This window comes from Corylus avellana, chromosome 3 (assembly GCF_965113065.1).
Source record: "Corylus avellana chromosome 3, dhCorAvel1.hap1.2, whole genome shotgun sequence".
Taxonomy (NCBI): domain Eukaryota; kingdom Viridiplantae; phylum Streptophyta; class Magnoliopsida; order Fagales; family Betulaceae; genus Corylus; species Corylus avellana.
This window is the reverse complement of record NC_142492.1, coordinates 5321228-5465406: the sequence shown is the minus strand read 5'-3', so window position 1 is coordinate 5465406 and position 144179 is coordinate 5321228. Positions and strand designations below refer to the sequence as shown.

The 144179-nt window shown below is 35.5% G+C and overlaps 10 protein-coding genes, 1 long non-coding RNA gene and 3 pseudogenes across 13 annotated transcripts in view; 5 read left to right on the top strand and 9 right to left on the bottom strand.

Moving 5' to 3' along the window:
• HCF243 (Serine/Threonine-kinase pakA-like protein) overlaps nucleotides 1–1029 on the top strand; it is a 2507-nt gene extending 1478 nt beyond the window's left edge. The window contains exon 1 of the mRNA XM_059588130.2: nucleotides 1–1029. This exon is cut by the window's left edge and continues 1478 nt beyond it. Within this exon, the coding sequence (XP_059444113.2) occupies nucleotides 1–825 (825 nt within the window). The 3' untranslated portion in view covers nucleotides 826–1029.
• A 2818-nt stretch (nucleotides 1030–3847) lies between these two features.
• LOC132173284 (uncharacterized) lies at nucleotides 3848–4868 on the top strand. The gene is made up of 2 exons (XM_059584736.2): nucleotides 3848–4015; nucleotides 4308–4868. The coding sequence occupies exons 1-2, from the start codon at nucleotides 3848–3850 to the stop codon at nucleotides 4866–4868; spliced, it is 729 nt and encodes a 242-aa protein (XP_059440719.2).
• Nucleotides 4869–5070: 202 nt separating this feature from the next.
• Nucleotides 5071–8950, bottom strand: LOC132174882 (uncharacterized). The gene is made up of 4 exons (XM_059586617.2): nucleotides 8453–8950; nucleotides 7652–7870; nucleotides 5718–5743; nucleotides 5071–5631 (listed from the first exon to the last, which is right to left on the bottom strand). Exons 1-4 carry the CDS (start codon nucleotides 8816–8818, stop codon nucleotides 5382–5384), a joined length of 861 nt encoding a protein of 286 aa, XP_059442600.1. The 5' UTR covers nucleotides 8819–8950; the 3' UTR covers nucleotides 5071–5381.
• A 1173-nt stretch (nucleotides 8951–10123) lies between these two features.
• LOC132174468 (serine/arginine repetitive matrix protein) lies at nucleotides 10124–11759 on the bottom strand. The gene is made up of 2 exons (XM_059586119.2): nucleotides 11250–11759; nucleotides 10124–10549 (listed from the first exon to the last, which is right to left on the bottom strand). The coding sequence occupies exons 1-2, from the start codon at nucleotides 11757–11759 to the stop codon at nucleotides 10124–10126; spliced, it is 936 nt and encodes a 311-aa protein (XP_059442102.2).
• Nucleotides 11760–14697: 2938 nt separating this feature from the next.
• LOC132174466 (G2/mitotic-specific cyclin S13-7 pseudogene) lies at nucleotides 14698–15471 on the bottom strand (annotated as a pseudogene).
• A 2384-nt stretch (nucleotides 15472–17855) lies between these two features.
• On the bottom strand, nucleotides 17856–18695 carry LOC132174471 (G2/mitotic-specific cyclin S13-7 pseudogene; annotated as a pseudogene).
• A 5743-nt stretch (nucleotides 18696–24438) lies between these two features.
• On the bottom strand, nucleotides 24439–29708 carry LOC132175845 (transcription initiation factor IIE subunit beta). Of its 2 annotated transcripts, none has more exons than XM_059587912.1 (5): nucleotides 29657–29708; nucleotides 27978–28235; nucleotides 26290–26421; nucleotides 26026–26142; nucleotides 24439–25081 (listed from the first exon to the last, which is right to left on the bottom strand). In XM_059587912.1, exons 2-5 carry the CDS (start codon nucleotides 28233–28235, stop codon nucleotides 24749–24751), a joined length of 840 nt encoding a protein of 279 aa, XP_059443895.1. In that variant the 5' UTR covers nucleotides 29657–29708; the 3' UTR covers nucleotides 24439–24748. The 2 variants fall into 2 exon arrangements, with proteins under 2 accessions (XP_059443895.1, XP_059443896.1); XM_059587913.1 differs by lacking the exon at nucleotides 29657–29708 and adding an exon at nucleotides 29426–29650.
• A 1820-nt stretch (nucleotides 29709–31528) lies between these two features.
• On the bottom strand, nucleotides 31529–47686 carry LOC132173928 (P-loop containing nucleoside triphosphate hydrolases superfamily protein). Its single transcript, XM_059585609.2, has 6 exons — nucleotides 45783–47686; nucleotides 38913–39053; nucleotides 37004–38765; nucleotides 36392–36672; nucleotides 33144–34003; nucleotides 31529–33057 (listed from the first exon to the last, which is right to left on the bottom strand). Exons 1-6 carry the CDS (start codon nucleotides 47289–47291, stop codon nucleotides 31872–31874), a joined length of 5739 nt encoding a protein of 1912 aa, XP_059441592.2. The 5' UTR covers nucleotides 47292–47686; the 3' UTR covers nucleotides 31529–31871.
• A 1029-nt stretch (nucleotides 47687–48715) lies between these two features.
• On the bottom strand, nucleotides 48716–54481 carry LOC132175403 (Polynucleotidyl transferase, ribonuclease H-like superfamily protein). Its single transcript, XM_059587351.2, has 6 exons — nucleotides 54166–54481; nucleotides 52176–52378; nucleotides 51032–51112; nucleotides 50744–50869; nucleotides 50242–50365; nucleotides 48716–49230 (listed from the first exon to the last, which is right to left on the bottom strand). The coding sequence occupies exons 1-6, from the start codon at nucleotides 54406–54408 to the stop codon at nucleotides 49030–49032; spliced, it is 978 nt and encodes a 325-aa protein (XP_059443334.1). The 5' UTR covers nucleotides 54409–54481; the 3' UTR covers nucleotides 48716–49029.
• Nucleotides 54482–59298: 4817 nt separating this feature from the next.
• Nucleotides 59299–69221, bottom strand: LOC132175407 (E3 SUMO-protein ligase MMS21). The gene is made up of 7 exons (XM_059587356.2): nucleotides 69054–69221; nucleotides 68582–68653; nucleotides 67093–67203; nucleotides 66869–66979; nucleotides 61080–61219; nucleotides 59770–59855; nucleotides 59299–59694 (listed from the first exon to the last, which is right to left on the bottom strand). The coding sequence occupies exons 1-7, from the start codon at nucleotides 69147–69149 to the stop codon at nucleotides 59546–59548; spliced, it is 765 nt and encodes a 254-aa protein (XP_059443339.1). The 5' UTR covers nucleotides 69150–69221; the 3' UTR covers nucleotides 59299–59545.
• Nucleotides 69222–96108: 26887 nt separating this feature from the next.
• LOC132173418 (uncharacterized) lies at nucleotides 96109–101599 on the top strand. 2 transcript variants are annotated; one of them, XM_059584921.2, is made up of 5 exons: nucleotides 96109–96883; nucleotides 96961–97104; nucleotides 98735–100738; nucleotides 100903–101033; nucleotides 101154–101599. In XM_059584921.2, the coding sequence occupies exons 1-5, from the start codon at nucleotides 96109–96111 to the stop codon at nucleotides 101253–101255; spliced, it is 3156 nt and encodes a 1051-aa protein (XP_059440904.2). In that variant the 3' UTR covers nucleotides 101256–101599. The 2 variants fall into 2 exon arrangements, with proteins under 2 accessions (XP_059440904.2, XP_088370378.1); XM_088514252.1 differs by having other exon boundaries at nucleotides 100903–101599.
• A 681-nt stretch (nucleotides 101600–102280) lies between these two features.
• LOC132173342 (E3 SUMO-protein ligase MMS21-like) lies at nucleotides 102281–104789 on the bottom strand. The gene is made up of 4 exons (XM_059584815.2): nucleotides 104641–104789; nucleotides 104093–104164; nucleotides 102959–103069; nucleotides 102281–102751 (listed from the first exon to the last, which is right to left on the bottom strand). Exons 1-4 carry the CDS (start codon nucleotides 104734–104736, stop codon nucleotides 102710–102712), a joined length of 321 nt encoding a protein of 106 aa, XP_059440798.1. The 5' UTR covers nucleotides 104737–104789; the 3' UTR covers nucleotides 102281–102709.
• Nucleotides 104790–126480: 21691 nt separating this feature from the next.
• Nucleotides 126481–129060, top strand: LOC148586718 (uncharacterized; annotated as a pseudogene).
• A 9004-nt stretch (nucleotides 129061–138064) lies between these two features.
• LOC132176375 (uncharacterized) lies at nucleotides 138065–139390 on the top strand. Its single transcript, XR_009439513.1, has 2 exons — nucleotides 138065–138190; nucleotides 139095–139390. It is a non-coding gene; the product is annotated as an uncharacterized LOC132176375 (long non-coding RNA).
• Nucleotides 139391–144179: the final 4789 nt, after the last annotated feature.

Here is a 144179-nt window from a genome sequence, read left to right as displayed (position 1 = left end):
CAAAGCATACCCAAACTGGTTCAAGAGAATGAGCATATCCTAGAAGATAAACCTGAAGCCCAATATAATGAAGAACAAGAAGCAGAAGATTTCAAAGAAGCAAGGTTTTCCTCTTCTTCCTTAGTATCCGTACAGTCAGAGCAAGAAACAGAAGGAGAAGAAGAAGAAGACGAAGAAGAAGAAGCAAATAGTGGAGCTTTAGGTGAAGAAGCGGAGGAGAAAGAGACACCAGAGAGGCCTCGGGAAGACGAAGAGACAGCGACCCATCAAATATCCGAACCCGAATACCCAAAATACAACGAATGGGATCCGGGCTTAGAGCCAAAGATCCGAAAAAGTGAAGTAAAGCCAGAGAGAGACAGCTCGGTCTTGCCGGATTGCTTGCTTCTGATGATGTGTGAGCCGAAGCTATCCATGGAGGTCTCCCGGGAGACCTGGGTCTGCAGTACGGACTTCATCCGATGCCTCCCAGAGAGACCGGTCAGCAAAACCAACGGAGGAGATGAGGTCAAGAAAAGAGTGAGCACAGAGGACTCAAATCCTACGCAACCGGCGCACCAGTTGCTGCAGCCGCCGAGGTCTTCGTGTTCGTTCCCGCTGGCGGCGGCGGCGAATGCGGGAGCCGGCGCGTCGATGGCGAGCATGATAGAGCAGAAGCTGGTCGGGGCCAAGGGGTGCGAGCCGTTCGTACTGACGCGGTGCAAGTCGGAGCCGATGAGGTCGGCGTCTAAGCTCGCGCCGGAGAATTGTTTCTGGAAGAATCGGAAGCTGGAGCCGCACCGCCCGGGTACCCTCGGAATGGGCGCGGCTGGGGTTGGGTTCTGAGCCGCCGAGGTAATAATGGGAATCTAGTAAAAAAGCAAAAAAGTGGGGGGCAAATCTTTGTTTTTACTGTAGGTTGATAGGCTGCTTTTACTGCTCACTTCCATGTTTGTAAATCTTTGGTTAATGATTTCGGAGCAATTATTTTTTTCTTCTTTAATCATTTCCTCATTTGGTTAATAATTACACAATGCAAGTGTAAATCTATATGTGTGAGAATTTTGGTGGGTAGAATGATGATTGAATAGAGTGGAGGTTGGCGGGTAATGATAAATACTCAATTTTCATCACGCTTGTGGTTTTTCTGGCTGATGTGACGGTACCTATTAATTTTAAAAAAAAATTAAATCAGTAAACATTAGTACATTAATTGAGTAAAATGTTAACGAAAATGAGAATTAAGTATTTAGAATTAGTCGGGAGTTAGAAGGGTGTTGCACTAGTAAGACAGTTGAGATAGAGTGGGTGGGATTTGATTAAAGAGTGGGTTTTTTGTGTTGTTAATGTGGTATATGGTCTTTGGATATTTATGGTGTTTGAAATAATGTAGGCAATTAATGTGTCTCTGAAATAATTTAAGGTAGGTATATGGTCTATTTCAGCGACCTTCTTTAGAAGAGGGGCTAGTCTTTGCTGGTCTTTATCTTTTCCTTATGAATTGAAGTTTTGCATGGTCATCCATGTGAATTCAATCAACATTTTAAATAACATTCATATATTCCTTTGTTGACCCGGATGAAATGGAATTGGATCCATTTATTATTATTATTATTATTATTTTAGAGTAATGCCACATACTATACTCTCCACCCTTAACTTCAGTTTGTAATTTTGACAGAAACTATCAATATGTCACATCAGCATCAATAATAATAAGAGGACAAAGTTTTCCTCTAAACTGGATTAGAGGAATTTCTTTCAACCTATTCTATAAAAATGACATGTGTTTTTTTTTTTTTTAATAACATGTGAGATGCATATAAGTTTTTAATAAAATTTATTCCAACTTTGTCTCTATTATTAAAAAAGTTATATGTTCAAAAAACACGTGTCATTTTTATATACTAGGTTAAAAGAAATTTTTGTAACCCGGTTTGTAGGAAAACTTTGTCCATTATAAGGTATGTGTTCCGTTTTTATAAAAGAATGAAAAAAGTAAATTGTAGATGAGTTAACCAAAGGGCAAGAAACCAAGTAAAAGGTTAACAGCCGAAAAAGAAAAAATATGCCAAAAGAGGTGCCGAGGTGGGAGCAGAAAGATGAGTTGCTGAGTTTCAAAGCCCCTTCTCCATAATACCCTGCACTAGTCAATTTCCAAGGCATGCAGCAGAACTTAGTGGAGTTTCCAGTGCTTTTCCTTTACCAGTACTCACTTTGTATGTTTTCTTTTGGAAGTGTGAACAAAAGGACAAAGTTAAATGGTGAAAACCAAAAAGGGGGAAAAAGCAAGTGTAGATCATGCTAGATACTACATTTGCCTCCACACCATTCGTATTTTGTTTGTACAGGGGTTTCTTTGGCAGCTTCTTTACATGGTTGCAGTTTCAGCATCAGAAACTACCCCTCCTAATTCACTTGGACTTTGCAGGTTGATCATCACATTTAAAAAAAAAAAAAAAAAAAAAAAGAACCGTATATCAACGTGTGAAATAAGTATGAAAAATAGCATTATTACACGTCAATAAATTTTTAGCTTCTAACACACCCCCTTGCTTGATTTAAAGTGATGTAATCCTACCCGAGAGTTAGTTAGAGTCAATAAGGAGTATTAATCTAAAGGTTTAGGTTATCTTTACGAACGTACTCAATTTATCGTTTTATATGTTTTGTTACTAGTGGGTTCAAGTCTGGAACTGGACCCTCTCCCATTTATTTGAACTAAGAAAGATCCATTTAGTTATATTTGAAGGGCATTTTCGTCTTTTTACTTTTTGAGGAACAAAAATACATCTCCAATATAACTAACTAGATATTCTCCAATTTAAATGAACTGGAGATTTTAAATTTTTTTTTTTATGCGAGACTCTTTTCTTCTAGAGCTCTTTAAAAACCTTCCATTTCAAAATACTCCCATACTATATATATATATATACACACACACTGGAGATCACAAATTTTTTTTTTTGGGAAAGGGATTCTTTCTTTAAATACAAAGCCTAGTCATGAGTTGGAGATGGCATGAACTTACCCTTGAAGGCTTGAAGCATTAGATTCTTATTCAAAAGAAATAGACTTCGAGTCAATCAAATAGCCTATCAACCACCAAAACTAACATGGAAGTTCAAAAGTGATTCCTATTCCCAAACTTTATGCCATACAATGACTCTTGTTCCAAGGTAAGAACTAAGAAGGCAATATTGTTCAACTATAAATTTATGTCTTATTATCATCACATAAAGAATCATTGACAAAGTTGTTTTCTGGGGATTTTGTATCAACATGATCTGAATATTATAATCTTTTGGCTCAACATCTTAGCAATTTTATCTCATGGAATAATCCTTAAAGAAACACTTAGATGCTAAAACGACACTGTTTGATGTACACCTTTTGTTTGCATTATGTTGGCAACTATTTTGTTAGGGCTTAGACAAGACAGTGGCTTTAATTAATTAATTTTTCACTCTTATGACCCTACATAATGCGAATTTTGTCACATGTTAATACTCTAATCTAATAAAAACTCTTATAAAGTACTCTTAAGGAATACACACCTTAAGGTTTCTCACTGTACTACACATGGGGAGTCTAATTTACACAAAATAGAGACATGGTTACCAGCTAGTTGCATGTGAAGAGGGAGAGTTGGTGGGCTTTGCAAGTTGTCTTCTCTTGGACATATTTATCTGCACCATTCTATTTCAAGACAAAATGCTAACCAAATCCACTATGGAACATTCTAGCTCACATTCTTGTCCAGAATATTAATGTCTTGTGAATCTTGATTAAATACTCAAGGCAATTTATCATCTATTTTACCCAAGAGAGAAAGAGAGAGAGAGAGAGAGAGAGAGAGAGAGAGAGAATGGCTTGGAAGGAGGAATACTTAGATGTAATCTTGGTGCCATGTGGGTTATTGATCATGTTTGGCTACCATCTCTTCCTTCTCTACAGATGCCTAGAACTTCCTGAGACCACAGTCATTGGCTATGAGAACCACTACAGAAAAGCTTGGATTGAGAGAATTTTGCAGGTCAGAAAAACTCCTCTCTTCACTAGATATGGTATACCTCAACATGATTTAGCTTTCTCTTGCTTTGGAGCGTCTTTTCGCGTGTCGCAATTGTTGTTGTGTAGATAGTTTCGTTTATAAAACATTGCCGCTGCAAACTGTCCTTTATGGTGACCCCAGTTCTCTCAATAGGCTAAATTATTTATTTGACAGTTTTCCAATAGTTTTAGGTCTTATTTCACTGATTTTTGATTGTTTTTGGGCTTTTTGGTTGGGTTGCCCACCCTTTAACATCTTCAATGGGTATTTGCAGGTTGAAGTAAAGGAAAGAAGTCCTTATCTAACAATGATCTCCAGCACCATATCAGCGGCAACTTTCTTTGCTTCAACTTCTCTGGCTTTAAGCACTGTAATTGGAGCCTGGGTTGGAAGCACTTCAAACAACGTCTTGGAGGGTAGTCTCATATATGGGAACAAAAGTCCATCCATCATTTCAGTCAAATATATTAGCATTCTGTTCTTCTTCTTAGTTGCTTATGCTTCTTTTCTCCAATGTATAAGGAGCTTAGTCCATGCCAATTTCCTAATCAGTATGCCAAACAGCGATATCCCTGCAAAGTATGTGCAGAAGGCAGTGATACAGGGAAGTGCTTTCTGGTCGGCCGGCTTACGGGCAATCTACTTCGCCGCCACTTTGCTGCTATGGATATTTGGTCCAATACCCATGTTTGTTTCTTCAGTGACTATGGTGGTGATCTTGCACATGCTTGATACAAATTCGACTCCGCTGCATCACTTCCGACCAACCAAGAGCCCTAACCTGTTGAGTAAGATTGGTGTCGACCCAATTAACTGCAATCAACAGGGTCATTGAGCACCATTGAACATCAAATGGGGATGAAAGCACAACTTCAGGTAGTCAACCACGACAACAATTTATAAAAGAGGAAAACAACTACCACCCGAAAGGATTTTATGGATTGAAACAACTTGGAATGATATAGTCAATGAGTTCAGGAGCAGCAAGCATGTAGAACTCGTTTGACAACTTTAAAGCAGCATGACTTTTCAAAATGTTTTGGAATTCTTTTGTAATGAATCTCCACATTGTTTGCAAGCCAACACCTACCAGTTTGACAATCTGTTGACAACATCTAATTTACCAAACTTGCCCTTTTGTACAACTCTTTTAGTACAAAAGCATCTCAGATCAGAGAGGGGGGAGAGAGGGAGAGAGAGAATCCAGAAACTAAACTTACACAACAAATTGCAAGGAGGATTGATTACACTGCTATCAAGAGTAAAGACCATGATTATGACAATGCCTGTGTAATTTTGATGAGATCTTTTATACAAATTCCTCAACGTCGATTTTAGTTCTCTTCCATTATTGTGCATCATTTGGACTCTGATCCGCCTTGCTGCTGCTGCTGCTTACTTCAGGGCTATCTGTAGCACTCTCAGCCATTGAATTTGGTGAGCCTAACTGCTGATCATCACCTTTGCTTTTATTTTCTTCATTTGTAGAATCTTCCATCAAGGAGTTGATGGCAAGCTGACCAGAATAAAGGAATAGACCGAAAGAGTTGATTCCAAAAATAAATGTTGCAAGGTAGCACAAACCATTAACAATAGTCCTGCCAACAACAGAAATGAGATTATTACGAGCTTTTTTCGCGAAAGTTAACATCAAAGTATGCAGGAAAAAGGTAATAGGAGCTACCTTATGGTTAGAGTTATCTGGCGGACCTGGAAAGTAGGAAAACAATTAGAGTGTCAGAATTACAAGATGACCATTTCAAGACATGGCAACCATCTTCAAGATTTTCTTTTCGTCAACAGGCAAGGATATTATGTATTATATAACTATAACTTAAAAGGTGCTTTATCGTGGATTTTTCTTCGATTTTCCTCCAGTAGTTAGCTTAAAAAGTATTTATTTGTCAAATACATCTATATAAAATATTATTTCTAACCATATATCATCTTCTTGTTTACAATAAATTGAATTCAGACAAATTTGTATCTTGGGTGTATCACATGGTTTTCTAGATAAAAGGTGATGCTTCCTGCATCTATAAAATGCTGCATAGAAAGATTTCTATGGTCTATCTCTAATAGCTTGTGGTATAAAATACACTTCCATTCTCCATCCAAATGTTGCCTAGAAAGTTCATAGTGAAGCTAAAATCAATTATTTATTCTACACACTTTGACACAGAGCAATGAATTCATGAGACATACTTTTCTCAGAACCATAAATATGAGAGACCATATTATGTAGTGAATAAGTACAGCTGAATTGCCAAATAAGAATCATATGATCTGAGACCATTTAGGAATGCCCTACTAATTGTGAAGCTAGGAAGGACATAACTAGACATAACGATAAAGCATACATGTATTTCGTTGTATTTACAACTAGGGTTTATGTTTAATCCTCATCTAAGCTTTCATTGAGGTAATTACTTCAATTCTCTTCTTGCACATATCATCATCATATATATGTGCGGCTTTTTTCTGGAAATGAAACTTCAGCTTACTCTTCAATTTTAAAAAGTGCATATTTCATCCTCTTCCAATTATTTCAGGCAAACAGGTGGCATAAGGCAGTAGAGTTTCAAACTATACTCAGAAACTAGTCCTTGTTTTGAAATCTGGAGTTAGAAATGAGAAACCCAAAGAAACTTGAGTTTTCTAAGAAAAATAGAAAATGATCCCAACATAATTAGCAAAATTTTGAAACTTTAAAGCTACAGTGATAAGTTTGTAACAATTACCAAATACAATCCTAAAAGCAGGTTAACTAAGCTCCTCTCACCTCCAAGACAATCACATTGGACATCTGACCATTGTGATAAATGATTAATATATTACAACTGTCGGTGACCATCCAATCTTCACGATGAGTCGACAGAATATAAATCATGGTTGCATGAGAATTAACCATGGATATGGCCACACTAATGCAAATGCACAGCACAGCATGTGGCAAATTTCAGACGAGTTCCAAGCTTAGAAATTTCTTGTTTGATGAGTACCCCTAGGAAGGGAGCAGTCGGCTACTAGCAAATCATGGTCTAATGTGTATACTGAAGCTGAGGTATAATACTGGTAAAAAGAAAAAAAGACAGGAGGTACTGCAGGATTGAGAATCAGAAAACTAATTATTTAGATAAAGAAAGATAATTCCATCTGTGGTTGCACTTATTATGCAGTTAGGAACAAGATGAGAAGCTGCACCAGGCGTATCAATCATAAAACCATAAAATCCAGCATAGACTTCTATTTTCAAAACAAGGAGGGTTCAAATATATTTAAAAAAATCTGCACATTGAAGTGAAAAAAGGCAACACACTGCCCCAAGTTAATTCTTCCTTCAATGAGTGTAAAGTGAGCATTTTTTTATCGTCTTGCAAGTTATAATAATAAGAATCACCAAGGCATTTTATTTCAGTCACCACAATATTTTAAAAAAAAAAAGAAAAAAAAAGAAGAAGAAGAAAAGATACAAGAATTTTATGTTGTTCAAGTAGTCTGAGCAAGAACCTCACAGACATAGTTCCATTTTCATTATTTCAAAAACATAGAGTCAAAATTCAAAGTGCAAAAAACCTTTGAACGCCAATAAAGAAAAGTGGGAATCAAAGAACAAACCGATAAATTATCTGAAATTGTCTGACGATTGAGAGCTGCCTCAATAGTAGTAGTGAACTTGTAAAGAATAAGCGCAATAACACCTGCTGCTACTCCACCCAAGAATGCCTGAACGGGCGAAGGCGGAGAGTTAGCTTCAACAGGAGCTGACGCCATTGCTCTCAAGCTATCCATTGCCTCGTCCTTCAATGACTTCTTCACTCCATCAGACCTAAATTTCTAGACCCGCCAACCCCACTTCATCAAAACAAATATACTCATACTAACACACGCGCACACACACAGACAAAGAAACAGAAATGAAGCAAAAGGCAGATTAACAGGAACCCAGTTCCTCAAAATTTAAACCAAGTCACAGTAGCACATAGCAATGCAGAGCTATTGAACTGAACCAAAAACTAATTGGACCCAGCTCCTGACAAAATGCATTGAATCATAACACCACATGTTAATATGGAATTGAACTCCTTAAGGCTGTGTTTGGACAAGCGATTTCGAAGTGGGATTTTACTTAAAGTTGTAATTAAGGAATTTTCAATACGATTTTCCTCAAGCATCTAAAATTCCAAGTTCAAATTTTATGGTAAGGTGTTATTATGCCGATAATACCCACATTACCATTCGCTCCATTCCCATACTACCACCCCACTAATCTTCACATTGCTACCACCTAAATTCCCATAACACATGCAAATGTAGAATAGAAGTAAAGCAACCCATTTACTAAAAACCAAAACTGGAGCACAATAACACACAAAATTACAAAATTCAAAACAAAAGAAAGAGGAAGAGAAAGAGTACCATTTCTTTGGCACGCCTGGCGCGGCGGCGCACAGCGCGGAAGAGGAAGACAGAGATGGCACCAGTGAGGAGAACGCTGGTGGCGACTTGAATAGGAGCAGGGTCGTCTGTGGTGGCGAAAATGGAAGGAGTAGATGGCGGGAGCTCGATGGGACCCTCCTGCGGTGCAGGAGCGGAGGGGGGTTCGGGGACCTCCGCGAGCCATGTCTCGGGCCTGGCTCGAGGGAGGGCTAAGACATGGCGGAGAGTTGCGGGTCTGTAAGGGAAGTAGATAACAGGGGATGAGAAAACAGAGGAATTGTGGAGGTGAGAGGGAGCCACGGGGATGTTGGGACTGAGAAAGTGGTGGGAGAGAGACTGCAACATCTGAGGCTTTTGTTTATCAATGTATTGGTTCTTGATGATTTATGTCTCATGAATCTCTGTAATATGTTGTTCCTGTTTGAAAATATGATATTTTGTGTTTTTTGCAGGCAGCCAAGATTTTCTGATAATATCTGGTATTCATTTTAGATTTGAGTTTTTTTTCTTTCTTTGTTTTACTTCCATTGTTTTGGAAGAAAAGGTTTTTTGATTTTTGGATATTGGCATTTATATGGTAGGGACTAGGGAATGGGATATTTGTTTGAACTTTGAACCATTGGATATGTGGAAAATGAGTTTCTTCTCAACCTCTTTATTCATCAAGATTTTTTCAGATGTTATCCCGGATGGGAAATGCTAGGTGCTCTCCGGTCTCTTGGTGTTCTTTTAGTGTCCTCCTAATTCTACGTGATATTATTTTATAAATATCAATTGAGAGAAATAAGGGTAACTTTCTTTTTTGTTTTTTATAAAATAATATTCACATAGGATTAAGAAAACACTAGGAGAACACCCGGAGAGCACCTAGCATTGTCCCATCCAGATTGATATTAGCAATTTCGATAACAAATGTGACAAATTTTTTATAAAACTTATTTATATAGAATTTTTATTTAACTTATTTTGACAATAATAACTTACTTATAAAACTTATTTTTATACAATTTAATGATGTGACAATAAAAATTAACTATTTAATAAGTAATTGTAAAAAGAAAAGAAAAGAAAGAAAGTGACTGATTTTCACTTTTAACGTTGTAATATATGACATTCATATACTAATTTACTAAATAACGTTACTCGAAAGAAAATAACAATTATTTGATGCTAAGTAATTTTACAAAAGGTACTCAGGAGAAAGGAGTGATTTGTGCTTATTGGCTATTGAATGAGAAAGAATTATGAAATTGAAATTAATTAGACCATCATAACAGAGACAACATCAAACCTAGTCATTATTAACCTGGTCAGATACTAGATAATACATTTCATACAAAAATGCAAAAAGAACAAACGACACCACTGTTTACATCAACTTCAGTTGCTTTATTCCTTTGGCAAGTCCTGCAATTTTTTGCCTTTTGTGGGTGAAACCTTGGGACAAAGCCTCAGTTTTGCTTTGGATGAGCTGCTCCAAAATACACCCACATAAAAATTCAGGAACTGCAAAAATACCATAAAAGTAATTAGCAGAGTATAAAATCCTTAGGGGGTTAGATATTTGAGCATGATATCCAAGCTCATTCTAATGTCAAATTTCATATGTTGATTGCTGTACTAGGAGGATATTCTTCTTGGTTCTTATCATCAACACTCTTGGCGCACATTAGATGCCACAGCTCTAGCCCAAAACTTGATTTGTGCTTTCATGTCTTCTGCAGACCCCTTGTGAGCCCAGTTTGGAATTGGCGGGGCAGAGCTCTGCCGTACAAGCCATGCCTCAGAAAGATAAGGCCTCCTCACCTTATCTTGCTCCAAATCCTCAGGCTGCTTCTTCCCTTGCAAACCAGGAAGTATTTTAACCACATTTGGGCTCAACTCTTTCTCAAATGTGAAACCCAAGTCCTTGAATCCTTGCACTTCTTCTAATTCAAGATCGCTTAGGCTCTTCCTCAACTTTGTCTGGTTAGCCAGTCTCCTCCTCATTTCCTTCCTGCAGTTTGTTTTGATGGCTTCCACCTCCAGGTTCCTTGGTGGTCTGTATCTTGGAAGACTATAGCTTTGTCTCATACCCTGCAGTCCACAATGTAATCTACATTACAATGTAATCTACATTATAAAGGGAAATAACGGAGAAATGCCATTGTTAAATTTATAATTCACTCCTATTCATTCAGCACAAATGCACACAGTTAGGTTATTCAACTCGAACTTGCTATAAACTAGATTGGTTGGTCTGTATATATAAAGTGTTATGGTTATTGTTGGGCCTAGTAGCAGCCTAAATATCAGTCACACCAGATCCCGTCTCTTAGGGCGTTAGCATCGGTCCCACAATCCCAGTAGGAAATGATGGTTTGCAGGAGTCACGGTACCTAGAGAACACTACAACAAGAAGGCCTCTAATTGGACCGTGCCATGTGGCCGGCGACTATGGCAAACCGACTATAAAAGGCAGTGAAAAGCATGTTAAAAAGAGATTTTTGTCTCCTCTCTCGGACTCTCTCTTTCTTGCTTACTCTCTACTCTCTAGTACCATTCTCCACAATTATACTAATCTAAGCATTGGAGCTATTTTTTGCCGGCTCGTTCCGGCAAGCTCTTGTACTTACCTTTCCTCTTCTTTACTGATACTTCGGACCGCTACTTCGATCTACGGTCAACTGTTCTAACAGATGTTTTATTACAATGTGTATAGCAAGACTGGGAAACACAAAGTTGTTTATAGACGATTTTTCGTCAATGATCATCTAGAAGTTGATGATTAGAGTACCTCATGCCGCAGAAGGTTCGGTGATGGTTGCCTAGTAGATTTGCTCATTGGAGGATCACTTTCTCTGTCTTCAACTATGTCTTCCCTCCCTAAACGTGGTGGCAGCGATGGTGTTCTAAGCAAACTGCGCTGCGTTGACTGCCCACTCAATTTGTTCCTTCTGCTATCGCTCTGTTTTTCTTGAATTCCTTCTTCCCTCCCCACACAAGTTGGCAACTGCGTTGGCGTTTGAAACTCATCCATGCTGTGATTGCTTTTGCTTTCTTCAGTTTCTTCTCCCCTCCTCACACAAGGTGGCAGAGATGGTGTGCGAACAAAATCTTTCTTCACCGCCGCCATCTCTTGGCCAAAATTTGAGGAAGGAGAAACATCAGAAAGGCACCTTGACATCATTGTTGTTGTATTGAGCGAGTTGTTAAAGAACCAACACTCCTCCAAAAGATCCAAAGCTTCCACCTTTTCATCTCTCCTAGAAGAGGGCTCAAAAGGAGGGTCGTCAAAATCCCCCATGCTTGCACAAATTCATACACCTCAACAAACTAAAAGCACCCACCGTTCTATGTCTTTTCACATATTAATACGTTAATATATATATATATATGGAAAATAAAAATAAGCTGACTGACTAGGGAAAGCCACCGTAGGATACGACAGCATGTGCAATTAGCTTGGAACAAAGCACATTGCATGTGGAAATAAGACTTTTTTGTGAAGGTGTTTGATGAGGTGGTCGAAGAGGGGGGATGAGAGTTCAATTCAAGTGGTATTTAAGCCTAATAATAATGGAATATGGGGGAGGATTGGATTGCTTATGGGCAGGACAGGGTCATGCCAGCACACTCCCCATGTGATGGCCTATTGTTTAGGCAAGATACAAAAGGTCTTTTGAATTGTTTTTTGTCCCCATTTTGTGACAGCTAAGTTGTAGGGGTTAATATATTGGAAAACTAGCCAGAAGAAAGTTATTTTCTTGCTTTCTTTATTAAACTGGTGGGCAGTTAGGTTATAGATAATTGGGATGGACCAATTTATCAGGCAGAGATTGAGGCATCCACCTTGAGCTTTGCCTTGCTCACGACTAAGGATAGTAATTTAATTAAACGGGTCAGATCTTTCAATTTTAATCCCTTAATTTCGTGTTGGAGTTTGTGGATTATTTTAAAAATTGTCAACAATCAATGTCACGTAGTGGGAGACCAGTAGTGGCCTTGGTCCCCCCCCCCCCCCCCCCCTTGCAAATTACAAGGAAAAAAAATTTTAAGGTTAAAAAAATAATTTAAGGTATGTTTTGCCAATTGGTTCCTCCCCAAAAAACTTTTGGCCCTTGGTCCCCACCCAAACTCAAACCTGACTCCGTCCCAGACCCTAACTTGATCTATTTAATTAAGCGGTTAGACCACTCAAACATAATTCTATTAATTTCATGCTGGTTCGTGTATTCTGTCAAAAATTGATGGCCTTGGTGGTAACATTGAATTTAGCCTGTAAACTTCTTCTTCAAAAAAAAATAAAAAATTAGCCTGTAAACAATGCCTGGCACAAGCAGCCAAATTGTTCCTCCATTGGAATGTGATACCGTGTGCTGGAAACTCAAAACCAGGCTCTCCAACCATGCCCTGCTTCTTGCAATTATATCACAATGACAAGTTTGCAATTATATCAGCAGCCAATGCCACGGATGGTTGCTTCTTTAGTAGTTGGCAGCCTCGCTGGAGATAAACACCCAAGGGAATTGAAGATTGCAGCATTTTTTTTAATTTTTTTTTTTTTAAATTATTGTCAAGATTTTTAAACTTTGTAATTATAATCCTGCAGAATACAAAACTTTATTGCAACGTGTTAACAAGTTTTGTGGTGGATGGTGTGCACATCACATGAATATTAGAGACACTTGGTGTTCATTTTGTTGAGAAACTTCAGGTCATACAAGTTAGACCAATGCCACGCATCTAACAAGAAGCTAAAACCATACATGCTTAACAAATAGAAAGAAAGCAATTAACATGTTGCAATTCTCTACATTAGGGGTGAGAATGCGACCGGATAATAACTGCTCGCATCCGCTATTTGTACTTATCCGCAATCGGCCGCTATCTGCTGTTTGCATCCGATGTAGATAGTAGAAACTAAAATCACAAATGCAAATGCGAATAGCAGTTTTAGAGTATACAGATGCAGATAATATCCGCATTCCTTTATATATTTAATATATAATTTATATATATACATATATATTATATTTAATATTTTTTAATTTATGTTTGTGGGATTTGTTATTTATGTTTCTTCTATTTGCTGAATTTGTAATGTTGTTGGATTTCACTTTTAAGAAACTCTTCAGATTTGTTTTGATTTAATTTCTTTATATGTTCTTCTTTTTTTATTATTATTATTATTATTATTTAAAATGTTTTTTTCTCGTGAAGCTAAATATTAAATAATATATGAGATAAAAATTTATTGGCCAAATGATTAGCAAGTGTGATCTGAATAATAGTGTTCAAGTATAAATAATGTATTTTTTTTTTGTTTTGTATTTATTAAAAGTAATAATTAGTGAATAATAACTTTAAGGTCTAAAATGCTCAATACCTTAAATGCGGATAATGGATAATATTCGTATTTATTATCAACATTAACCATACGAATGCGGATGCAAATATCAAAAACCATTATTTACATTTTGTGGATGTGAATATTGCTATTATTTATATTGGCATTTTCACCCTACAGTATGCATACCGCTGATAACAAAAGTCAACCACTACTGCCTTTTAGGAAGGAGATTTACTTGCAAGAAAAAGGAAAAAGACATCAAATGCCTGCCGGTCTGAAGACCAGAGGCCCTTTGACACTCAAGTCAATAGAGCCCCTCAGCCCATTGCCCAAGTCGAGAGAGAGATGAAAGCTAGTAAAAGATAGTGAAAATGGTGCTTGAAACCCTAGGCCAGAAAGGAGATATCCTGTGGTACATTCCATGAAGATGGGGGTGCATCAAGCTATTGGTCTTGGGGCTGGTGTAGTTTAGCCATTAGGCCTAGTCCTAATATGATCTTCTGCTTTCTCAGTAGCCAGGCCTCAGAGACCTGTTGGTTTATAATATGGTTCTCCAGTAATTCTCAAATTCCTTTAGTTGATTAATATGCTAATCAAACGATAAGAATATTAATTTATCAAAACGAGTGAAAGTTATAGGATGTTTATGAAGTTTATCCTAAAAAGAAAGAAAAAAATAAAATGCTAGAATCTCAAATATTTTATAACTCTTTATAATGGATATTTGACAAAACAACCAATAATATCCCCAATTTTTGGCAAAACATGGTTTAATTGGTAACAGATATTGCATTATATAAACATGGTTACAGAGTTTGTACATCCTAAAACAAAAAAGGAACCAAAAAAAAATTAACGAGAAACAAAGACAAAATCAGAAAAAGCTCTTCTTTTAAGGTATCAGAGCAACTGCATCCCATGTAGAATCAGAGTATTTCTCAAAAACCTTTCTGTTGGGCATCCCATGCGCAGTCATCTTAGCTAATCGCAGAAGCATTTTGGCACAAGAAGCGATTTCTCGCTTGGAATAACCAGTCTTTTGAAGAGTTTTAGCCCACTCCCTGCCATGGCTTCTTTCAAGCATGCAGGATCGCGCTGCGTGGATGGCAGAGGCAGCAATCATGGACGGCGAATGCATTGTAGTTGTAGCATAATCGTTCATCGCAAGTTCCCCAAAATAGAAAGCCATGTTGTTCAAGAGTCGGTTAGTAATCCCAAAAGATCCAAGAAGTTCGACCAAGAAAGAATGGATGGTTGGAACCATAATCTTCCATCCCAACTTGTTTAGGATTTTCTTTTCCATGGAATTGATTTGTTGTTGAGTGAAAGGAGCATCAAATAAGCATGTGAAGTAAGTTTCTGGGATCATGTCTTGGAAATCTATAGCAGAAGGGAACCGTTTCTCTTCATATTTGCAGGCTATGACTAACGCCGCCATAGCCACCAGCTTCAACTCGGACCACGAAACAACCACCGACGGCAGAGAGCGGTCAACAACGTTGATAGCAAGAAACAGAGTCTCCTGCTCAAAACCGAAATCCATATGCACTTGTATCAACCAATCCACTAGAATTACTCTTACGTTGTAAGTCAAGTAATTCTTCTTCACTCTGCTCTGCTTCTCAATACGCTTATAAAAGCCGTACATATCTTCTTCTTCTTCCATTGCTGCTACGTTTTTTGTACGGTGCTTCTTCTTTTTTATTAATGGACGGATGAAATTAGCAATACCCATTATCTAAAACACTAAAATTCACTCTTTAATTGCTGAGAAAAAAGAGATGAAAAGTATTTATATAGGCCAAGAGGCAGAGGTTTCCTATTCCTGGGAGTACTTGGAGAGGTTGTTTCTCACCGCCTTTGCTATCAACGGTCATAAGCCTAATTTCAAATCAAGACTATATATATATGCTTGTGACTCATAAGGCCCAGCAAGCGGCTAGGGACGGGGGCGGGCAAAGATTTTGACAAAAAAATAAATGGAAAAAATATAAAAAACTCCATTAACTAACAATCATTTTTAAAAAAATTCTATAAAATTTAAAGTGTGTTAAAGTGGTATATCAAATTATAAAAGTATGTCAAAAATTCCAATTTTTTTTAATTATATTTTTATAATGCCATTATGCTCTTAAAAACTGAAATAAAAAATTAATAAAATTAAAAATTAAACTAAACTATTTTTTAAACCCAGAAAAAAGAAAAAACCCAAGGGGTGGATAAATACCAAAACAAAAGGGTTTTTTTTTTTTTTTTTTTTTTTTTTGGAAATAAACCCAGAATAAGTGCAAGTAATTTATAATGTAAGGTTAGGGTTTTTATCGCTTAATTAGGATTTTACATGTAAGGATTAAAACCTTAATGTACTTGTGTCTAACGTTAGATTGAGATTGTATTGGCTTGAAGTTAAGATGTCTGAGATGGTGGATGAACGACTGAGGTAAGAAATTGATTGTGAAACTGTTTATATTTAACGTGCGATATGATTTTCTTACATATTATTTGAGATTGTTTCCTTACTTATGAATTTTGGAGACCGCATCAAATGAACAATACTTGCATTTTATGACATGATCGTGGGTCATGGTCTATTATTATATGGGTTTGACCCTATGGTCAAAAAGATTTATATTTATGTTATGTTTGGCCTTGGACCCAATGATTATTTGTGGCAGGCGCACCAAGTACAAATTGGGTCACTAGTACGACTTTGTTAATAGTGTAGGCCACCCAAAATTAAACTCGGTCAAACTGTTAGTATATAACGGTATGTAGTAATATTCAAATCTTGTGAAGAGAATGATATAGACATGATGAGAAATATTAAATGCCCAAGAAAGAGAGAGAGGCTGAACCAATATTAAATGAGAATTCCTTGCATATTATTTGGTACTTTATTTATTTATTTTTTTATAAAATTTCACGAACATAAAGCTTTACATCGCTGAGCATATAACTTTAAAAAATCATAGCCAAAAGCTATGAAAGTTACAAAGTCATAAAAATGACTTCAAGCTTTCGCTAACCCATGTACAATTATATTTAAAGAATAGATTTGCTTCGTGCAGACCAGATTTAGGACATGGGTAGCCCAAATACAAAAACAAAAATAAAAAACAACTAAAAACTAAAAATCCGGCCGTAATCCTCAAATTCTTTTAATTGATTTGTATGCTAATCAAACCATAAGAATATTAATAATATCTTAGCCCTCCACATACTATTGTGAGTTATGAAACTTGGAATTAAAGGACTAAAATACAATCAACATGAGACGCAACAGTGAAAGATATTAGTGAATTAGGTACTTTTTTTTTTGGGGCGGGGGGGGGGGGGGGGGGGGGGGGGGGTGGTTGGGGGGCGCATTTCAACCAACACATTCTTCTGCAAGAACAAGAAGTTCAATTATCTTGCATGTTTCATGGCCAAAATTATAATCTGTTTCCACATTCTTCCATGTTTCAGCACATTCCATTGCGCACGGAATCTCAGTTCTTGGGAGGCACTAAAATTAGAATTCCTAAATCATGAGTTTGAGGGCTATAAAAAAAATTCCTTTCTGCCCAACTTTTTGCCTTAACTTTTTACGCCACTTTCAATTTCATGATAAAAAATCCTTTTCTACCCATCTTTGCAATTGAATTTTAATTTTTTTATAAAACAAAAAGAGGGTATTTTTACAAAAATTAACGGAGAATCCTAACGGAATTGAGTAATTGAAAAAAAAATTAAAAGTTCAATACCCTTAATAAGGGTTTTTTTAACTTTTAAAATAATGTCAAAACGAGTAAAAGTTCTGGGATGCTTACAAAGTTTTTCTTAAAAAATAAATAAATAAATAAAATGCTAGAATCTAAAATATTTTATAACTCTTTATAACGGATATTTGACAAAACAACCAATAATATCCCAATTTTTTGAAAAACATGGTTTAATTGGTAACAGATATTGCATTTATAAACTTGGTTACAGAGTTTGTACATCCTAAAACAAAAAAGGAACCAAAAAAAATAACGAGAAACAAAAACAAAATCAGAAAAAGCTCTTCTTTTAAGGTATCAGAGCAACTGCATCCCATGTACTATTAGAGTATTTCTCAAAAACCTTTTTGTTGGGCATCCCATGCGCAGTCATCTTAGCTAATCGCAGAAGCATTTTAGCACAAGAAGCGATGTCTCGCTTGGAATAGCCAGTCTTTTGAAGAGTTTTGGCCCACTCCCTGCCATGGCTTCTTTCAAGCATGCAGGATCGCGCTGCGTGGATGGCAGAGGCAGCAATCATGGACGGCGAATGCATGGTAGTTGTAGCATAATCGTTCATCGCAAGTTCCCCAAAATAGAAAGCCATGTTCTTCAAGAGTCGGTCAGTAATCCCAAAAGATCCAAGAAGTTCGACCAAGAAAGAATGGATGGTTGGAACCATAATCTTCCATCCCAACTTGTTTAGGATTTTCTCTTCCATGGAATTGATTTCTTCTTGAGTGAAAGAAGCCTCAAATAAGCATGTGAAGTAAGTTTCTGGGATCATGTCTTGGAATTCTACAGCAGAAGGGTACCGTTTCTCTCCATATTTGCAGGCTATGACTAACGCCGCCATAGCCACCAGCTTCAACTCAGACACCGAAACAACCACCGACGACAGAAAGCGGTCAACAACGTTGACAGCAAGAAACAGAGTCTCCTGCTCAAAACCGAAATCCATATGAACTTGTATCAACCAATCCACTACAATTACTCTTAATTTTTCATTCAAGTAATTCTTCTTCACTCTGCTCTGCCTTTCAATACGCTTATAAAAGCCGTACATATCTTCTTCTACTGCTACTACGTTTTTTGTATGGTGCACCTTCTTCTTTTTTATTAATGGACAGAGGAAATTAGCAATACCCATTATCTCAAAAACTAAAATTCACTATTTAATTGTTGAAAAAAAGAAAAGAAAGAGAGATGAACTGATGCTTGAGAGTCTCTTCTGATGTACCAGTATTTATATAGGCAGAGGCAGAGGTTTCCTAATCCTGGGAGTAATTGGAGAGGTTGTTTCTCACCGCCTTTGCCATCAACGGTCATAAAGCCTAATTTCAAATAATACTATGACTAATAAGACCCAGCAAGCGGCAAGCCCATGGGCTAGGGACGGGGGCGGCCCGGACGGGCAGAGATTTTTGACAAAAAAAATAAATGGAAAAATATAAAAAAGCCCTATATATATATATATATATATATATATATAAATTATCATTGTAGTTGGCATAAATTAGAAATCGCTCATGCGGTATAAATATAGGGATAAAAGCAAAATCAAACCTTATAATTGGCATAAATTACAAATCACTTAATGCCATATGAAAGTTAACTCAGAGAAATTGAGATCCATGGGATATGTCAAAAAAGAACAATTTAGTTCCTGTAGTTAAATCTCGTTAAAACATTTGACGAATTTTATTAGATGTCATGCCAATGCCAATAAAATGGAGACACATGTCACTCTTAATAAAAAAATATAAAAATATTAAAATTTAAAAAAAATTAATTTTATGATTTTTTTAAATTATTTTTTTAGTTTTTTATTTTATTAATTTTTTATTTCCGTTTTGAGAAAATCTTTAATCAGGATGTGGTGTAAAACTTTTCTTTTATAGCATCTAATAAAAATGAAACATGTAAGCAAAATACACCAAATATAATGGACTTAAAAACATCCAATCTTTAAACCAGATCAAACCCATCGACAAAAACCCTCTCTCTTCCCATTCATTCTAACCCACCGGTGGTTCACCTAGACATCCACCACCTTCTCTGCGAAACACCGCCGCCAGTATTTGCTTAAGGTCACTGTCTTGAGTCTCTTGACTCTTGAACCACCAATCGATTTGTCTGTTTCGTCTGATTGATTATTTCATATGTTTCATCTGAATGTGATGACATGGGCAATTTATTTCCATTTTTTCTTTTGCAGTCATCTATTTCATCATTTTGTGAAAATACACGTGAGAATGAAAGGTTATTGACGTGGTTTGGATTGGAGTAGAAGCTAATGTCTTTGACATCTTGTGTGTTTGGAAGGCCATGAAGGTGGTTATAGAGGTCTTAGAGATGTGGGTTCAGAGCAACGTTGTTGATGATGGAGTTGAAGAGGAGGGTGAGTGATAGAAAAAGATGAGTGGCTTTGACGGCAGTGTTAGGTGGAGGAGGTGAAAGTTAGTAGATCTAGTTTTCGAAGGAGAAAAAGAAAAAGAAAAAGAGCAAATAGGTGTTGATCCAATGTTTTTTGTGTATTTTATTTTGTGTTATAAGCTTATGTATCAAACTAATATGGGATGTTATAAAATGAGGGGTTTACGGCCCATCCTGATAGTATGAGTTCTCGTCAGTTTTTAAGAGAATAATGGTATTATAGAAATCTAATAAAAAAATGGCATTTTTGACACACTTTATCACACTTTAAACTTTATTGGGCTATTTTAAAAAGCAGTTGTTAGTTCATGGGGTTTTTTTTTTTTTTTATACTTTTCTCAAAAATAAATAAATAAATATGACCAAAGAATAATTATCTACCTTTCTCCCTCTAAATAAAATAATAATAAGAATAAACTATCTATTTTTCTCTCACTTTCCTAATTCCCATATTTGCCTAAAACCAAAAAGTAGAAAATAAATAAGTTTGGAGGACTTTTGCCTAAATGTAATCTAACATTAAATTCATTAATCCTTTGTTTTTGCTTATACACTTTTACTGCTTAGATGTTAGATCCATATTCCAACATGTTTAGTTAATTGTTTAATAAAATTTATGGTTTTCTTAAAAGTAGTTCTAAATGGAATGGTCAAATGTTACTTTTATCTAAAATGGCTAATCACATTTGTAAAATACATTTACATTGGATTAGCCAAAAAAAATGCAAAATGGATATTTAATTGGAGAGCAAAAAATAAAATAAATAAATGTAGCAGCACCTTTCAAGTAAGCCATTTTATTTTTTATTGTTTCTCTCACCCGTTCTCTTTTTTCCAAAAACTTTTCCCATTTTTTCCCAATAACTTTTCCCAAAACTTTGTCCCAATAAAGAATAAAAAAAATAATAATATTTTAATAAAATAGATATAAATATAGCTAATCGAATGTAGATGCATTTAAAAATTTAGGGTTAAATACTAAATATCCCATGGGGTTTCATAACTTTATTTTTTTCTTCCTAGGATTTCATTTTTATCACAGGAGGTTTCTGTGGTTTTGATAATAGACCAAATTAGTCATTCTGTCAGTTGACCGTTAGTTGATTTAACAAAATTCCACATGGATCAATCAAATGTTGACACGTGACACCCATTTAACTTTTTTTTAAAATAAAAAAAAAGTATTTTTTTAAAAAAAAAAAAATTGGGGGGGGGGGGGGGGGGGGGGGTTGATGGCTCCAAGGGGGTGGCTAAGCCACCAGCCACCCCCTTGGAGCCAAGGGGGTGGCCGAAACCACCCCCAGTGGGTACTGGGGGTGGCTCGGCCACCCCTTAGGCTCCATGGGGGTGGCCGAAACTACCCCCAATTGTTAGTTTTGAAATAAAAATTTGAGGAGCCATTTTGTATAAAAAATTGGATCCTCCATTGTGAATGCTTTAAAGGGGTTTTACATGAGAATGTTGATATTTAGTAAATACGGTACAAATCATAGTAATCTCTTCACTAAATACGTACATAAACTATTTCTAATGATGTTTTAACAAATTGGTTAGTTTTGAAATAAAAATGATTAAATTTATCACATTTTTGTGTATTTGAAAAAAAATGTAAGAATCAAGTCATCAACCCACATGACGTATGAATACTTAGTTTACTTTATGTTCAAACCTTGATAAAATTGGATTAGTGTATGAATATAGGTAGTTGAGTTAAATTGGTAGTTTCTGGGAGGGGGAGAAACGATGGACCCAGATAGACGAACTTTTGCCAGTCAGTGAATGAACGTTCGTTGTTGCCATAATAGGTTTATATAATTTATAATGTAAGTTTAGAGTTTTTATCGCTTAATTATGATTTTATGTGTAAGGATTAAAACCTTAGCATACTTGTGTCTAACGTTAGAATGAGATTGTATTGACATGAAGTTAAGATGTCCGAGATGGTGGATAAATGATTGAGGTAAGTAACTAACTATGAAATTGTTTATATTTAACGTGCGATATGATTTTCTTGCATATTATTTGAGACTATTTCCTTACATATTATTTGAGATTATTTCCTTGCTTATGGATTTTTGAGACCGCATCAAATGGACAAATAATTATATATGATTTTCTTAAACAAATGAACAATACTTGCATTTTATGACATGATCATGGGCTAATATTATACGAGCTCGATCCTATGGTCACAAAGATTTATGTTCATGTTCTGTTTGACCTTGGATTCAATGATTGTTTTGTAACCGGTGTACCATGTACGAATGGGGTCACTAGTACGACTTTGTTAATAGCGTGAGCTACCAGAAATCAGACTCGGCTAGACTGTTATTATATAACGGTATGAAGCAATATTCAAATTTTGTGAAGAGAATGATATAGACGTGATGAGAAATATTAAAATGCCCAAGAAAGTGGGAGTCTTAACCAATATTAAATAAGAATTTCCTTGCATATTATTTGATACTATATTGAATATTATTTGATATATAGGTTTCAGAGCAAGGAAAGGAAAAATACATAGTTATACAACAAAACCAGAAGTTTATTTTTCATGGGCAATTACGGCGGTTATAAATAGTACATTTCTCAGATTTTGGATGCGTTGCTATTCGAGGCAGGCAACTCTTGCTTGCTCGAGCAGGGTCGCAGTACACAAATCCAGGTTTAGTCCCATTTCCTGGGAAAAAATTCAGTCTCACCACCACCAAGCTTGCCAACACTTTTTTCTTCTGTTTCAATCAGGAGAAATATGTTAATAATGCCGATTGGGATTTAAAGCAATTATCTGCTCAAATTGCTATTAATTCAGACAAATAATGTGATAGATTTCGTATGAGACCCAAGTACTTGAGTCAGTAGCTAAAAAGCCCATGATTTATTTAGGCATGCAAATGAGTCTCATACAGAGCATTTCACATTACTTATCGAAATTATTAGCAATTCAGACAGATAATTGATGTAGATTCTTAATACTTGCGCATATAATATCTAATCAACAAATATTAGTAAGTATGCAGTAAACAAATTAATCATAAAACTAGTGTATGTCACATATCAAACAATAAGAAGACATTGGAATTGGTAGTCTCACCTGTATGAGATAATTTTCTAGCTTTTATGTGGGAAGGAAGAAAGATTATGGAAGCCATGAGAAAGCATACTATAAAAAAGGTCTTCATATTGGAGAGAGGAGAGTAGAATGTGTTCGATTTTATTCCCCACTAAGCTACATCTACTATTATTTATAGTGCATTAAGCTAAGGTGGTGGAAAAGTAACGGCCACTCCCACCAAGTCAATTGATAATTCTTCCACTTATATTGACCCAAGTAAATGCTGAAGGGATAGATGACATTGACAATGACCATAGACTCTTTCAACTCAATGTCTTAAACCCTAAGATGGGTTATCTGATATCTCTATGGACAAGGGTTGTCCTACAATTTCTTTCTTTTTTATCCTTTTTTTTTTTTTTTTTGAAATTGTAGATTTTAAAATTATGTGAATTGATATTGTTTCTTCTATCGAACACCTTAAAAAATACTGTCTTTTAAAAAGGTGGTATGTTACCAATGAGAATTGAATATATTTTCATTGGGTTTTTATGCTTTATTTTCTATAAAAGCTTTAAGTTAAAAGTTGTCTTTTAATTTTATAAAAAAGAAGCGTATCTTCAAAATTTTAAATAGCATTTTTCAAACTATCTTTTTATTAAGTAGTATTTTCCAAGCCATTCGATGTAAGAATCGGCTTGAATTCACGTAATTTTAAAATGTATTGCCTTCACTATCTTGGAAATCTTTTATTTTATAGTATTCAAATTAGGTTTGCTCGACTAATGAAGCACACTAACTAAAGAAGTTAAAATCACTTTCTCAACAAATTTATAAACTAAAATGTGACTTTAAAAGCCAAATTACAATTTTACCAAGTGTTTAACTGCGTTTTTAAAAATCATATTTTCATATCGCATGTTTTAAAATTGTTAATGTTAAATCGCACGTTTTGAAACCCAATGAACCCTAAATTTGAATTTTTTTTTTTTAAACAACTATGCATCACCTATACTAGTTTAAATATTTATCTATAATTTGCAGTAAAGAAGAAAAAAAAAATCATAGTTTTTTATGTCGATGGAAATTATTATCTGAATATGAAATACTTTTAAAATAGCAAATTAGTGACTGTCGAGTGTAGTTGCTTGTCCAAATCTCGGTGATCAAATCCAGAACACTAGGTTAATGGCTGAGGAGAAGAAGGTTGCTGTGGAAGAGGAGAGGAAAGACAAAGGGTTGTTTTCAAATGAGAGCTTTAGCAAAGTCGTCAAGTATGTGATGGATAAAGAATCTGAAGGTTGACACTTTTTGACGAACCGTGAATTTAACACGAAATTAATTCGCTTTAATGAGCTTCAATGGGGCCGGAAACTCAGGAAATCAAGTTTTACATTAGAAATAAACATCTCAACTTCTTTTTATGCCATTTTTGGCACAAGTAATTGCACTCAATATATAAATTTCATTGTGATTGGCACATAAAAGGAGCCCTTTTGCAACACAATTAATACTAATTTGTTCGACACAATGACACTGAATCACACAAAAAACTCTCACTGGATAATCTTGGAGAAGCGTTTTGAGTGACCAAATGAGCATTGGTGACTCCTTTGGGTGTAAGTAAAAAAACACCAACAACGTTTGCACTGCTAAGTTCTCAGAGTGATGGTTCACCAATCACTCATCCGAACTTCAACAATTATTGTGGTTTATAGCTTCTGGAAAAGCTCTGGAAGATGGGCATTGGTCAGCTTTGTCCTCTTGGTGATCTCGTGCTTCTTCTTCTTTCCCTTGGGCTTGGAGGAAATGACTTGAACCTCTGACAAGGCCCTCCTCTGAGCAGTGTTGGTAGCAGGCTTCATCCCATTCTTCTGGAGATCCTTCTCAATGTCAAGCATATCACTTGGCAATTCAATACCCCGAAACAGCTGTTTAAGTTCATCATCCACCTTAATGGGCACTCTGGGGTCATTTGGGTAGGCAACGTCTTCCTGTGAGTCGAAGTTTGATAAAAGCAAAATATCACCCGAAGCTTTCAAAGCCTAAACAAGAAAGAATCAGGCAATTAGTACCAATGAGTACCAATGAGTAAATAACATTCCAAATTACAGACAACTGATACATTACTACCAGTATCATATTTTTTTCTGTGGAAAAATGAAGATTCTTTCACTGCACGGTAAATAAAAAATCATTAACATTACTAGCAATGAGCAAGTGAGAGAAACACATTAAAGAATAGGGGTGAAACAGAATAAAAGGAACAAACAAAAACCAAAATGCTACCAATGGGGAATCACACCACTTCTCAAATACACCTCAAAAGTCACCCCTCCTGTTCTTGCAAGGAAAACCAACTGCTGAGAAAGCTAATCAAAGCGTCCACAGCCAGAAAACATATAGATACTTCAATGGCTTCTTTCAAAGACAATAAGACTGACTGGATCTTCAAGTCCCTAGAGCTTTTTGCTTCATCATACTGAGCAAAAGAGTTCCCACTTCCAACTTAAAAGTCCCCGCAAGACCAAAAGGTCAAGGGAAGGTGGGAAATCACTACTTCCGGACTTTTTCAAATTCCACCAATGCAAACAGTTAGCAGTAACCTTTGAACTACATCGTACGAGTTGTAACAGAGAGAGAATTAAATCAATGGAATTCAGAGGCTTGTTTGATGGCCCTCAATGCAAGATGAAACTTTTCCTCTCTTTATTTTTGCTCAATAAGTTATTTTAAGGCTACCCAATAAGAGATTACCTTTCCCCACTGAAATCACTCCCCTCCATGGGTTCAACCCAAGACTTCCTATAGAGAGGGGGAGGCACCACTAGGCTAAAAGGCCTAACAATTTTTTTTTTTGACAAGTTAACAGGCCTAGCAATTCTTTCCAACGAGTTCTATGAACAAACACTAGGGCTATTACCAAAACATGAATATCATGATGTAAAAATTCATCAAACAAAACGAGACATTCGCATATTGCATATACCTGCAAGTCTTCCATCACAGATGGATATGCATCCTTAAGATCAATGACAGCAATCCCCTCTGGTTTTTTCCTTATCAAGTAAAGAAGCTGATTTGTGTCCTTCAGATCATGCTTAGACTGCAGACCAAATGATAAGTCATAATGCCATCTATCGTGAAAGAGGTATAAAGGACACAAATGAGACCAAGCACAATTTAAATGCTAAAGCCAAAAAGTTATCAGTGCTGTCCATTAAGGTTTCCAGAGAAAAAAGTTTAAAGCTACCTTATAACAGAAATGCTTCCCATCATAGTGCACTTTCGGGTTATTCCTCAAACTGTCAAAGACAGCTTTGTTGGCATTCGCATCAACATAACATGCTTCATTTATTTGCTCCGGTGTGAAGGCCTGCCTTGTCTGCAAACAAGAACAGCATTCAACTGGCTGTTAACTGCTTTCACCTGGTCCTACCAGGGCTACTGTAACTCATGTTGAGCTCTAACAATGTAACAAATCAGAAGGGGGAGGGGTCACATATCCCATTATTACAGTAAACTAAACCACAATACAAATAGCCCACAAACATCTGTAAGTTATAATTACCTACAATTGGAACTTGGAAGTACGACTGTCAATTATAATTACCTACAATTGGAACTTGGAAGTACGACTGTCAATTATAATTACCTACAATTGGAACTTGGAAGTACGACTGTCAATTAGTATATCACTTTCTAATCAAATCAATGCCATACAAATAAGTTTTTAAGTTTCCCCCAACTGAGAAAAAAATAAGCCCAGTTTGATGGAGGTGGGTAAATATAATATAATATAATTCTTAAAAATGATCAGTAGTATCACAGAGAATAACACAATTCTAGACAAACCATCTTGCTATTTTCAAAACTTGACTTTAACCCAATAACTTCTTCAAAATAAGAACCCATTAAAATCTGAATTTTCCCCAACATGAGTCTCTGGCAGGAAACATAGTAGTGCTATTGGCAAAAAGTGAAATAACACACAGCCCATCCTATCCTCCAACTCCAAAAGATTCCCAGTTGCTGCTTTATTATAAAGTCCTCTAATCAAACTCATCACCATAATAAAGAGATTGGCTAACAAAGGTGATCCAATTCTTCAGCTTTTGGGGAAAAAAACAAATGAATTCCTGCAAGAAGCAGCTGGTTATGAATATATCCAAAAGAATTGGTCGAATAGCACGCCATGACCAAATTTCCGCATTGCCATTCTTAGACAAGACAATAAGCTTTCAGATTTATGAATAACCCCCGGAACACTATCAGTTGATCTTGTGACCAAGTACTAATTTCTCACCAGATCTGCATCTATGATTTTTCTTTCTTTATCTAGCACCAAGAAAACTCTTTGTGACCTCATTTGCCACCACTTTTAGCCACAACCCACAAAACTGTAATGATCTTATAGATACTCAACTACGCAAGCCTTTTTCTTGAAATGCGACAAAATAGTAGTGTTTACAAATATCAAACTTAGCATTGACCATCAAATATATCATTGAATTCACAGAAACTCTTTTATCAACTTGGAAATTCCTAATTTTTCTTCTGTGCACGATTTTCTATTCATAAAAAGCCTAGCAAAAATTGCATCTTTATGCTAGTCCCAATTTCCACAGCAGGTCAAAATGTTATGAGTAAAAGAAACCAGGGTTAATCCAGTGCCTACCACAAGTTAATTAAGGACAACATTTTTCCTCCTATCTTGCATTTTTTATTAAAGAATGGTACAGGATCTCAGTTTGTTTGAAAGATCAGCTACACTTGCAGAATAATCAACCATGAACAGCTTATAAAGCATTATCTTTTAAATTAAAAACACAGCCTTTCAATTATTGTAGCAGCCAAGAGAATTGTACATATAACAATAGAATGAATATTTACAGCAGAGAATAGTTGGATATATTGAGTATGGGACATTTATGTTTATACCTGCAACAGCAGATCTACAACACGCTTGATCTGAGCTCCTACGGGGGCTTTCCGAATGCTGTTGATGTGTTGAAGCCTCTCTGTATCATTCGAAAATTTGACAGCAGGAGCAGGGGCTCTTGCATTGGCTGACGGTGGTCTCACTGTGGGTTTGGATTTTTGAGTTGTGGCATTGTTAGACGCTGCAATGCTTGTGAGGGTTGTCTGGCACTTCTCCTGCTGCTTCTTGAATCTATCTAATTTTTCTTGCAAGGCCATCTAGACATAAACATGTTCACCTTCAGTAGCCGCTACTCAAACCCACCATTAAATGTACTCATGTCGTTCAGAATTAAACTAAACTGACTAAATGGAAGCAATGACTCCAAAACTTAAATACTCATGTCGCTCATGTAAAGTTCAGGAAGAATTAACAGTTGGTAATCAAGAGAAAACTATAAGCTACTAAGAAAACTTCATACTGCATGCTCACACAAGCACATATCTGCTAGCAACATAACCAATTCCAAAAATTCCCTTGTCGTATAACAAAACTTTCTTGGAAAGAAAAAGAAAGTATAAGGCCATTCACGTACTCTACATTTAAAACTTCGATCATGGACCCATGGTTGAATCAACATGTCTCACTGGAAACTAACTATGGTCCAATAAACATTCCAACAGTTTTCTCTACATTAAATCTCTAATCTGTAAACGGCTTAATCCAGAATATGTGCAACAATTTCACTACCATGTGCAGCACATGAAGAACAAAATGCAACCAAGAAAATGGATCTCAATGACTGTTCCGCACAGCAATTAGTGATCAAACAACAAGTTTCATCCATCGATCAACCCCCAAATCAGTGATTAAGAATTGATGTTTTCCAAATTCGTCTATAATATAAAAAATTAATTTAATTATATTTGTCATAGTTGGGACTAACTGGGTTGTCTTTGATAACTTTTTTACATAATTACAAGGCTGGTAACACCAACTTGAATATTATTCAACGGATGACTGAAATATAACGATGCATTCAGCAACAGACATATTTGAAGAGAGCTATAAGAATTTCTAAGACTTCACTCTTATAATAGATTAACACAAGGGTAACGTTATAGATGATAGTTCCCAATTAAAGGGCAAAAAAAGTTCACATCTGAACTCTTTTCACACGAAATTAACATCCCAACTGAAAAAAAAAAAAAATTGTCATTTTCATCACAGTACACCAAATAAAGAACCATCAAGCCAAAACATTCTATCAGAAGAAGCCCCATATCACGTATCGTCCTCTCAATAAGTAATTGAAACCTCTATAATATGAGAACATGTAAATGGATGAATTTGGTACGGAACAGGAAAAAAATGGATCATTTTGCTAGCCTTTAAATGGCAAGCTCCAAACCAACACGCGAATCAACAAGAGATTCATATATATCAATTTGAGTCAGAAAAACCCAACCTTTCTCAACGATGAGGCACAAAAATCTTACATAAACATTACCAAGAAGATTATTTTTCCACTGATTGCATATGTTTCTGTCTGATCCCTAAACTAAATCCTAATATAAGCGGACAAAACCTGAGCTTCATTATTAATCCAAATTATCTAAGAATTTAGCATAATTTGCGCGTAGAATCATAAAAAAGTTGATGATTTGAAATGGAAGTTTGAGATCAGAAGCTATTGTACCGTCGAAGAGAGAGAGAGAGAGAGAGAGAGATTAGAATGTGATTGGGCGAATACAAAAATTATGTGAAATATATATATATATATATATAAAAAGAATGTTGTTGAGTTTTTAGGGTTAGTAAGTCGGTGAGACGTTCTTTCTACAAGCTGGCGCAGTTGGTTGGCCCGACAAGAGAAAAGGGCTGTGTTGGGCTTTTGAATTGTGTTTGGGTTGTACATAATTAACTTATTTATTCTTTATATAATGCAAATATTATTATTATTGTTTTTGTTTGTTTTTTTTTTTTCATAATTCCATATTAATCATTAGTTACATAATAATAATTATTATTATTATTAAGATTTTATCATTTGAGTTAATTAGATAAATTAATTTTTGATACCAATGAACCCTAGGAAAAAATCTTGAGAGAAAGTGGAATTTTTATTAATAATAACTCTTATTCGTGTGAGAGTTAAAAACTATATTACATTAATTGAAATTCTTACCACCCTATTTATTATTTAATAGGTTTAAAAGTTGTCAAATTACTCCCTAAGATGTCAATTGTTATCAAATAAATTTTTCCATTCTCCTTCCATTAAATCAGACCATGTCATATCCAATTAAAAGACGATACCTATCTAAGCTATCCAGTCAACATTAAATCAGACCATTTTTGGGATTTTATTATAAGGGTAATGAGAAGCAGGGGTAGAGGTGGCAAGAACATGCCATGGGTAAAGAGAGATGTCCACCATGGTCAAATATATATATATATATGAGGAATACTTCAAAACAGTGCTGGACAAGTTAGGCATATAGAGTAGTGATTTTTAGCACATCAGCGTGCTTGAACAGTAAGCACGCCAGTGTTAAAAAAAATTTAACTGTTCAAATATTATTTTAATAAAATTTTATAATATTTTTAATACCGGCATGCTTACTGTTCAAGCATGCCGGTGTGCTAAAAATCACAACTCAGGCATATAAAGTTTCAAAACCATGTAAAAGTCTTAGAAAAAAAGGCGAAAGTAAACAGTGCTTGATAAGTTACCATATGATTCATATGAAGTTTTAGATCTATGTAAAATTTCAGGTTTACAAGTATAAATACTCTGACAAGAAAGTACTCATGAATAGTGCAAACCATGCAATCGCTTAAAGATAAGTTTTATTTTCTATTTAAGGAAGCTCTCACAAGAGTTTCAATAATCACCAAAAATACTCAATTATAAAGTTTCTTAGATATTTTTTTGATGTATCTTATGTTTTCCAGACTCATGTTATTCTCCAGCATTTCAAATTCAACTTTCAAGTCAATTACTTTGTAATTAGTAAAAACTTTATTGAATTTAAATTTAAAGTTCATTATCATGTCTTCAATTTCAATATCTAATTTATATTTTCATGAAAACATATTTACTTTACATGTTTTCATGTTTAACTTGCTTACATGTACATGTCAATGATGTAACAATCCAACGTGGTATGTGTTTGACGTAAGCGTGCAGACTACATAATTTGGACACACGTCGCTTGATTTATCGAAAGTAAACTATTGGAACCCGAAGGAGTTTTTTTTTTTTTTTTTTTGTTCTGGGTCGGTTCAATGAGTTGAATAGAAGAAGTAACTTTTGCTACGTACAAGTATAAAATCCTAATAAATATGTATAGTAGCTTTCCAGGGTTATACTTTGGAACTACATTTTCCCTTCATTTTTCAAACTCCTGCCTTTTCTTTCTTTTCTTTTTTCCCTCCTGGTTATACATAACTCACAATTCAAGCCAATAAAATCTTTGGTTTATGCCTGCAAGAGCAGATCTACCAAAACTACCTACAGGTTGACATCACTTAAACCTGGGGTTATTAATTTCACTCAGACAACAAATGAACAATCAGTATCAACATATATACAGGAAAAAATATATAATAAGAGCTGTATACATATAAGTATGCACTTGCAGTTTGGGAAAATAAATGGAAGGATAACCCAAAAATGATATTTACATTGTGTAGATTAGAGAATGAAAAACTTGTATCGGTAGTTTCAGGAAAAAGGAAGAAAAGGCCCTTTCACTATTGCCCAACAATGAACAAAAGGAGCTGCACTGAAACATTCGACAAAATTTGGATTCGTTTTATCTATTGAAAATTGTTTCATACCTAAATCCTGGAGCAGCAGCAGTCACTGCCATCAAAGAGCAATATCCCACGCTGTCAAAAAAATCAAATCAATCAAAAGGCTGCTTGGTCATTACCATCAACTCTATAAGAGAACAGAGGCACAAAGCCTCAAATTTGCAGTGAAAAGAAACATCTTTGTCAGGATCTACATTAACCAGTACACCATCTCTGAAAAGAAATTTTGAATCAAGCCCTAGTTCATTATCCGGGTAGGTATTTGCTTTTGCAGTTACACTTTCGCTTCCGGAGTGACAACTACATTCCGCCGGCACGAGAACACCATCTCCTGAACTTTTGCAATGGCATTTTCTCATTTCTGGACATTCAACACACTTTCTGTCTTTCAGTTTCCCATCAAATGAATTGCTGAAATCTTCAGTGACACAATTTTTTTTAACTACCGAAAGAAGATCCACAGATAATGATGCAACAACATCATGGACATCCTCTACTGTCCAATGGCTCCTGTTCAATCCCCATTCATGAACAAGGATTTTCTGGGTCAAACTGTGGATGTTATATAGGCATCCAGGACAACATTGATAGAAACAAACCGCACTCTCCGTAGAAATACTGGTGTTGCTTGAAGAGAAATTGTTCTCTACAGGGTAATCATCAGCATCAGGCTTGCCAGCATTGGTTGTAACACCGGTATTTGTTGGCAGGCTATTAACCTGGTTGCAGACTTCCCTGGAGCCAGATAATTTAACACTGCCCAATTCACTAGAACTACCAAGACCGTTCGCAGAACTGATAACAGATTCTGTGGATGTAAATCCATTAGAACGTTTTGAGGACCTAGAGTTGCCACCCACAGCATGATTTTCACTACCTTCCACCAACCCACAAGGTCCAGATTTCATCCCATTCTGCTCATTCAAAATTTTACCCACCAATTGGCTAGCATCAGCAGAATTATGAGGTTTACCCGTGGTAGAATCGCCCAAGTGGACAATTTTCTGTTGAGAACCTTCCTCAGAAATAGCAACTCTATTCTCAGAGTAGCTTAAATCACTATTTCCTTTGTTCAAGTCAACACATTCAATGTTTTCAGCAGCAATTTCTTGAGGGCTTCCCTCCAGCACTTCAGGCACATGGCAGCTATTGCCACAAACATTTGGCCTCCATTCCTCACTTTGAACTTGATTATCCACAACAGTGTTCTGATTATCTGGAGATTCCTTACTAGTTGGCTTTGGGTTTGCCGTTATTGTTGGAGTATCCAGCTCTAAACTGAAAATGGAAAGAATTTGTATTAGATAACAATTCAAAAAGTGAATATAATTATACAAGCATGTTAATGGCAATACCAATAGTACCTCTGCAGTGAGTATGCCCAGCTGTTAACCATATCTTCCAGATGAGCTACTTGTGACAAAAGACGGACATATTGATATTGATCTTTTCCAGCTTGAACTTTTTCGTTGATCTGTCCAACTAGGACCTCAAGAACCTTGCGTACCTCAAGGGAGACTTCCCTAACAGATGTGTAGGCACCTCTGTATGCCAATAAACCAACAGCAATGAGGCCAGTAACTAATCCAGATTTTTCTTTGCTTCTAATGTTGTTGGAGCTACAAGCAACAGCTACCTTTTCTAATGAGTTATTAGGACGAATGATGCAAGAATTGAATGGCCAGCCCTTCCAAGGTCCACTTATGTCAGCAGAAGGACCTTCTTTCAGTTTTGATGTGACCCAACAAAGTTCAGCAAAATGAGGATATAGTAGAATTTGATAGCCAAATGAAGATATTGCTAACAGCAAGCTTGATTTCCCCTTCACAGTTCTATTGCTGGGTGGTTGTGGAAATTTTATAGAAGGTCCATCAGGACATTGTGTTTCACCCTTGTGTATACTGGCTAATCCAGGATCTGATCTCTTATTTATCGTATCTGTATAACCTTCATTGGAATCACAAGTAATGTATTCCTTGCATGAACTGGCATGGATGTGAGACTTTTTATGAATCAACTGAACAAGCTGTCGAACAATATCCTTTGATAACTCTGCTGCTGACAGATTGATCACCATATCATGATTGAAATTGCCATCAATCTGCACAGAGAACCTAGGGACTGTGTGCTCTGAACGAGTTGACTGACTGCAATTTGATAGGTCACTCTTAAAGAACTGTCTTATTTTATGTGGAAGTTCTGTATATGGAACTTCAGAAGTAGCCTGTGGGCAAATTAAAACATTATGAGAATATATCTACTCTGTGAGAAGAAAAATGGACTGCATCATGCAGCATAAGTAATTGCACCAGCATGAATGACCTTATGATGTAATAGAACTGAGCAAAATGCAATGCCAGACACTTTGATTCTTGTAAGTCAACATTTATAGCAGAAAGAACCAACCACACCCAACAGGAAGAAAAAAAAAGTTCTTCAGTTTCAAATGTTGCATTGGCTCCTCTAGTTGACCACAATGTCGTCAAAGGAGAAAGGTGACCTCAAGGCACCGAGTTCTTATATCGCCTAAGGTGTGATGGGCTAAAAAGGTGTTTGTGGGAGTGAAGTATGGCGTCAATTTTTAAACATAGTTAGTATACAAATTATTAAATAAAATGATAGCCTACAGTAATAAAGTCCAACCAATTTAATTGTTTTCTCAAAACTGATATTTACTATGACTTAATAAATGCTTTACAGAATGAAATAAGATAAGATTGGGTATTTGTTACATTTTCCTTCCTTTTTTTTTTTTTTCAAAAACAATTAGGGTGTTAGGAGATTTTGATTAGGGGTGGGCAAATTAACCGTTACCGTTTAACCGGCCGTCTACCGGCTTCGACCGAACCGATATAAACCGTAGCCGATATGCCGATATCCTTATCGGTTAAAAAAAGTATACCGGAATTCGGTCCGGTCCGGTTAAGCGGTTCTTATCGGTTAACCGGTTAACCGATAAGAAACAGGATTTTTTTTTTTTTTTTTTTTTTTTTTTTTTTTTTTTTTTTAAGTCCTAGTCCCAAAACGGCGCCGTTTAGTCTTTTAGAGAGGTTTCCAAATTCCCACAAGTGACATAGGTTTCCGAATTTGTGTAATGGTGTTGCCCATGACTTATTTTCCTTTTGCTAAGTGACTTTAATTAGTTAATACTTTGTTTATTATTCATTAATGAATTTTATTTTAATTTGGGTTTGGGTAGGTTTGATGTTTTTTTTTTAAGTAATGGCATTTGATGAGATTTCTTTGCCTTTGGTAAAAGCATTTTTCATTAACTAGTTTTGCTAGTCTAATTAGCATTCATTATGTTAATTAGTCCATTTGCTTTGAAAAAATGTATTTTATAATATTAAAAAAAAAAAAAAAAAGTTGAAGTGGATCAATATAAAAAAATTTCAATTTTTAGCCCAAAAAACAAATATTTGGGTCCCAACAAAAAGTATTTGGTCCATAAAACAACTCATTTTTAATAAATTATTTTAGCCCAACAAAAAGTATTTGGGCTCTCAAAAGTCAAAAAAACTCATTTTTGGTTTTTGGCCCAACAAAATAAATCAATATAAAGCTCTCGGTTAAATCGGTTAACCGGTTTAACCGGACCGTTTAACCGTGTACCGTTTTAACCGAAATTATCGGTTAAAATTCTTATTGGTTCGGTATCGGTTAATAAACCGTTTAACCGAAAATTATCGGTTAATAACCGATAAGGTCCTTAACCGGACCGTTTTGACCGATACCCAGGCCTAATTTTGATTGAAATAGAGGAGTTTTTAAACAAACAGAAAACAAAATAACTTTCTAAGCTAAAAACTCAATTTCAATTTGATCAAAGTTAAAACAAAATCTGAGACAATTAATAAGTTATATATGTTATACAGAGTAAAATGAAGAAAAATTGGACAATGAAATACTTGTTGAGAAAAATACCATTTAAAAGTAAAAAAGAAGAAGAAAACAGAAATAAAAAATCCCTATAGAGAGAGAGAGAGAGAGAGAAAGAGAAAGCGGGGGACATACTGTCATAACAAAAAGAGCAGAACAAGAGAAGAAGGGTTTCAGTCCTTGATTTTGTCTTTCAGCAGACTTAACTTAAAGGAACCCATCTAACTCTTCATTGGTGTTGGTATCCAACTGCCTTTTTATTATTATTTAAACAAAGAAATTAGCCATGTGGACAAATTTGTCTTTCTATTGAACTGTAAACACATCCTTTCTTTCAGGGACTATTTTGTCCATCTATAAGCTATGGTGAACTTAGAGCCGTGCTTGGACTTTATACAAGACGCTCGCACAAGTGCGAAAGGCAAGCACCTTGTTATAGGCACCTCGCCATGAGGCTCTTTCATGGCACCTCACCTCGCCCAAATGCCTATGTGAGCTCAGTTCGCCTTGACAACACTAGCTGAACGTTAAGGTGCCAAACTTTAATCACCAAAACATGTGGTTTTAAGGCTTTAAAGTGGTTATCCAAAAATAATGGGACATAATTTTGAAAAATTCAAACAACATAACACTAAAATCAGACAATGGAAAGAATAAAAGCCCTGTAAATTGAACACAAGCATACCAGCTCTGGAAATATTTGGGGGAAGAGAGGGGAAGGAAGCATTCATACCAGAATCATCAAAGATGTAGACAAGCGTATAGATTCCACCTGCTCAATAAATGAGCTCCATGCATGTGAAGCACTTTGGCCAGCACAATGGAGCTCAGTCATCTCTGCTGATTTGAATTGCTGTTTAGGAGACTTATCAACAACCTGATGTGTGAAATCAGGAAATTGATGATGCTTTGAAAAGGAATCACTCTCCTCAGTATCTTGACATATTTTCTCCACAGCCCACAAATCAATTCTTGGCATGAATACTACGCATGACACCACACTAGCACATTTCACTGCAAAGGACAGAGATAATTATGGGGACATTTTCAATGAATCAAATATATTCATGCAGGTACTTATATCCATCAAGTTATGGATAGAAATCATGTTTGATCTCAAAAAGTAATTAAGAAAAAAATGAATACAAAAAGAGTATCCTATATCCATTTATATATAAAAATTAAAAAAATAATACATGCCCACTAAGAGGGCATGGAAAAAGAATATGCTGAGGCGCACAGAAGAGGAGCTGGAAAGCACATGGAACTCATCTTTGCTCAGTAGTATGCACCGTCTATCACCACAACACACGCTAAAACACAAGATAAAGAGAGGGAAACATACTTAATAATCGTGTTATCCCTTGCAACACATCTCCATGTCCTTCTTGTGAAACTGTAGCCAAATCGATCTTTTGAATTTCAACATTCCCAACAAAGCAGTGAAGAAGGCAAGAAGCAAGGTGCCTCTGGCCGGATCTGGGACTTCCAGCAATCAATATCCGGAATCCTGCTTTGTTTGTTGATGAAATTGATATGTTTCGGAACAAACTTGTCCCAGTTCCACCATGATGTTTTGTGGAAGGTTCAAACCTTACAATGTTAGCATCAGTACTATCATTAAAAGCATCAGAACCAGCAATGTCAGCATCTCCAACTAAAATCCGTGAATATGAAAGCTTTCTCTCTATCTCCTTTGCAATATCAGCTTCTTTAAGAAAATCATCAAGATGAGACCACCAACGATCAGTAGGCATATTCTTCTTCTCTAAAGCAGAAACCATTACACTTTTAATCATTGCTGCAGCCATAGAAATAGGAGGTGGTAATCCTAGGCGTTCATCAAGGTAAAGGGAAACAAGCAAAGTGCAAAATGATTGCAGCAGACAAGGAATAAGATGTCTGGGGAGAGGAGCCGATACTATATCACTAGCGGCAATTCCTGCTTCTCTACGAGAGCATGGAGGTGGAGCAGATAATAGGGCCTCTAGCCAATCCCTCTCCTCCACTGCAAAGGCAGGAAGAGGAGGGCGCTTATGACCAGAAGCTTTCTCCCCAGCAGCAGATAAAATTTGTTGCAAAGGGAAATTCCTCTTCAAAGCAGTGATGGCTGCTTGAGTACAGAGAGCCTGCAGATCAGCACCAGCAAAGCCTACAGTTCTTTTTGCAATCCACTTGAGCAAAGACCCAGTAATTGGTTTCGGCCACCTTTGCGTGTGTAGCGACAAAATGGCAGCTCTGTCCTCAACTGATGGCAGCGGAAAATAAATCTCCCTATCGAATCTCCCAGGTCGCCTTAATGCTGGATCAACAGCATCTGGACGATTTGTCGCACCTATAACTATGACTGAACCTCGAGACTTCAAACCATCCAATAAAGCAAGCAATGTTGACACAACTGAACTATGTGTCTGATCTTGCTGCCTTGTACGGCAAGGTGCCAACCCATCTATCTCATCAAAGAATATTATAGAAGGTTGACATCTTTCAGCAACCTGAAACAAGAGTCTAAGCTGGCGCTCAGCATCACCTACATATTTTCCTAAGCAATCTGCACCTTTGCGAGCAAAATATGCTATCCGTTTATCACCACGAGCACATGCACCTATCAATGCCCGAACAACTAGAGTTTTACCTGTTCCAGGATACCCATGCAAAAGAACGCCTCTAGGAGGCGTAAGCCCCAGATTATTAAAGAACTCAGGATATAGCAAAGGTAATATGACAACTTCTTTCATGCATCGTATGACATCTTGAAGCCCAGCAACAGAATCCCAACCCTGAAATAATTTTCCACTCTCTGAGTCTGAGCCTCCAATGTACACAGGTGCGATTCTTAACAAGTCTCGGTGAAGCCTCTTGCTCTCACGTTTCAAAAACTCTTCATCCTCACCACAGTTCTCCAACCATTTCTCTTCTGCTTCAATGTCCTTTCGCCAAACATCATTTGAAAGCTTCCTTATTTCCAACTTCATTTTCCTAGCTTTCAATTTCTTTATCTGTGTTAAATATTGATTACCTTGAGGTTGGAAAAAATGCCGATGATCTGTGCAGGCAATAAGAAATTTTCGATGATCAAAGATGCAACCATTCGCTCGTGCACAAGGCTGCAAAAATTAGATAAGAAAAAAAAAAAAATCTTATAAAGGTTGGTAGAACATTAGATGGATACCTTGTCCACAAATACAGAAGGAAAAAAAGTGCAAAAAAAAAAATGATAAACTTCATTCCAAGACAGAAAGCAAATAACAAACCAAGTGGTATGTTTTTGGACACCGATCAACACGACATCCAATAGTGGCTCCTGGCCTCCCACAGCGGGTGCACTTTAAAGCCCTTCCTCTGCAAAGTGCAGCTCTTACATTTTTCAAACATCCCAAACCAGCAAAATAAACCTGCAAACACAAATCACAAGGCATGAGCATTTATTGTAACATGATAGTAGACCAATCTGCAAAATAAATTATGTTAACTTCATGTAGCAAATCTATTAAGCCGATAAAAATTTATGGGAGAGAGAGTGAGAGAGAAGTCATGTAAAAGAAGCTCCCTCCGTCCCTAACTAATGGTCCAAGTTTCCATTTTGGGATCTCCCTAAACTACTGTCCATGTCAAAAATTCAAAAGATAACTTATGCTCTTAATCCCACCACCCTTCACAAAAAGTAAATATTTACATGTTAGAAATAAATCATTTTTTTCAAATTAGAAACAAACTGTTGGACAAAATTGAAAAGGAGAAAAAAAAAAAGGTGAAGTACTTTTAATAATCTCATTAAATATTTTCCCTCTCAAGAGGGATAATAAATTTGCGATGAAGTGAGTAGAAGTTGTTGACAATTAAGTGAAGACAGAGTGTTGCTTATGTCATACAAGTCTATTTCATCATGGGCCAAGACAAGAGATGGTATAATCTTAACCCATGATAATCCGGTAAGCATACAGCAAGCCAAATTATTGAGATCACCAAGAACAGAGAACTAAATAACTCAAGACTGGAGTTGTTGCTGAATAGCAATTACCTTCATCAGCATCAGTAAGATCATACCTTCGTATAAAGAATAAAAGCCAAAGAAACTAATAATGGAATGAAATTACAGGCTAGGACCCATACAAATCCAGTTTCAGAAGAAAATAGGAAAAACAAACCTATTTAGATGGAGAAGTATGCTTGGCCTAGAAGTAATGAACTAGATCCACATAACTGTGTAAATCAACGGTCAGAATCACATGTATCTTGATGGTCCCTCCCATCGCTTCCTAGAATATAACACTGCGGTACATCCCTTATCTAACTGTACATGTACTAGGGAATATACTATATAAAACTAAAAATTAAAAGCTTAACACTCCGGACTTCAAACCAACTAGTTTGGCTGGGCTTGATGTGTTGTGCAGAAGGGAATGGTCTGTCAGGTTCGGAATTGGTGCTATGCACTAGGGAGGAACCCTAAGTTTGTGAGCCTTTGAGTTGTCGACCCCCTAGTGTGCTTGCCAAACTTGAGTGTTCAGGGACAACAGCTTCAAGTTGGGTCCTGCAGAAGGTGAAGGACATACACCATTTTGTTGGTCTACCATTTGTGGGGTTCGAAAGGGAACTAATGGTGTTGTTTACAGCCATTGAAGCGAGTCATAACCAGGAAGGATGGGCTTCCAACTCCAAATCAGCCATCAGAAGTAAAAGAGAATCAAACAGATTGTCCTGCTCCATCAATTATGATTCTACGGGTGGCAGTTCAGGCCGAAGCAAAGTGAAGGGGAGGGGTATCTCAATATGTCCATGAAGCCTAAATTGTTATCATAGAATGTCAGAGGGTTAAACGAGGGGGAAAAGCGCCTTAGAGAGTTAAAAATTTGCTCAGAGATTGGAAGGCAGATGTTGGAGACTGAACTGGAGCTTATGTCTTGTACTATTATGCGTAGTATTTGGGGCTGCAATCGTGTAGATTAGTGCTGTTTAGATTCAAGGGGGATTTCCGGTGGTATATTGCTCATGTGGGATAGAAGGGTGATGGAGAAAATCGAAGAGTGTGTGGGTGAGTTTTCGGTTGCTATTTCTTTCAGAAATGTCAAAGATCAATTTTATTGGGCTTCGCAGGTGTTTACAACCCTAATACCAATTGTGATAGAAGTTTTTAATGGGATGAATTGAATGGTTTGTTAAGTTGGTGGGACCCTAGTGCATTTTGGGGGCAGCCGCCGCCCCGGGGGGGGGGTTTGTGGGCTGGGGGGAATTTCAATGTCCCTCATTTCCTAGCGAGAGATCGAGTGAAGCCTGTTTTTGTCCAGCTATGCTGGAGTTTTCAGATTTCATTTTGGAGAAGGGGATCATGGACATTCCTCTTGTGGGTGGCTCTTTTATATGGTCTAGCAACAGGAACCCTCCCTCTCTAGAATTGATAGATTCCTTGCTTTCCCATGTTGGGAAGCCCAGTTCCCTGTTTTGTCCCAAAATAGGCTGCTTAGACTGTGCTTGGATCATTTCCCTATTCTTCTTGATTTCTAAGGCCTTCTTGGAGTCAAAAGGTATTTTAAGTTCAAAAACATACGGTTAAAATCATAGACTTTTGTAGATAGGGTAAACAGTGGTGGACCTATTACCACTTTCAGGTTTCTCCGAGCTACATTATGGCTGGCGAACTTAAGGTTTTGAAAATTTAAGAGTTAGGAATGAAGAGCTGTTCGGCAACGTAGGGAGAGAAAAGCTTCTTTTGGATGATTTAGGCTTTGGAAGAAGAAGAGGAGAAAACGAGGAAGGCTACAATGATTAATGATTTGGAAAGGACAACTCTTTTGGAGGAGGTGAGTTGGAGGCAAAAATCGAAGACATTGTGGTTAAGAGAGCATGACAAGTGCACAAAGTTCTTTTTTCAAGCGACCAATTCAAATAGAAAGAACTATTTCATTGAGCCATTGGTAGTTAATGGTAAAAAAAATTTTAAATCAGAGAACACACTAAGTAGTTCTACGATAGCTTGTTTACAGAGTGGTTCAGTTAACGGCCTAGGTTAGCTGGCCTTACTTGATACTTCGGATCCCATTGAGGGAGAGGGGGTCATTTGGTTGGAGAGGCATTTCGAGGAAGATGAGGTCTTTGAGGTAATGAAAGCCCTTAACTGTGACAAGGCTCAGGCGGGCCTTAACAGTTTTACTATGGGTTTTTTCCAAGCTTTTTGTGGGGTTCTCAAAGTAGAAATAATGAATATTTTCCATGATTTTCACGCTAGAGATATGTTTCAAAAAAACCTCAATGCCACCCTCATTTCTCTTATACTGAAGAAATCAGAGGCCCTTGACATTATGGATTTTTGACCTATTAGTTTAGTTGATCGAGTCTACAAAATTCTAGCTAAAGTTGAAAATGATAGCGGATAAGATTGTTTACAAGCCTCATAACCCTTTCATCAAGGAAAGGCAGATTCTATACTCTCTTCTCATTGCTAACGAGTGTCTGGACACTAAGATTACATCTAAGGAACCAGGTGTGCTGTGCAAGTGAGTTTTTTTTCTTTTTATAAGTAATCGAGATATCATTAAAAGTGTAGAGCGCACCCAGGTACACAAGTATACAAGAAAAACACCTAGCTAAAAGGAGAAAAAATAGCAAGAAATTAATTAAAACTACAATTGCAGTAGTTCAAAGATAAAGAGTATTGAAGAAAAAAGCCTTAAACTTCTCCAACATCTTCTCACGGTCCTCAAACTCCTATAATTTCTTTCCCTCCAAAGATACCACAAAAGACGAGAGCACCAACTTCCACATAGTAGCAATCCAAGTGCTACCAACAAGCAAACAATTTGACAACTCATCTAGGCATAACCCAAGACAGCTCAAAATGACTGAGAAAAACATTTCATATTGTACAAGCAACCACACAATGGAAAAGAAGATTGTCCACAGACTCCTCATTCCTCTTATAAATTCAACACTTATCGACCACAATGACATGTTGCTTCCTAAAATTATCCATGGAAAGGATATTTACTAAAGCCACCAACCAAGCAAAAAAAGCCACCCTCAAAAGAGCCTTAGTCCGCCAAATACTCTTCCAAGGGAAAAAAATGCCATCATCACAATAAGGACACTACATAAAGATCTAACATCGAACAACCCTCTTTTAGAGGAGCCCACCAAAGCTTTTCTTCAACTTCCTATCTCACTATGACTGAATGCAACAAATTGAAGAGCAAGGCAAAGACATCCCCCTCCCAATCATGGGCTGCTCTAGTAAAGCTTGTGTTCCACTGATTGGAGCCACCAGCAAGCTCCTAGTGAGCCACTATGGAAGCATCCTCCGAACAAGCAATACCATATAAATCTGGAAAGGATCTTTTACTAAAGCCACCAACCAAGCAAAAAAAGCCACCCTCAAAAGAGCCTTAGTCCGCCAAATACTCTTTCAAGGGAAGAGAATGCCATCATCACAATAAGGACACTACATAAAGATCTAACATCGAACAACCCTCTTTTAGAAGGGCCCACCAAAGCTTTTCTTCAACTTCCTGTCTCACTATGACTGAATACAACAAATTGAAGAGCGAGGCAAAGACATCCCCCTCCCAATCATGGGCTGCTCTAGTAAAGCTTGTGTTCCACTGATTGGAGCCACCAGAAAGCTCCTAGTGAACCACCATGTAAGCATCCTCCGAACAAGCAATACCATATAAATCTGAAAAGGCTTCCTCAGGGGCCTTGTCCCCACACTACAAATCATGTCAAAATCTAACCTTGGAGACATCTCCCACCTCAATTCTGGTATGGCTTGAAAACTTCCCCCAACCCCTCCTGATATTATTCCAAAACCGCACCCTACAATAGGCTCATTTGAACTCCGCTCACACCACAAACGGCCAAATTTAGAGTCCACTAAAACTCTCCACCAAGCATCTCTCATGCACATAGCACCAAAACCATTTTCCTAAGAAAGCACAATAGAACATTAGTAATTTCGACTTAGCCAGATTAATCTTCAAACAGAAGACAACTTTGTAACATAAAAGTAAAGTGCGCAGAGCGAAGGTGGTCAAGCTTGGCCCTATAACAAGTCAAAGTGTCATTTGCAAATAGCAGGTGTGAAATACTAACCACACCAGAGTGCCTAGACCCCACAAAAAAGCCTGAGAGAAAAATCCATTAACAATTACAAAAGGCATTATACTTAAAGTCTCCACAACAATGATGAAGAGTAAAGGCAACAAAGGATCTCTCTATCTGAGTCCACGGGAGCTACTAAAGAAACCAGACGGATTACCATTCACCAAAAACACAATGTGCTATCCAAGAGCATCATTTCTCCCAAAAACCACAACTCCTCATCAAGTAAAGTAAGAAATCCCAATTGACATGATTGTAGGCCTTCTCAATATCCAGCTTGCAAAGCATTCTTGGGTCACTAGATCTGATCTCACTATCCAGACATAAATTAGCAATGAGCACATAATCAAGGATTGCCTACCTCAGGAAAAAGCGTTCTAGGGCTTCAAGATAATCTTCTCTTGGATATTGAAGAGGTTTATGAACATGTCAATTGGGACTTGCTATTGTATATGCTGAGGAGATGCGGTTTTGGGGAAAATTGTGTAATTGGATAGCATATTGTATTTCTCTGGTGCCTTTTTTTGTATTGATGAATGGTACTCCAATAGGTTTTTTAAGTAGCTCTCGTAGCTTGAGACAGGGAAACCCATTGTCTCCTTTCGATTCGTTATTGTTATGGAGGCATTAAGTAAAATGATTTATGCTACAATGAAAGGGAGTCTTTTATCAAGCTTCTCAATAGGGTCTAAGAGTGGTGGTGCCATCAATATCTCTCACCTTCTATTTGTGAACGACTCCTTGATATTTTGCGGGACAAATCCAAATCATCTTAGCAACTTGCGTTCTTTTTAAGTTTGAGGATTAACCTAGCTAAATCAGAGTTGGTCCTCGTTGGCAATGTCATTAAAGTCAAAGGTCTGGCTAATATTTTGGGTTGTAGGGTATCTAATCTATTTGGGACAACATTATTGAGAAGATAGAACATCGGTGGTTGGATGGAAGAGGATGTATTGGTCAAAGGGTGGTAGAGTTACACTGATTGAAAGCACTTTATTGGGTACCTTTTTTTTTTTTTTTTTTTTGATAAGCACTTTATTGGGTACCTTAGGGAGGCTAGCTGTGGATTCTTCTCATGAAAGAGACACCTTATGGCTTTGGTGCTATGCTCATATGAAAGAGGCCTTATGGCTTTGGTGCTACGCTCATGAGAGAGAGGCTTTAGGGAGTATAGTTGCGAATTCTAAATATGGCAATGCGTGGGGTGGGTGGTGTTCAAACAGGTCCATGGGTCTCGTTCTAGCTAGATATTTTTCTTGTATACTTCTTGTGTACCCGGGTTACACTTTTATTTTTTTAATGATATTTCGATTACTTATCAAAAAAATATATATATATTTGCAGGCCTTGATTGTGCACAATGGCTTATATACATACATATATGTATGTATGTATGTATGTATGTATGTAGGTAGGTAGGTAGGTAGGCAGATAGGTATGTACCTATATTACTTTCAGCTTATCTTGAACAATTTGGCTTTTTTCCCCAATCAAGATGTACAGATTCATTTGCTCAGCTTTTTTATCAAAAAGTTTTTTAATGATATTCATCTTGCAGTAAGTTCATACAACTGTATACATGTTTGCCAAATATAACATATGGCAGCAATAACAATTGAAAAAAATTCATAAAACATGTTCTAGTAAAAAGGTCCTACACCATGTTGTTGATATGATTGAATTTCAAGGGGATCAATATGTGTGTATGCGTAAAGATGGCTTAAAAGGACTTCGGTGGAGGCCGCTACATGAATTTGTAATTGATATGTAGGGGTTAGAACTTTGAACTAGTCTACAATGACAGCAAGGCACACCTCCTATAATCTTTAGACAAACTATATCGATTAATAGAGAAGATATTTCTTCAGACTGGAATAAACAGAATAACATCAAAATTAGCATGTGAACAGCATAGAATGGCACCGATAAAAATCCGCTAAACATATTCTAAATGTATGAGAAACTTGCATATAGATAAAAAAGCATCATGCAAACCAGGAAATAATTAAAAAGCAAGTCAAGAACCACACCTCTGGACTCCATACAGCACAGTGTTGATGAACCCATATTCCGGCAATACCATAACGATCATTTATAGGACCCAAGAGACGTCCAAGCCAGCCAGGCTCATCACCAAAACCATCCCATATGTCATAGTTAGGTTCATCAGAACCCGAAGAGCCACTATATCCCTCATTTTCACTCTCGCCTGTATCTTGAATTAACCTTTTGGGAGGTTTACCATCAGTTCGTCCCCCACACAATCCACACCGTCTACCCTCTTTAACGCGCGGCTTGCCGTGCGTATCACTTAAAGAATATTTAGACTTATCCACCTTTGGAGCATTCTCATCTTCCAGAGGTTTATCATCAACCTTAGCCAAATCAGCATCCTTCCCATCATGACACCCTCCATCTTCTTCCACTTGGTTTGTCGAAATTCCAACAACTTCTACAACATCATTTGAATTTTCTCCTTCCTTCCCACACTCTAATTGTTCCACTTGCTTATCACTAAGTTCCATGGTTTCCACATCGTCATTGCCAACACATCCCTCCTCTAACCTTAAACCATGTGATCTCCCTCTCTCCTCTTCCTCAAATAACTCTACAGCATTACCATCCACCATATCCCTTTCATTTCCACCACCCATTCCACTTTCCAAAACCAACCCACCATCCTCACCCTTGTCCCCAATGACCTCCACTTCTTCCCTCTCATTCTCCTCCTTTACCTCACTCACCTCATTCTCTTTCTCTCCTTCACTCAAGTCATTCTCTTTCTCTCCTTCGCTCAACTCATTCTGTTTCTCTGCTTCACTCAACTCATTATCTTTTTCTCCTTCACTCAACTCATTCTCATTCTCTGCTTCACTCAACTCATTATCTTTCTCTCCTTCACTCAACTCATTTTCATTCTCTCCTTCACTCAACTCATTCTCATTCTCTGCTTCACTCAACTCATTCTCTTTCTCTCCTTCACTCAAATTGCTTACTGCTTTAATTCTCCTCAGTCTCTTCAACTTCCCACCTCCCAATTCCCCTTTCTTCTCATCCAATTCACCCCGCACCACCTCCTCCTCCCCAATCTCACTCATTTCCTTGAAAAGCTTCCTTTTCCCACTCGGTGAACCCCTCTCTTGCTTAACCCCAGTAGCTACTTTCTTCCCCCTTGATCTCAACCTCGATTTCCAACTCCCTGGCGTCTCCACACACCCTAAATCCCCACTCCCAGACGGCGAAGAATATTTTGCCCTCTTCTCATCACCCAATACTACATTCTCCCTAATCTTCTGCCTCTTCTTTGCGGGTTGGGGTGAAACATCGAGCAAAACTGGGGCCCGGCGCACCCGTGAGCTCCGCCGGAGCTCTGCCATCCCTGCCCCATCGTCCCCCTCATTCGTTTCCCCGTGGTTTCGATTATACTCCTCCTCGCAAATGGCATCCAGCCTCTTGTGCTTCTTTCGAAGCCGAGGGCCCGACCGATTCGCTTCCCTCCCCTTCAACGACGAAACCCGCAACGCCGACGACAATCGCATGACATAAACGACAAAGATATGGATATAAAAACCTTTTATATTTATATCTACAATTATATATGTGTATATTTGTATAGAAATTTGTGGGCTGGGCAAATGGGTGTTGATTGATCGACTTCTTTGTCCAATTGGGTGTCCTGTAAAGCTCAGATTGAGAGGGAAAACATTGTGCGAAGGATAAGTGTATGACTCACCGGGTGATTGCCGACCAGTGTCGGCCCGAGATGAAAACGAAAGAGAGAAACGCAAACCCTAGCATAACAGCTTTTGGTGAAAGATTTTCGTTTTTCGGTTCTGAATCTGCAATAATCTTGGGGTTTCAGTGAAGATTGGTGGGGTTTTTTGGTTCGGGTCTCCCTGAAAGAAACTCATCTCTCTTTCTGAAATTTTTTCTCTTTTTGCTGTTGCTCAGTAGGAAGACTAGGGCGTGAGCGTAAAGAAGAGGAGGGGGTTCACATTTTGACATTTTCCAAATTTTCACATAACGCGCGTGAATATCACGTGCCAATGTTATTTCCACGATTTTATTTGTGTATACCAGGATTTTTCGAGAGTGAAGTGCACGCGCTTGGAGGGGAGCGGGGATGGGGTGAATAATTAGTGGAATTTTGCTTATTTTGTTTCTTTTTTTTTTTTTTTTTTTGCTACCAAATGTTGCCGCCAAATATGCAAGGGGGTTTTCCATTACGAGAAAAAGGGATGTGAGAGATTGGGGTTGGCAACTTGGCATGTGGTTTGAAGTGCAACGGCTCTCTTCTACTCCTTAGTGACCCAAAAAAACATCCATTTGATAAGATGCTTTTTGTGGGGCAACTTGCTGGAAGAGTAAACCTTTTCATAAACCCATGTACAAGATATTATTAATTTATATATATTTATTACTCTTGGTCACAATTGAAACACCCATTCAAATCATTTTCAGGATTGAACTAGTTGAGGTGACCAAATTGACACTTTCATTATTGACAAAATTGAAGAATACATTGATTCTGACTATTGGGGATTGATCTTAGGAAAATATCAATTGGTCATTTCTTGAAACTTGAAGAATCTACTACAATATTAGTAAAAGTCTAAATGTGCTTTAAACTGTTGTGTTTTTATTTTTTTTGCTTTTTTTCCAGGTATAGTTGCTTAATAATAAGAAGTAAATCAGTTTGTCCCTGGTAAGTGCTTGATAATAACATGTCAATAAAATTGTTTTTTTTTGGCGTGGCAAGCATTATTGCCCCCACAATAGGTGGAGAACAACCAGATACTTAGCTAGTAAGCTAACAAAGTAAAAATCATTAAGCACGTGTAAAGTGCAAAATAGTGAGTTTGTATGTATATCACCCTCAAGATCACAATAAATGGAAGATTTTGCATATAAGAGTTAACACATAACCCATCAGAACCAACCTAACCTCAGACATTATAAGTACTGAAGAAGAAAGCAGAAATGCAATTAATCCCTTTTTACATCCACAATCCCCACGACTGTGTAGATCTCCAATAGTTTTTTCAACAGTTCAGATTTAATTTCAAAATTTTCATTAGAAAGAGAGGAAAATTAAATAAGGACCGTTTAAAAAACTACAAGAGGTTACAGCACCTAAGCCAAATCTGTATGTACGCACGGGCGTAAGAGAGAGAAAGAGACAACTAATGAATAGAATAAATTCTTTCGTCTATTTTGTTTTCCTAAATATATACAGTTTAAGTGACGGTTTTAAATGAAGGATCTGGCTAGAGGAAGCTATCTTATCCGATTCTTGAATAGAAATTCAACGTTTTCAGGAGAATCAGAATTCCTCGTAGCAGTAATCTGCAAAACTGCACCATCAGCAAGCATGTGTCGCAACACTCTTGCTATGTTCTTTGTGTCATCAATCCCAAGATGGTGACTTCCCACCAATGGTATTTGAAGTTCCTTCATCATGGTTATCATTCCTGTGGCCTGTCATCCGCAATCAAATAAACATATCATTAGGAAACATAGAGAAACCTTACAAAGAAATGGTGAAAATAAGGTGCATTTCCTGCCAGTCGAATCAGAAACTTAGACAACAACCATGGATCAGTTAACTTGGTTTTTTGACATCAGGTTTAGCTCTGGGTGGACAAAGAACCAATTTGATATATCATTCTCTACTTTTGCCACCACGCATCACGATGCTGGTCAGTTCTTTATATCACCACTAATAAACTCTGAATTGAAGTAATAATACTATTGAATCATCAGAACTACTTCGAATTTTTTTTTTTTTTTCTTAGTTTATATTCTCATAATTTTTGTGAATCCATATGACTTTTGTTCTTCCATTTCTTTCTTTTTTCTAAACCATTCTCTTTGAATTTTTCGCTTTTTTTCTTTTTTTTTCTTGAGTTAATCTCTTTATCCATTCAATATTCACTTTACTCATTTAATTAATATACAATTCACAATTACAAACTAAAGGGAAGGGCTTCTATTGGAATCAGATAAAAATGGACCTTACTCATAATGAGACGGGTAGAAACCCCGACCCAAGTTGGAATCTAGGACTAGGGTTAAGACATTTAGCATTGACTCAAGTTTATTGGTTCAAAGCATCAGGTCTGGCCAGTAAACAGTTATTCAGTTAATTGATGCTCTGAACCCTTGCCTCGATATCTATCCGATGTCAACAGTGCAAAACCTAAAGTGAGCACCAAACCCCAAACCAAGTCACACTCTATAGAACGTAGACACCCAACCAAGAACTACTGTTTTATAAATTCCATGATGCCACATCAAAAGATAATTAAAAAAAAAAAAACTAGAAAATGTTTCATTAAACCTAAAAGTTTTAATTTGTTTTTATAAGTAATTGAGACACCATTAAAAGCATAAGGCGTCCCCATGTATACAAGAAGTATACAAGAGAAGCCACCTAGCTAGTAGGGCTCATTGGCTCAACCTAAAAGTTGTAAAATTGTGTGAACTTACCCTCCTTTTATAGAAATTTAGATAGACATCTTTCAGATTAATCCACTCCATGAAATATTGGGGAAGCTTCATCTTCGAGACTTTGCATTGCTGAGGGACCTTTGTTTTCAAATCCCAATTTCCACTAATACAAGTAAAACAAAGATATGTCAGCAAAATGAATTGTAGAAGTTGCTGCTACTTTCCACTTTCAGTGAATCTTAGTCAATGACAATACTAAGTAGAAATCATATGGACATAGAACAAAAATTAGGACTTGCATTTGACTATATATTTAGTTTTACCCCTCTAGATACTCGGGTGCACTTGAGCAGTCTTAGACTACAGGAATTAGATATGAGGTCTGATAGCAAAATAGTGCTCAATATCATACGTATTGGATATGAAATGAATAATAAGCAATTTTCACAATCTATGTGTCAGCAGAAAGGAGCCAAGACAAAAGATTTATCAAGTGCATTAGCAAATTATGAAAAATCATAACAAGAGTAGTCAGACTCACCAAGTCACAAATGCTGCTCGATTAAGACGCCCTCCCAATTGTTTTTTCCACAAGTGATGCTGAGCCAACCAAACCTCAAATTGATGAAGGACTTCCTTAAATGGTATAGCAGTATCATGCCAGACCCTGAAAATTTATGTGTCATATTATTCTGCAAGCTACAGCTATGTACATAATACTAGTATGGTGCTTGGAAGAAGCTATTATATTTGATGATGGAATATTACAAAATAACATTGTGAGTAAACATTAAACGTGAGTTTGTATACAAGTAGTCAAGTAGCATACCGGTCAACTCCAAACTTGCCATACTTTCCTTCAATATATTCATTTATTCTTTGCTCACTCATTTCTGATGGCCTCACAAACCTGCAAAAGAATAATGGAAAAGTTAGATTAAAAGATAAGCCAATGTAAAAATCTTCCTCTCAGATGTTTGAGGTCAAATCACTCTATCATGCCCTTATTCCCCACAATCGTGCCCCCTTCTTTGGTGGAGTATTTGGCCGAGTAAAGTTCCTTTAAGAATGGCTTACTTTGCCTAGTCAGCCACTCTAGGAAAGATCCTCACTTTGGATAATTTAAGAAAGTGAAATCTCATAGTAGTAGATTGGCATTGCATGTGTAAAAAGAGTGGAAAAACTATAGATTACCTTTTACTTCACTGTAAGGTTGTTAGAGCTTTATGGAATATTGTATTTGGTCTTTGTGGGTGAGAGTAGGTTATGCCTTGTTGGGTGGTGGATCCTTATGCAAGTTGGAGAGTGCTTTCAGAGAGCAACAATGTAGATGCTTAATGCGGTGTATCTAGAGATAAAGAAACGACTAGAATTTTAAAGATTGCAAGAGGACGATGGTGGAACTAAAGGCCTTCTTCAAAACTCTTTACCAAGGGATAGTTGCATATGATTGTTTACATATTTCTTTTGGTCAAGTACTTGTCTTATATACTTCTTGTATACTTAGGTAGCACCCATTTGCTCGATTACTTTATCAAAAAAAAAAAATTATCCTAAGATATAAATTATTGCTCCAAAAATACTATGAAGAGGTACAACTAAAAAGGAAAAAGAAATATTTAATGATCGAAAATAATCTTTAATCTTCTTTGATATAGTGCCAAAGACATCACAAGCAGAGATGCCCAATAAATTGTTTGAAGAAGGTAAGATCTTTGGAGGGACATTAAACAAGGACTGTTCCCATAATAACATGTCCAATATACCATAGATAAACAAAACAAAGAAAGTGACTTTCTATGTTTTAGGTCTGGTACCTAGACATATTGCAATATGGTAAAGAGCAGTATCTGTTTTGCCCTAAATATGGAAATTATTTAATCTGATTAAGAAAAGGTATATTACTATGTTCTGAAATTTAGATACTCCAATTTAAGCTCATGCTCTCACAGAGTGAACTACGTGTAGCAAACCTGTGGAAAAAGCCCACGACATCCATGGTTCTTGCATTTATCATCAGAACTGGAAACTCAAGAATCTCAACTCGGCCCTCCAAATCAAGCACCAGGAAAAAATCTAAGTTCTGGGAGCGTAGACACTTTAACTTAGCAATATTCACTTCAAGGTCCCTGGAGCAATCATGATTGAACTTCTCTAGGTGGACAGCATCATCCATCTGTACAACACAGTAACTACAGTTACAAATGAAAACTCTTCAGGTATTCAAAATCAACATATTGTTACACAGGCATGACATACAGTTCTTCAGATACAGATTCTTAAGTTCTGTTAACATGGTCAACAAATTCAGTTGATTTTTTATATATACACATAATCTATATTAAAGGAATGACATACATGATATATATTCAAAATCAACATTTTGTTACACAGGCATGACATACAGTTCCTCAGATACAGATTCTTAAGTTCTGTTAACATGGCCAACAAATTCAGTTGATTTTTTACTTATCAAAAAAATATATATTAAAGAAAAAAAAGGCAGGTCTTGCTCCTTAGGCACACAATCACTTAATGAGGAAGGTGGGTCCATTGTTTGTCTCAATGGATTGTTGACTGGGTGCCGAAAGCAATTTTGTGTCTATGATGTATGGGTTTGGTTTGAGATATGGATGTTCCTTCAGAAAAAGATCCAAAACAAGATGGACATGGAATATGGACAGGAAACAGATTTGAGTAAATTGATGAAGAAAATTTTAATTCTAAACCATCGACTACTAAGCAGGAAAATTGTAGAATATGGATCACAAAGTCAGCAGGCCTGGGTTTTGAACAGATCAATGTTTTGCAACATTTGCAAAACTGACCTGTCCATATATATCTCTTATTTTTGATATCCTATAAAGCACCATTGCTTTCAGTCAGCATCGTCCTCTAACAAGAAAGTAAAGATGAACTTCAATTTTGAAGCTAAAAAATGCACGTTCCCACAATATATTTAGCATTCAAGGGGCCATAGTTTGAATTAATGCCCAAAGTTATCATAAACTTACTACATTTTGTGGCACACAAAGTAATAGGCCCAACATATAGTTTCTTCTTTTATTGATGGGTAGTACTTGAATTTATGGTAAATAGCTTCTTGGCTTACTAATCCCTTAAAGTTGTGCCTTGAACTTTCCCAGGTGATTAATGCAACTTATTTTCCCTCTATTAGGCGGCAACATTGTATTATCATGGCACCATCCCTGATAAGAGAAACACAGGAATCTCAAGGGATAGCAGTAGCAACTTCGCAAGGAGCAGAGAAGCCACAACTCCATCAAAGATAGTAAAACAACATTTCAGGTGCTTGATGGGACTCAACCGTCAAAATAATCTACTTTATTTCAGAACAGGAATGTGTACCAGGAATATATGTGAAATTTAATGAAGGGTGTCAAGGAATTAGTATTAGAATCCATTAGTGCTGATACTTGATGAGCCTAGGAGTACAAGACAAGGTAGCTTGTGTTACCAGTCTTTTGTTTAAGATTAGGCAATTGGATTGGACAACAAGTAAATGAAGGTCTAGACGGTTTTCATTTAAAAATTTATGACCTGACCTAATCCATCTTTTTCTGTTTTCCTTTCTAGTTTCCATCCTATTATTATCTCTGTGTTTGATAAAATAATCACTCTTCTATCAACTTGTTTTTATCAAACATGCCACCAAAAGTTCCCTTCTTTTTTATTTTCCCCCTTTTTTTTGGTTGATGTGTATATAACGCATGTCACTTGGTCAATCATAGTTCATTTGGTCACCCCAAAAAAAATAAAGAATAAAGAAAAGCAAGCGAAAATCATTTATTCACACAAAAGGGGTTCATAATCTTAGAAAGATTCATGAAAAAAAAAAAAAACAAACAAACAAACAAACTAAAACTAAAACCTACAAATATATACATGAATTGCAGCAAACATTGAGATTCAAGAGTGATGGGGTTGGTGGGTTAAGCGTACCTTAGTGCACTTGCCTTGCGTGTAGTACAAACACATGGGCTTCCAGCGAATATTGCTTCCTTGCTGAGACAGGACCGTAGGAGGGAGCGATTGGTCTTGGGCAGTGGTGGAGAGAGAGGCAGAGACATGGAGAGCACGCATTGGAAAGAGCGAGTGAATACGGGGAGAGGGAGCCATGGGAAGGAGAGGGAAGAGAGAGCTTGCGCGAAAGGAAGAGAGAGCTCTGGGAAAAGGAAACGCCATTGGAGACTGATTTTGACGTTTCTTTTGGGAAATGTTTAGTTGGATTAGGATATGCAAAAGAAAGACAAGAGGGAAGGTGTTTCAAATATACTTGAGCTATGTTTGGCAAATGATTGGGCTTGAGGAAGTGGACGAAAATCGTAGTAGATTTGAATGATACGAAGAAAAAAAAAAAAAAAAAAAAAAAAAAAAAAAAAAGTTTTATATAAAAATGTGAACATTTTTGTTTTGTAGTGATTTTTTTATTTGAATAGTAATAAAAAGTTATTGATGCGATATAAAAAGTAAGAATGTTGGGTTGATTTTGAGATAAATTTTTTTAAATTTTGAGGCCGATCAGGTCCACTTTCAGTCCCATCCTTTGGCAAACAGTGCCTTGGAGTTCCAGTGTTCAGAGCCTACAATACAAAAATTACCTACAAACCCTATAATTGCAAGTATTTTTTACATATTTTTTTTAATAATATTAATAAAAAAAAATGTGTTTCTCACATATTTTATGAATTTTAAAACAATTTATTAGACTAGTTTATAACTAATTTATGTCCACTAATGGACAGCATAATTTCGAACAGAAAATCAACGAAATTTGATAAACTTAGGTTGTTGAAAGTAAAAATAAAAATAAAAACATTTGAAGTGTATTCTATTTTAGCGCATGGAATTTATCTCAAGAATATCTTTAAAATTCTTCATTTATTAGCATTGGACCTAAATTTATCTTGTACCTTCGTATGTCCGTAAAGCTTCATTTGTTACCTTCAATTTAGTTAGATGGTCAATTGTTTTTACGCTATATATACTCAAAAAAATTTCTTTCACTATGCCTTAATTTCGAAATTAAGTGATAATTACTGTCCTAGCAATCCTAGAATCGTCAATTTACTTAAGTGCTCCCTCCTCCTCTTCTCCTCCCCCTCTACTCCCCTTCCCCTTCTGGTTTTTTTTTTTTCTTGTTTTTTGTTTCTTGCTGTTTTTAGGTGTTCTTCGACCATACCAGCAACTTCAGCATCTTCCAACGTGCTATGCCGTTCATCTTCTCCTTGAGATCGATGAGATTTTAGATCTAGGTCTTCAAACTTAGATCTATTCTCCTCAACCGGTTTTCGCTCCGCCACGCGCCAACATCAGCCGCCGCTGCTTATCGTGTCCTTATCTTGAGATCGGTGGGGTTTTAGTGTGTATCGTCTCCTTCACCCCGGCCGCTGCTTCTGCTGCTTAGTGGTTGTTTGTTTGTATTTTTATTTTTGAATAAGGGTTTTCTTCCTTCTAGATCTGTCATCATGAGCGATATATGGGGTGAGGAGGATTAGATTGGTGTGAGGGACTTTCTCTCACGACCAGAAAATAAAGGTTAAGAAATATAGCTACCTATGTCTTAGATCTAGTCTATCCAAGAGCAGATCTGTGCATTAACCACAGTTGTACGTGAAAAAGTTGAGGTCATAAATAATATGTAATTGTATGATCTGTATTATATCTTTGACGTTGTAACCTTATAGCTTTGGGGCTATGATTTTTCAGAGCTTTTATACTTATAATGTAAGAGCTTTATGATATGGATCTTATTATCGATGAAATTACAATTTCCGTTTAAAAAAAAAAAAAATCGAAATTATTTTCAAAAACACAAGACAAAAAATATAAGCCTCTTTGGTTTGAGTGACAAAATGCCATTTGGGAAAATAATTATTTCTTTCTTTCGTTTGTTGGGTTGGTGAGTTAGTTCTCCATGTTTTATTCTTAAGAGCAATGGTTCAAGGACGGGTGGTTACAAAAAAGTGCAGTAGCAAAATGCAACGTTAGTTTTTTAGATTTCTAAGAAGCATCACCACGTATTATATTATTGAGTAACTCTCGCAAGCTATTATTACAAACAAATTTAAATTATACAACTTATTTATTTTATTTTTTCAATCATGAAATATATATTAGAAATCACTACACAACCATGTGCACAATTTATTTTAGTAAGACAATAATCATTCTGCATTATATTTCTCTCTCCTTTATTTTGTTTGTCTCTTTTAATATCATTGTATCTCTCTCTGCCAGCATGATCCCCTAGCCTCTAGTATTTGCGCACCAAAAAGCAAAAGTACTTAAAGTTAGGGGTGAAAATGAGATTACGGTTAGTGGTTATTAACTAAAACTATTAACCATAACCGCCTAGACGGTTAGTAAAATCCGCTAACCGCCTATGCGGTAGGCGGTTAGCTTTTAAAAAAAAATTTAAAAGAACAAAACAAAACAAAACGATGTAGTTTTATGGCAATAAAATAATATCTTATTACATACGACATCATTTATAGATTTTCATACATTTTTATATATATTTAAACACAAAAACAACTTACTTTCATGTATTTTTGATATATTTTGATATATATAAATATAATATATATATAGGCTGTTAGCAGTTGGCGGTTAGCAATTTTTTTCAAAACCTAAAGTCACAAGGCAGCTAGAGATTTTTCCTAACCGCTTTTAAAAGCGGTTAGCAATTAGTGTGGTTTTACGGCCGGTGATCTCCACCCCCTACAATATCCCTTGAATCTTTTGCTTTCTTTAGTATATTCATGTTCGCCTTCTACAATATAAGAATTTTTTTTTTTTGAAGCCGATTCATGTCCACTTTCTACAATAGGAGAAAGTTTTGAAGCTAATTAGATAGAGAGAAAAAAAAGATAGAACATTATTTGCTCAATATTCTCGTGGCAATTAAAGTGACATTGAAAGTTATAAATCATGTTAATTTTAATTTTTTAAATGAATTTCTAAAATATCGATACATATAGCATTATCTTTTCGTATAACAATTTTTAGAGAAACTTTTCTTGATCTTACTACGTTTTGAGCAAAATTCGATGTTGTAGGTAAAATATCAAGAGAAATTATTGGTGTCAATAATTTGTTCATTTTTTCTCTATATTCTCTTATAAATTCAATAGATCAACCATTAAATTTGTGGGATCCATCATTAACTTATGTGAGGTCCGCAGAAGTCCACAAATCTAGTAGTTAATTTGTAAGATTAGATAAATGAAATATGAGCAAATTATTGACACCAATCATTTCTCAAATATCAATGAGTGAAAATTTAGGTGTGAGAGAAACATGAATCATCAAGATTTTTAAATCACAAGTAAGACCCAATACGTGTAATATTTAATTAAAATATGAGGTTAATTGTGGAGACTGCTCTGATACCATGTTAAATCACCAAATTTCAAAGTTAAAGGCTATATCATACGCCAAATAAAGGTATAACAAAGAAAATTAGAATTAATTACCTCCGTTTTACGGGAAAGGCAGAGATGAAGAAGATTATAAAGATAAAAATGGATATTCTAATTTTAGCCATACTTCTTCTCCCTTGTGCCAGATACAATAGGAAAAAAGATGTATTTATAGCAAAAGTCACTTCGTTCTAAGCTTAGATTATGCTAACATTGCATCAAGCTATAAATAGACCCTCAACCTTTCAATATTTCAAAGGGCGGTTAGATTTGGGCCAAGAAATATAAAGTAAAAACAAATGCTTATTAACCTTTTGTGCTACACCGACAAATAGAGATTCTACAATGTTTCTTCCTTTTTTGCTTCTGAAATTAAAAATTAAGTATGTGTCAACCTATATAATAAAGTCTATTTTACCCTAAGATGAATGTAACTCAAACACAAAACATTCCATGAAGAGAAGTGTTATACATCCCAAATTTTCTCTCTAAAAGTTGATTTCCAAATAATGTGTCACCATCTGATGAGATTTGTTATTTTGGAAAATGACAGTTTTCCTCCAAACTGGGTTGGAGAAATTTTCTTCGACCTACTCTATAAAAGTGACGTGTGTCATTTTTTTTAATAACATGTGAGATGCATATGAGTTTTTAATAAAAGTTATTCCAACTTTATCCTTCCTATTTAAAAAACATGTACATCTCACATGTTCAAGAGACACATGTCACTTTTATAGATTAGGTTACAGGAAATTCTTCTAACCCAGTTTGGAGAAAAACTTTGTCCGGTGGGCTTTGGGAAATGTGTCACCAACTTATGGGGTGGTGACAAATCATTTGAGAACCAACTTTTGGAACAAAAATTCCTTGAAATACACAAATAATTCTTACCATTATTTCACATCATAATAGTTTTTTTTTTTTTTTTTTTTAAAAAAAAAAGCCCCAAAATACAGTAACAAACACAGCCGTATATTTGAAAGATTAGCGGATGTAGATATATTATATTGTCTACTTATCCTCATACAAATTCTTGAAAAATGCAAACACCTACAATTAGACAACATTAAAATGAACAATTCATGATGGATACTCATTAATAGTCACTCAAGCAAGTTTGTTCATGACATGTACCAATTTCATACTGGTGATTGGTGAGAGCATAAGATGGCGAGAGTGAATCTACACACGCAAACGTATCAGAATTACCAACATTATGAGTTGTGTGAAGGTGTGTGATTCAATTGACATGTGAAATTATGACCTTAATTTGATAAGAAGGTAAGCTGTCAAAGACACGTCACAAGAAAAGTTGACAAACACATCAAGTCAAAAGTCAAATCTTAAGATCTTATCCATACTAGAGCCTAGATACCCTCATCCAAACAATCCTCCTAAAACTTACCACTAGTTGCATCATTTTCCGTTAGTGATCGTCTATTTCTGCAATGATACAAGTACCGACTATTTCAATAGAGACATGATAAGCAACATTAGACAGAATTTTGTTTACTATTTTTCCTTTTTTAAGAAATGTCTATAAACAATGGTGCTTAAGTCAAAAGGGTTGGAATGCATGAGATTTTAGGTCTTAGGTTCAACTAGCGAGTCGGTCAATTTGACCGAAAAGCTAGTCCAACTCCCTCACATGGTTAAACTAGAAACACATTGTGGGAGATATATTCAAGAACTACACATTAAGACACGATGTATTGCAACATGTTTTCTCATCACAATGAACTTCAACAGGGAGGAGCACAAAACAACAATACAAATGCAAGATGAAAGTATATGTGGAAACATGCATCGGACTATACGTATATTCAGTTAGGTCAAAGTCGTAGTTATCCTCAAAACCCTGAAACTAGAATTAGACATTTTCAGCAAAGCTACTTTCATTAGTCACACCCTTCTTCATCAAGCTCTGTACAATCTTCTATCACGTCAGTCCTAGCAGTTTGCTTACTCATTGTGCGCATCTCGTCAATTTCAATAAGCAACAATGGGTCACACAGCACTTTTTGCGCCTGCAACATCTTAGGGCAACCTGACAAGAGAAAAATGGTCAAGGGCAAGGCAAAAGCAGGAAAGTAAAAGTTTAAAGTACAGAAAATCTATGTACCTGCTACAGGGCATTTAGCTCGTGCATTCTTGGACCGTATGTAGAGCATGATTGCATTCTTTTCATAGACATGCTTGCATTCCACACTGCATCAGGGGAAGAAATACATAGGACATTGTAAAAACATAAAACAAGTTGGACGTGTGAATGTTTGTTTTAGTTTGTCTGTGAGAGGCAGATATGATTAAAATCAGTAGTAACAAGCTGGAGAGTATGACTTTTAGCAGATCTTTTGCTCTCTATAACTTTTCAATGTATGGGCCAAGCTACTGAATTCTACACCTCAGCCGTGGCCAAATACGGTTTACATGCTCTGTCCCCTCACGGTATGAACTATCACTTCTCTTCAAGCAAGAAAATCATTAAAAACGCTTACCAGCAAGAAAATCCGTTAGGACCAAAAATTATAGGTTAGAAATAATTGTGTAGAATAACCACTAGCTGGTCTTTGGAATGACACCTACCCTACAACCAACGGTCCAGTTCCCGTGTGACTTCCTATGGTCCATTATAATGCCCACCATCATGATTTCGATTTTTTCACCTTCAACCACATGGGATATGGTAGACAAAAGAAGCAACGAAGGGACTCACGCACGCTAGCAGCTCAAGGGGATTGAATACAGCAAGAGAGTACATTTGTTGACAGAGAAGGTCTCAAAAGGTCAATGTTATCTCATTTTCCGGGACCTATAGTAGTGAGAGCCTACAGAGGCCTCTTAATACAGCTTAAACAAAAAATCAGCGCAATTGAGAAGCTTTTCCACGGTTGACCGAGAAGGACATGCACAAATCAAATAGATGAATGGAAGCAAGCAAGGGGAAGGGAATGTGTCAACACGATTTGGTGACAATAACTCTATGATATTTTAAATATCAAAATGTTAGTGTCCAATAAAGATAATGAAATAACAGCTGTTAAGAACTCTAATGGATTGCATGGGTTGAAAGAAATCTGACATGACCAGAAAAAGTCTCCATGTCAGAAAATATGTGTTAAGAGAGCCATAATTGACAAGATGCCGAGACGACCTAGATAATAGCCTTTTGTCCTCACTGGTTTGCTTGGTGGTCACTTGATGCACTTGTCAGTTATCAATCCCCAGTCAAATTGTGAAGCATTATTGCTAATAAATCTATCATCAATTATGGTAGCCAACGGAGGTGGAAGATAACTCCAATGCCTCAATTTGTTTTTCTTATTCATATTCATCGATCTCCTACTTGCTAGTCACAAAGATAATGAGAGGGAGAGGAAAACTGTTTCTGGAATAAGAAAACAGGAAAACTTTTAACTGATCACAGAGTACCTGCGAACTGGTTCTGCCAGATCAACAACAGGCTTTCCACTTAATGGGCAGGTGATATTCAAAAGGGTGCACTGGGTACTAGTCATTACTATGTCATCCTGGTCTTCACCTGGCATTGGTTCTCCTGCGTGATGAACATTCTGCAGGAAAATAGTGAGAGAAGCACCTAATTAACACTGAAAAGCGCAACTAATTGCCCAAAATAACAAATAACAAATCACCAACAAATATGGAAAGTGATACAGTAAAAAATGACAGCACCAGATAGGATATGACAGAAGGCATAGTCGAGAGGCAAACAACGCATCTGTTATGTGTGTACGAGAGAGAGAGAGAGAGAGAGAGAGAGAGAATACTTCGTTGCAAAGACAGATTACAGTAACATATTTCTCAATAAATTATGAGAATGTTGGCTAATTGGCTTCTTGTCCTCTGCTCAACTGCCTTTAAGATTGCCAGCAATTCCATCACAAAATTAACCTTCGCTCATTTGCAAAGATTTACTTTCACAGGTCAAGACCAAACTCAGACACTTCAATTGCTGACTTGAACTTTGCATGAAAACCACAAATAAAACTATTCTATTCTCCGGATAGACATAGCATGAAGTGCAGGCTCGCAGCTGATGTGCAAACAGAAAAAGATCATGTGCTAGGTCGCAATTATAATGCCAGGTTTTAAAATCTTTCTTCTAATATTTTTCATTGAGGACACCCATGTTTTTATTGCAGCTAATCCATCTTAATTATTTTTCATCCTCACTTTCTTTGCCCATGTGAAATTATCTAGCTTCCCAATTGTCCTCTAGGATAAGATCAGTGGAAGCATAGAGATTCCAAAAACAGATGTCTCCTCTTCTTCACCAACTCCTACTCAAGAGCCTTAGAGTAGGTTCCAGTATCTAAGACAATCTGCATGACAATTTCCTTATGAAGCTCAATTATGCATCTATTAAAGCCACAAAATGAACCGTATGTCTTATGTCTGATTACATAATTAAGCTTCAGGAGAAAAACAGGGAATTTGATGCCCCAGATATCACTTTCTTGTGCGAAATGATTAACCATCCAACATTTTTTATTCACCCATCATATACATAGTCCCTTCCTCACCAAGACACTATTCCAAGTCAGCCACTTCCTCACCAACACATTCTGCCATTGTTTCCACCAAAGTACCATAGTATGAAATCCTAATTATGTCTTAGTCAAACCCATCTAATACGAACATAAGCAGTTTCATACAAGTCCTGAGAAAATTAAATTGTGACATATTGTTTGATCATTTAATGAGTTAATGAAAGCCTTTACAAAAATTAAGAGTCCAGGCCTAAAGGATTTGTCATCTCGAAAGCCCATGGTGCACACATATCAAATCCTATCATTCTTCTTGACAGTCTATGCAGCAAGGAAACCCTTGCTACATCAACTTCCATTCACAATCAGCACTACGGAAAAGTAAGCAACATCCTCTTCATGCAACCTTCATTAGCCTGTCTATATTGCACAATGATTTTTGACAACAGTCCACCTTCCCAAAAATTCAAAAACTAATCCCTACAAAATCTACCACTTCTGAATTTCTGTCAAAATTTACTTCTTTATATGGTTGAAATATTCTTTTATAGCCCTTAAAAACTCTTTAAAGTATTTTATACAATGCAGAAACTTTCCTTATTTTGCATGCCAATTATCTTTTCACCCTAAAGAGGCCTCATTTATGGTCCTAAGTAAAGTAACTTACCAGATAAAACTAGATGGGTAGGAAAAAGATGACAATAAAGGAATAAACAATCCAAACCTTCCAGTCAATCAAGGACAGCAAGAAACCTCCAATAAATTTAATTAATTACAATTTCTGTGCATCGGTTGGCATTTGACGTCTTGATATGACATATCAAGATGTTAGGGATAGTACCCTAAGACCCAATTTTTGTATGATATTTAATAATTAATAAAGTTGTTTATTTTCCAAGATTAATAAAAACATCGGGCATTGCATATTCATTTGATGAATACAGTTCTTAAGTTACATTCTTGTGATTTAGGTGTGTTAATGAGATTAATCACAGAAAATCTAAATCACAATTCCTTGTGATTTTTTTTTTTTTTTGTAAGCAAAGGAAATTCATTAAAAACACTAGGAGCACAACCCAAATACTCAGGAACCATATAAAAGAAAACACCCAGCAAATCAAGAAAAATAAAAAAGAGAACAAAAACATGTATAGCTAGAGACACGGAATAAGGAGGTAGCAAAGATCCACTCAAAAAAGGCTCTAAGAAAACAAGTCCGTTGATAGCTCGTTCACTCTTGATCGTTGAAGATTTGAGCATTCCTTTCTCCAAATGCACCACAATAAAAAGGAAGGAATTGCATTCAAAACAATAATGATGTCATTTTGGCTGACCCTCCAATTCCAACACATCAAAAGATCCACCATCGTCTAGGCATAACCCACTCTACCCCAAACATCTGACCAAAAAAAAAAAAAAACCATATTCGACAGCTCTCTTGCGACATCACAATGAAGAACATAATCTGAAGTTTTCCCACTCTTTTTACACATACAACACCAATCTATCACTATGATGTGATGCTTGCGGAGATTATCCAAAGTGAGAATTTTCTCAAGGGAAGCTGTCCAAGTAAAGAAAGCCAACCTCAAAGGAGCCTTAGTCCCCCAAATGCTCTTCCAACGAAAAGGGGAGTCAATGTTAGGAAGAAGAACCTTATAAAAATATTTTACCTCAAAAGATCTTTTTTAGGGCATCCAACATAGTCTATCATCACCCTCCCAACAGAATCTAGTGGAATACAAAACATTGAAGAAAGAGGAGATGAAGTCCACCTCCCAATCATGCACAAGTCTGGTGAAATTAATGTCCCAATGAGTCGTATCATTGCTAACACTCCTAAGGTCAGCCACCACTGCATCCCTATTCCTTGCAAGACTAAAATAACTCTGAACAGAATCCTTCAAAGGACGATCTCCACACCATAATTCATGTCAGAACCTAATACAAGAGCCATCACCTACTTCCACACACTAAAATTATAGAAAACAACCCAACCCCTCCTAATGTATTTCGAAATACTTACCCCCATAAGTTCTAGTGAGACCCTCAGTACACCATCTCCCTACCAAACTCCCATACTTTTTATCCACAATCTGGTACCAAAAAACCTCTTTCTCCACAGCAAACCACCATAACCACTTACCCAAATTGAATGTAGTCAAGCTCTTGATCCCTAACCCTCTAAAATGGATAGGAGTGCAAAACTTCTTCCAATTAACAAGATGGAATTTAGTCTCACCATCCAAACCACTCCACAAAAGATCCCTCTGTTATTTTTCTAACAGCTTAGCAACACTAACTGGGATAGGGAAAAGGGAGAGGAAATAGGTAGGAAGGTTGGACAGAGTGCTCTTAATAAAAGTTACTCGGCCAACCTTAGAACACTAGCAACAACTTTCCTTGCATTTTCCTTAAATTTAGGGAACCAAATTACTTTTTGCTTCCTTATTCAAATAAACTCCACAATAGCTTCCCTTATCCTTTTCCTATACCATTTAAATATTCTATCAAATAAATGCAAGGGGAAGGGGAGAGGAAATATAAAGTCATTTGTATATTCTTACAAATAAATGTGAGGAAAGAGAAAGTCTTTTTATGTTAAAATAATGTTAAGGAAAGCACTTTTGTTTCCTTGATGTTCCCTAGGTTTAGGAAACACTGAGGGAGTCTGTTTCAAGGGGATTTTTTTTTAGGAATTTTCACTATATTTAGATAATGGAATGGGATTTAAGAAGCTGCTGCAAGTACTCGTAGACAAGTATTTTTCATCCAGCTAATTTTCTCTCCATTTGCTCAATGATATAGTCCCAGATAGACTTAGCCTTAAACAGAGCACTCAAAAGGAGGTCCAAATATTTCATAGGCAAGGAAGAAACCCTACAACTTAGAATATGAGCCAACCCAATCATATTTGGCATGTTACCCACAAGAACCAACTCCAATTTAGCCAAGTTAATCTTCAACCCAAAGGCAGATTCAAAACAAACGATAACACATCTCAAGTATCAAAACTGGTCTAGAGTAGTCCCACAGAAAATAAGAGTATCACCAGCAAAAAAAGAGATGGGGTACAAAGACAAGATCATCACTCCTAGCCCCCATTGAAAAACCAGAAATAAAAGGCCCCATTCATAGCAGCCGACATCATATAACTCAAAGCTATAACAATCACAAAAAGAAAGGGAGAGAGAGGGTCCCCTTGTCTTAGATCTCGAGAGCTATTGAAAAAACCACTTCGTGTACCATTAATTAGGATAGAGAACTGAATTATAGATATGCAATGTGCAATCCACTTCCGCCACCTCTACCTATAACCACATCTCCTTAGCAAGTAAAGCAGAAAATCCCAACCAACATGATCATAAGCATTATTTAGGTCCAATTTAAACAAAACCCTTGCTCGCCTAATTTGAGACGGCTATCTACGCATTCATTAGCGATGAAAACAGAGTCTAATAAGATCTGACGCCCTCTAATAAAAGCATTCTGAGTATTTGAAATGATATTCTCCAAAATATTTTTCATTCTATTCGCTAAGACCTTCGCAGTAATTTAGTGGTGAAGTGACATTCAGACTTTTCTCAAATTTACTTCGCTGATGAAACACAAGAAAGACTTCTATGACCTCTTTTCTAAAAAGATCCCAACAGGATTAGATGAAAGCCATAGGAAAACCATATGGACCCAGAGCCTTATCCTCATTTATGCCTTCCATTACCTCAAAAACCCCCCTTTCCTTGAAAGCTTGCTCCAACCAAATTGCCTCCTCACAAATAGATTGAAATGGGAGACCATTCACATATGTGCGCCAATGCTCATTCTCGGAGTAGAGCTGAGAGTAAAAATGAATTATATGAGCTTTAATATCAGGCGGATTGGAGGAGGTAACACCATTGATAATCAAATTCTCTATAGAGTTGCAACTTCTACTAGAATTAGCAATCCGATGGAAGAACTTGGCATTTTTGTCCCCCTCTTTTAGCCATAACGCCCTCAACTTTTACCTCCAACACATCTCCTCCAAAAGAGTAGTATTTTCCAACTCTATTGTAACCACATCCTTCCTCAATTGCTCTTCCCCCATACAGAGGCATATGCTCCTCAGCAACATCAAGGCCTTGTAGCTCATCAAGAAAAGCCCTTTTCTCTGTTCAACATTACCAAACTCCAAATCATTCCACTTCTTTAAGTTGGCTTTCGGAGCTTTTAACTTCTGAGCTAAGACAAAACTAGGACATCCTTGAGAATAGTAAGAGTTCCACCAGTGTCTCACCTTCTCAACAAATCCATCAATTTTCAACCATATGTTTTCAAATTTAAAGTAACTTTTACATTATGAAAATCACCACAATTAAGAAGCATAGGGAAATGATCTGAAAGAAGTCTAGGTAACCTGCTCTGAACAACGATTGAAAAGTGAATCTCCCAATCAGAAGAAATGAGAAGCATGACAATTCTAGACCAAGAGGGGTAGTCTCGATGTTGTAATGTGTTTGTCCCACATGATGAGCATTAGTAATACAGTAAAAATGTATTAGATTAAAAAAAAAGAAGTAGAAAACACTTCAACACATAATTTTAAAATAGAAAAACTAAGAAAAAATGTAAAAAATCTAGTTGTAAAAATTTTAAATTCTTGCCTATCCTTTTAATAGTCCAACATGGCAACACCCAAGAAACTCCAAAGAAAATAATAGAGAGAAAACATACCCAAATAGCTTCTCTAAATTGGCGTATTATAGGATGGTTTTGTGGAACTGAAGATGAACTAGCCTTGAGCTTCGCAATCTCATCCTCAAACAACTTCTTAAAATTGGTTAACTGCATTTCAAGCATCAAATTAACAAATCAGAGAAAAGGAGGATAATAAAATATTTATATAAAGATAAAATCATCCGAAGAGAAAAACTTTGCATTATATCAAGTTCAAGCACCTCTCCTACAGGCTGGCACCTATCTCCAACAGAATGAATTGCTGATGAAAAATGTGTACAGTCTTCATATGTAGCCAGCAACTCAACAGCTGCATTTTCAAGCTCTTTCACCTGCAGCAACATCCAGTTACTAATGGATCTATATTGCCAAGTATCTAGAGTTTCCCATCATCTTCAAACTGTAATTTAGAAAAAGTGGGGCTTTCAATCATTTTTAAGTAAAATACCTTCCGTCAAGAAGATAAACCGTAAAGTAATAGTGCAATAACTCCTATAATCCAACCAAAAGGCAGTGAACAAATAAACATAGGCATCAAGGAAAGGTCGCTACTATACAAGAAAACAGGAGATAATGCTTCAGTTTCAGTGGGGTTAATATAGGTTTTTGAGGCTGAGGTCATTTACATATCCATAACATTTAAATTAATCCTTTTTCTTTCAAACACAAATTTTTTTAGCCTCATCAACTCGAACATAGAAAGTTCCAGGATATAGGATTCTCAGCATTGTCAAAAGGAAAGGTTATAAGATTTCTGAACCACGTATCAAGAAAGGAAATGGATTTCTGACGGGTCAGGTTGGCTGTCAGGTGATGAGTGCCAATAAAAATCAACTCCCCCCAATCTGACCGACTGTACTGCCTAGTCTCTCCATGTCTCCCTCCTGACCTGCTCTCCCTCTCTCTGCCCAGGGCCATGTATGGTGTAATTAATGGTTATGAGATGCGAGATTTCACACCTTACCACCAAATCTTAGGGAAAGGTGTGAGCTCGTGCGCCCCAACTGCCAAATCTAGTGGTTCGGTACAAGATTTTGCATCCCCACCACCAATTTGCCGTCAAATCCAATGGCAAGGTGGGTGACACCGCTCATGTCAATAAACTGATTGACTACTGACAACTGTCAGCGTTGATGTGGTTTAGGAGCCCCGATGCGGTTGGTCGGTTTGGGGCGCCCGAAACCTATTGTTTCAAAGGGACCCGAGGGAAACAGTGCCCACTTCTGCCAAAAATATTTGAACTTCTTTACCTTTCCCAACATTTTCTTAGCCACTAATAATTTTTTTGATGATGAGGAACCCCCAAAGGCAGTGTCACTTCGTGTACTCACCCCTATCGAGTAAACCTCAAACTCATGTAAAGCGCCCCCTCCACACGAATCGGGTAATACTCTGGCTCTACCGGCGGGCTTGCCCTAAGGAATTGTTCGCATCCAAGGAGATTCGAACTTAGACTTGATGGAAATGCCACCAAGAGTAAGGCCCTTCCCACTTGAGCCAACCCTAAAGGGACTGAATTAATCCTAAAAAAATTTCTATTCATTAGTTGGGGGAAGTATTATATCCTTTTGAATTGCCAAATGCTGAAAAGAAATTCATATCCAAAAATTTAAATTCCTTTCAATTTTCTATATGCTCTCGCATCAAACAAAGTATAAACAACAATACCATTGAGGAAAAAAAAGATCATTGTCCAGAATAGTAGAATACCATCTGAGACTGATTATCTCTCTCCAAATCAACCCCAATTTCCTTCATCATATTCAACGCCTTTCGAAATTCCTGAAACAAACAACCCAAAATTGAGTTGTGGTAATTCATCGAAAAAAATTTTGAGTTGTGGTAACACCATGAATAGGACATGCAATGTGATTAGGCATCATTTGGGTAGGAATTCGAAGCACTTATTAGCGAAAAATCATATTGTATTCAGCAACAAAAAAAAAAAAAAAGCACTTATCTTGCTTTAAAAGCAAAAGCATCCCATTGTGTACTTTCAGAAAACAATGCGAACTTCTTTCAAAATCAAAGTATAGACTTTGGGGTACCAGGCACTGCTTGGCCAGCATTTTCAAAGAACTTGAATTTCTTTCCAAAACAAAAAAAAAAATGGAAACAAATTCGATTCCCAAAATCACCAAAAAGTACTTCCAAAATGGTAAAACACAGGAAGGAAATTTACAGCGATAAGGGATTGATTGTCGGAGTACAGTGTCGAAGCTGCAGTTTGGATTCTTCCGGTGACGCCTGTGGACCGCGAAGCAGAAGTGGAGGCCATGGTTGGTCACTAGGGTTTTGGATTCTGAGAAACCGTGTTTGATTTGTGATCATTTTGGAGGGAGAGTGAGACAAGAGGGAAAAGTTTTCCCACCAACAACGCACCGTTTTAGCATTTACTTTTATTATTATTAGGGTTAAATACTGAAGGGTTAAATACTGAATACCCCATGGGGTTTGACAACTTTATTTTTTTTCCCCTGTGGTTTCATTTTTATCACAGGACCCCCTGGGGTTTTGATAAAGGACCAAGTTAGTACATCCGTTAGTTGACCGTTATGACTGACACGTGGACCAATCAGATGTTGACACGTGGCACCTTTTAAATTTTTTTTAATTAAAAAAAATGCATATATATATATATATATATATATATATATATATATATATATATTGGGGTGGCCTGGCCACCCCCATCTGATCGGATGGGGGGACCAGGGGGTGGGTCGGCCACCCCCTTGTGCTCCAAGGGGGTGGCCGAAACCACCCCCAGTACCCACTAGGGGTAGCTCGGCCACCCCCAACCACCATTGGGGGTGGTTTCGGCCACCCCCAATGGGTGGTGGTTTTGGCCACCCCCTTGGAGCCCAAGGGGGTGGCTCGGTGCCTAGAGCCACCCCTATGGCCAAAGGCCACCCCCAATTTTTTTCATTTTTTTTTAAAAAAATATACATTTTTTTTTAATTTAAAATTTAAATAGGTGCCACGTGTCAAAATTTGATTGGTCCACGTGTCAGTCCTAACGGTCAACTAACGGATGGACTAACTTAGTCCTTTATCAAAACTCCAAGGGGGTCCTATGATAAAAATGAAACCCCAGGAGAAAAAAAATAAAGTTGGCAAACCCTAAGGGGGTATGAGGTATTTAACCCCATACTTAATACCCCCTGGGGTTTGAAAACTTTATTTTTACCCCATGGGTTTCATTTTTATAACAGGACCTTCCTGAGGTTTTGATAAAGGATCAAGTTAGTTCATCCGTTAGTTGACCTAACGGACTGACACGTGGACCAATCAGATGTTGACCCGTGGCACCTATTTAATTTTTTTTGAAATTAAAAATAAATAAATGTATTTGAAAAATAAATAAATAAAAATAAAAAATAAAAAATGAAAAAAATTGGGGGTGGCTCTTGGCCATTTGGGGGTGGCCACATCCGGCCAGATGGGGGTGGCCTAGCCACCCCCATGGCCAGGCCACCCCCAAATGGCCAAGAGCCTCCCCCAATTTTTTTCCTTTTCTTTTTTCTTTTTTTCTTTTTTTAAAAAATACATTTTTTAAATTTTTTTAAAAAAAATTAAATAGGCGCCACGTGTCAACATCTGATTGGTCCATGCGTCAGTCCTAACGGTCAACTAACGGATAGACTAACTTGATCCTTTATCAAAACCCTAGGGAGTTCTGTGATAAAAATGAAACCTCATGGGAGTAAAAATAAAGTTTCCAAACCCCATGGGGTATTAAGTATTTAACCCTTTTTATTATTATGGGTAAATATAAGTCCCTAAACTAAACGAGTCCTGCTATCTGACTACCAAGAGTCAGATAAGTGTCTGCCAAAGTCTAATGTGGCTTTATTAAAAAAAAAAAAAAAAAATTGTAGAAATCTCTCTCTCTCTTCCCCCATTTCGTATTTTTTTTGTTAGTTAAATTTCTATGAGTTAATATTTAGTTTATAATACCTCAAAACTTGTTTTTGAATTCAAAACTAAAACCTAGTGATGAAAAGTTAACCCTTTAGGGATGGTATTACCCAAAAAGGATTCAATCATCCTAAATTCGGTTATAATGTCTCAAATTTGGTGCTAATATCTAGGCTTGGGTATCGGTCAAAACGGTCCGGTCTTGGCTCTTATCAGTTATTAACCGATAATTTTTTGTTAAACGGTTTATTAGCCGATACCAAACCAATAAAAATTTTAACCGAAATTATCGATTATAACGGTACACGGTTAAACGGTTCGGTTAAACCAGTTAATCGATTTAACCGTGGGTTTTATGTTGATTTATTTTGTTGGGTCAAAAATGAGTTTTTTTTTTTACTTTTGAGAGCCCAAATACTTTTTGTTTAGCTAAAATAACTTATTAAAAATGAGTTGTTTTAGGGCCCAAATACTTTTTGTTGGGACCCAAATATTTGTTTTTGGGGCTAAAAATTGAAGTTTTTTTATATTGATCCACCACAACTTTTTTTTATATTATAAAATACATTTTTCCAAAGCAAAAGGAATAATTAACATAATGAATGCTAATTAGACTAACAAAACTAGTTAATGAAAAATGCTTTCACCAAAGCAGTGGCAGAGCCACTTTGGTGGTTGGGGGTGCCACGGCACCCCCAACAATTTTTTTTCCCCAACAATTTTTTTTTTAAAAAAAAATATTTTGTTTTCTTTTTCCCTACTCTATGGCTACTTCAGGAACTTATTGGGGCTTGAATTTTTACCACTTACCAGCTGAGATATCCCAAGATTTCTGGTCCCCTTCTTTATTGGCATATTCTTTTTCTTTTCTAATTTTTAGTGTTAGACAATTCGGCTAACCTAGTTTCCCAAATCAAACAAACAAAAAAGAAAAGAAAAAACACAATCTAGACTAAAGGTTTTTTAAAATAAAAATGGGTTTTCAATGACTGAATAATTTAGGTCACTCACTTGCATATATATATATATATACAAATTGCTGCTAGGAGACTGATGGAGAACACAACTGGGACTCCCAGTGGTAGAGTTTGGCATTTTTTTTTTTTTTTTCCATGGGTGGTCATGAACTACAAAGTATGGATTTTTGTGTTTTAAAGTGTAAGAATCTGCTTACTTTTTTTATTCTGGAAGTGTTATATTGTTGTTGTCGTGTTATATTAAGATATTGTTTAGCCTCTTTAGGCTTTGATCAAATTAAGAGAATAATACATGTTAGTAATTACCGAACGAGCATTTACAGCCATGAAAATTGTTAAAACATGACTTCACAACAAAATTGAGAATGATTTTCTTGCAAATAGTTTAGTTCTCTATATTGAAAGGAAAATTGCTGAGAGCTTTGATTTAGATTCGATACTTGATGATTTTGTACTTCTAAGAGACCGTAAAGTTCAGTTCTAAATACTTTTTTTTTTTTTTTTTTGTATTTCTGTCTTTTTAATATAGTGTCGACATGTTACATTTCTAATATATCAATTTGAGCACATATTTATGAACTTTTATAATTTTTTTTTTTTTGTGATGCATATATTGTGTGAATTACCAAATTTTTAGGACGCAAAAAAAATTTTAACAGCACCCCCAACGTGAATTGTGTGGATCCACCACTGCACCAAAGGCAAAGAAATCTCATTCAATGCCATCACTTAAAAAAAAAAAATCAAACCTACCCAAACTCAAATTAAGATAAGATTACATAGGTATATATATAATCTCAAAACTATGTCGTTTTGGCATCCATACTTAACGGTTTATCTCGGTTAAACGGTTAACCGATATGAAATTTCTAACCGGACTGAACCGAACCGATAAGCATACCGGTATAAAAAAATTTAACCAATAAGGATATCGGTATATCGGTTACGGTTAATATCGGTTCGGTCGAAACCGGTATACGGCCGGTAATCGGTAACCGGTTAATCTGTCCACCCCTACTAATATCTCAAATTTGGATTCCCCTTTAATGTTTATCTTCTTTAATTTTTTTTTTTTTTTTTAAAAAAAATGTAAATGTCTGATGCTTGGCTGCCTCATTGCAGCCGTAAATCTCTACTCAAACTAAACACTTCTTAAGTTTTTTTTTTTATTTTATTTTTTCAAATTTTTACTCCCGAGTCAATCAAAATGCCAATTAAATCCCTACCGTTAGATTTTTAAAAAAATGGTTAACAACTGTTAGTCTCATTGAAACGGTGTGTTTCACCTCACTTTAAAATATTAACTTTTTAGTAATTTAATTTTAAAATTTAAATCTAAAAATTAAAATTGAAAAAAAAAAAAAAAAAAAAAAAACATGTTCTACGAGTTGCTTCCCATCGTAGATTTTGGAGGTACGTGAGGAAGCATCTTTTTCGTCTGCAAGCAGGTTGAAGAATTGAAGCTGGTTTGTCGCAGGAAAGAGTATGGAAGTTTCTACGAATTTACCGATTTTACGTTTGAGTCATATCTGAACCGACACATTACAAGAGATCTATTTTGAAATTTTCGGAAGTTTGTTAAGTTCGTGTTTTAGGCCCTATATTAGCCGGTATATCAAAATATATGAGACCCATCACAATCATAGCCGTGACGGCTAAATTTTAGGGTTGACAATTTTGACACGACTCGCGAACCTGACATAAACACGACACGAAAAAAAAGTATTGGGTTTGGCCTTATCGAGTTCAAGTCTACCTAGTAAAAAAAAAAAAAGGGGTTAAATACTCCAAAACCCCCTGGGTTTCCCAACTTTATTTTTTCCCCCCTGCGGTTTCATTTTTATCACAGGAGGTCCCTGTGGTTTTGATAAGTGACCAAATTAGTCCATCCGTTAGTTGACCGTTAGACTGACACGTGGACCAATCAGACGTCGACACGTGGCACATATATTAATTTTTTTTTTATTTTTTTTTAATTAAAAAAAATGTTTTTTTTAAAAAAAAAAAAAAAAAAAAAAATCGGACGAAACTGGGGGTGGCCGAGCCACCCCCTTGGCAATTTGGGGGTGGCTCGGCCACCCCCTTTGGCCATGGGGGTGGCCAGGCCACCCCCATCTGGCCGGATGGGGGTGGCCGAGCCACCCTTGTGCACCAGGGGGTGGCCATCCGGCCAGATGGGGGTGGCCTGGCCACCCCCATGGGGGCCACCCCCAAATTGCCAAGAGCCACCCCCAGTTTCGTCTGATTTTTCTTTTTTTTTTTTTAAATATATATTTTTTTAATTTAAAAAAAAAACATTTTTTTTAATTAAATTAAAAAAAAAATTAATATATGTGCCACGTGTCGACGTATGATTGGTCCACGTGTCAGTCTAAGGGTCAACTAACGGATTGACTAATTTGGTCACTTATCAAAACCACAGGGACCTCCTGTGATAAAAATGAAACTCCAAGGGGGAAAAAATAAAGTTGGGAAACCCCAGGGGGGTATAGAGTATTTAACCCAAAAAAAAAAAACCTAAAAACTAACCCAGTAATGAGTAACTTAGTATATAATATATAGGCTCTTAATTATTTATGTTTATAATGTTTATATTCTCTCTTTTTCATGTAGGATTATTTAGCATTTGCGGGAGATAATGTTAATTTACAAAAGAATCAATTGGAAATTTATTTGGAGGAACCTAGGTCTGTGGATTTGGATGATACATTTGACATCCTTTCATTTTGGAAAGGAAATTAATTTTGTTATCATGAAGTAGCTGCTATGGCTCGTGATGTTTTGAGTATTTATATTTCTACTGCTGCTTCGGAATCCACTTTTAGTATTGGTGGACGTGTAATTGATCAATATAGGAGCTCACTCAAGCCTAATATTGTTGAGGCATTAGTTTGCACTAAAGATTGGTTATATGGAGATCAATGTAATATTAGTTATTTGCATATTCAATTTATTCATTTACTTGTATTATTTTTTTACTACACTATAATAAAATAACACTAATTATTCTTATTTTTTTGATATAGAAATCACACAAATGAAGTTGGATAGCAAAGAAGATAATGTTTTGACAATTGATGTTAATTCCTGTGATATTCCAAATTCATTTGGAGGCTGGAGCACAATTTGTTAGTATTTCTTAAAATGAGCATATTTGTAGTGTTTCATAATTCATATCTTTGATTACATGGGATAGATCATGAATCCTTCAAGACTTCAAGTGGACAACATCGGGCATAATGGCCCATGGGAACCTAATTTGTAATGAATCTAATGATGATATAGTTTTGAGTTTTGTTTCTTTTTTCTTTATTATATTGTTTTTGTTAGTTTTTTTTTTTTATTATTATTATTATTATCTTTTTCTTTATTGCTGTGATGAAAATGTCGTGGGAAATCTAATTTGATCCATATTCATTTCTCATTTCATATATACACCATTATATATATATGTGTGTGTGTGTGTGTGAAATTTAACATGAACAGTAAAACAGAGAACATCTAGACTGGTCATAGCAAAGGAGGTTCCTTAAAGAGAAACTAAAATCATTATTGCATTACATAGAATTATGGAAATGGACTATCTAATATGTATAGAGTTGAAAATTGCTAATTTTGTGAATGTTTTTATTAACAATTGCATTGGTATTCATGTATTATTATTACTTTTTTTTTAAAAAATAAAATAAAATTAGGGTTTAGGGTTTTTAACGGGTCAAACGGGTTGGGTAGGATCGTGTCTACCTGATATGACCCGGTTATTTTAAACGGGTTAAACAAGTCGTGTCGAGTTACCTGACTATTTTCCGTGTTATAATCGTATCAGACCAGCTAATCCGTTTAGTTAAACGAGTCGTGTTCGTATATATGTTAATCGCTTAGCGCGTATCCGCATCTTGGGAGCTCTAGTTTGTTATTCCAGATGGAGTTTGTTAAGCAATTGTTGGGCGTCCTTGACAATTGGGCTAGCGGTGCATAATTGCACGATTTGGAGCGGACTAGGCGAGGACTATCTGTCCGTGCCCAGATTGCAGGGACTTGGGGCTTAGTTCCTTAGTGAGCCTCTTATTTGGAGTGGGCCATCTGATTGAGCTTTGGGATATATTTTGTATCAACGCTATTCAATCTTCTTCTTCAATGGGGGTACTGTTGGCAATAAAATAACAGAAAGTTGTTAATATTGTGTCTAAGTTGTGTCTGATCAGATGGATCACGACAGATCTGTGCTGGAAATTTTAGAAATTTGTTAATTTTTCTTTTTATCTCAATCTGATCAGATAGATCACGACATATCTGTACATGTACACAAATTTGCGTTTTGAGCCATAGACTTGAGATTTGCTAATATTTTCCAATTTTCAATTAGATCCATATCTGATCCAACACTTTCACGAATTTGCTAGTCTTTTATGTTTGATCCCCTACTTGTCTTTGGTTCTTGAAAGTCGAATTCTTCATCATGCTTGCAGAAGGAAAAAATGCTTCTTCTCATACCTCCAAAATCTACGATGGGAAGCAACTCTGCAGATCAGCCTTTTTTTTTATTTTTATTTTAATTTTAATTTTAAAATTAAATTAATAAAAAATGATATTTTAAAGCGACGTGAAACACACATTTTCAATGAAACTAATGGCAGTTAACCATTTTGAAAAAAATCTAACGATAAAAATTTTATTGGCATTTTGATTGACCCAAAGAGTAAAAATTCAAAAAAAAAAAAAAAAAAAAAAAAAAACTTATGAATATTTTAGTTTTAGTGGATTGACTTAGGGACTTATAATATATTTACCATATTATTATTATTATTATTTACTTTTTAGGCCGATAATTTTTATTTTTATTTTTTATTTTTAATAAAGAGAATTAGAGCACCTTTGATAACATTACTATGTTTCTTACCAAATGAATTAGGATTATCTCCAATTTAAATGAACTAGATAATATTGAGTTAGTAATATTGGAGATATATTTTTGTCCTATCAAATGTTATCCAGTTCATTTGAACTGGAAAAGATCCTGTTCCAACTCGGGTTGGGAAAAGTTCAAATTTTAATGGGTTCTTATTTGGAAGAAGTTATCAGTCAAGTTTTGGAAATAGCATGATGGGGTTTGTCTAGAATTGTGTTATTCTATGTGGTATTTCTGATCTTTTTTAAGAGTTATATTACTAGTTGGGAAGGTATTGTGTTAATATTAAGGCTTTGTTTGCTTCAGTATAAAATAATTTAAAAAATATATTTTTTGGTGTTTGGTGCGACGAAAAATAATAGTCAACGAAAAATATTTCCGGTTTGATCAAACAAGCATCTTTAATTTTCATAAAATTATTTTCAAAAAAGGGAAACTGTAAACCATTTTATGAGTTTGAATATCTCATTCTCAAATTGATGGATCAAGTCAGGAGACTCAGGACGTTTGCGAGGACTTCACGGGACCATTGTCAAGACCCCATCGTGACTCGATTGGGACCCGACAGGACTTGGTCAGGATATCGCCGAGACTCGGTCTTGACCCCGCATGAACTCATCGGGACCCCATCGGGCCACTGCTCGGACTTCGTCAGGATCCGGTTGGGACACCATTGAGACCTGATCGGGACCCCCTCAGGACTTCTGGTTAGGACATCATTGGGACTCATCGGAAGCTGGTTGAGAAACCATTTAGACTTCATCGAGACTGATCGGAACCTGATCGATACAGTATCTTAATTTAAAATTTAATACGATTGAATGAATATATATATATATATATATATATATATATATATATATATATATATATATTAAGTAATGCTATTTAATAGATTCTCATACAACTGCTATACAACTATGATAATATGATAGTGAAAATTAACATTTGAATCAACAAGGGTTTGTATAAATAAAAATTAATGGCTGATTTTTACTACCACATCATTATAGTTGTATGACAGTTAAATAAGAGTCTACTAAATATCTTTACATGAGAGTCTAGAGTAAAAAGATGGTTCCTAGTATTACTCATCTACTAAATATTATTTCTCATATATATGATTGTGATTTTTCGTACGCGCTAAACGCCGAAAAATATTTTTAAATAATTTATTTATTAAGAAAATATTTTTTCTTTAAACTTTTTGTGACAAAAAAACATTTGATGTTGAAACAAATGGACCCTTAGGCTGTGTTTGGCAAAAGGGCTGGACCGGACCGGACCGGACCCAAAAATTAAAAAAAAAAATCATCTCAAAATCAATCTCAACATTTTTACTTTTTACATCACATCAATTACTTTTTATTACTATTTAAATAAAAAATCATTATAAAATATATCAATCAAATCTGATACAGCATCGTTCCACTCTTTTTTTTTTTTTTTTTTTCCATTGTCAAACACAGCCTTAATTTTCACCGACCATAAGGTCATCCGCTGAAGTAGCGGATTAGCTCTTTGATTTGATTTTATGGATGGCCCACGATTATCAGGTCCCACGAGATGTATTGACTTTGTGGTACTTTGAGAGAGGGAAGCAGAAGAGTGTGGGAAAAGAAAATAGAAAGAAAGCAAATGGTCTGGACTTTGTGGTACTTTGGTTTTGCAATTTCTCAAAATTTTGGTTTGAAATTGAAATTTAGATGGTTTCCAGCCAGTTCCACAGACTTTTGTTGTCATTATCACACCACCATTTAATGGTGTGATTCGCTTGCATTTCCGTGCTTTGCTTTTCTTTCTTGTCTTTTTTTTCTTTTTTAAATATCTTTAAGCTGTAATTCACTTTTTTATTTTATTCTTTATTTTTTATTTTTATAATATCAATCCCTTAAATATCTTCTAATAAAAAGACCAAAATGCTCTCTTTTTCTTTTGCTAAACTTTCAAACAATCATTTCGAACTTCTTCACGGTCCCTCTTCAAAATAATATCATTTAAATAACAAGATAAATCGATTTACTTCAGCACTTAGGTTATAATATATCCACCAACTTTATAAATTCTGTTAAATTCAAAATCTACTGTCTGTTTAATATTTTGTCCATGAAACTTACAAAAATCATAACTTAAGTTAGCAAGGGTTAGAGCGACATATTGGGGGCCGGGGGGAGTGATGACAGAATTACTTTTGATGTTTAAATTAGCAAAGATGAAATCAAGAGGGTATATGGACAGAATATAAGTGAAAAGGGTAAGAAAACTTGCATAGCTATAATGTGGGCCACTTTAGTCTTTAGTCTTTAGTCTTTACCTTTATAGTCTATAGAGGTTCTCCATCTTTAGTTGGCAAGCATTCTCAACAAGACAAGTATTGAAAGTTAAGGAGGTTAGTATGAAAAGTGGTTTTTTCTCATAATTTAATTTCCTTCTGGTGACACCTCCAACGGCTCCTTTAGAGGTGCATACATATAAGCTCTTAACCCAATTTTTATATTAAATCGTGCATGAATGTGGAGTTGCAACTTGTTTGGTAATGGAAATGTATAGTGAGATTTTGGTTTGGGCTCTGAGTTAATTGATGTGATATAAAGCAGATAAAATTTTAAATTTTTTTTATAAAAAAATGAAAAAGTTTTGCTTTGTAGTAGATTTTTTTTGTTTAAATAATAACAAAAAGTGATTAATATGATATAAAAAAAATAAGAAAGTTAGAAAGTTAATTTTTTTAAAAGACTTTAGGACTTGGTAAAATCGTTTGCCAAACAAGGATTATTCAGGACCCTACATTTGTGGACTATTCCAAAGTCAATAAGTCTTCTTAGACTGATTCCTTTTCCATTTTTTCTTTAATTTAGGTGGAACTTTCTTCCAATTCAGCGTATACACACACAGAAGCTTGCGTATGCATGCTCCAGAATGCACTATAAATAATAGTAGGCCAGGTGGGGATCGACAAAGCAAACAGATTTTAGTACTCTCCTCCTCTCTCCAATATGAAGACCTTTTTTATAGTATGCTTTCTCATGGCTTCCATAATCTTTCTTCCTTCCCACATCAAAGCTCGAGAATTATCTGAGACTGGTGAGACTACCAATTCCAATGCATGTCTTCGTATTTTTAACATTAAAAAGATGAATTCCAACATATACATTAATGTATATGTATATTCCTTTGTTTTACACGTGCATGCATGTGTCTTTTTTTGCGATGTGGCATACACTAATATCAATTTTGTCATTCATTTCAGCAATATTTTATCTTATCACAATCTTAATTTGTTGATTAGATATTGTCTGCCGGAAGTTTTAGCCTTTTAATCTATCACATTATAGGGAAAACACATGGTGCCTTTACTCTCAGTATCGAACTTAATTTCAATTATTTCATTTCGTTAGAATTTTTCGTTAAATCTTGTTAATATTTTCAAAATACCCATTTTTTATTATAAAAATAAAATAAAAAAGTGTAAAGATTCAGGTGTTTATTTTTTATTTTTTATTTTATATAAAAAAACATATTTGCAAAATCTTTGCAATATATATATAAAAAATGGGGGTATTTTGACAAGATTTAACGGAAAATTTCAACGGAATTGGGTAATATTGAAAGAAATTAAAAGTTCGATACCCTTAATTGAGAGTTTTTAGACTTTAGGGATGAGTGAAAGTTCAAAAAGGTTTGTGAAGTTTTTGTAAGTTATATTAACACTTTGGAAAACTGAACAAGAGGTGCAGGTTAATCATATCAACAAAAAAGTTTATGATATTCAATAACGTGAGAAATTAATGTTTAAATGAAAATTAAACAGAGAAGACTAACTAGTAGCATGTATGAGGATGATTTTGGATTTATCATGTACAAGTTATTGAAAGTTAAGGGGGAAAATTGCAATTGCTTAACATTGTTACATGTACAGTGGAACATGTGGGAATTTACGACTTACGCAGCAGAAATGTTCGTGCGCCCTGCGACCCTTCTAAAGATCCCAAGGATTGCCTGCCTCAACCTAAACCGCCGCCAAGATATGGGGTTCAAAGTCCATAACCACTACATGAAGAAGAAACATCTGGTTTCAATAATGAATGTGCTGAAGAGATATGATAGTATATATTTGAAGAATATTTAAGTTGGTTATGGGGAAATTGCTGTTTTGTTGTATTTTTCCTTTCCTTGCTTTCCAGGAATAATTATTAGCATCTCTATGGAAGTTATAAGAGATTTATGTTTGGAAATAATTTTGATGGTGCAAAATATTCTTGAAATCAGATTTTACTATGAAAAATAATAATAAAATAAATACAATGCAATAGAATAAAATTAGAGTAAAGAAATTAATGTTATAGAATCACGCAAGAGCGTTGTCTTTAAATGCTAATTTGTGCTTTTCAGAGTATATAACTCGGTGCAATTAAATGTCTTGACACACAACCCTCCAAAATTAGACTATAGCGTTTACCTGCATTAAAGTCACACTTCTAAATACGAAGACCGAATGAACAACCCTTTTAATCTTCTTAATGAAAAGCCTCGTAGGAAAAACACATAAAATAAGAGACTAGGTGAATGTTCAACTATTTCATGCGGCTAATTTGTTGGAATATGATAGAAATCAATGCACTAGTTTTTATGGGAATAATAGAATATATTTTTATGTGGAAAAGTATAACTTATTTATAGTGCTTCTTTTGTTAGAAAGAGATAACATAAGCTTTGTTAAAAGCTTGAGGAATTTTAATACCAAGCGGTCATATCTCTAAGGATTGAAAACATCAAATTGACCGACGGAAAATTATAAACCAAAGAAAACCTTTTGGTCATTAAAAAAAAACATTAAAAAAGTATTAATGTATGTTAATGCCCAAACGGTCATACAAATTAAAAATCCAATAGCTCATTTAAAAGAAAGTTTGTAACACATTCACTATAACAATCTCCCACATATTACAAACACTAATTAACATAGAAGGAGATTGAAAGCATGCATCAAATATGGTACCCGAAGGTTTTAACCACACTTAGGATAAATAAGTAGGAACTTAATGAATCATTGTGCAGTTAGACTCTTTTAACCAAATTCACAAATTGACCAAACTTATCACCCACATAACTTTCTCTAAATTTTTGAGTTGTTCTATAATGGGTTGGTGCCTTATACAAGACATTTACCCCTGGGTTCCATAAACCCTTTTTCGAGTTCTTATTATTATTATTTAAAAAAAAAAAAAAAAAATTAGCAAGATTTAATGTGGAGTCAGAATTGGTTGCCTTGGAAAGGCAAAAACTGAAGATGAATGGCTAAAAAGCCTATTGATTAATTGACTTGCCTTTATATGCTAATCCAATTCCACCTGTGTGTTCATTATGATTCTCAAGTTGTCATAACTTGAGCAAAGAGCAAGATTTATAATGAGAAAATGCACAATATTATGAAACAACTTATTAAGACCGATGTATCATTTATGGACTTTGTGAGGTCATAAAGAAACTCTGCAGATCCTTTGACAGAGCCACTAGAAATAAGGCTAGTGAGAGAAACATTGAGGGGATGACTAATACCCAAATTATGACAATGTAATTGATACCCATCTTCTATAATTGGAGATCCCATGAATGAAGTTTAATAGGAAACGAAGTCACATGTGAGCAAGGTGTGGTACTATCATTTTATGTTTATCCACTAACTTGATGAGAGTATAGTGATGAATCCATTCCTATGGAAAAATTAGTTACAAATTGGTTTGTAGTTAATGCATATAAACAAATCTAATAAAGTGACATGTGTCCCTTAGCATGTGAAAAGCATATGTTTTCTTTAATAGCTATGTGACACATGTCACTTTATTAGATTAGTTTCTATGAATTAGCTACAAACAAGTTTGTAGCAATTTTTTGTCTGGTGTAAGACAATACAAGATGCAAAGTGATTGAGGATGAGTTTAAGACTCTTAATAGATCTATAGTCAATACCTATTGGGATGAAGTGTTCTCTATACACACTTTTGATGGATGTCACTTATATGAGTGTGAAGGTGCTACCTCCTATAAGACTTGGGTAGGTCTTAGAGCGCTCATGAAAGCCCTTTCTATGGTATAACAACAAAAGATGTTGAGTAAACGAGGATGACTTTAAAACTCTTAATGGATTTGAAAGCATATACGAATCGTGTAATATTCTCAAACGCAATAAACATGCAATAATATCGGCTAAATAACAAACAGTAAAATATGCACATCACAATCATAAGACAGAGATTTGTTTATAAAGTGAAAAACCATTTGACCACATCAAAGGGAAAAACTACTATAAGGCTACCAAACCCGGAAAATCACTAAATAATATATCCAGAATATAGACACAATGAAAACTTACAACCCGATGTAAATCTCTAGACTATGTACTACAATAAGTTACCCACTTGCTTCTAAGCTCGACAATCTCTTTGTAGTACATTTCCTCAATGATCAGTCGGTAGACTCTTGTAATAAGAAATAATACGAAATGAAGCTCTCATAATACAGATAGAAACTCCAAGGAAGGCAAGGCCATAACTCAACACATCCTCACTTGTAAATACCAAATCAAGCAAAGCACCAATGAAGCAAGAAACACCTCTAGAATCCAATCTAGGGAAAATACCAATAGCTTGCTTAACCTTGAACAATGAGCTCACATCTTTCTTTACATCTTTCTATGAACAGAGCAATAAATGCTTCAGAACTGTTCATTTATGAGGAATTTCGTTATGATGGTTTGATGACAAATTTGTAGATCTGAGATTTCGTCACGACTAAATGATGACGATCTAAAGCTCTGAGATTTCGTTAGGATAGTTTGATGATGAAAGGATACAGTAGCTTCATTGACAATTTCGTCATGACGGAATGCTGATGTTGTCATGACAAATAGATACAATAACTTCATTGAGAATTTTGTCAAGATGGAATGTTGACGTTGTCATGATGAAAAGATACAGTAGCTTCAAGGTTCATTTTGTCATGACGAAATGCTGATGTTGTCATGAATAAATCTCAAAGTAGATATCCAATTTTACTGACCAAAACTGTCAGGACATTTTCTCGACAAAAATACAAGGAAGGCTAAAACAAAGACCAATCACTACAAGACTTCAGAGCACACATAAAGAAAACGAACTCTAAGTTTTGACAAACCGAATCGGGCTAATTTCTAAAACTTAATAATCTCTCACTTTGGTCATTCAGTGACAAAACTCCAACAATAGATAACCAGCAAATTTACAGGGAAACACATCAATTACAAACCCACCAAATCTAACTAATCACAACTAGATTGCTAGAAGATGTGCATGGAAACCACCAGTTCTTTGAAAACCACATGTTCTCTAGAGACATTAAAAAACATATTACAAGTATCGAATTATAGAAAATAGAGGCGCAACGGAAAACCTTCAACAACTACTTATAATTCATGCATGAAGTGTAATGCCCAAGATGTTTAATAAGATTTTTAATGCAAGATTAGATTAATCAAGTGAATAATTAGAATAATGAAAGTGAAATAAAACTTAGAAGACTTAGGAGAAGTTGATTTTCAGACTCGTGTCCAGACAGGTTGGACAGAAAGTCCCTTGTCCCTTGTCCCTTTCGTGTCCGGACAGGTTTACGGACACAAATGGCATAAAGTTCCATGTCCCTTTCATGTCCCGACAGGTTGTGGACGTGTTCCCTTCATGTTCGGACATGCTACATACCCATAGCACAGAATGTTCCATGTTCCCTTTGTGTTTGGACATGATGCAGACATGGGAGAAGCGTGTTCGGATATGGGGTATATAAATAGCTGAACCGCATTTTCAGCTCATTTTCTCTCCTTCCCACACGATTTCTATCTTCTCTCACCTAGGGTTTTCACCCAAATCCTTATGTATTGACTTGAGAACACTTCTAAAGGAAAATTTGACACCGATAACGAGTTTCTTTGCGTTAGATCATCATTTATGTAGCATCTCGAGTAATCACTAGGTTAAGTTGGTGAGTTAATAAATTAACCAGGTTCAATAAGGCGAATTTGAAGTAAGAGTTTTTGGACTTTTGGGACTGACTGAATGTTTGACAGAGGGACCGCCAAATGTTCGAAAGGGAGACCACCGAATGTTTGACATGGGACCACCAAATGTTCGATTTGCAACGCTAGAACCGTTGGATAATAGTACAACAAACGTTTGAATGGGGACCACCGACCGTTTGACTACCAATCTTAGAACAATTGGGTAATGACCGAACGTTTGACATGCAACCATAGAACCACAGTGTAATAGAACAACGAACGTTTGACCATGAACCACCGAACGTTCAATGACCTGCAGAACTGGCACAATAGCATACTCAAGGACCACCTCGAACCCTAGAACCACTATGTAATAGCACACCGAATGTTCAATGCCAGTCTGAAAAGAAATTTCAACCCATTATCCATATTTTTAGCTTTATGCACACCTTTCCCCTATAAATATCACCCCCTCCTTGCCCCAAACTCCAGCCCTGCACCAGAAATCCTAATCCTAGAGTGAGAAGAGATTTTTGAAAGAGGAGGATATTTTGAAGTGATTTGCCATCTTCAAGGTAAACTCTTCTATACTCAGCTGTTTTTCATGCTATTCTTATGATGAGTTTGTGCTATTATTCTCTCAAGAAAAAGAAAAAGGTTCTCAAACGTTTTAAAAAGATTTCTTGTTTTCTTAGGTTTGCATGATATTATGGTTTATTATGTTTCCATGCACTCATTAAGCGCCTAAGATGAGATTTGTTACGTAGTGATTTGAGGATAGGAGCATTGCATGCATTCATGCATCTGACCGAAAATGTTCCCTGCATTAGGATCGAACATTCTACCTCGAGTCCCAACGTTCAACCATAAGCCAGAACGTTCGAAAAGTGTCCAGAATGGGTGAAATTAGAATTTTGTGACCTTTTAGTTAGTTTGCTTCTCGATTAGGACCTTGTGGTTCTCTAGTATAGCTCATAACGATAAGCTATGGTTCATTATAGCACGGACTCGAAATGTTTGAGGATTCGAGCGAGCGTACAAGGTAAGTAAATACTTACAACTGTTTTGCATAAAAAACGTGCGATACGTTAGTTGACTGAGCACACATATTTTATGAGCATAATTACATTTCATGCAACTTGGTAAATGCCTTAATAATTGATTAATAAGATGCATCGTATGACATGGTATAATGGCTATGGTATTACTATATAAATTTGATTTTATGATCAAAGGTGTGTGTTATATGAGCCTTAAATCCAATGGTTGTTTCGTGACCGGCGGAACCATGTTTGATTGGCGAGTCATTACATGACGTACATCATTAGTAGACCATGATGTACGTCATGTAGTGACTCGCCAATCAAACATGGGCTATACTAGAGCACCACAAGGTCCTAATCGAGCATAGCTTATCGTTATGAGCTATACTAGAGAACCACAAGGTCTTAATCGAGAAGCAAACTAACTAAAAGGTCACAAAATTCTAATTTCACCCATTCTGGACATTTCGAACGTTCTGGCTTATGGTTGAACGTTGGGACTCGAGGTAGAATGTTCGGTCCTAATGCAGGGAACATTTTCAGTCAGATGCATGAATGCATGCAATGCTCCTATCCTCAAATCACTACGTAACAAATCTCATCTTAGGCGCTTAATGAGTGCATGGAAACATAATAAACCATAATATCATGCAAACCTAAGAAAACAAGAAATCTTTTTAAAACGTTTGAGAACCTTTTTCTTTTTCTTGAGAGAATAATAGCACAAACTCATCATAAGAATAGCATGAAAATCAGCTGAGTATAGAAGAGTTTACCTTGAAGATGGCAAATCACTTCAAAATATCCTCCTCTTTCAAAAATCTCTTCTCACTCTAGGATTAGGATTTCTGGTGCAGGGCTGGAGTTTGGGGCTAGGAGGGGGTGATATTTATAGGGGAAAGGTGTGCATAAAGCTAAAAATATGGATAATGGGTTGAAATTTCTTTTCAGACTGGCATTGAACATTCGGTGTGCTATTACATAGTGGTTCTAGGGTTCGAGGTGGTCCTTGAGTATGCTATTGTGCTAGTTCTGCAGGTCATTGAACGTTCGGTGGTTCATGGTCAAACGTTCGTTGTTCTATTACACTGTGGTTCTATGGTTGCATGTCAAACGTTCGGTCATTACCCAATTGTTCTAAGATTGGTAGTCAAACGGTCGGTGGTCCCCATTCAAACGTTTGTTGTACTATTATCCAACGGTTCTAGCGTTGCAAATCGAACATTTGGTGGTCTCATGTCAAACATTCGGTGGTCTCCCTTTCGAACATTTGGCGGTCCCTCTGTCAAACATTCAGTCAGTCCCAAAAGTCCAAAAACTCTTACTTCAAATTCGCCTTATTGAACCTGGTTAATTTATTAACTCACCAACTTAACCTAGTGATGACTCGGGATGCTACATAAATGATGATCTAACGCAAAGAAACTCGTTATCGGTGTCAAAGTTTCCTTTAGAAGTGTTCTCAAGTCAATACCTAAGGATTTGGGTGAAAACCCTACCCGATGTCAGACTTGGTCGGGCTGCTAGTGTTATGAATGGTAACGTGTAATATTTAGGGCACCAGTATTATATTACAGGTCTCTCAGAACAGCGCTAACCTTGTTGAAAAAATGGTAATATCTCGGGTAAACCATGTAGGATAGTTATAACCTATTAAAGCATTAGTCTTCTACATTAAAACTTATAGACAATTGTCGCTGGAATTCCACTTATACATCTTAGAAACCAAAACTATACATTTATGGTGTAATAATAGAGGCAACACCTCAATTGCTTACCCAAAAAATACATGTTTATTTCTACATATAAACAAGAGCTCATTCCATATTCGACTGTGAGATTTACTTACTAAATCTTAACCTTACGCAGTATTTGCGGCTTGTCAGATTGTCTGTTTTAAAATGACTTTTAAAGGAGAGAAGCTAGGAGTCTCTTTTGCATATACCAGGTTTGATTAAAATGACTGCATATAGATTAGTAGTTGTCAGTCTATAATTAGTGGTAATACATGTATACCTTGTGATTTTTAGATATCTCAGATCTGTCATTTTCACCTTCCGTTACATTTACTCTGAGTATGCTTGACTAGTGATCCATTCACTTAGTTACCAGTTAACTAAACTGGAGAAATTGCAAGTAACCCTACCAAAATGGTCAAAGCCAGTTGTTGGGGCGTTATAGCCTTAGTCGGTCGCTTAATCCACATAAGGCTCCAATTGGCTCGGGTACCACACGGCGTCAGTTCCCAATAATTACTTGAAACATGATGGTTTTTGGAAGGACATTATTTTCTAGGTAATTTTTCCACATCAATCAAAATAGTTGAAGTCCAAGAATTGTGAGCTCATCCAAATAGTTGCCAAACAAGTCCAAATTGGAATAAGGCCTTGCAAGTAAATCAACCCGAAATTCCTCGTTTTAGGAATATTTATTCCACGACAGATCTGCCAATAACATCATAAAGACTTTCTTTCCTAGCCCCAATTTATTGCCATAGGGAGAATTCGATGTCAAAGAAAGCCACCAGTTTCGACTTTGATCAACTAAAAAACCAATGCGACCTCGCAGTCGAAATCATTAATGAAAGACATCAATCACGAGTGTTAATTATTTATTTACCATAATTAACACCTTTCTTATTTACTTATTTACCATAATTTTGGGCCACAGTTGAAGAATGTCAATTCTAATTAAGCCTAAAATATTATTTTATAGAATAAATTTTCATTAGTTATTTTACAAAATAATTAATTTATTAAATTTGGGGCCTGCCTAAGGCTATAGAGAGCCCCTACTATGCAGTCAGTGCATAAAATGGGTGTTTTGCAGCATCGACTGATGTGTTGACACATTAGCAAGTTCATTTTAGCAAAATAAAATCAAAACAGCAAATTTAAAACCAAAACCAAACTGGCACAGCAAACCCAAACCACTGGTGCCGGATAAACCCAAACCACCGGCCGGCCGGCATCCCGTGCCCTGTGGGTCACCAGACCCACGATGGGACTGGCCACGACCCACGCTGGGTCTGGCCAGACCTAGCTGCTAGGTCTCGCCAGACCTGGCCGTGAGTCACCATCTCCGGCACTATTTTTTGCGAAACCCAGCCTCAAAATCCGATTCTAATGCTTCAAAATTCGTTTCTAATGCTCCAAAACTTCTTTTTGGATTCAAAACTAAAATCTAGAGGAAAGGTTAACCCTTTAAAAAAAATTTCATCCTAAAGCCAGAAAAAATGACTCAAGGCCCCGGAGCCGGACCCACGACGTGGGTCTGGCCGGATGGTTGGGTCTTTCTGGCCGTGGGTCTGGTGAGACCCATGGCCAGCGTTTCAGCAAAGACCCACGGGGGTCTCCTTCTTTCTGCCTCTTAAGTTCAATTTTTCTTGCTTTTGAGTTCAAAATTTAGTTCATTAAGTTGTAGATTATTTGTGTGCATTTTTTATGCTTTAGGTGATGTGTCTTTGTGCTATTAGTTGCTGCAAAAGACCCATTTTGCAGATGGACTGCATAGGAGGTTTATTCAAGGCTATAACCAACTCTAGTACCATATTGCGTTGGGGATATCTTCCATTCGGTCGTGGCAGAAAACTCATGTTTTCTGCCACCCAATAGAAATAAGACACCTCATCTAAAGTAAAAAAATTGCACACAAATTTTCTAGAACAAAAACACTAGATTTTGAGAGGGAGAGAGAACGGGTGAGAGTTAAAGAGAAAAATGAGAGCTTCATCGGAGCTTCATCTGAGACCTGAACACCTTGCTTCTGAGGCAGAAAGGCCTTGCTTTGGATCAATTGTCATTTGTCCATAACCATGCATCAGCAGGCTCAACAAATATAAGAGATCCCAATTGAGGTGGAGCTGAAACCAACCACGTCCAAATGAAAACACCAGTTTCCATTGCGTCAGGTGTAGAAATGTAAGCCAGACCCAACAAAGAAGTCGAAGAAGTTGTGAGAAGCCCTCTAAATTTGATTTTGATTCAGAACCCATGAAAATACACATGAAAATTGGAAATATATTTTACCATTTGACAGGAGTCCGGCCTGAGACCCACGCGTGTCTCAGGCCGGTGTGGGTCTGCAGACCCACGCGGGTCTCAGGCCAACGTGGGTCACGGCCCCATGACCCAGGGTGGTTGCGACCCAGCCGCCAACTCCGGTTACGCTGCTACCCACACCACCGCCGCTCCACCGGTAATCTCTCTTCGCCGATTTATCTCCTGCGATCCGATGAATTTTTTTTTATTCGGTGAGTCATGAGTTGAGTAATCTGATGTTTTATATGGTGTTTTGATCTTATTTTAGGGAGATGTAATAGGTGAGGTGGCAGCATTTTAATGGAAGGCAGAAAACTCATGTTTTCTACCTTGACCGTATAGCAGCAGCTCTCTATTGCGTTAGTCCCGAAGAATCGGTTGAATCATGATGGTTTTGGAAGGACATTACTTCGTATGCAATTTTTCCACATCGATCCAAATAGTTACGTCCAAGAATAGCGACATCATCCAAATAGTTGCCAAATAAGTCCAAACTTGAATAAGGCCTTGCAAGTAAATCACGCTTTGGGAATATTTATTCCATGACAGATCTGCCAATAACATCATATAGACTTTTTTTCCTAGCCCCATTTATTGTCACATGAGCTATGTTTGGGGAGAGCCAGGCCCGGCACCGTAGCTGGAACGGTACTGTTCCAGCTACAGTGCCAACTGACACGTGGCGCCAAAAATTGATTTTTTATTTTTTATTTTTTTTAAAATCAAAATATTAAAAAAAAAAAAAAAAGGATGGGGAACGCTGGGGTGGTTCCAGCCACCCCTTGGCCAAAATGGGGTGGCCGGACCACCCCAGCCACCCCCTGGCCGATCTGGGGGTGGTCGAACCACCCCCGTGGCCAAGGGGTATGGGGTGGTCGAAACCACCCCCAGCCCCTTGGGGGTGGTCCGGCCACCCCCAAAGGCACCGGTTCCCTTTTTTTTTTTTTTTTTTTTGGGCCAAGGGGTGGCCGGACCACCCTCTTGGCCACGGGGGTGGTTCGACCACCCCTAGATCGGCCAGGGGGTGGCTGGAACCACCCCAGCGTTCCCCACTTTTTTTTTTTTTTTAATAATATTTTGATTTTTTTTAAAAAAAATTAAGATAAAAAATTAATTTCTGACGCAACGTGTCAGTTGGCACTGTAGCTGGAACAGTGCCGTTCCAGCTACAGTGCCGGACCTGGCTCTCCCCAAACATAGCTATGGAGAATTCGATGTCAAAGAAAGCTGCCAGTTTTGAATTTGATCAACTAAAAACCAATGTTACCCGGCGGTCCAAATCATTAATGACGATGTGAATTATGAGTAAGAAGTATGACTTTCATTTTTCTTTTACCGAATTGATTTTTTTTTTTTTAAAAAAAAATTATTTAATGAAAAATTAATAAAATGGATAATTTCATTGAAGATCCATGAATTTTCACTCGATTTAACAAACCTCCTTTAAACTTCAAAATATCTTAATTTAGTCCTCTGAACTTTCAATTGCTCTCAATTTGGACTTCTCTGTCAGATTTTAAACGTTACATGACATTTATACCCTTGACTTTTGTATAAAATTTCAACTTCTAAAACTTTTTGTAATTTTTTAAAAAATAAAAATCAGGGATATTTTGATTTTTTTTTTTTTTTTTTTTTTTTTTTTTGTATTTTTAACGGTTAAAATTGACGGAGGGGTTCACATTGAGAGCAATTAAAAGTTCAGTAGACTAAATTAAGAGATTTTGAAGTTTAGAGTGTTTGTCAAATCAGGTGAAAGTTCAAAAATCTTCAGTGAAGTTACTCCTTAATAAAAATATATTTCAAATTAAATTACAATTTTAAAAGTCACATCATTTAAAAAAAAAAAAAAAAAAAGTCTACTTCATGCATGACTCGTAAATCACCCCAAAATTCTTCGTTTTTTGGGATCTTTATTCCTCGATAGATCCATCAGTATCATCGTAATGACTTTCTTTCCTAGTTTAAGTTTATTGCAAGCGGGACAATTCAATGCGAAAGAAAGACGCCAGTTTTGACTTTGATCGACAAAACACCAATGCGACATGATGGTCTAAATCATTAATGAAGATTGTCAATTCAAATTGCGAAGAATGACTTTTGTTTTTATAATCTCTAAAAGTGATTTGATTTTTAAAACTTTTCATTTAATAAATTACAAGTTTTAAAGCTACAACATTTTTCAAAGTTAAAAGAGAACAAAAAGTCTACTTCTTGCATTACTCATAAATTACCTAGAAATTCATTGTTTTAGGAATCTTTATTCCTCGATAAATTTTTATTTCATCGGCTGTGCTGTGAACCACGCGGTTAGCAGAAATAATAGACCCAAAAAGGTTTAAAGTATTAACAACGGAGAAGTCAAATTTTTATATAAAATAGTTTTTTAAAATTTACTTTATTTAGTTTAGCTATTAAATTTTTAAAGGCCTTCTACATTCGATTAGCTATATTTTTATTTATATCATTTAAATATTATTTTAATATCTTTTTATTAAAAATTGTGAAAGAATATTCTCATAGTGATTCTTGAAAAGTGGAAAAAGTTTTGAGAAAAAGAGAAAACAGGTGAGAGAAATAATAAAAAATAAAATGGTTCCCTTAAAAAGTGCTGCTATACTTAGTTTTTTTTTTTTTTTTTTTTTGGTTAAATGCATTTAAGGTACCTGTGCTTTAAGCCAAAATCAAACAGATACTTGGGTTTTCAAAAATATCACAAATAGTACCTGTGGTTAGCAAATAAATCCACTTGGTACTTCTGTCAGAATTTTGTTTATTTTTTTAATGCAATGCCACGTCACCTTACACGTGGCGTGGTACCTATGGTTTCAAAATGCCACGTCATATATTAAAAAAAAAAACAAAAAAACAAAACAAAAAAAGGTAGAATTGGTTGGCCGACCACCCCGTTTGGCCCGGGGGTGGTTCGGCCACCCCAAGGGCCAAACCCTGAATTACTATTCCACCATTAAGAGCCTCTAGTGACTCTACTTCAAGCCCTTCAAACGAATTGATTACAATCCCATTTAATTTTGGAACTTTAGGACTGTCTTCCTTGACTATGTTAGCAAAGAGACTATGGGTCTGTTTGAGATTGCGTTTGAGGGGCCTAAACACTCAAAAAGTTTATTGGAGGAAAAAAGTACTCGTTTGGTAAAAACAATTAAAAGAGCTTTTAAGGGTTTAAAAAGCCTAAAAATGGCCAAAACGCATTTTTAGCAAAAGTTTAAAAATGAAGCTTTTGCCCAAAAACTCTTTTTGACTTAAAAGCTCTATTTTTCAAACTCAATCCCAAACAGACTCTATACGAGGTAAGAAGCAGGGGAGGGATTGAGGATCTGGTTATTGGCATAAGGCCTGGAATTTGAGCAGAATCGTGAATAGCACTGGATGCAAAGGTAGGGAAGTAGGAAAAGAAAGATAACATCCTGACAGATGATGTGAAGAGGATGTAGGTAGGGATATGCAGGGCCTGAGTAACTGGAATGACAGGGGAAATCAGAGTCACATCAAAGACGAGGGCATGGAGAGGTGGAGAAAGTGAGGCGAGGAGAGGAGAAAGAAGGTGAGCAGAGTGGCGCATAGCTTCGAACCGGAGCCAAAGAGGGTCGGGGTTTTTTGAGTGGGTGGTTCGGCCACCCTAGTTCTACCTTTTTTGTTTTGTTTTTTTTGTTTTTATTTCTTTCTTTCTATTTTTTTATTTTTTTTTATTTTTATTTTTTGTTTTTTGTTTTGATTTTTTTTTTAAAAAAAATATGAGGTGGCACTTTGAAACCATAGGTACCACACCACGTGTAAGGTGACGTGGCGCTCTGTTAAAAAGACTAATGGAATTCTGATGGAAGTACCAAGTCGGTTAATTTGCTAACTACATGCACCATTTGTGATATTTTTGAAAACCGAGGTATCTGTTTGATTTTGGCTCAAAGCACAGGTACCTTAAATGCATTTAACCCTTTGTTTTTTATGCTCTTTCAATCAAATATCTATTTTGTATTTTTTTTTTTTTTGGCTAATGTAAGGGATTTTTAACAAATTTGATTGGTCATTTTAGATAAAAGTAATATTTAGCTCTTTATTGTGAATGCTCTTACAACGATTTCAATGATTCTATTAAACGTACTGTAGCAAAAAAACATATAAAAAACGTGATACCAAATGCAGGAAATTAAAGACAGAAAAAAGATACACCCCACACCCATAGAAAAACGCATAGACAAAACCATATTTCCACCCAAAAAAACTTTAAACAATTTTTGACTAAAAATATATTACGATCGAAATAAATGAAGCTTTAATTTTGACGGTAAGAAAAAGGACATTCGGTCTGTAGCAGATTAGCTCTTTGATTTGATTTTATGGATGGCCCACAATTATCAGGTCTCGCGAGATGTATTGACTTTGTAGTACTCTGGAGAGAGATGAAGAAGAGTGTGGGGAAAGAAAATAGAAAGAAAGAAAATGGTCTGGACTTTGTGGTACTTTGGTTTTGCAATTTCTCAAAATTTGAAATTTAGATGGTTTCCAGCCAGTTCCACAGACTTTTGTGGTCATTCATGATCACACCACCATTTAATGGTGTGATTCGCTTGCATTTAAGCTCCCTTTGACAAAAACCACCTTTCATTGACAAAATCGCATTTCCGTGCTTTGCTTTTCTTTCTTGTCTTTTTTTCTTTTTTAATTATCTTTAAGCTGTAATTCACTTGGTTTTTTTTTGGAATAACAATCCCTTAAATATCTTCTAATAAAAAGACCAAAAATGCTCTCTTTTTCCTTTACTAAACTTTCAAACAATCATTTTGAAAACTTTTAGCGATTAAAGTGTCAGAATTGATAATTAAAAGAGACATAATTGCATCGGACGGATAATTGAAGGACCTAAATTGTGTTTTACCCAGAATTATAACTTACTACTACTTCTATTGAATGGTTATGTAATGAAGATCCTTCGTAGTTTCTGACAACTCTAATTGTTTCGCTTGTGAAATAATAATTTGATGAATATTATGTGAAGGTTCTTTCAGAAACTGCATACATTTGAAAATTTTGAGACACAACACATAATCCCACTATATGACCTCTCTGTGCCACCTCCTTTGGCAATCTCTCTCAATCACTTGAGAAAACTGATGCATCTATATGTGTCGGATTAGTTTTGAGCATTTTGGCAAACTTGTTCCTAAGTGGCAGTGAGTAATACTCCGAAATTATTTCTTATATATTAATTTTGTAGAAAATAATTATTTAGGAATAAATTAATATTAATCATTATGGATTTTAATTGGTGATCCTAGATTTAAAGATTTGGATTTTTTCTATTGATGATGGTATTAAACCACAAAAATTGGTAATGAGTCTTTTGTGGTTTAAGGGGTTAAGAGGGCTAATTTTGAAAGAATAAAAGTAGGAGGATGGCTTTTTGGTAAGAGAATTTACGAGAAGGAGACAAGAGCACAAGAAAGAGATTTGATGTATGTAGAAAAAAAAGGGAACAGAAGAAAAAAAGGCAAAGAAAAGGAAAGAGAGAAGGAAATAATATTAAAAGTTAAGAGTGTCACAGTAGCCATTGCATTTGGAGGGCTATTAAGATAGATTGTAAGGGCTGCAAGTTCGAGAGAAAATGTATGAGCAATCATGTAGACGTTAGAATATACTGAATGAGATTTGATATTATCTGAATATATTAGCATTGATTGTAATTGATAAAATAAAATCAAAATTGAATACCATTTTGTATTCTTTCAATCTTCCTGGCTATAAAATTATAAATAGAGATTATTTGTAGTGTAAAATCATCTAGAGAAATAAGAGCACATGTAGCCTTGAATTTAGCACATATTCACCAAAGGTGTGACGATTAATGTTGCTGTCAAGTGTCCGAGTACTTTTAATTAATTAGTAATTAATATCAAGTTTCCAAGAATAAATTGCTAAGAAATGCCTGAAATTTTGTCATGACAACCTCACTATTTGGCATTTGCTGCCAATTTTCTTAATTGGAGTTTGGAAAAGTGGTAGTATCTCACACCACCAATTTTCTTAATGTCGACCTTGAAAGATTGGATTTCACCATTGACATTAACTTGGAATGTCTTCATCATGTCTATTATAATTTCTACACGCGTTCTCAAGGCAAGTAAAATCTTGCTAGATGAAGATATGGTTTTACATGTTAGCCACTTGGGTTATCATTCCTTTTTTCTTTTTTTATTCAGCGATCTCCTTGTGTGTGTGTGTATATATATATATATATATATATATATATATATAGTCTCACTTGAACTCGCACTAATCCCCACGCCTCGACCTACATACATGGAGAGAACTTGTTTCCTATTCCTCCTTGGCGTGTCACTTCTCGCGGAGCAATTTTACATGGCAAGCTTAGTTGTTGCAACTCTTCCCAACATTACCACCGATCAATATGCTCTTCTTGCTTTAAAAGCTCAAATTTCTCATGACCCTTACAATGTTTTGACAAACAACTGGTCCACCAGCTCCTCTATTTGCAACTGGGTTGGTATCACTTGTGGTTCCAGCCATGGTCGAGTCATTGCATTAAACCTTTCTTACATGGATCTTGTAGGCACCATTCCTCCACACATTGGAAACCTTTCATTTCTTGTTAGTCTAAACATTGAAAACAATAGTTTTCATGGTTCTCTGCCTAACGAGTTGTCTTATCTTTACCGGTTGCAACACTTATCCTTTGGATTCAATAACTTCAACGAAAAAATACCATCAGGGATGGGATTGTTATCCAAACTTCAAACTTTGTCTCTATATGGTAACCGATTCTCAGGGACTATTCCACCATCTTTATCTAACATATCTTCATTGCAAATAATTAATCTTAGTTATAACCAACTTTCGGGCTCCATTCCATCCTCCATCTTCAACATATACAACTTGCAAGGAATTGATCTCAGAGACAACTTGCTCTCTGGTCCGATGCCTTCCAATGTTTCCAACATGTCGTCACTGCAAGTCATTAACCTAGGAGGTAATAATTTCAGTGGAAGTTTACCTTTGGAAATTGGAAACTTAATCATGCTCAAAGAGTTAAACCTTGGCAACAACATCTTTGGAGGTATGTTTAGCATTCTTTTAGCTTTTAGTCACTTCAGAAGTTTTTGTATTTGTTTCTAAATGGGAATTGTTCTGCAGGTACTATCCCACCCACATTATTCAAGTGCAAACAACTGCAAATTTTAGCTTTGTTTCAAAATAAGTTTATAGGAGGGGTACCTCTAGGAATTGGAAACCTAACCATGCTCAAGGAGTTACGGATTTCTGAAAACAACTTTGGAGGTATGTTTTTGTTTGATTATATGGATGGCATCTACCTTTTACTTGCCTCAAATGGGGTACCATTCAATTAAAAGTACAAAATAATTTTTTACCACGGTTTTGAGACGAGCTTCACCTTGGAAAAGGGTGAATTCATATCTCAAGGCTATATATATATATATATATATATATATATATATATATATATATATATACACTAGTAAAAAACTGAAAGTATTAATCATGTTGCTCTATTTGTGTGCGTGGATTCATATCTCAATCTCATGGCTATATATGTACTTAAGGATTTATATGTATAAAGAAATATAGAAGGAAAAGATACATTAGGGCTCATTGACAACACAATATATTAGCGGTTGCCATGCATTATGCATATGGTCATAGCTTCCTAAATCCACACCCACTTAACAAAGTTAAGCTTAACTTTTGGGCAATGCCTTCTTAAAACATGCTTTGGACAACAACAATGCGACCATCATTGTTTTGTCATGCATTTTGTGTATTGTGCTAGTGAAAACAAAATTAGTAAAGTACTTAATACCCCCATGAGGTTTGCCAACTTTATTTTTACTCTCCCTGGGGTTTCATTTTTATCACAGGAGGTCCATGTGTTTTTGATTAATGACCAAGTTAGTCCATCCGTTAGTTGACCTAACGGACTAACACGTGGACCAATCAGATGTTGACACGTGACACCTATTTAATTTTTTTAAAAATTAAAAAAATGTATTTTTTTTTTTAAAAAAAAAAAAGAAAAAGAAAAGGAAAAAAAATTGCCCCAGGCCACCCCCTTAGCTCCCCTTTGGTGCCCAAGGGGGTGGCCGAAACCATCCCCAGTGGGTGCTGGGGGTGACTCGGCCACCCGCATGGAGCCTAGGGGGTGGCCGAAACCACCCCCAATGGTGGTTGGGGGTGGATTCCCCCACCCCCATCAGGCCAGATGGCCACCCCCATGGCCAAAGGGCCACCCCCAAATGGCCAAGGGGGTGGCCATTTTTTTTCCTTTTATTTTTCTTATTATTTTTTTTAAAAAAAAAAAAAAAAAAAAAACAACATTTTTTTTTTAATTTAAAAAAATTTAAAAATTAAATATGTGCCACGTGTCAACATCTGATTGGTCCACGTGTCAGTTCGTTAGGTCAACTAACGAATTGACTAACTTGGTCATTTATCAAAACTACAGAAACCTCCTGTGATAAAAATGAAACCTCAGGGGAGTAAAAATAAAGTTGGCAAACCCCAGGGGTATTAAGTACTTAACCCATTAGTTAATTGAACATACTAACTAAACTTGTACGTTTTTTTTTTTCTTTTCTTTTCTTTTTCCTATACTCTTTTTTTGCAAATTTAAATTTAAGACTTACAAAATATTATATTCACATCTCACACTAAGAACAAATAACAAGATTGTCCACATAGCTCAACTAATAAAATAGAGGCTCAACTGACAAGGTGGATAACTGACCATGTGAAAGGAGGATAGTGGGCATAGTGGCTTATTTATTAATTAGATTTTAATTTGAAGTTTCTGTTGGTTTATTAGACACTTGTTCACTTGTGCGCACGTTTCATTTAAAGCACCTTTTATTTTTTTTGGAATAATAATGTATAGTTGTTCGTATTGTGCCAGGTGAAATACCAAGTGAAATTGGTAATCTACAAAAAATTGAGATCTTCAATATCGGTTACAACAACTTCACTGGTCCAATTCCATTTGAGATCTTTAATATCTCAACAATACAAGTAATTTCAATGCTTTCCAATAACTTGTCAGGCGATCTTCCATCCGATGTAGGCTTCCTACTTCCAAATCTCCAGGTACTTTATCTATGGGGAAATCAACTAAGTGGCACAATTCCCAGCTCTCTGTCGAATGCTTCACAACTCAATCTCTTAGATCTGCATGACAACTCATTCTCAGGCTTAATTCCTAAAGCACTTGGTAACTTAAGGCTCCTCCAGTGGCTCAACGTAGGATACAATAATTTGACCATTGAATCTTCCACTCCAGAGTTCAACTTTTTCTCTTCTCTATCTAATCTGACATATCTAACACTGTTAGGATTGTCAGGTAATCTACAAAATAGGATCCTTCTTGATTCCATTGGAAATCTCCCAACTTCTCTTCAACAACTTTTCATAGATGATTGCAATATTAAGGGCAGTATTCCGAGTGATATAGGAAATTTAACCAACTTGATACTTTTGTCACTACGGTTCAATGATTTGGCTGGCCCTATTCCAACTGATGTGGGAAGATTGCACAAGCTTCAAGCTTTGAGACTCGATAATAATAGACTCCAAGGTCCCATCCCAATTGATCTTTGTCATTTAAAGAGCTTGTTTGAGTTGTATTTAGGTGATAATGAGCTTTCTGGACCTATTCCTACATGTGTAAGTAATATGACTTCTTTAAGAGGTCTTTACTTGAACCTCAACGAATTAACTTCTACGATTCCCTTGAGTTTGTGGAAACTTACAGATATCTTAACTATTGACTTGTCAACAAATTCTCTAAATGGCTCTCTCTCATTAGAGATGGGACATTTGAAGGTCTTGAGAGTATTAGATTTATCAAAAAATCAACTATATGGCGATATCCCAACAACAATTGGTGGCCTCGAAGATATAGCTAATCTCTCATTGGCAAACAATCGATTAGAAGGCACAATTCCTACATCTTTTAGTGAATTGGTAAGCGTGGAATTCTTGGATCTTTCGAATAACAATTTATCTGGAGAGATTCCCAAGTCCTTAGAAGCACTTTCACATCTCAAATATCTAAATGTCTCTTTCAATAGACTACAAGGAAAAATTCCTATAGGAGGACCATTTGCACACTTCTCCGCTGCATCATTTATGTCAAATGATGGACTTTGTGGTGCTCCCCAACTGCAAGTTCCCCCATGTAAAGAAGGTGTTTCTCGACCAAAAAATACGGTAGCAGCTTCTATGCTAAAGTATGTATTACCAGCAATTGGGTTAACATTGATTGTAGTTGCTCTTGTAGTAGTATGGACAAGACGCCGAAAAAAGAATGCAAAACTTCCAAAGGAGGCAAACTCAATACCACTAGCGACATGGAGAATAATTTCCCAACATGAACTAATACAAGCAACAGAAGGGTTCAACACAAGCAACTTACTTGGTAAAGGGAGCTTTGGATCAGTATACAAAGGGACCCTCTCAGATGGAATGATAGTTGCAATAAAAGTTTTCAACTTGGTAGTAGAAGGGGCATCCAAAAGTTTTGATACAGAGTGTGGAGTACTACGCAATATTCGTCATCGGAATCTTATTAAGATCATCAATGCATGCAGTAGCATTGACTTCAAAGCTTTTATATTGGAATACATGCCTAATGGAAACCTAGAGAAGTGGTTGTATTCTCCAGACCGTTGTTTGAGTATCTTACAAAGACTAAATATAATGATTGATGTCGCATCGGCACTGGAATACCTTCATTATGGTTATTCAACACCTATTGTTCATTGCGATTTGAAGCCAAGCAATATCTTATTAGATGAAGATATGGTTGCACATGTTGCTGATTTTGGCATTGTGAAACTGTTAGGTGATGGGGATTCTATGATGCAAACCATGACTCTCGCTACTATTGGGTATATGGCACCAGGTGATGTTTTTAGTTTACAACTAGAACTTACATGTCTATCATTAACTCATGCATACACGTACAAATAACTATATCTTCTTGGTAGAATATTGATTTTAGCACTTTATATCTTTGGAATATATAATTATGTTCTCACGAATAGTTGTTATGTTACAATATAATAGAGTATGCATCGGGAGGAATTGTTTCTACAAGAGGCGATGTGTATAGTTATGGTATTTTGCTGATGGAAACTTTCACAAGAAAGAAACCTACAGATGACATGTTTGATGGAGAAATGAGCTTGAAGCGTTGGGTAAAGGAGTCTTCACCCCTTTCAGTAACTAAAGTTGTTGATGCCAAATTATTGAGAATTGAGAGTGATTGTGCTTCTATGGAGAATTGTATGTCTTCTCTAATGATATTGGCTTTGCAGTGTTGTGCTGAGTTACATGAGCAAAGGATTAATGCAAAAGGTATTTTAACCACACTCAACAAGATCAAATTGAAGTTTCTACAAGATACTGAAGGAAGCTGATATGTGAACATACAGTTTGTATGTAGCTCTTTTATGTTCGTGCTTTTGAAATAATGTAATAGTTTTGAGACTCTCCTAAAGATATTTGTTTATAGCCATTGCATTGTTATAGTCGAAAATAATAGTAACATTTATAAACTGGTACAATTAATGATTGTAGTGACCTATAAACAGGTACAATTAATGATTGGGTTTTGTGTAAAAGGCATGCTTTTGGTGACTGAGAAAAGAAGGCAAAATTGTAGTCGTTTAGTGAACATACTAACGCAATTAGATTATGGTGATCGGGAAGAAGTACAAGTATTCTTTTTTCATTTGTTTGGTTTGTGTTTGGCTCCTAAGAAATCGAGGGGCAATACTCTCTCAATATATATATATATATATTCAAATATGAAGTAATAATATCAAAATATGAACTCGTTGAAGTCATTGATAGAAGGTGTTTGAAATGGTAATATCTGAATTGCTGAAGTTCATGATTATGGCTGTATTCATGAAATAATTTCGTGAAAAATGAGGTATTTGACATGATTAAAAAAGAGAGATATTAGGAGTTCTTTGGTTTCATTTCACTCTTTCTTTTAAATTGTTAAATTAACAGTTATCCCAAAAGATAAATTTAAATACTGATTACTCCCCCTCACGTGTGGGGTTTAAACTCCCTTTTAATAGTGAGGCCCAACAAGTTGAATATTTTCTAATTTAAATGGGGGTGAATTGACGAAGTCACATAACCTTTGGCTATGATACCATGTTAAATTACCAGTTATCCTAAAAGCTTAAGCTGATAGGAAGAGATAAATTTAATCACTTAATCAGTACTTTAACATAGATAACTTATTTTCTTTGTTCTGATTCGATAGTCATTTATGGAATTAACTTATTCAATAGTTTCAACTTGTACTGGAGCAAATTTTAAGACCATAGCAACTCGATCAACTTTTAATTATTTTATATAGAGAAATACATAATATAAAATTAAGTTTATATGTTTTGTGATTCAAGTGCTACATAGTCCTGTGGACCTAAATTCAAGGCCTATTTCTATGTTCCTAGCCCATCCTAATGGGGAGTTATAAATCCTCCCAAGGAAAAAGACCAAGAGATCATGAACCTTCACTGATAATACTCTCAAAGAAAACCCAAAGAAGTATCATTAAGTGGGTTATCGAAATCACGCCACATCTCTCCACTTAAAAGTGGGTCCAACTCTTCAAAGATCAACTTAGCAAGGTGGTTCAAAGCCGGTCTTCGGTCCGGATCCCCATTTTTTATGCTCAAAAGATTCAACAACTATAGAACACAAATGTTTTATAGGTGCAAATGATAAAGTTCATGACTTACTGAGTATAGATACACAGAATTACAAGTTATTGTGTTGTGAATTCAGTTTTCTCTTAACAACGAGTGAAAAGTGAATCTCCCAATTAGAAGAAATAAGAAACAAGTCAATTCTAGACCAAGAGGGGTAGTCTTGATGTTGTAATGTGTTTGTCCTGCATCATATGCATTAGTAATACAGTAAGAATGAATTAGATTTTAAAAAATAAAAAAATAGAAAACACTTCAACACATAATTTTAAAATAGAAAAAATAAGAAAAAATGTCAAAATGTAGTAATAAAAAATTTGAAATTCTTGCCTATCCTTTTAATAGTCCAACACCCATGAAACTCCAAAGAAAATAATCGAGAGAAAACATACCCAGATAGCTTCTCTAAATTGGCGTATTATAGGATGGTTTTGTGGAACTGAAGATAAACTAGGCTTGAGCTTTGCAATCTCATCCTCAAACAACTTCTTAAAATTAGTTATCTGCATTTCAAGCATTAAATTAACAAATCAGAGAAAAGGAGGATAATAAAACATTTACATAAAGACAAAATCATTTGAAGAGAAAAACTTTGCATTATATAGAGTTCAAGCACCTCTCCTACAGATCAACCAAAAGGCAGTTAACAAATCAACAAAGGCATTAAGAAACAAGAAAGCAAGAGATAATGGCTTCAGTTTCAGATCCAAAAATTTAAATTCCTTTCAATTTTCTATATTCTCTCACAATCAAACAAAGCATAAGCAGAAATACTATGAGGAAAAAAAAACTCATTGTCCAGAATAGTATAATATCATCTGAGACTCATGATTATCTCTCTTCATCATATTCAAATCTACTATTAAAAAAGCAAGTAATATCAACGCATTATCTTCGAATCTAAATTCCTTGCCCTAGAAAAAGTAACATCATATTTACTGTTTAAAAAACAGACGGTCTAGTTTACACCCCCTTTTTTTTTTTTTTTTAAGGAAATAGATGAATTCTCATTAATGAAGAATCAGATGGATACAGGTTGTTCCATCAAAACAATATCACGGATAGCCCCTAGAATTGTAGTGTTCCAGGTCTTCTCAATGAACCGTTTACGCTCTTAGGCCAAGCCATGTGCAGCCTTATTGAAATTTCGTGTACCCACCCCAATCGAGTAAACTTCAAACTCATGTAAAGCGCCCCCTCCACAAGAATCGGATAATACTCCGGCTTGCCCCAAGGAATTGTTTGCATCCAAGGAGATTCGAACTTAAACTTGATGGAAATGCCACCAAGAGTAAGGCCCTTCCCACTTGTGCCAACCCTAATGAGACTGAATTAATCCTAAAAAAATTTCTATTCATCAGTTGGGGGAAGTATTATGTCCTTTTGAATTGCCAAATGCTGAAAAGAAATTCATATCCAAAAATTTAAATTCCTTTCAATTTTCTATATTCTCTCGCAATCAAACAAAGTATAAACAACAATACTATTGAGGGAAAAAAAGCTCATTGTCCAGAATAGTAGAATACCATCTGAGACTGATTATCTCTCTCCAAATCAACCCCAATTTCCATTATCATATTCAACGCCTTCCGAAATTCCTGAAACAAACAACCCAAAATAGAGTTGTGGTAACACCATGGATAGGACATGCAATGTGATTAGGCATCATTTGGGTAGGAATTCGAAGCACTTATTAGCGAAAAATCATATTGTATTCAGCAACAAAAAGAAAAAAGAAAAAGAAAAAGAAAAAGTAGTTTCAATAGGGCAATCAAACAGCAGCTTTCGACAATAATATAGGATCAGTCAGCACTGATTTTTAGCATTTATCAACTCTTAGAAAGCACTTATCTTGCTTTAAAAGCAAAAGCATCCCATTGTGTTCACTTTCAGAAAACAACGCGAACTTCTTTCAAAATCAAAGTATAGACTTTGGGGGTACCAGGCACTGCTTGGCTTGCATTTTCAAAGAACTTGAATTTCTTTCCAAAAAAAAAAAAAACGGAAACAAATTCGATTCCCAAAATCACTAAAAAGTACTTCCAAAATGGTAAAACACAGGAAGGAAATTTACAGCAATGAGGGACTGATTGTCGGAGTACAGTGTCGAAGCTGCAGTTTGGATTCTTCCGGTGACGCCTGTGGACCGCGAAGCAGAAGTGGAGGCCATGGTTGGTCACTAGGGTTTTGGATTCTGAGAAACCGTGTTTGATTTGTGATCATTTTGGAGGGAGAGTGAGCCAAGAGGGAAAAGTTTTCCCACCAACAACGCACCGTTTTAGCATTTATTTTTATTATTATTATGGGTAAATATATTATAAGTCTCTCAGTCAACCAGCAAAAACTAAAAATTTCTAAAGTTTTTTTTTTGTTTTTTTTTTTTAATTTTTTTTTTTCGAATTTTCACTCTCTAAATGAATCAAAATGCCAATAAAATTCCTACCGTTAAATTTTTTTTAAAATGGTTAACAGTCGTTAGTCTCATTGAAACGGTGCGTTTCACTTTACTTTAAAATATTAATTTTTTATTAATTTAAATCTAAAAATTAAAATTTTAAAAAAAATTTAAACAAAAAAGGAAAAAAAAAAAAAAAAAAAAAACATGTTCTGCAAAGTTGCTTCCCATCGTAGATTTTGGAGGTATGTGAGGAAGCATCTTTTTCTTCTGCAAGCAGGTTGAAGAATTGAAGCTAGTTTGTCGATGCTGGTTTGTCGCCCAGGAAGGAGTATGGAAGTTTCTACGAATTTACCCATTTTACGTTTGAGTCATATCTGAACTGACACATTACAAGAGATCTATTTTGAAATTTTTGGAAGTTTGTTAAGTTATTGTTTGAGGCCCTATATTAGTCGGTATATCAAAATATACGAGACCCATCACAATCACAACTGTTACGGCTAAATTTTTGGGTTGATAATTTTGACACGACTCACGAACCCGACATGAAAAAAAAGTATTGGGTTTGGCCTTATTAAGTTCGAGTCTACCCGGTAAAAAAAAAAATAAAAAAAAAAAAAAATCCTAAAGACTAACCCAGTAATGAATAACTTAGTATATAATATATATACTCTTAATTATTTATGTTTACAATGTTTATATTCTCTCTTTTTCACGTAGGACTATTTAGCATTTGCGGGAGATAATGTTAATTTACAAAAGAATCAATTGGAAATTTATTTGGAGGAACCTAGGTCTGTGGATTTGGATGATACATTTGACATCCTTTCATTTTGGAAAGGAAATCAATTTCGCTATCCTGACGTAGCTGTTATGGCTCGTGATGTTTTGAGTATTTCTGTTTCTACTGTTGCTTTGGAATCCACTTTTAATATTGGTGGATGTGTGATTGATCAATGTAGGAGCTCACTCAAGCCAAATATTGTTGAGGCATTAGTTTGCACTAAAGATTCGTTATATGGAGATCAAGGTAATATTAGTTATTTGCATGTTTAATTTCTTCATTTATTGTATTATTTTTTGACTACACTATAATAAATTAATAAAATAACATTAATTATTCTTATTTTTTGATATAGAACTCACACAAATGAAGTTGGATAGCAAAGAAGATGATGTTTATACAATTGATGTTAATTCCTGTGATATTCCAAATTCATTTGGAGGCTGGAGCACAATCTGTTAGTATTTCTTAAAATGAGTATATTTGTAGTGTTTCATAATTCATATCTTTGATTACATGTGATGGATCATGGATCTTCAAGACTTCAAGTGAACAACATCGGGCATAATGACCATGGGAACCTAATTTGTAATGAATCTACTGATAATGTAGTTTTGAGTTTTGTTTCTTTTTTCTTTATTATTTTGTTTTTGTTAGCTTTTTTATTATTATTATTTTTTTTTTCTTTATTGTTGTGATGGAAATGTTGTGGGAAATCTAATTTGATCCATATTCATTTCATATATACATCATTAAATATATATGTGAAATTTAATATGAACAGTAAAACAGAAAACATCTAGACTGGTCATAGCAAATGAGTCTCCTTAAAGAGAAACTAAAATCATTATTACATTACATGTAATTATGGAAATGGACTATCTAATATGTATAGATCGAGTTGAAAATTGCTAATTTTGTAAATGTATTTATTAACAATTGCATTGGTATTCATGTGTTATTATTATATTTTTTTAAAAAATAAAATAAAAAAATAGGGTTAAGGGTTTTTAATGGTCAGACGGGTTGGGTCGGATCATGTCTACCCGATATGACTCGGTTATTTATTTGGGTTAAACACGTCGTGTCGGGTTACCCGGCTATTTTTCGTGTTATAATCGTGTCAGACCAGCTAATCCATTTAGTTCGCGTAGCGGGTATTAGTGAGTCGTAATCGGGTCGTATCAAGTACTTGTTTTATAGGCCTTCCAACTCAAGCAAACCTCATTGTGGGTCCTATTTGATTTCTTAGGATTTTCTTACCGAAAATTTGGAAAGGATAAAACTTGTATCTACAATCACTACAGTAGCTACCAACCCAGAATCAGATGCTATATGAACGCTGATGCTCAATCGCTTTTGATTTATACTTCAGAGTTGTTGTTGGGTTTTCAGCTTTTTTTTCTTCAAATCCAAATAAGAACCACCAACCCTCCCATTCCTTCAAATATACTCTGTAAAGTGGCTGCTCCTTTGAATATAACGAATATTTCATAACTGAGCGTATTAGGTCAACATTAGCTCGTTTCGTTTTCTCTTTCCCTTTTGCTTTCACTATTTGTTGAGACAGTTATTAACTCTGGTAGTGACTTAATTCAAAGCAAACGATCAGCAGTAATAGACCGCGAAGGGGTGGCACGAGGTGTGGCAGTCGTGCCACCCTCCGATGCTTAAGTGAGAGTTTAATTATGACAAGAGTAATAAAATATGGAAATAATAACATAATGTATTCAAGAGTAGAATTGAGAATGTATTTGTATTATAGGTTGGCTCCTCTTTTTATAGAGGCTATGAGTAGGTTAGCTCTAGTGGGACTCTCACTCGACTCCCTTGACAGTGATATCTGATTGGTTATCCTCATATTTGGTTTGTTAGAGGGATGCTTGTGCTCCCTTGATATGTGGGAATGGATTATCCTTCCAAATAACTTTGGAGATTGCATGGAGATATTATTTTGCATCTGGACTCCTCTTGGGAGCTCTAGTTTGTTATTCCAGATGGGGTTTGTTGAGCAATTGTTGGGCTTCCTTGATTATTGGGCTAGCGGTGCATAACTGCACGATTTGGAGCGGACTAGGCAATGACTATCTGTCCGTGCCCAGATTGCAGAGGCTTGGGCTTAGTTTCTTACTGAGCCGTGAGTCTCTTATTTGGAGTGGGCCCTCTTGTTGGGCTTTGGAATATATTTTGTATCAACACTATTCAATCTTCTTCTTCAATGGGGTACTGTTGGCAATAAAATAACATAAAGTTGTTAATATTGTGTCTAAGCCAAGTCTGATCAGATGGATCACCACAGATCTGTGCTGAAAATTTTAGAAATCTGTTAATTTTTCCTTTTATCCCAATCTGATCAGATAGATCACGACATATCTGTATTGACTGTACACAACTTTGAGTATATTGTGTTTGAGCCATAGACTTGAGATTTGCTAATATTTTCCAATTTTCAATTAGATCCATATCTGATCCAACACTTTCAGGAATTTGCTAGTCTTTTATGTTTGATCCCCTACTTGTCTTTGGTTCTTGAAAGTCAAATTTTTCAACATGCTTGCAGAAGGAAAAAGTGCTTCTTCTCATACCTCCAAAATCTACGATGGGAAGCAACTATGTAGAACAAGCTTCTTTTTTTCTTTTTTCTTTTTTAAATAAATTTTAAAATTAAATTAATAAAAAATTAATATTTTAAAGTGACGTGAAACGCGCATTTTCAATGAAACTAACGGCAGTTAACCATTTTGAAAAAAATCTAACGATAAGGATTTTATTGGCATTTCGATTGACCTAAAGAGTAAAAATTCAAAAAAAAATCAAAACAAAACAAAAAAAAAAAACTAAAGAATTTTTTAGTTTTAGTGAGTTGACTCAGGGATTTATAATATATTTACCATATTATTATTATTATTATTATTTACTTTTTAGGCGGATAATTTTTTTTTTTTTTTTTAAGAGAATTAGAGCACCTTTGATAACATTACTATGTTTCCTACCAAATGAATTAGGGTCCTCTCCAATTTAAATGAACTAGATAATATCGAGTTAGTTATATTGGAGATATATTTTTGTCCTATCAAATGTTATCCAATTCATTTGAACTGAAAAAGATCATGTTCCAACTCGGATCAGGAAAAATTCAAATTTTAATGGGTTCTTCTATGTGGTAATAGCATGATGGGGTTTGTCAAGAATGATGGGGTTTGTCTAGAATTGTGTTATTCTATGTGGTATTTCTTATCTGTTTTAAGAGTTATATTACTAGTTGGGAAGGTATTGTGTTAATATTAAGGCTCCGTTTGTTTCGGTATAAAATAATTTAAAAAATATATTTTTTGGTGTTTGGTGCGACGAAAAATAATAGTCAATGAAAAATATTTCCGATTTGATCGAACAAGCATCTTTAATTTTTGTAAAATTATTTTCAAAAAAGGGAAACTGTAAACCATTTTATGAGTTTGAATATCTCATTCTCAAATTGATGGATCGAGTTAGGAGACTCAGGACGTCTGCGAGGACTTCACGGGACCATTGTCAAGACCCCATCGTGACTCGATTGGGACCTGTCAGGACTTGGTCAGGATATCGCCGAGACTCGGTCTTGACCCCGCATGAACCATCAGGACCCCATTGGGCCACCGCCCGGACTTCGTTAGGATCCGGTTGGGACACCGTTGAGACCTATTCAGGACCCCCTTAGGACTTCTGGTTAGGACATCATCGGGACTCATCGGAAACTGGTTGAGAAACCATTTAGACTTCATCGGGACCCGACCGAGCCATTGTCCAAACTTCACTAGGACCCAGTTGGGACTCATCGTGACCCGACCGTAACCTGATCGATACATTATCTTAATTTAAAATTTAATATGATTGAATGAATATATATATATAAGTAATGCTATTTAGTAGATTCTCATATGTGTCATACAACTATGATAATGTGACAGTGAAAATCAACAAGGGTTTGTATAAATAAAAAGGGTTAAATACCAAATACCCCTCTGGGGTTTGGTAACTTTATTTTTACTCCCTTGAGGTTTCATTTTTATCACAAGACCTCCCTAGGGTTTTGATAAATGACCAAGTTAGTCAATCCGTTAGTTGACCTTTAGGATTGACACGTGGACCAATCAGATGTTGACATGTGGCACCTATTTAATTTTTTAAAAAAAAATTAAAAAAAAAAAGAAAAAAAATTGGGGGTGGCTCCAGTGGGTACAGGGGGTGGCCCGGCCAACCCCATCCAGCCAGATGGGGGTGGCCAGGCCACCCCCATGGCCAAAGGGGGTGGCTCCAAATGACCAAGCAGCTACCCCCAAATTTTTTTCTTTTCTTTTTAATTTTTTTAAATAAAACATTTTTTTTTTAATTTTAAAATTAAATATGTGCCACGTGTCAACATCTGATTGGTCCACGTGTCAGTCCTAACGGTAAACTAACGGATGAACTAACTTGGTCCTTTATTAAAACCTCAGGGGGTCTTGTGATAAAAATAAAACCCCGATGGGGTAAAAATGAAATTACTAAACCCCATGGGGTATTTGGTATTTAACCCATATAAAAATCAGCTATTGATTTTTATTACCACATCATCATAGTTGTATGATAGTTATATAAGAGTCTACTAAATATTATTACATGAGAGTCTAGAGTAAAAAGATGGTTCCTATCATTACTTATCTACTAAATATTATTTCTCATATATATAATTGTGATTTTTCTTACGCGCGCGTTAAAGGCCAAAAAAATATTTTTAAATAAATTATTTTTAAGAAAATATTTTTTCTTTAAACTTTTTCAGACAAAAAAATATTTGATGTCGAAACAAATTGACCTTTAATTTTCACCAACCATAAGGTCATCCGCAGAAGTAGCGGATTAGCTCTTTGATTTTATGGATGGCCCACGATTATCAGGTCCCACCAGATGTATTGACTTTGTGGTACTTTGGAGAGAGAGATGAAGAAAAGTGTGGGAAAAGAAAATAGAAAGATGAAAATTTATTTTAACCCCTCAAATTATCACTTTAAGAATAATTTACTCTTTAAACTATCAATTACGATAATTTATCCTCTAAATTATCAAAAAATGATAATGTACCCCTTAATGCTAGCAAAACAATAAAATTACCCCCATAAAATTTTCAATAAGACAAAAATATTCTTAGAATTTTGAAAAAAAAATAAATTTTAGTAGTTTGTTTTTATTTTAGTAAGGGTAATTTCGTCATTTTGTTAAAATTGATGGTACATTATCATTGTTTTGGTAGTTTGGAAGGTAAATTGTCGCAATTGATAATTTGGAGAATAGATTGTCATTGGGGTGATAGTTTGAGGGAGTTAAGTAAACTTTACCCTAAAAAGAAAGAAAATGGTTTGGACTTTGTGGTACTTTGGTTTTGCAATTTCTCAAAATTTTGGTTTGAAATTTGAAATTGGGTTAAATGCATTTTCAATACTTGTGCTTTATGCCAAAATCAAGTAGTTATTTCGATTTTTTAAAATGTCACAAATAGTACTTAAACTAAATAAATAAACTCACTTGGTACTTCTGCCATGAAAGTTTGGTAGTTTGGGAAATACATTGTCGTAATTGAAAGTTTGGGGGGACATTATTAATTTGGTGATAGTTTGAGGGGATACGTGGACTTTGCCCTTCTTTTTTTTTTTTTTTTTTTTTTGGCAAACCATTCCTCACTGAAGACAATTTTTAATAGTTTATTATTAATTGTACAATCTTTCAGTCTTGCTTACTTATTCAGGTAATGAAGTCATAATTAAGATTTTTCGTTTAATTTTAAATTCTCAACTTTAAAACAAAATTAAAAAAGAATCTTTATTTTTAAATACAAATTTCCGGTTTTTTTATATGTTTAAAAAATTTAAAAAGGTTTATTTTTTAATATTTATTTAAATCGTTAATTTATTTTATAAAAGCATCTTCCATTCTTCTGGGTTCTAGCATGTGCAAATTCTTACCTTTTTTGGGGTTCAAAGGAATCGTCACTGATGACAACTTTAAATAATTTATTATTAATTTAAAAATAATTTATTCCACATGCATTTAACTCTTCTCAATGACAACTTTATTAAAAAATTATATTAAATCAAAAAATTTAACGAATGCGTTTTTTTTTTTTTTTTTTTTAAATTAAAAATTTTCGTGTTTCTAAAAAAAAATTAAGAATTGGTTTGCTTTTGTTAGAAACGTAGGGGGATTTTTTTTTTTTTTTTTCACTTTCTCCTCTCTTGCCGACACTCACAACATCTATTCCTCCTTTCTTCTTTACTTAACGGGAACAAAATGGAGAGAGAGAAGAAGAAGAAGCGTGTGGGAAAAGAAAATAGAAAGAAAGAAAGTATGGGAGTGACAGGTTTCCACTTTCCAGAGACTTTTATGGTCATGATTTTCTTAGGAAAGATTTTTGTGGCCCTCTGATTTAGGACTGGCATGTTGCTGGCCGTGTATGTCAAAAATGTTGAATCGGCACTTTCTATACGGCAATTTCGTGCAACCTGATCACACCACCATTTAATGGTGTGATTCGCTTGCATTTAAGCTCCCTTTGACAAAAATCTCCTTTCATTGACAAAATCGCATTTTACAGGTGAGATGCTTTTCTTTCTTGTCCTTTTTTCTTTTTTAAATATCTTTAAGATGTAATTCACTTGGTTTTTTTCTTTTTTTTCTTTTTTTCTTTTTTTTTTTTATAATTTTTTAATTTTTAATAACAATCCCTTAAATATCTTCTAATAAAAAGACCAAAAATGCTCTCTTTTTCCTTTACTAAACTTTCAAACAATCATTTTGAACTTCACGGTCCCTCTTCAAAATAATATCATTTAAATACCAAGATAAATCGATTTACTTCAGCACTTAGGTTATAATATATCCACCGACTTTATAAATTCTGTTAAATTCAAAATCTACTGTCTGTTTAATATTTTGTCCCATGAAACTTACAAAAATCATTACTTAAGTTAGCAAGGGTTTGAGTGACATATTGGGCGGGAGTGATGACGGAATTATTTTTTATGCTTAAATTAGCAAAGATGAAATCTAGGGACAAAATATATGTGAAAAGCGAATTGACGTTGACCACTTTGCCTTTATAGAAGTTCTCCATGTTTTTTCTTTTAATTTATTTCTCTTTGGTGTGACACCTCCGAGGGCTCCTTTACAAGAGATGCATACATATAAGATCTTAACCCAATTTTTATATTAAATCATGCCATAGATGTACAGAACAAAAATCTTTTTCCAATGGGACAAATGTGGAGTCCCAAAATGGCCTTGCATGAATGTAGAGTCACAACTTGTTTGGTAACCGACATGTATAGTTAGTTTTTGGTTTGGAATGTGAGGTAATTGATGTGATATAAAGTAGATAGAATTTTAAAAATTTTTGTATAAAAAGGTGAAAAGTTTTGTTTTGTTTCGTTTTGTTTTTTTTTTTTTTTTTTTTTAACTAGTAATAAAAAGTGACCGTATAATATAAAAAAGTAAGAACGTTCTGAAGTTGATTTGAAAAAAAAAAAAAAAAATTAAGACTTGTGAAGTCCATAAGTCTTCTTAAGTCCGTAAGTCTTCTTGCCAAATAATTGCTCCGGACCCTACATTTGTGGACTATTCCAAAGTCAATAAGTCTTCTTACGTTGCTTCCTTTTCCACATGGAGAAGCTTGCATGCTCCAGAATGCACCTATAAATAATAGTAGGATAAATCATAAAGCAAACGCATTCTAGTACTGTCCTCCTCTCTCAAATATGAAGACATTTCTTCTCTTTGCTTTCATAATCTGCTTCCTTCCTTCCGACATAAAAGCTCGACAATTATCTGAGACTGGTGAGACTATACCAATTCCAATGCATGTCTTCTTATTTTATAACATCAAAAAGATGAACTCCGACATGCATGCACTAGTTTTATGATTAGTTTGTTATTGCATACCTAACTAATATTGAAACTATGCTTCATGCTTGTACTTCATTATTAATTTTGTCATTCATTTCAACCATATTTTAACTTTTCACAATCTTAATTTGTTGATTAGATATTATAAGTTGGAAGTTTTAGGCTATTAATCTATCACGTTATAGAAGAAACTTCATAAAATTCTCCGAAATTTTCTTGCATTTTAAAATTACTTTTTCGAAGTTCAAAAACTCTCAATTAAGGATATCGAATTTTCAATTTCTTTCCATTATCTAATTTCGTTAGAATTTTCTGTTAAATCTTATCAAAATTTTTAAAATACCTTTTTTTTTTTATTATAAAAATAAAATAAAAAATTGTAAAGATTCAGGGGTTTATTTATTTTATATAAAAAACATATTTGAAACATATTTTCTATATATATATATATATTATAAAAAAGGGGGTATTTTGACAAGATTTAACAAAAAATTCTAATGGAATTTGGTAATTGAAAGAAATTGAAAATTTAATATCCTTAATTGAGAATTTTTAAACTTTGAGAATAATGTCAAACCGAGTGAAAGTTCATAAAGGTTTGTGAAGTTTACTTAAGTTATATTAATACTTTGGAAAACTGAACAAGAGAGTGCAGGATTAATCATATCAACAAAAAATTAAACAGAAAAGACTATGCAGCAGCATGTATGAGGATGATTTTGGATTTATCATGTACAAGTTATATATTGAAAGTTAACGGGAAAAATTGCAATTGCTTAACATTGTTACATGTACAGTAGATGTGGTAACAATTGCACCACCACCACCACGAGTACATGAACCGGCTCCAATACGTGGGGCTCAAAGTCCAACCACTGCATGAAGAAGAAACATCTGGTTTCAATAATGAATGTGCTGGAGAGATATGATAGTATTTGAAGAATAAGTTGGTTATGGGGAAATTGCTGCAGCTTTGTTGTATTTTTCCTTTCCTTGCTGTAAAACTATGTTCTAGATCATGTCATTTTTAGAAAAAATAAGATATTAGCATCTTATTTTCCAGGAATAAGTATTCGCATCTCTATGGAAGTTAAAAGAATATAATGTTATATAATCACACAAGAGTACTGTTGCTTAAAAGTTAAACCGAGTAGTGCGATTAAATCTCTTAACAGGCAACCTCCTAAAATTATACTAGACGAAGATCCAATCCGTCGTCCATTTTAGAAACCTTGTCAGAGTTTGGAATGCAAAGAGATCCACTCATCAAATTGTTCTCTTTTCTGTAAAACTCATGTGAAAACCGATTACATCCAAACACCCTCACTTTTCACTTGCCCGATCCCACTTGGTCTCCCACGAGTCAACCACGAGTGCCGAGTTCCAGCTCAAATCTCCTGTCATTTTCACCAGAAAACTCATATCCGGCAGCCTAAACACCATGCCTCTCAGCCGTGGCCCCAATAGTTCATGTACATGACTCGCGGGAGAGACCTATCGGCCTGCCTCAGCCTCTCGCTGGCGCTAGAATTCCCCAAAAATCCGGTGATATCCAATCTATTTACCCCCGATATGAGCCGGAGATCCACAAGTCTCCGCCGGAGAAGAGATTCCTTAGACCGGGTTTCACTTAATGCCCCTAGCTGTGAACCACAGCCACGCCAAGTCGCTAAACTCCATCCAAATATAGGCCATAGAAACATACTTGCCAACAAATAGAGGCAAAGTAGAATATACTCTGCTCTGCAAATGGAAGAGAGAAATTTGGAACATAGAGGAAAAACATAAAGACAAACGAGAGGCAAACGGCGTTTGGGGTTTTCAGTAAAAGGTGTTGCTCAATGCTCATTTGATCTTGGCCATCCATTCTTTTAACCGCAGATGTGCAGTTATTTTTTCAACCGCATGGAAGCCCAATCCGAATTTTAATACCAAAGCGGTCATAACTCTTAAGGTAGGGGTGTCAAAAATAACCAAATCGGGGACCCGGTTCCGGTTCCGGTTGCCAAAAAAAAAAAAAACCGGGACCCTGGTTCCGGTCCCGATTTTTGGCACCCGGTAAAAACCCGAGAAAACCGGAACCGAGTCATATTTTATTATATATATATATATATATATATATATATATATATATTAATTCTTTTAGTCTTTTACGCAGCGTTTAGGACCTTAGGCAATTAGGTTGTAGTAAGGGGTATTTATTTCTTGTGCATGTTGGTTTGTTTACATACTTGTTTTTACTTTTTATTGTTTTAATGTTTTCTTTATGTATCTAATTTAAAATGATTTTTAGGGTATTTTAAAAAATTTGAATTTTTATTTCTAACGCTCATATAGGCAAAAACATTGATTTTTTAGGATTTTTAGGCTTTTTTAGGTTTATTTTTTAATTATTTGGAACAATCACAATAAAGCCTCTTTAATTTAGACAAAAAGATTAAGGACAAAGTTTTCCTTCAAACTAGGTTGGAGGAACTTCCTTCAACCTAATGTATAAAAGTGACATGTGTCACTTTTTTTAATAACATGTTAAATGCACATGTTTTTTTAATAAAATTTATTTCAATTTTGTCTCTACTATTAAAAAAACATGTGCATCTCATATGTTCAATGGACACATGTTACTTTTATGCACTAGGTTGAAGGAAATTCCTCCAACCTAGTTTGGAGGAAAATTTTGTCCAAAGATTAATAACTTTTTTTTTTTAAATGAGCTAACTTATGAAAAAAAATAATGGGCTTATTTTAGGCCCAATACCTAAAATCAACCCCAAACACTAATTTTTTTCAAAAACCGGTTCCGGTTCCGGTTCCCCAAAACCGAGAACCGGGGTACCCCGGTTCCGATTCCGATTTTGGCCAAAAACCGGGAAACCGGACCGGGTTGACACCCCTATCTTAAGGATTAAAAACATCAAATTGACCAAAAGAAATAAACCAAAGAAAGCCTTTTGGTCATTAAAAAAAAAAACAAAAAAAAATGATTATAACCAAACCGATATTTTCTTAGACGACGTGTCTTAATAACATTAAAAAAGGATAGAGTTTTCCTTCAAATTGGTCGAACTAAACATCATAAAATGCGGAAATAATTTTCTGAAAACTATTTTACGTCGAAGTAAACGGAGTCTCAATCTATCAAAATGACATGTGTCATTTAAACATGTAAGATGCATATGTTTTTTTTAGGATAATACTAGACATCCCAACACTTTTTTCCAAATTCATTTTTCCAAACGATCTAGTCCATTCAATAAATAAATAAATTTATATTGTTTTTTTAAAAAAAAAATAAAAATAAAAATGAATGTGGGGTCCAGATCATTTGGGAAAGGGAATTTGGGAAAAAAGTGTTGGGATGCCTAGCAACCCTCGTTTTTTTAATAGCAGGGACAAAGTTGAAATAAATAATATTAAAAACTCATGTGCATTTCACATGTTATTAAAAGAAATGACACATGTCATTTTTATAAACTGGATTGAAGGAAGTTCCTCTAACATAGTTTAGAGGAAAACTATGTCCTTAAAAAATAAGTTAAAATTCACATACTCCCCTCAAACTACCACCCAATTGATAATGTTTCCCACAAACTTTCAATTGTGTCTATGTCCCCCAAAACTACCAAAACATTATCAATGTCCCCCCTAAGACTAGCAAAAAGATAAAAATGCTCCTATATATTTCTCAATAAAACAAAGGGTTAAATACCTCAAACCCCCCTAGGGTTTACCAACTTTATTTTTTTTCCCTTTGGGTTTCATTTTTATCACAGGACCCCCCTGGGGTTTTGATAAAGGACCAATTTAGTCCATCTGTTAGTTAACCGTTAAGACTGACACGTGGACCAATCAGATGTTGACACGTGGCACCTATTTAATTTTTTTTTAATTAAAAAGAAAAAGAAAAAAAAGAAAAAAAAAGAGAGGAAAAAACAGGGGGTGGCCGAGCCACCCCCTTGGCCATTTGGGGGTGGCTCGGCCACCCCCATCCGGCCAGATCGGCCACCCCCAAATGGCCAAGGGGGTGGCTCGGCCACCCCAGTTTTTTACTTTTTTTTTTTCTTTTTTTTTTTTTAAATAAAAAATAAAAAATTAAAAAATTAAATAGGTGCCACGTGTCAACATCTGATTGGTCCACGTGTCAGTCTTAACAGTTAACTAACGGATGGACTAAATTGGTCCTTTATCAAAACCCCAGGGGGGTCCTGTGATAAAAATGAAACCCCAGGAGGGAAAAAATAAAGTTGGTAAACCCTAGGGGGGTTTGAGGTATTTAACCCTAAAACAAAAATACCCCTATAAATTCAAAATATATATATATATATATATATATATATATATATATATATATATATATATATTGACTATAAAATAAATATTATTCATTTTAAAATAAATAGATATTGTTTAAAAATTTTAAATAACATTTTAATATATTTCTCATATCATGATATGATGTATACGGTTAAATTTGTGAAATAAATCTTTGACCATAAAATAATTTTTTTCAATTTTATTTGAAATGGAGATGAGTAAAATGATCTTTCACTATTATTAGATCCTCACCTTAAAATAAGTAAAACATTTGGATACTATACTTTTTAATATAATTTTCTTTATAAATTGATGTGATAGTTCATAATTAGTAAAATAATTAAGTGTGTGGGGCTGACAAATAAATAATTAACTAATTAACTCATTTATATAAAGCTGTTATAGCGTGAATGGAAACCGCCGGTTCTTTAAAAACCACTTGTTTTCTGGAGACATTAATAAACTTTTTACAAGTATTGAATTATAGAAAATAGAGACAGAACGGAAAAACTTCAACAACTACTTATAATTCATGCAGAAGGTGTAATGCCTGAGATGTATGATAAGAGCTTCAATGCAAGATTAGATTAATTAAGTGAATAATTAGAATAATGAAAGTGAAATAAAACTTAGAAGACTTAGGAGAACTTGATTTTTTTGACTCGTGTCCGAACATATTGGACAGAAAGCCCCTTGTCCCTTTCGTGTCCGAACAGGTTTGTGGACACAAATGGCAGAAAGTTCCATGTCCCCTTCGTGTCCAGACAGGTTGCGGACATGTTCCCTTCATGTTTGGACATGATGTGTAGCACCCCAGATTTTGAAAGTCTTATTTTAGAGATATTAATTTGATGCTATGATTATATTAATATTCATATCAGGCAATAATATTAATTCTTAAGGAATTTATGATATTGTATGAATGGTAATTGGAGATTGGTAATAGTATAATAGCAAATGGAAGGTGGAATAGTTTTTTTTTTTTGAAATGTAGAATAGTATAGGGTAGGTAGAATAGTAAATGGTAGGTAAAATAGTAAATAGTAGGTATAATAGTATTTGGTAGGTGAAATAGTAAATGAAGGGTAGAATTGTAAATGAAAGGCGGAATAGTATTGGTTTTTTTCCCTATAAATAGAGCTCTTCCCCTTCACAAATTTCACCACTCCTCTCCCTTCTCTTCCACATATTCTTCCTTCTTCCGTTTTCTACTCGGTCTTTCTTCTTTCTGAAAGTGTTTACACGAAATAGAGAGAGAAAGGGCGAGACAAAGTGTTGCAAGAAATAAAGAACACGAGAGAGAACGAACTTGAGAAATTAGTTTCAAAAGATATACTAGTGGTGTTAGTCAGATTGGAGCAACTAGATCCTTCAGACCATTTTTAGCTTCAGTTTAGAAGTAAGTAAATTCACTACCCCTTCTAAAATTACTTTATGTCATACTATTTATTCATTCTTATATCAAACTGTAAATGATTATTTTATTTACCTGTCATGGAGATATGTTGTATGCATGAAGGATTTCTAAAAGAATTATTTAGAAAGTTTTTATTTCTTTAAACGCTTTCTAAGTACAACAAGTTTATATTTGGAAAAGTTTCCATTTTAAGAAAAGAAAGTTGAGAAATGATGATGATTATAAGAAAGAAAAATGATGATAAACCCTCCTACATGTTGTCTTGAGATGCATCAAAAGAAGTACAAAGAAAAGTACAAGAAATGAGTTAAATGTTTATGAAATGAGGGCACATGTATGGAGGAGGGCATTTTTGACCCCAAGATAAGAAATGATGAGAGGAGTTCGGTCCGATACTTGGACGGAGGCGAAACCACTGAAGGAGGCTATGCAAGAAGGTGGTATTCCATCAACAGACCGTTGAGTGCACCAAGAAAAGAGTTAATTGACGGTCGGGCATGGCTGAGGCCACAGTTCAGTGAATTGGTCACAAGGACCCGCAACCCTCGTACACAAGGGCAATAGTGTACATGGGCCCTAATATGAGAAAATGATGATATGCTTTCAACGATGATATAATAGGATGATTTATAATGATATATTATGATGAGGATTTATAAATATGATTTATGACGATGATCTATTACTAGATGTAATAGTACGTATATGCTACGGGAGATGCAACTGTATATACGTGTATTATTATTATGGCTGGATGTATATTTATTTGTGAAAGCAATTTTCAAAACTGAGAACAAGGAGTAAAACTATTTATGGTTGTGTATTTTTCTTGCTGAGCCCCCTTTGAGCTCATTCAGTTTTATTTCTTGTTTTCAGGTAGACAGAACGCTGGAATAGGAGGCTGGAATGGGGACGGGAATAATTATTAACTTTCAAAGTCCTTTCATATCAGTTATTGTAATAATATGATATTCCGCAACTAAAGTTGTAAAACTATTTATGGTTGTGTATTTTTCTTGCTGAGCCCCCTTTGAGCTCATTCAGTTTTATTTCTTGTTTTCAGGTAGACAGAACGCTGGAATAGGAGGCTGGAATGGGGACGGGAATAATTATTAACTTTCAAAGTCCTTTCATATCAGTTATTGTAATAATATGATATTCTGCAACTAAAGTTTAATGTTTTTCTCTAATTTCGCTTGTAATAAAATCTCTTGAAAAATGTTTTATACATTTATTGTATCATTTAAAATTAAGTACTCTGATAGACCTTATAGATCTTTGCAAGAATGTTTATTGTAAAAGAAGAAAAGTGACAAACTCAGCCTTAACAGGCTGGGGATGTTACAAGATGCAAACCCATAGCACATAATGTTCCATGATCCCTTTGTGTCCGAACACGATCCAGACATGGGAGAAGCGTGTCCGGACATGGGGTATATAAATTGCTGAAACGCATTTTTAGCTCATTTTCTCCCCTTTTCTCTCCTTCCCTTCTCTCACCTAGTGTTTCCACCCCAATCCTTAGGTATTGACTTGAGAACACTTCTAAAGGAAAATTTGACACCGAGAACGAGTTTCTTTGCATTAGATCATCGTTTCTGTAGTATTCCGGGTAATCACTAGGTTAGGTTGGAGGGTTAATAAATTAACTAGGTTCAATAATGCTCATTTGAAGTAAGAGTTTTTCGACTTTTGGGACTAACCGAATGTTTGACAGAGGGACCACCAAACATTCGAAAGGGAGACCATTGAATGTTTGATAGGGGACTACCAAATGTTCGATTTGCAACCCTAGAACCGTTGGATAATAGTACAACGAACATTTGAAGAGGGACCACCGACCGTTCAAGGACCAATCTTAGAACTATTGGGTAATGACCAAACGTTCTACCTGCAACCATAGAACCACTCTGTAATAGTACAACGAACGTTCGACCATGGACCATCCACCAAATGTTCAATGACCCGCAGAACTGGCACAACAACATTCTCAGGTTTTCCAACCTTATAAATAGCCCATTCTTCACTCCTTTAAACCTCATTCTGCCATTATTGTCCTGAGAAAACTCTGTTTGAGTGTGCATGTGAGTTTTGGAAGAAGATGTGGGTTTTCTTGAAGGTTTTATTTCAATGAGGTAATCTTCTAATCTTAGTCTTTACCTAGTTGTTATACTATTTAAATGCTTTTCGTAAGTCTAGCTTGTAAGTTTTGAGCTTGTAGTTATGTTGTTAACTTCAATCTTGATATAAGCATGTGTTAATGTTTTAATGAAGTTAGACGTAGTTTCTCCTACATGGAGATTTTATTTTGGACTAGGAGTCTGTTAGGGATCTTGTTATCAACTTAGAACTTGCTTAAAAGTAGTTTGGTGGCTGTTTGGTTTGAAATGGGTTTTCTGCCCAGCACCAAACGTTTGAACCTCTTTGGCCGAACGTTCGAGGCCAAGGCCGAATGTTTGAGCTATTTGTTCAAACATTTGAAGGTCAGGCATGAAGTCTGTTTTGAACATATTTAGGTATAAGACTTGTTTTAGCACGAATCTATAACTGATACTAGATCTTTTCTCGGATTACGAGGGTGTGGAACCTTTCAAGGAGTTTGTAGAGAAGCTATACGACCATTAGTAAAATGTTTTAAGTACAACCATAAAAGTGCTATTCCTTTTGACACGATCTTTTTATTTGAAAAACAGCCTAAAAACCCAACTTCAGCTTCTGGTTGAACATTCGATGGAGGACCACCAAACGTTCGAGCTCAACCTTTAGTGCGAACGTTCGACCAGGGACCACATTGAATGTTTGACGACCAAACCTAAAACCATTGGGTATTGACTAAACATTTGACCTGCAACCTTAGAACCACTATGTAATAACACACTGAATGTTTAATGCCAGTCTAAAAAAGCAATTTTAACCCGTTATCCACATTTTTAGCTTTATGAACACCCTTCCCCTTTAAATACCTGATAATGCTAAGTACTCTTCTGGTGTTCTTCTTGTGAGCTCCTCGTCATAGGTGAAAATTATTTTATATAAAAAAAAAAAAAAAGTTGCTCTTATTTGTCTCACTTGGTTTTTATAAAATAATTTTCACTTATGATGAGGAGAACACCAGAAAAGCACATATCATTTCCCATAAATACCACCCCTTCCTCCCCCTAAACTCCACCCTAACACCAGAAATCATAATCCTAGAGTGAGAAGAGATTTTAGAGAGAGGAGGAGGATATTTTGAAGTGGTTTGCCATCGTCACGGTAAACTCTTCTATACTCAGCTGATTTTCATGTTATTCTTGTGATTAGTTTGTGCTATTATTCTCTTAAGAAAGAGAAAAGGGTTCTCAAACGTTTTAAAAACACCTCTTGTTTTCTTGGTTTTGCATGATATTATGGTTTATTATGTTTGCATGTGCTCATTAAAAACACCTCTTGTTTTCTTGGTTTTGCATGATATTATGGTTTATTATGTTTGCATGCGCTCATTAAGCGCCTAAGATGAGATTTGTTACGCAGTGATTTGAGGATAGGAGCTTTGCATGCATTTTGGCATATGACTGAACATTCCCTGCATTAGGATTGAACATTTGACCTCGAGTCCAAACATTCAACCATAAGCCAGAGCGTTCGAACAGTGTCCAGAATGGGTGAAATTAGAGTTTTGCAACCTTTTAGTTAGTTTGCTTCTAGATTAGGACCTTGTGTTTCTCTAATATTGTGAATAACAATAAGCTATATTTCTTTATAGTAAGGGCTCGAAATGTTTGAGGATTCGAGCTAGCGTACTGATGAGTGCTAAAATATACATATTTTAACCCCTTAATTTATATATGTTAATCTCTTAGCTGTGCTATTTTGTGTTGTTTTACTTCCTTTTTGTGTTTTTGTCTATTTTTAGGTGTTTGAATGAAAATGAAGCATTTCTAGAAGTTTTGGGTATAAAAGATCAAATTTGGGAAAAACTAGAGCATGGGATCGGTCGCACCAGAAACAGGTTCGAGCACATTTGCGCTTGAGCGCATAAGACATAAGATCGAGTGCAAGGCAGCGATCGAGCACACCCCATGCAATCGAGCGCACTCGGGCGGCCTAGATACGGAAAGACGTGTTTCTCGCTTAAAATTAGGTTTTCCAAACCCTAATTGAACTAGGGGTCTGTCTTCCGATTTTATTAGGTTTACTAGGACTTCTAGGTTTTCCTAAAGCCTATAAATAGACCTCTAAGCCTCTTAGAAACATACACAATTCCAGAGAGAGAAATTGGAGGCTACTTCCAAGAATCGTTTTTCGGTTTTTTCTTTCCCTTTTCTTTTAGTTTTAGTTTCATTATGTGTAACTAAACTTATTTTTAGGGCTAGATTGAAGACCTAATCATGTCTGTTTAAAATTAAATACTAGTGCCTTTGTTTCAATCATATTGTGGTTTATTTTAATTGATTATGTGTATATGATTGAATTTCTCATATGTTTAAGGTATTGACTTGTTAATTAAGTCAATTTAGATGACCGAATCTTGGGCTTAATAAAGTGACAAAAGAGCCTCATCATGAGTTCTTGGCTTAATCAACATGGGAACTAAGAGTAAATACCATGCTTTATGACTCATGTGTTTGTCGATCTCCATAGAATTATGTTTTCCTAAAGAACAACTTAGTAGATACCATGCTAAATCATTTAGGGAAGAAAAGAATTAGAGTAGATACCATGTCTAATTCATTGCTTAGGGATATCAATAACTTAAGGTGTAGATACCATGCCCTTAGGTTGACAAGCATTAATTATACCACATGATTGTAACATTGACCTAGTATTATCTTAATTAGTCTGATTTGTGGTGGATGTCAAAACCCTAACCTTTTCATTATTTTTATCTATTTTTCAATATTGCAAATCTGTGACAATTTGGCAATTCTAGGGGTTCTTTGATAAACTGCATACATTTGAAAATTTTGAGACACAACACATAATCCCCTCATATTTTAGAAAATTTAAGTCATTTATTACATCTAATGGTCCAAATAAATGCGGAGTTTGTGTGTTACCGAGGCAAATGGGTTTGACATGTTGAAAACTAAAATTAATTACCTTGATAGCACACAATTTTTATATTTGTTTGGACTGTTAGATGTAATAGAAAGCTCCGATTTAAAAAATTTGAGAATCTCATAATTAAAAAAAAAAAAAAAAAAAAAAGAGGAGATCTCAATTCAAGACTACTGCATACCATTTATCTTGAATTTTAGCCCATATTCACCAAAGAAGTGACGATTAATGTTGCTGTCAAGTGTCTAAGTAATTTTAATTAATTAGTAATTAATATCAAGTTGCCAAGAAATGCTTGAAATTTTGTCATGACAACCTTGTCAAAGTCATCACTATTTGGCATTTACTGCCAATTTTCTTAATTGGTGTTTAGAAAAGTGGTAACCTCCAATTTTCTTAATGTCGACCTTGAAAGATTGGATTTCACCATTGACATTAACTTGGAATTGTCAGCAGTAAAGGTCAAAGAATAGCAAGGTCATCCAAATAGTTGCCAAACACGTCCAAATTGGAATGAGGCTTGGCAAGTAAATCACCCAAAAATTCCTCATTTTAGGAATCTCCATGATAGATCTGCCAGTAACATCATAATTAATGACTTTTTTTCCTACCCCGAATTTACTTCCACGGGGAGAATCAATGTCAAAGAAAGCCTTAATTTGAGCCTTAATTAAAGAATATTGGCCTTAAAAAATGGCTTAAATATTTGTTTTATAGAATAAATCTTCATTGATATTCACTAATTGAAGAACTTATTAAATAGGAGGCCTTAGGGGGCTGCCTAAGGCTCTAGCCGACCTTGGTACCACACGTCGGTCTCCAAAAATTGCTTGAACCGTGACGTTTTTGGAAGGACATTACTTCGTTGGCAATTTTTCCACATCGATCCAAATAGTTGAGGTCCAAGAACAGCGAGCTCATCCAAATAGTTGCCAAACAAGTCTAAATTGGCATAAGGCCTTGCAAGTAAATCACCCCGAAATTTCTCGTTTTAGGAATCTTTATTCTTTAATAGGTCCATCACTATCATTTTAATGACTTTCTTTCCTAGCCCCATTTTATTGTCATGGGGAGAATTCGATGTGAAAGAAAGCCGCCAGCTTTGACTTAATTTGATCAACAAAACACCAATGCGACATGATTGTCCAAATCATTAATGAAATATGTCGATTTTGAGTGCAAAGCTTGAGTTTTGTTTTTCTTTTATCTTTAAAAGTGATTTGATTTTTAAAACTTTTTAATTAATAAAAATCTATTTAAAATTAAATTACAATTTTAAAAGTCACATCATTTTTCAAAAATAAAAGAACAAAAGTCTACTTCTTGCATTACTTGTAAATCAAAGGTGCATTTTTTTTTAAAAAAAAAAATTTGTCTATATATAATGTGATCGACTTAAGAATAAAAATTCATATCTCAATCTCAAGGCTATATATGTACTTAAGGATTTATATGTATAAAGAAATATAAAAGGAAAAGATACATTACGGCTCATTGACTACACAATATATATATTACCAGTTGCCATGCATATGGTCATTGCTTCCTAAATCCACACCCACTTAACAAAGTTAAGCTTAAGCTTAACTTTTGGGCATTGCCTTCTTAAAACCTGCTTTGGACAACAATAAATGCCACCATCATTGTTTTGTCATGCATTTTGTGTATTGTGCTAGTGAAAACAAAATTAGTCAATTGAACTGAACATACTAACTAAACTTGTTCCTTTTTTTTTTTTCTTGTTTTTCCTGTACTCCTCTTTTTTACAAATTTAAATTTAAGACTTACAAAATATTATATTCACGGCTCACACTAATAACAAATAACAAGATTGTCCACATAGCTCAACTAATAAAATAGAGGCTCAACTGACAAGGTGGACAACTAACCATGTGAAAGGAGGATAGTGAGCATAGTGGCTTATTTATTAATTAGCTCTTAATTTGAAGTTTCTGTTGGTTTATTAGACACTTGATCACTTGTACGCACGTTTCATTTAAAGCATCTATTTTTTTTTTATTATTTTTTTTTTTTTTAATAATAATGCGTAATTGTTCATATTGTGCCAGGTGAAATACCAAGTGAAATTGGTAATCTACAAAACATTGAGTTCTTTAATATCGGTTTCAACCACTTCAATGGTCTAATTCCATTTGAGATCTTTAATATCTCAACAATACAAATACTTTCAGTGTTCCAATAACTTCTCAGGCCACCTTCCATCAAACGTAGGCTTGTTTCTTCCAAATCTCCAGGGACTTTATCTTTGGGAAAATCAACTAAGTTGAACAATTCCCAGCTCTCCCTTGAATGCCTCACAACTCAATCTCTTAGATCTGGATTCCAACTCATTCTCAAGCTTAATTCCAAAAGCACTTGGGTAATTTAAGGCTCCTCCAGCAGCTCAAAATAGGAAACAATAATTTGACCATTGAATCTTCTACTCCAAAATTCAACTTCTTCTCTTCTCTATCAAATCTGTCATATCTAACACATTTAGATTTGTCAGGTAATCTATTGAATGGCACCCTTCTCGGTTCCATTAGAAGTCTCCCAACTTCTCTTCAATACCTTCGCATAGAAGATTGCAATATTAAGGGCAGTATTCCGAGTGATATAGGAAATTTAAGCAACTTGATACGTTTGTCACTATGGTCCAATGATTTGGTTGGCCCTATTCCAACTGATCTGGGAAGATTGCACAAGCTTCAAGCTTTGAGCCTTGATAATAATAGACTCCAAGGTCCCATCCCAATTGATCTTTGCCATTTAAAGAGCTTGTATGAATTGTATTTAGATGATAATGAGCTTTCCAGACCTATTCCTACATGTGTAAGTAATATGACTGCTTTAAGAGGTCTTTACTTGAACATCAACGAATTAACTTCTATGATTCCCTTGAGTTTGTGGAAACTTACAGATATCTTAATTATTGAGTTGTCAACAAATTCTCTAAATGGCTCTCTCTTATTAGAGATGGGACATTTGAAGGTCTTGATAGCATTAAATTTATCAAAAAATCAACTATCTGGTGATATCCCAACAACAATTGGCGGCCTCAAAGATATAGCTGATCTCTCATTGGCAAACAATCGATTAGAAGGCTCAATTCCTAAATCTTTTAGTGAATTGGTAAGCGTGGAATTCTTGGATCTTTCGAATAACAATTTATCTGGAGAGATTCTCAAGTCCTTGGAAGCACTTTCATACCTCAAATATCTAAATGTCTCTTTCAATAGACTACAAGGAAAAATTCCTATAGGAGGACCATTTGCACACTTCTCTGCTGCATCATTTTTGTCAAATGATGGACTTTGTGGTGCTCCCCAACTACAAGTTCCCCCATGTAAAGAAGGTGTTTCTCGACCAAAAAACACTGTAGCAGCTTATATGCTAAAGTATGTATTATCAGCAATTGGGTTAACATTGATTGTAGTTGCCCTTGTAGTAGTATGGACAAGACGCCGAAAAAAGAATGCAAAACTTCCAATGGAGGCAAACTCAATACCACTAGCGACATGGAGAAGAATTTCCCAACATGAACTAACACACGCAACAGAAGGGTTCAACACAAGCAACTTACTTGGTTAAAGGGAGTTTCGGATCAGTATACAAAGGGACCCTCTCAGATGGGATGATAGTTGCAATAAAAGTTTTCAACTTGGTAGTAGAAGGGGCATCCAAAAGTTTTGATACAGAGTGTGGAGTACTACGTAATATTCGTCATCGAAATCTTATCAAGATCATCAACACATGTAGTAGCATTGACTTCAAAGCTTTTATATTGGAATACATGCCTAATGGAAACCTAGAGAAGTGGTTGTATTCTCCAGACCGTTGTGTGAGTATCTTACAAGGACTAAATATAATGGTTGATGTCGCATTGGCGCTGGAATACCTTCATTATGGTTATTCAACACCTATTGTTCATTGCGATTTGAAGCCAAGCAATATCTTATTAGATGAAGATATGGTTGCACATGTTGCTGATTTGGCATTGTGAAACTGTTAGGTGATGAGGATTCTATGATGCGAACCATGACTCTCGCTACTATTGGGTATATGGCACCAGGTGATGTTTTTAGTTTACAACTAGAACTTACATGTCTATCATTATACTCATGCATACACAAATAACTATATCTTCTTGGTAGAATATTTATTTTAGCACTTTATATCTTTGGAATATATAATTATATTCTCACGAGTAGTTGTTATGTTACAATATAATAGAGTATGCATCGGGAGGAATTGTTTCTACAAGAGGCAATGTGTATAGTTATGGTATTTTGCTGATGGAAACTTTCACGAGAAAGAAACCTACAAATGATATGTTTGATGGAGAAATGAGCTTGAAGCGTTGGGTAAAAGAGTCTTCACCCCTTTCAGTAACTAAAGTTGTTGATGCCAAATTGTTGAGAATTGAAAGTGATTGTGCTTCTATGGAGAATTGTATGTCTTCTCTAATGATATTGGCTTTGCAGTGTTGTGCTGAGTTACATGAGCAAAGGATTAATGCAAAAGGTATTGTAACCACACTCAACAAGATCAAATTGAAGTTTCTACAAGATACTGAAGGAAGCTAATTAATATGTGAAGTTTGAGTTTGTATGTAGCTCTTTTATGTTCGTGCTTTTGAAATAATGTAACAAGTTTGAGACTCTCCTAAAGACATCTGTTTATAACCATTGTGTTGTTATTGTAGAAAATAATAGTAACATTTATAAACTGGTACAATTAATGATTGTAGTGACCTATAATTAGCTACCAAGGGGACACAAATGATAGCAATTAATGATTGTAGTCTCAAAATATGAACTCGTTGAAGTCATTGATAGAAGGTGTTTGAAATGGTAATCTCTGAATTGCTGAAGTTCATGATTATGGCTGTATTCATGAAATAATTTCGTGAAAAATGAGGTATTTGACATGATTAAAAAAGAGAGATATTAGGAGTTCTTTGGTTTCACCTCATTCTTTCTTTTAGATAACTTATTTTCATTGTTCTGATTCGATAGGCATTTATTGAATTAACTTATTTAATAGTTTCAGCTTGTACTGGAGCAAATTTTAAGACCATAGCAACTCGACTTTTAATTAATTTATATAGAGAAATACATCATATAAAATTAAGTTTATATGTTTTGTGATTCAAGTGCTACATAGTCCTGTGGACCTAAATTCAAGGCCTATTTCTATAGTTCAAGCACCTCTCCTATAGATCAACCAAAAGGCAGTTAACAAATCAACAAAGGCATTAAGAAACAAGAAAGCAAGAGATAATGGCTTCAGTTTCAGATCCCAAAATTTAAATTCCTTTCAATTTTCTATATTCTCTCACAATCAAACAAAGCATAAGCAGAAATACTATGAGGAAAAAAAAACTCATTGTCCAGAATAGTACAATATCATCTGAGACTGATTATCTCTCTTCATCATATTCAAATCTACTATTAAAAAAGCAAGTAATATCAACGCATTATCTTCGAATCTAAATTCCTTGCCCTAGAAAAAGTAACATGATATTTACTGTTTAAAAAACAGACGGTCTAGATTTTACACCCTTTTTTTTTTTTTTTTCTTTTTTCTTTTTTTGAGGAAATAGATGAATTCTCATTAATGAAGAATCAAATGGATACAGGTTGTTCCATCAAAACAATATCACGGACGGCCCTTGGAATTGTAGTGTTCCAGGTCTTCTCAATGAACCGTTTACAAGCCTCTTAGGCCAAGCCATGTGCAGCCTTATTGAAATTTCGTGTACCCACCCCTATCAAGTAAACTTCAAACTCATGTAAAGCACCCCCTCCACACGAATCGGGTAATACTCCGGCTTGCCCCAAAAAATTGTTTGCATCCAAGGAGATTCAAACTTAGACTTGATGGAAATGCCACCAAGAGTAAGGCCCTTCCCATTTGAGCCAACCCTAATGAGACTGAATTAATCCTAAAAAAATTTCTATTCATAAGTTGGGGGAAGTATTATGTCCTTTTGAATTGCCAAATGCTGAAAAGAAATTCATATCCAAAAATTTAAATTCCTTTCAATTTTCTATATTCTCTCGCAATCAAACAAAGTATAAACAACAATACTATTGAAGAAAAAAAAGCTCATTGTCCAGAATAGTAGAATACCATCTGAGACTGATTATCTCTCTCCAAATCAACCCCAATTTCCTTCATCATATTCAACGCCTTCCGAAATTCCTGAAACAAACAGCCCAAAATTGAGTTGTGGTAACACCATGGATAGGACATGCAATGTGATTAGGCATCATTTGGGTAGGAATTCGAAGCACTTATTAGCGAAAAATCATATTGTATTCAGCAACAAAAAGAAAAAGTAGTTTCAATGGGGCAATCAAACAGCAGCTTTCGACAATAATATAGGATCAGTCAGCACTGAGTTTTAGCATTTATCAACTCTTAGAAAGAACTTATCTTGCTTTAAAAGCAAAAGCATCCCATTGTGTTCACTTTCAGAAAACAACGCGAACTTCTTTCAAAATCAAAGTATAGACTTTGGGGCTACCAGGCACTGCTTGGCCAGCATTTTCAAAGAACTTGAATTTCTTTCCAAAAAAAAAAAAAAAATGGAAACAAATTCGATTCCCAAAATCACCAAAAAGTACTTCCAAAATGGTAAAACACAGGAAGGAAATTTACATCGATGAGGGACTGACTGTCGGAGTACAGTGTCGAAGCTGCAGTTTGGATTCTTCCGGTGACGCCTGTGTACCGCGAAGCCGAAGGGGAGGCCATGGTTGGTCACTAGGGTTTTGGATTCTGACCCTGAGAAACCGTGTTTGATTTGTGATCATTTTGGAGGGAGAGTGAGACAAGAGGGAAAAGTTTTCCCACCAACAACGCACCCTTTTAGCATTTGTTATTATTATTATTATTATTATTATTATTTTCTTTGTTTTTATTATTATTATTATTATTTACTTTTTAGGGCTTTTTTACTTTTTTATTTTTGTAAAGTTTGATAAAGAGAATTAGAGCACGTTTGATAGCACTACTATGTTTCCTACCAGAGACTCGAGTTTGGAAAAATTCAGATTTTAATGGGTTCTTATTTGGGAGAAGTTATCGGTTTAAAGTCAAGTTTTGGAAATAGCAAGATGGTTTGTCAAGAATTGGTTATTCTCTGTGGTATTTCTGACTTTTTTAAGAGTTATATTACTAGTTAGGAAGGTTTTTTTTTTTTTTTTTTTTTTCTTTCAAACCAGTATTGTGTTAATATTAAGGCTCTATTTGTTTCGGTATAAAATAATTTTAAATTATTTTATTTTATTTTTTGACGTTTGGTGCGACCGAAAATAATAGTCAACGACAAATACTTTCGGTTTGATTGAACAAGCATCTTTAATTTTCCATAAAATGATTTTCAAAAAATGGAAATTGTAAACTATTTTATGAGTTTGAACATCTCATTCTCAAATCGATGAATCGAGTCGGGACATCGCCGAGACCCCGCAAGGACTTCATGGGGCCACTGTCGAGACCCCATCGAGACTTGGTAAGGATATCGCTGAGATTCGATCTTGACCCCGCATGAACTCATCGGGACCCTGTCAGGCCACCGCCCGCACTTTGCCAAGATCTAGTCGGGACACCATTGAGACCTGTTCGGGACTTCTTCGAAACTTGATTAGGACATCGTTAGGACTCATCAGGAGTTGATCGGGAAACCATTAAGACTTCATTGGAACTCGATCGAACCATTGTCCAAACTTCACTAGGACCCAGTTGGGACTCATTGTGACCTGACTGGAACCTGGTCTAGTCATTATCTTATTTAAATTTTAATATTATATATATTGTTGGGTAATGGATTAGCCACTAAATACTCAATATACCTCCAAGTGTATCTACATCGTATAAAGCCCACCAGTGAAAGGCCCAGGCCAAAGTTAAGCTAGCCCACAGAGGGTAGAACAGGAAAAAAGGGTTACAGTAAGAAAAACCATGTTCACAAGAGAACGTGGTCAAGCTTGAAACGCTGAACCGAGGCATGTGTAGACGAATGTGGCTAAGCCATCGACTAACTCCACGATCCCATGATCAGGAGTTAGCCCACGATCCCATGATCCACATTTCCAGCATTGCGCACGGTGGATCCTCGAGAACGTGGGGCCGAGAATCGAGGGTCACTAACTACTACTTGATGCCTATAAAATGGAAGCTCCAACCAGGTATTTGGTTAATCACTCTTAAGCTATTCTTGCTCACTTTGTAACGACCCCGATGTGCAAATTAATTAACTAGTAATTGACTCTATGGTTTGTCTCCCAGCCCTATCCCTTGCAGGACAAGACTCAGGGATTTCAACATTTCTCGTCGAAACGAGAAAATCTTAGAGGAAGACTTTTGAAAACTATAGGAAATAGAAAACAGTAAATTTAACATCTATACAACATGCATCAGAGTAAATATAAAACCTCATAATATATAGATAACCATCAAATGTACCGGTCATTAGACCGTCATCGAAATAGGATTACAATCCATAACATAATATCATAACATTGTTCCAACAAAAGATCAATAGATCAAATCCTAGATCTAAGCTTAAGTAGGGCTAACGAGATTAAAATCTCAATCATATCATCACGGGCTGTTCTTCCATCCTTCCACATAGACTTCAACCAAACTAGGTCCATGTCCTCAAAAATTACTCTAATCAAGTACTGGGCTATCACCCAAGTTGACTCCGATGGCATCCTCGCCTAGGATAGCTAAACCGCGCAGATATTCGTAATGATGAGGGAAAACATAAATAGAAAGGGGGGTAAGCCTAAGACTTAGTGAATATTAACGCAAATAATGGTCATGCCAGTTTAGTGATGAACTCTAATTTTTAGTAAAACAATAGTTCTATCGTGACAGTTTTACATGGGTGTGATATAGATATATATCACACTCATATGATATAGAGTGACAGTCATAGTTCAACTGTACGGTCTACTCAAAATATTACCCCTACCCAGCGGGGTTGGCGCTGTCCCGAGGGACCTGTAATACAACATTGGCACCTCGGATATTGTACGCTACCGTATATAACATTAGTGGCACGACTGAGTCCGACCTTGAGTGGCCCACACCGCTAATGATGTTCGTCCTGTAGTAACCAAGCCATTTGGGAATGGCAGCACCAGGTCACAAAACCATTGGATCCAAAGTCCACATAACACTCACACATTTGATCATAAAGCTAACATGTATAGTAAGCCCATGACCATTATACCGCACGTATTGGTGTACCATGTCATACGATGCAAATTATTTTGTCTGTATTTTACATGCATGCTTTTACAAGTCTCACTTTCTTAACATATTCAGCACAACGTTTTTCTTAAAAATACTATAGTTCATGTGTAGCAAGTATAAATTGTGAGAGTTGCAAACATGCATATTTTTGGTACACAAAATAGTCGTACAGTGCACGGAAAATAACGAGTATTATGTGAGTTAAAACTCACCTGGGTTGTATAACGTCTCCGAGTATTCCAAATGATCCGTGTTAGTTCTTGTGTTGGCTTAATTCAGTTCTAAAATGTAAAGGTTATTGTCCATGGGCTCAGACACTGATATAGAATGCTTATAATCAAATCTTCATCGTTCATAATGTAGATTCATGTGTCATGAATGTCTCTACAAAATTTCAACTCAATCAAACCACAAACGCCCATCGATCGGAGCTGTTGATCAAGGCTGGATAGCATTTCTAGAATGTTGTTTTCTCCGTACTGCAGGCTATGTCCGGACAATGTGCTAGGCTGTCAGGACAGGCTTTCCAACAAGCATATTTTTGCTCCGCAAGGCCCTGTCCGGACAGCCCATTAACCTGTCCGGACACCCCGTACCTATATGCCCAAAAACGTGTTTTTAGTGGGCTCAGATCTAGGGTTTGATGTACTGATATATATACATCATATTAGAAGAGAGATGTACGAATTTTCGCCCCCGGAGAGTTCGTCAAAAGTTGTGTTAAGAGAGATCATATGTGGTGAGTGTTAAATTGAATCTCTTAAAGTTTTAGTTATTCCTTTGATAAATCTACGGTTGATAAGTTTATCGGAATGGTCCGGTAAAGAAGAATCACGTTGAAGAAGATTGTGAGCAAGGAGACGAGTTGTAAGCTTGTCGATCTTACAGAGTTAAGGTCTTGCAAATAGTTGTAAGTGTTCCTAGTGTCTGTAATCTCTAGATAATCTTTTGATAGTGATTTCCTGGGTTTGGCTACCACGGAGAGGTTTTACTTTTAGATCGGTTTCTAAAAGGTTTCTTCTTTGTAACCAAAATATCTGTGTCTGACTCTTTATTGCTTTATATATTTTGGGTGATTGAATTGTTTATTGCTTTATAATATTAAGAGAAAATTACAGTTTACTCCCTCAAAGTTGACAGCGTTTTTCAATTCGAACATCAAAGTTTCAATATTTGCAATCCACCCCCACAAAGTTCCAATTTTTTTCAATTCGATCAATATTATCCCAAAATTCCCATATTGCCCCTAAATTGTGATAAACAAGTTTTTGGAGTCGGCATAGCGTTTTTCAATCCGGGTTCCCCAAATCTGTGAAAAACCTTCTAATTGTCATATTTCTATCAAAACAATTCTAAAATAAGAAAATAGGAGCTATCAGACAGCTGGTTAAAACAACGTTCTCTGGAACACTTCGGACTGTACGTCCGCTTCAAGGTTTTCAAGAAGAACCTCATTTTGTCCACCCTTCTAGTGTCTAAAGCCCAAATTAACCCTATAACTAAGCTAAATTATTTGGGTTACTACACACTTGCTCTCTTTCTCTCAAATCATCAACTGATTTAAGCATCAACTGACTTAAGCATTGGAGATATTCCTGTTGGCACAACCCAGTAAGCTCTTATCCTATTCTCTTCTTTTGCAGGCTAGCATCTCTTGGACTCAGTGCCATGTCACCTTTTGAAAATTGTCATCAACACACACACACACACACACACACATATATATATATATATATATATAATATAATTAAAAATATATATATTTTAATACTATAGGGAATGATTAAGGAAAGTTATTGTAGTGTATTTTGATATAGTAAAACAAAAAGTAATTTGAATCCGTAAAATATAGGAAAAATGCCGAAGAATTTGCTAAAAATGTTCTTAACAGGAACAAAATGAAGAGAGAGAAGAAGAAGAAGAAGAGTATGGGAAAAGAAAACAGAAAGAAAGAAGGGAAAACTTCAGAAAACCCCCCTGAAGTTCCAGCTGATTTGAAATACCCTCCCTGAATTTCCAAAACTCTCATTTAAGTCCCGTGAACTTCCATTTTCTCTCACTCTGGACCCCTTTAACATTAAACTACGTCGTTTTGAATGTTTTATACCCATTTTACCCTTCCCCAAAACTACGTCATTTTGTGTCCTAAAATTACCCAACCTAAAACGACGTCGTTTTAGGCATTAATTTTTATTTTTTTTAAAAAAGAAAAAATTTAAAAATTTAAAAAAAGAAAAAAAAAAAAAAAGAAAAAAACTGGGGTAGCTTCAGCCACCCCCTGGCCGGTCTGGGGGTGGCCGGACCACCCCCTTGGCCATGGGGTGGTCCGGCCACCCCCAAAAAGGAAAAAAAAAAAAAAAACAAAAACAAAAAAACGGGGGGTGCATATGGGGTGGCCGGACCACCCCCAAGGGGCTGGGGGTGGTTTCGGCCACCCCATACGGCCGGTATGGGGTGGCCGAAACCACCCCAGCCCCTTGGGAGTGGTCCGGCCACCCCCAAAAACACCCCATCCCCTTTTTTTTTTTTTTTTTTTTGGCCAAGGGGGTGGTTCGACCACCCCCAGATCGGCCAGGAGGTGGCTACAGCCACCCCCGGTTTTTTTTTTTTTTTTTTTTTTTTTTTTTTTTTTATATATATATATATATATATATATATATATATATATATATATTTTACTTTTTTTAATTTTTTTTTAAAAAAATTATGCTTAAAACGTCGTCATTTTGGGCTGGATATGTGTTGTGATTTTAGGACATAAAACGACATAGTTTTGGGGAAGGGTAAAATAGGTATAAAACATCCAAAACGACGTAGTTTAATGTTAAAGGGGTCCAAAGTGAAAGAAAACCAAAGTTCAGAGGGTCTAAGTGAAAGCTTTAAAAATTCAGGGAGAGTTTTTCAAATCGACTGAAACTTCAGGGGAGTTTTATGAAGTTTTCCCAAGAAAGAAAGTATGGGAGTGGCAGGTTTCCAGAGACTTTTGTGGTCATGATTTTCTTAGGAAAGATTTTTGTGGCCCTCAGATTTAGGACGTGGCATGTTGCTGGCCGTGTATGTCAAAAATGTTGAATCGGCACTTTCTACACGGCAAGTTCGCAGCAGCTTGATCACACCAACCATTTAATGCTGGGATTCGCTTGCATTTAAGCTCCCTTTGACAAAAATGTTATTTCATTGACAAAATCGCATTTCCGTGCTTTGCTTTTCTTTCTTGTCTTTTTATTTTTATTTTTTATTTTTTAAATATCTTTAAGCTGTAATCCACTTTTTTATTTTATTTTTTATTCTTATAATATCAATCCCTTAAATATCTTCTAATAAAAGACCAAAATGCTCTCCTTTTCTTTTGCTAAACTTTCAAACAATCATTTCGAACTTCACGGTCCCTCTTCAAAATAATATCATTTAAATACCAAGATAAATCGATTTACTTAAGCTCTTAGGTTATAATATATCCACCAACTTTATAAATTCTGTTAAATTCGAAATCTACTGTCAATTTGATATTTTGTCCCATGAAACTTACAAAAATCATAACTTAAATTAGCAAGGGTTAGAGTGACATATTGGCCGGGAGTGATGACAGAATTATTTTTGATGCTTAAATTAGCAATGATGAAATCAAGAGGGTATAGGGACAAAATATAATTGAAAAGGCTTGACGTGGACCGCTTTACCTTTATAGAAGTTCTCCAAGCGAGCTCAATAAGACAAGTATTGAAAGTTAAGGAGGCTAATAGGAAAAATCGTTTTTTCTTTTAATTTATTTCTCTTTTGCGGTGACATCTCTGAGGGCTCCTTTACAAGAGATGCATACATATAAGATCTTAACCCAATTTTTATATTAAATCATGCCATAGATGTACAGAATAAAGGAAAGTAATTGAAGACAAAAATCGTTTTCCAATGGGACAAATGTGGAGTCCCAAAATGGACTTGCATGAATGTAGAGTCACAACTTGTTTGGTAACGGACATGTATAGTTAGTTTTTGGTTTGGAATAGGAGGTAATTGATGTAATATAAAGTAGATAGAATTTTAAATTTTTTGTATAAAAAAAGTGAAAAATTTTGTTTTGTAGTAGATTTTTTTTTTTTTAAATAATTATAAAAAGTGACCAAATGATATAAGAAAGTAAGAACGTTAGGAAGTTGATTTTTATTTTTTATTTTAAAAAATAATAATAAAATTAAGACTTGTAAAGTCTTTAAGTCTTCTTAAGTCCTAAGTCTTCTTGCCACTACATTTGTGGACTATTCCGAAGTCAATAAGTCTTCTTACGTTGCTTCCTTTTCCACATGGAGAAGCTTGCATGCTCCAGAATGCACCTATAAATAATAGTAGGATAAATCATAAAGCAAACACATTCTAGTACTCTCATCCTCGCTCAAATATGAAGACATTTCTTGTACTATGCTTTCTCTTGGCTTTCATAATCTTCCTTCCTTCCGACATAAAAGCTCGACAATTATCTCATACTGGTGAGAGACTATACCAATTCCAATGCATGCCTTCTTATTTTCTAACATCAAAAAGATGAACTACAACATGCATGCACTAGTTTTATGATTAATTTGTTATTGCATACCTAACTAATATTGAAACTATGCTTCATGCTTCTACTTCATTATTAATTTTGTCATTCATTTCAACCATATTTTAACTTTTCACGATCTTAATTTGTTGATTAGATATTATCAATTGGAAGTTTTAGGCTATTAATCTATCACGTTATAGAAGAAACTTCATAAAATTTTCCTAAATTTTCTCGCGTTTTAAAATTATTTTCTCGAAGTTTGAAAACTTTTAATTAAGGGTATCGAATTTTTAGTTTCTTTCAATTATCTTATTCCGTTAGAATTTTCTGTTAAATCTTATCAAAATTTTCAAAATACCTATTTTTTTATTATAAAAATAAAATAAAAAATTGTAAAGATTCTGGGGTTTATTTATTTTATATTAAAAACATATTCGAAACATATTTGCTATATATATAAATGTGGGTATTTTGACAAGATTTAACAGAAAATTCTAATGGAATTGGGTAATTGAAAGAAATTAAAAGTTCAGTATCTTTAATTGAGAGTTTTTAAACTTTGGGAATAATGTCAAAACGAGTGTAAGTTCAGAAAGGTTTGTGAAGTTTTCTTTAAGTTATATTAATACTTTGGAAAACTGAACAAGAGGGTGCAGGATTAATCATATCAACAAAAAATTTTATGATATTCAATAACGCGAGAAATTAATGTTAAAAGAAAAATTAAACAGAAAAAACTAACCAGTACCATGTATGAGGTTGATTTTGAATTTATCATATTCATGTACAAGTTACTGTAAGTTAACGGGGAAAATTGCAATTGCTTAACATTAATGTTACATGTACAGTGGAACATGATAGAGCTTCTGTACCACCATCTGGCTGCAACCCTAGTGTTGTAACCGGCCAGAATTGCGGGCCTAAACTTGCACCGCCTCCAATACGACGTGGGGCTCAAAGTCCATAGCCACTGCATGAAGAAGAAACATCTGGTTTCAATAATGAATGTGCTGAAGAAATGATAGTATTTGAAGAATAAGTTGGTTATGGAGAAATTGCTGCAGCTTTGTTGTATTTTTCCTTTCCTTGCTGTAAAACTTGCTTTCCAGGAATAATTATTAGCATCTCTATGGATGTTAGAAGAGATATATGTTTGGAAATAATTTTGATGGGGCAAAATATTCTTTGTCGATATTAAACCATATTAATACGAAAAATAATAGTAAAAAAAATAAATAGAATTCAATAGAATAAAATTAGAGTAAAGAATATAATGTTATAGAATCACACAAGAACATTGTTTAAAAATTGAATAGAGTATATAACTCGGTGCTATTAAATCTCTTCACATGCAACCTCCCAAAATTATATTATGAAAATATGTAGAAGAAGATTCAATCCATCGACCATTTTCGAAACCTTGTCAAAGTTCGAAATGCAAAGAGGACCAGTCATCAAATTGTGTGTTCTCTTTTCTTCATGTGAAAACCGATTACATCCAAACACCTTCACTTTTCACTTGCCCCATACCACTCGGTCTCCCCCGAGTCAACCACCAGTGCCGAGTTCCAGCTCAAATCTCCGGTCATTTTCACCAGAAAACTCATATCCGGCAGCCTAAACACCATGTCTCTCAGCCCTGGCCTCAATAGTTCAAGTACATGACTCGCCGGAGAGACCTGTCGGCCTGCCTCAGCCTCTCGTCGGCGCCAGAATTCCCCTAAAATCCGGTGATATCCAATCTATTCACCCCCGATATGAGCCCGAGATCCACAAGTCGTCGACGGAGAAGAGATTCCTTAGACCGGGTTTCACTTAATGCCCCTATTGAGGGGTGGAACTACATGCCCCTTGGGGCGGGGCCCACCCCTAAGGGGGTCACGTAGTCTCCAAAAATTTTTTAAATTTAAAATTTTAACTTTAAATTTTTTAATTTTATCTTCCAAACTCTATTTGTCTCTAAAATTCTTAATTTTGTTTTTCCAAACTACAAATGTTAGTTCCGCCCACAGCCACGCTAACCTCCATCTAGGCCATAGAAACATATTTGCCAGCAAATAGAGGCAAATTAAGTAGAATATACTCTGCTCTGCTAATGAAAGAGAGAAATTTGGAAGACACAGGAAAAACATAAAGACAAACGAGAGGCAAATGGCGGTTGTGTTTTGAGTAGAAAGTGGCAAGCGGTCATAACTCTTGAGGATTAAAAACATCAAATTGACCAACAGAAATAACCAAAGAAAACCTTTTGGTAAAAAAAATAAAATAAAATTGATTATAACCAAACGGTTATAACTGATATTTTCTTAAACCACTTGTCTTAATAACATTAAAACATAGGATAAAGTTTAGATACCCCTCAAACTACTATCGAATTGACAATATTCACCATAAACTTTCAATTGTGACTATATATCCCAAACTACCAAAATATTGTCAATGTCCCAACAGAAAAGAAAAAAAAAAAAATACTCCTATATATTTTTCAATAAGACAAAAATATCCCTATAAATTTTAAAAAAATAATAATAAATTTTAAAAACGAAAAGTTTTAATTTAAAAAGAACTATTTTTTTAAAACGAAAATTTAAAAAAAATTTTAAAACGAATTTTTTTAAAAAAATTTTGTTTTAGAAAACAAAATTTTCTATTTTCTTAAATGAAAATTTTTATTTTTTATTTTTAAATGGAAATTTTTATTTAAAAAGTTATAAAACAAAAAAAAAATTAATTTTTTTATAGAAAGGATTTTTTTTTTAATTTTAAATTTGCCACACTTTGGATTTTTTTTATTTATTTATTTATTATTATTTTTTTTTAGTTTTATGTTTTTTTTCTAGAAGTTTTAGTATTTTTTTGTTTTTATTTTACTAAGGGTAATTTCGTCATTGGGGGGAACATTGACAATGTTTTAGTAGTTTGGGAGGACATTGTCACAATTGAAAATTTGGGAGAAGGACATTGTAAATTAGGTAGTAGTTTAAAAGGGGTATGTGGACTTTCCCCAAAAAAAATATTAGTGTGTGTTAATGCCCAAACGATCATACAAATTAAAAATCCAAAAGCTATTTAAAATAAAGTTTGTAACACTACAACAATCTCCCACACGTTACAAACACTAACATAAAAAGAGATTGAAAGCATGCATCGATGTGGTACCCAAATGTTTTACCCACACTTAGGATAAATAAGTAGGAATTTAGTTAATGAATCGTTGTGCAATTAGACTCTTCTAACAAAATTCACAAATTAATCAAACTTATCATCCACATAACTTTCTCTAATCCTTCGGGTTGTTCTATAATGGGTTGGCCTTTACATGCCATGTACTCGGATTTCATAAACCCTTTTTAGAGTTTTCATTTAAAAAAAAAATAAAAATTAGTTAGTAAGGTTTACTATGGAGTCAAAATTGGTTGCCTTGGAAAAGACAAGAACTGAAGATAAATGGCCAAAGAGACTATTGATTAGTTGATTTGCCTTTATATGCTAATCCAGTTCCACATGTCTATTCATTGTGATTCTTAAGTTGTCATAACTTGAGCAAAGAGCAAGATTTATAATGAGAAAGTGCACAATATTATAAAACAACTTATTGAGAACGATGTAACGTTCATGGACTTTGTGAGGTTATAAAGAAACTTTACAGATCTTGACGAAGCCACTAGAAAGAAGGCTAATGAGAGAAACATCGAGGGGATGACTAATACCCAAATTATGAAAATGTGATTGATACCCAACCTCTATGATTGGAGATCCCATGAATGAGGCTTAATGGGAAACGAAGTCACATGTGAGCAAGGTGTGGTACTATCATTTTATGGGATGGAGTGTTTTCTGTACACATTTTTTATGGATGCCACCTATATGGGTGTGGAGGTGGTACCACCTATGAGACTTGGGTAAGTCTTGGAGCGCTCATGAAAGCCCTTTCTATGGTATAACAACAAAATATGCAGAGTGAACGAGGATGACTTTAAAACTCTTAATGGATCTAAAAGAGTATTCTGATCGTGCAATATTCTCAAACGCAATAAACATGCAATAATATCGACTAAATAGACAAACAGTAAAACATGCACATCACAATCATAAGACAAAGATTTGTTTATAAAGTGAAAAACCATTTGAACATATCAAAGGGAAAAACCAATCTGGGGAAACCAAACTTGGGAAATCACTAAATAAGAGATCCAAAATATAGACACAAGAAAAACTTACAACCCGATGTAAATCCCTAGACTATGTACGACAATAATTTACCCACTTACCTTCAAGCTCGACAATCTCTTCGCAATACCTTTCCTCTCTGATTAGTCGGTAGACTCTTGTAATAAGAAATAATACGAAATGAAGCTCTCAGGATACATATACAAACTCCAAGGAAGGCAAGGTCACAACTTAACACAATGTTAGGTGTCAAAATATTCATATTTTAGCCCTTAACTTATATTTGTTAATTCCTTAGTTTTGATAGTTTGTGCAATTTTATTTTCTTTTTGTGTTTTCTATGTTTTTGTAGGTCATGGAAGAAAATAAAGCACTTTTAAAAAGTTTCAAGCTTAAAGGGCAAATTGGGAAGACCTAGAAGATATGGTTAAGCTTAACCAATCATAATTTAGGACTTATATGATGTGGTTAAGTTTAATCAAATAAAGAAAATGATTAAATCGAAATTTCTCTAATTGGAGTCAAAATCGGATTTGATTTAAATTTGGATTCTACACATGTCTCAGTATTTTTACCATAACTTTCAGTTCAAGTATTTGATTGAGATGATTCCAGCGGCATTGGAAAGTTAACTTAAAATGCTAACACCGAAAGCTCACAATCTCACAAAACACACTTACAAAGGTTTCTGGCAGCCTGGGGGGTGAAAGAGAGAGGTGTGAAAAACTGAAGGGGGTAGGGGTATTTATAACTGAGGGGCTCTACCAACTCTCCAGAAAAACAGCGAACGTCCGCCAACCCTAACGTACGTCCGGTACTATTTACACAACAATCCAAAGGTTGTCTCGTATGTTCAGGTATTATCCAAAGGGTATTCCAAAAAGTAGCGTACGCCTATGTACTATCTGCAGAGCGTACATACTGTGGTCCCCCTCGTATGTCTGCACTACAAACAGAAGCGTAAAGTCCAAATTACCCTTCTAGTGTCCTTAATGACCCAAAACTCAAATTAACCTCCTGACTAAACTACCTAAGCTTAGTTAATTATTTGGGTCACTACATACTTGCTATCTTTCTCTCAAATTATTAACTAACTTAAACATCAGAGCTATACCCACTGGCACATCCCAGCAAGCTCTTATCCTATTCCTTTCTTTTGCAGGCTAGCATCTCTCGGACTCAGTGCCACGTCACCTCTCGAAAACTGTCATCAACACACACACACACACACAAAATTTCCTCCAAACTGGTTTGGAAGAAATTTTCTTCAACTTATTCTAATAAGTGACAAGTATCATTCAACATTTTTGGGTGTCTAAAAAATTAATGTTTGAGTTCCTAGATTAGTGGAATAATAATAAATGACTGTTAAAATATTTAAAAAAATATATGAGAGATGACACTAATAGATTGAAGGAAATTCCTTCAAATCCTATATATATATATATATATATGAAAAATATTTTAAAGAAAATTAATTTTTTTTAAAAAAATTCTTTAAACATTTTCTGACAAAAAAACATTTTATATCAAAATAAATGGAGCCTAAATTTTCACCAACCATAAGGTCATCTGGTCTGTAGAATTAGCGGATTAGCTCTTTGATTTTATGGATGGCCAACGATTATCGGGTCCCGCGAGATGTATTAACGGGAAGAAAATGGAGAGAGAGAAGAAGAAGAAGAGTGTGGGAAAAGAAGAAAATAGAAAGAAAGTATGGGAGTGGCAGGTTTCCACTTTCCAGAGACTTTTGTGGTCATGAT

Coding starts and splice junctions, on each gene's coding strand:
- LOC132173928 (XM_059585609.2), bottom strand. CDS start 47,291: ATGCGATTGTCGTCGGCGTTGCGGGTTTCGTCGTTGAAGGGGAGGGAA. Junction 38,766..38,912: donor GTCCAAAAACATACCACTTG/GTTTGTTATTTG, acceptor TAATTTTTGCAG/CCTTGTGCACGAGCGAATGG. Junction 34,004..36,391: donor CTACATCTTTGATGATTCTG/GTATGAATGCTT, acceptor ATTTGCCCACAG/GCTACTTCTGAAGTTCCATA.
- LOC132173418 (XM_088514252.1), top strand. CDS start 96,109: ATGGAGAGAACTTGTTTCCTATTCCTCCTTGGCGTGTCACTTCTCGCG. Junction 96,884..96,960: donor TGGCAACAACATCTTTGGAG/GTATGTTTAGCA, acceptor ATTGTTCTGCAG/GTACTATCCCACCCACATTA. Junction 97,105..98,734: donor TTCTGAAAACAACTTTGGAG/GTATGTTTTTGT, acceptor GTATTGTGCCAG/GTGAAATACCAAGTGAAATT.
- LOC132175845 (XM_059587912.1), bottom strand. CDS start 28,235: ATGGCCTTGCAAGAAAAATTAGATAGATTCAAGAAGCAGCAGGAGAAG. Junction 26,422..27,977: donor TTGTAGATCTGCTGTTGCAG/GTATAAACATAA, acceptor TCTTGTTTGCAG/ACAAGGCAGGCCTTCACACC. Junction 25,082..26,025: donor CTGTGATGGAAGACTTGCAG/GTATATGCAATA, acceptor TTTCTTGTTTAG/GCTTTGAAAGCTTCGGGTGA.
- LOC132173284 (XM_059584736.2), top strand. CDS start 3,848: ATGGCTTGGAAGGAGGAATACTTAGATGTAATCTTGGTGCCATGTGGG. Junction 4,016..4,307: donor GGATTGAGAGAATTTTGCAG/GTCAGAAAAACT, acceptor GGGTATTTGCAG/GTTGAAGTAAAGGAAAGAAG.
- LOC132175407 (XM_059587356.2), bottom strand. CDS start 69,149: ATGGCCTCCACTTCTGCTTCGCGGTCCACAGGCGTCACCGGAAGAATC. Junction 68,654..69,053: donor ACAATCAATCCCTTATCGCT/GTAAATTTCCTT, acceptor TGTTTGTTTCAG/GAATTTCGAAAGGCGTTGAA. Junction 66,980..67,092: donor GGTGCCAGCCTGTAGGAGAG/GTGCTTGAACTT, acceptor CTTGAAATGCAG/TTAACCAATTTTAAGAAGTT.
- LOC132175403 (XM_059587351.2), bottom strand. CDS start 54,408: ATGGCGTTTCCTTTTCCCAGAGCTCTCTCTTCCTTTCGCGCAAGCTCT. Junction 50,870..51,031: donor GGCAAGTTTGGAGTTGACCG/GTATGCTACTTG, acceptor ATAAATTTTCAG/GGTCTGGCATGATACTGCTA. Junction 50,366..50,743: donor CGAGCAGCATTTGTGACTTG/GTGAGTCTGACT, acceptor TACTTGTATTAG/TGGAAATTGGGATTTGAAAA.
- LOC132174882 (XM_059586617.2), bottom strand. CDS start 8,818: ATGTTGCAGTCTCTCTCCCACCACTTTCTCAGTCCCAACATCCCCGTG. Junction 7,871..8,452: donor CCAGGCGTGCCAAAGAAATG/GTACTCTTTCTC, acceptor TGGCGGGTCTAG/AAATTTAGGTCTGATGGAGT. Junction 5,632..5,717: donor CAGATAACTCTAACCATAAG/GTAGCTCCTATT, acceptor TGTTGTTGGCAG/GACTATTGTTAATGGTTTGT.
- LOC132174468 (XM_059586119.2), bottom strand. CDS start 11,759: ATGGGGGATTTTGACGACCCTCCTTTTGAGCCCTCTTCTAGGAGAGAT. Junction 10,550..11,249: donor CGAACCTTCTGCGGCATGAG/GTACTCTAATCA, acceptor TGTGGACTGCAG/GGTATGAGACAAAGCTATAG.
- LOC132173342 (XM_059584815.2), bottom strand. CDS start 104,736: ATGGCCTCCACTTCTGCTTCGCGGTCCACAGGCGTCACCGGAAGAATC. Junction 104,165..104,640: donor ACAATCAGTCCCTCATTGCT/GTAAATTTCCTT, acceptor TGTTTGTTTCAG/GAATTTCGGAAGGCGTTGAA. Junction 102,752..102,958: donor AATTTAGAGAAGCTATCTGG/GTATGTTTTCTC, acceptor CATATGATGCAG/GACAAACACATTACAACATC.